General features: G+C 40.1%; 2 protein-coding genes across 6 annotated transcripts; one reads left to right on the forward strand and one right to left on the reverse strand.

The window, feature by feature from the left end:
- The first annotated feature begins 29,606 nt into the window (after nt 1-29,606).
- On the forward strand, nt 29,607-42,213 carry NUP50 (nucleoporin 50). Its single transcript, XM_082783862.1, has 8 exons — nt 29,607-29,856; nt 32,592-32,670; nt 33,846-33,929; nt 35,963-36,158; nt 36,626-37,285; nt 38,245-38,323; nt 39,950-40,068; nt 41,832-42,213. The coding sequence occupies exons 2-8, from the start codon at nt 32,602-32,604 to the stop codon at nt 42,032-42,034; spliced, it is 1,410 nt and encodes a 469-aa protein (XP_082639988.1). The 5' UTR covers nt 29,607-29,856; nt 32,592-32,601; the 3' UTR covers nt 42,035-42,213.
- A 9,423-nt stretch (nt 42,214-51,636) lies between these two features.
- On the reverse strand, nt 51,637-120,762 carry KIAA0930. Of its 5 annotated transcripts, none has more exons than XM_082770357.1 (11): nt 89,239-89,390; nt 88,687-88,849; nt 87,142-87,290; nt 68,236-68,343; nt 66,842-66,919; nt 64,835-64,936; nt 64,251-64,391; nt 62,341-62,535; nt 60,029-60,191; nt 58,781-58,936; nt 51,637-55,638 (listed from the first exon to the last, which is right to left on the reverse strand). In XM_082770357.1, exons 3-11 carry the CDS (start codon nt 87,250-87,252, stop codon nt 55,598-55,600), a joined length of 1,095 nt encoding a protein of 364 aa, XP_082626483.1. In that variant the 5' UTR covers nt 87,253-87,290; nt 88,687-88,849; nt 89,239-89,390; the 3' UTR covers nt 51,637-55,597. The 5 variants fall into 5 exon arrangements, with proteins under 5 accessions (XP_082626483.1, XP_082626484.1, XP_082626481.1 ...); XM_082770358.1 differs by having other exon boundaries at nt 88,687-88,871; XM_082770355.1 differs by lacking the exons at nt 88,687-88,849; nt 89,239-89,390 and adding an exon at nt 120,476-120,762 and having other exon boundaries at nt 68,236-68,340.
- Between the last annotated feature and the right edge of the window lie 23,417 nt (nt 120,763-144,179).

Genomic DNA, 144,179 nt, shown 5'->3' on the forward strand with positions numbered 1-144,179 from the left:
ACTATTCCACTGAAGTCCTTATAATATCTTGGGTAATAACACATTTTAAAAACTGGCTACAAGTTTCTTTTTAACAAGATACAAAATAACAGTAACTTGTAAAGCTTACTGTATGTCTGGTAAATGACAAGTAATGGAAAATTTATATGGCTAAACACACACATACATAAATATATATACATACATAAACACTATATATATTTGAATATAAGTGTACATGCAAGAAACTCATACCTGATGCAGTTATTTTAGTCTATCATAAGCACTGGATTAAAGTGCCAGATAGATCCTTTTCTTTCAGCCATTCTTGATTTGGGGACTGTCAAATCATTGCTTATTTCTATCTATTCAAAATTCCTAAGAGGAATAGCAGTTGGCATCTTGATCCCTTCTGTTCCTGTCTTAGTTTACAGTTTTCCTTCCCAGACACTTAATCCTACTAAGGTGAAGAAAACTTTGTCAGCACTTGAGTGGAACTACTTTTCCCTCTGTTGGGTAGACTTGATCCCTAGCACTCTGTCCCTCAACCTCTGCCGCTGCCTGTGTGCTACACCTGCTGGGATGATAACAACAATCACAACCTGAGGAGCAGTCATAAGGAAGCTTTACTCTTAGCTAAGTCATGTGAATAATTTATACTCATTTAAATATTCCAATCAGAAGAGTGTTTTCACTAGTGGAATCATAGGGATATTGTCCTTACTATAGAGTTACAGGGACACCATCGTGTGTTCTGTCTGATATTAATGTCCTACCCCAAAGAATAAGTCATATTTGAGGGGTTTAAAGCTATTTTAATTATACACCAGTACATCAAAACCAAAATGACTTCTTCTAAGCACACAAGTTCCTTTTACACGTTAGAGGAAGTTCAGGTTGTCCATGCATTTTCATGTCTCCATGCTCCCAGCACATACCCCACGCTGCAGAAAAGCATAGAAAGTTAGATTCTCAAATAAAAGTTACATTTAAGTAAAAGAGTTTATTGATGAGAACTAAAATAACACACAGAACTATATCAAGATTAAAAACAATTGGGAAGGAAAAAAAAAAAAAAAAAAGCAACTAAGCAACTCCCCAACCCCACCCCAAAACATCAGTAGAATTTCAAATAACACTTCAGGTCTGGAAAGCTATAACATCTTTTAAAGACAGCAGGAAATCTGTACAAGAAAGCTGTGTTAGTAAGACATTTTTATGAGTTAAAGAAATGTTCCTTGTGTAATAGATTCAAATATTGAAATCAATGCAGAATTCCACTGTCAATACTGTGAATTAAATTGATCTGAAAATGAATTGCTGTCTCATTGTATTTAAAAGTTCATTCTTCCTAACCTGTACTGGCCAAGTCAAAATCCTGATTTGCTGATTAAATATACTTACTCAGTTTTATATTACTTTTTTTTTTTTTTTTTTCTTTTTCTTTTTCTTTTTTCCCCCCGGTATCTAATAAGAAGAAACCACAATATCTTGTTATAACACATTTTCATAATAGTTTTAGCTAATTAAAAAGAAGAACTAAGGCTTAAATACAGTATACCAATAAAACTGAGAGACTGAAAATGCACTACTCATCAACCTGGACAAGGATATCAAGCAACAATTGACACTAGTGAAGACTGAATTTATGTTTATACATGTTTGGATGTAAACTTTAAATTTAGTTTTCTTTCATTCATCTTTCAGGAGTGCATGTACTAGTAGTTTGTTTATTACCAGCAAATTGTGAAAAATATCACAGCTATCAGGAACATATGCAGAAATCAGAATTCATTTTATTCCACTGAAATCTAATTTTCCTCCACTTTTCAATAAAAACTTTGGTAGTCCAATAAGAGAGGAAAAATAATGCAACACTGACCTGGGTTTCTTAACACATATCATAGAAGGCAGTCAAAGATGCCACTGAAAAAAGCAACTTTCAAATTACCTTTGGTTTGTCATGAATTTGAGAAAAGGAGTCAAGCAAATTTGGGAAATAGGTAAAAACATCACAAAATGGTTTTGAGCAGAAAATTCTCACAGACTAACAGGGAATGACCTGCCAGAATTATTTTTCAAAGCTCTAGTTAGCAGCTTAGATACAGGCAAAATTGCTTTAATAAAACTGCAACTTGTTTCCCAGCATACATATCACAGAATCACAGAATTTCTAGGTTGGAAGAGACCTCAAGATCATCAAGTCCAACCTCTGACCTAACACTAACAGTCCCTGCTAAACCATATCCCTAAGCTCTACATCTAAACGTCTTTTAAAGACTTCCAGGGATGGTGACTCCACCACTTCCCTGGGCAGCCTGTTCCAACCCTTTCGGTAAAGAAATTCTTCCTGAGATCCAACCTAAAACTCCCCTGGCGCAACTTAAGCCCATTCCCCCTCGTCCTCTCACCAGGCACATGGGAGAATAGACCAACCCCCACCTCGCTACAGCCTCCCTTGAGGTACCTATAGAGAGCGATAAGGTCGCCCCTGAGCCTCCTTTTCTCCAGGCTGAACAAGCCCAGCTCCCTCAGCCGCTCCTCATAGGACTTGTTCTCCAGGCCCCTCACCAGCTTCATCGCCCTTCTCTGGACCCGCTCAAGCACCTCGATGTCCTTCTTGTAGCAAGGGGCCCAAAACTCAACACAGTACTCAAGGTGCGGCCTCACCAGACCTGAGTACAGGGGGATGATCACCTCCCTAGCCCTGCTGGACACACTGTTTCTTATGCAAGCCAGGATGCTGTTGGCCTTCTTGGCCACCTGAGCACACTGCTGGCTCATATTCACCATCACTCCCAGGTCCTTCTCTGCCTGGCAGCTCTCCAACCATTCCTCTCCCAGCCCGTAGCTCTGCTTGGGGTTATTGCATCCCAGGTGATGGACCTGGCACTTGGCCTTGTTGAACTTCATGCAGTTGACTTCAGCCCATCGGTGCAGCCTATCCAGATCCTCCTGCAGAGTCTTCCTACCCTCGAGCAGATCGACACACGCACCTAACTTGGTGTCATCTGCAAACTTACTGAGGGTGCATTCAATCCCCTCGTCCAGATCATCGATGAAGATATTAAAGAGGACCGGCCCCAGCACCGAGCCCTGGGGAACGCCACTAGTGACTGGCCTCCAACTGGACTTGACTCCATTTACCACGACTCTTTGGGCCCGGCTATCCAGCCAGTTTCTAACCCAACGAAGCGTGCGCCAGTCCAAGCCAAGAGCAGCCAGTTTCTTGAGGAGAATGCTGTGGGAGACGGTGTCAAAAGCCTTGCTGAAGTCAAGGTAGACCACATCCACAGCCCTTCCCTTATCCACCCAGCGCGTCACTTTATCATAGAAGGAGATCAGGTTCGTCAAGCAGGACCTGCTTTTCATAAACCCATGACATGTAATTTTACATTACATGTAAAATACATGTAATTTTAACATCATTATTTGCTGAAAGAAACAAAGATCCAGAAATTAGATTCTTGCAATTTGGACTCAAATTAAAAAGAAACAAAAAGGAACTGGAGAAAGTTTATAGAAATAGATGTAGTGTGTTTAGAAATAGATTTAATGATTTTACACCCCTGATACTCCATGCCAATTTTTCAGGAGGCTTTAGAGGAAAGTTAAATAAAGGCTTCCTAATATGTACTCTTTGAACAAATACAATGCAAGACCCAATTCTCTGTGTCCCTAAAAGATGTTTTAAATAATTGCAAAAGGTAAATTTAACTGTGGTTACAACAGGGATGAACTCAGCCCATTGTTTTTGTTTTTGTTTTTTTTCTTAGAGACTGTATGTCATGGTTCCACTCGAATGGGCAGCTGAGCTCCACCACAGCTGCTCTCTCACTCACCCTCCTCAAAGAGGAACAGGGAGAAAATACAATGAAAAGGGCTCAAAGGTTGAGATAAGGACAAGGAGATCACGCAGTAATTATTGTAATGGGCAAAACAAACTCGGCATAGGGAGATAGTAAGATTTATTGCTTATAACTAACAAGCTAGAGAAGTGAGAAACAAAGGAAAGAAACCAAAAGCACCTTCCCCCCTCATCCACCCTCTTCCACCTCCTCCCCCCAAGTGGCGCAGGGGAATGGGGGTTATGGTCAGTCTACAGCGCTTCTTCTCTGCGGCTCCTTCTCGGTCACTCTCGTCCCCTGTGCTGTGGGGTCCCTCCCACGGGATGCAGTCCTTGATGAACTGATCTGGCGTGGGCTTCCCACAGGCAGCAGCTCTTCCAGAACTGCTCCAGATATGTGTCCGTACCATGGGGTCCATCCCTCAGAAGAAAACTGCTCCAATCTGGGTCCCCTACGGGCAGCAGCTCCTGCCAGGTCACCTGCTCCTGTGTGGTCTCCTCTCCACGGGCTACAGGTCCAGCCCAGATTCTGCTCCGGCAGGAGTCTATCACAGGCGGCAGCCTCTGTCGGTGCAGGTCCACCTGCTCCACCGTGGTGTCCTCCACGGGCTGCAGCATGGAACCCTGCTCTACCGTGGTACTCCATGGGCTGCAGGGGGACAGCCTGCTTCACCATGGTCCTCACCACAGGCCGCAGGGTACTTCTGCTCTGGCACCTGGAGCACCTCTCCCCCTCCTTCTTCACCGACCTTGGCACCTGCAAGGCTGTTCCTCACTCCTTTCACTCTCCCAGCTGCTGTGTGGTGCAGCGTTTTTTTCCCTGTCTTAAATATGCTCTCACAGAGGCACAAAACAACATCGCTTATTGGCTCAGCTCTGGTCAGCAGTGGGGCCCTTACCAAACATGGGGCAGCTTCTAGATTCTTCTCACAGAAACCACCCCTATGGCCCCCTGCTACCAAAACCTTGCCACGTAAACCCACTACACTGTAACACTAGGTAATTGTTAGAACATTCCTTGTTGTTAATGCTTGAAGGGAATAAATGACTATGTACAAGTGTTTACCTGAGCACCATTTATTGATCAGTTGACTTCCAAATCGTCTTTTTCAGAAGATCGCTTTTATTTTATCAGTATTCAGCTGAACAGTAGTTATTTGGCAAATATCAGTATAAAAGCTTCTTCTGGCTATGCCCATGGAATCCGTAGGTTTTATAACATTCAAAATGTATTTTCAGTAGGGTTTGCAAACTTGAATTTGATATGATCAGAATAGTACCTAAGGTTTCACAGAATTTAAAGCTCTAACATTGCAACTAAAAGTGGCTATTAGCCACATAAAGCCTGCCATTCTAATCTCATGAAAATTTGATGTGCCATTGGTGCATAGGGGGAGAGACTGTATAAACTTAATGGGCCATATTAGAATTTCTGGCTGAATGGAACAGTTTGGATGGCCTTGGAAGGTATCTACCTGCTGAGAATTCAGGTTAACAGAATCTAGCACATAATCCTCTCTTGGTGGTTAGTCTAGAATAGTGAATGCTAAAAGAAACAAGGCAATTAATCCATTTTTTTTACCTTTAGGGTATTAATAACATGTTAATTCCCTCTCTCTCTTACCTTAACACCCTCTCCTTATTTCCATCATAACACAAATTAATTAAATTTTAAATACTGTGGGCAGGAACTCCCTTCAGTAATAGCCACTGCCACTAAACATCAAAGTCTGCTTGCCTGCACTAGGATCTGGTAAAGCTCTGGCTGCTGTTTGCACTTCTGATTTTCAGTTTTCATGTGGATACTTCATTCTCAATCTGGAAGCACCTAACTGCATGTGTTGTCACTGTCTTCCTGGTAGTTTTATCACCTTCCTTTTTGTTAAGTAATCCCTCTGACATTTCCTTTAAAAATGCAATAAAATAGGGCTAGCATTGAAGATGTGACTATAATACGGGAAAGATGGTATCACTTTATGTCTATCTTCCCTATGGGGGAGACAAAGAGGGTCAAACACTAATGTTACTCTTGTAACTTACTCATGCACATCTGAAAAGTTTGCCTCCTAGGCAGGGAAAGTTTGGAAGAAGTCTCTCCAGTGTGAAAGACTGACATGCCACAGTCACAGATATGCCACCATATGCAAGAACCCCTGGTAACTGGTCCTAAAGGAAAGAAACCCAAACCATGTAGCACTCGCTTGGCTGTGCTACAGGAAACATATTTAAGTAAAGCGTCCCCTGGGAGTGAGAAAGACTTTGATGTCTGGGACAGCACATTACAATTATAATATCATCTGGAATTTATAACCATCCAACAGCAAGGATGAAAAGGGTATCTTACATTCATTGCTATGAGCCTTCTTGAAGGAAGTGTTTTGTAGTTTAGAGATTAGCACACATACTGTATGTTTTGGTATAGGGGTTGCCAAGAGATTTGCTCGTCATAGCAAATCCTACCACTCAAGTGCTAAGAGCACAGAACTGAGTTGCTCTAAATATCTTAGCAACTCTGTGAAATGAATTAGTTAAAGAACCTCTCTTTAATAAAGTAGCATGATTATTAGTATACAGTATTCCAGAAAAATGATAAATAGTAGGAAAAAAAATGAATTATAGTAATGGGATGCATAAATCATCCTTTATATCTGTTCCCAGAACAATTGTGGGAAAAGGTTAGGAAAATTGCACAGTTTCTGTTGTGCTGTCTTCTTCTTTGATCAGTGGATTTTCTTTTATTTCATTAATTAATTAAATTCAAAATTTACTTAGAATCTTCCCTCAGATGTGAGAGGAATTTCCCTTTTCATAAGGACACTTACAGTACACTCATACTCTAGATATGAAGTAAGTGACTCTAAGCTATCTGAAACAAATGTGCTTGTTTTTTTTTCAGGCAGGGAAAAATAACTTTCCTCTGTCAACCCATAAATCTGTAAGCTTTGCTATACAGGCAGAGGACTCAGTTGTGAGCTAGACTATGGTCACATTCAACCAAAAGAGTATCCAGAAAACTATCTTAAAGGACTAACTAGAGGTCTATTCCTTCCCTGAAACATTTAGGCTTCTAAACTTAAGGTTAGGAACAGCAATGCTAAATTGAAAAAAAAAATCTACTTTAAGCCTTGGTAGCAGGGGGGCTGCAGAGATGGCCCCTGTGAGCAGAGCCCAGCAGCTACCCCCTGTCAGATCAGAGCCAGTTCCACACAACTCCAAAGGGACCTGCCACTGGCCAGAGCCCAGCCAGTGAGCAATGTTGGTTGTGCATCTGTGGATGCAAATAGAAGAAAGGGGAAAAAAACTGCTGCAAAACATCAGCTGGGAGAGAGGAGTAAGAAGCAGTCCTGCAGCCCCCAAGGTCAGTGCAGCAGGAGGGCAGGAGGTGCTCCAGGCAGGCAGCAGCAGTTCCTCTGCGACCTGTGGAGGGGCCCCTGGTGGAGCAGGCTGTCCCCCTGCAGCCCATGGGTCCCACGTGGAGCAGATCTCCATGCTGCAGCCCATGGAGGAGACACCGGTGGAGCAGGTGGATGTGGCCTGGAGGAGACAGCGGCACATGAAGAGCCTCCGCAGGAGTAGGCCCCAGATAGAAAAATGACCACCATTAAATAGCCAGTAACCCACACAGTATCTGGCTAGTACCCACATAGTATCATAGTATAGTGTATATTGGCAACACACTCTTTAAGCTAGCCAAAATCAGTCAGGAAAAGCCACGATATAGGTTAGTGACTGACAATGATACAAGCCTCAGCCCATACACCTAAAGATTTGGCTTCTAAGAAGAGGGCTGAAAAGCCATGATCATGTTGTTTGTTGCTGACTTCAAGTCCAAGTCCTGCATCCATTTTCCTCAACACGCTAGATCTGTTATTCCATGAGAAGAAAAAAAAACATATTTTTTTTTTTCTTGCATTCATGTAGCTCTATGGTGGTACAGTATGACACACATAAAAACATAGCAATTATAGAAATTTTTCCTGCTTTTAGTTTTCTTCTTGGTGAAATTTGCATTGATAGAAAACATACTCCTTGCATGAAACTCCCTGTGGCTTTCAAACCTGCATGTGGACTGATGAGGCACACTGCCAATGACTTTGAAATTTTCACGTTTGATGCAAAAATATAATATTTTTCAGCAGTTTGCAATGGGATATTTCTTTAAAGGGAAAAAATATCATAAATAAAATTCTGGAAGAAACACCTTGTTTATACAGGGTGTTTATCAAAACGCAATGGAACTTTTGAGTAGTCCTTACTGGCACTAAGCTACATGTAATAGAGTATGCACCAGATTGGCCAATAACCTTTGAGCTTGTATAGGCTGCAAAGGATATAAAGCTAATTCTAAAACATCAGTTATTGTTCCAGGTAATCAGAATGTTTAATATATCTATATGTTGGTTTAGTTAATGACGGACTGACTAGAAAGCCAACTTATACTATTCAATAGATTCAGATATGCATCGTCCTCATAAAAAGAGTGTAAGGTCAATGAAACATCTTTGCATTTACCTGAGAAGATGCTGCTTTCAAGATGACTAAACCCATTTATTTTCAGGAAATGGTAGATCTGATGACTAAGAGATTAGTATCTGTGCCTGTTCTCACTTTTGTTTATTCTTTCCAACACTGTCTTCACTAGTTTTAGAGGTTATTAACATTTCTATGGTTTTGAGACTGCAGTTTAGGCCAGGTCTGGAGAAGGATCTAGCTGAAAATAATTCCTAGAAAGAAAGTAATAACTACTGAAATAAGATCAAGCCCTGACAGTGGAGTAATATGTAATAATCTCCAGCCTCTGACAGATTACAAGCAATGTTAACACAACTGTCTTTGCAAATCTAGGAGCAAAGTGATCCAAAAGAATAGTAACAGTTCAAAATGAAGATAGACTAAAATAATCTCCCCAAAGAAGTTCTGTGGAGAATGAAGTGCATTGATTCTACTGTTGGATCTGGATAAGCAAAACTTCTGCGACTCAGTATCACAGGGCAAAAGCCTTAGAGTAAGAAAGATATGCATATAGCTCTTTTATTGCATTAAAATGCCATTCTCTTGTGTTCTGTTTGGTAACAGCTGTAAAGATCAATATATGTTGGTTTAAAGAAGCCATTGGGCATTTGAGCACAAGCTGTGGAAGTTTTCTGACCTGCAGGTTGCTGAACTCAGAGAGGATGAGAATCAATGGGCTTTACTCTTCAACATGCAAAGTCCTGGGCCTCCTCATTACAGGGATGTGTGGAGACAGTAATGTTAGTCAAAATGAAAGATTTTACCTTCAGAATATTCAGTATGTTTCAGCTATGGTTGAACGCAGACAACCCCATCTCCCAGAAGTAGTAATCCCTTTGGTTTAGTATTAAAATCTCACTTAATCCTCTCAAATACATTGAGAATTTGAAGCATTTGTAATCTCAAGTGAATTGTCCCCTTTACAGAAAGGGTATTAAAGTTGCTATATTCTTTAAACAGGAATGACTGCCCCAACTAACTAAGGTGACCAAGGTGCATCAGCTGATTGAGACATCGTCCTGGTGTCACAAAAAGCAGCTGGACATAGAAAACAGCTTTCTGCAGGCAGCCATAATTGGTTGGACAATCAGAAATATGCATCAGCTACTAATATATAGATTACTACTCTCTCCTGAGAAAAAAAAAAAAAAAAACAGCATCAAGAGTCCTTTAGAAATAAGACTATTATAGGTCTGATGTAGTTTTATTACTAATGGACAATACAGCTAAGAAGAAGCTTTTTATTAAAGCCTATTATTTGGTTTAGTGAAAATAATAGCTTAACAGTTCAGACTGTTTCCCCCCTGAAGAGCATATTATTTCAAGTCTTTCTAGATGTGAAATGAGGGCTTTATTATCTCAGATTTTGAAAAAGAAAAGATGAGAACAAATCATAATGTTTCCTGACATTTTTTTCTATACTTGTATCACAAGGACTAAAAATATCTTGTACAATAGCTCTCAGTACCATTTTCTTGGAACATTTGCTTCCAACAATAGTGAATTGCAGTCTCAAGTAATTCAGGTGTTATGTGTGGCCCCCTTAAATGTTGATCCCTTTAGAGTCCTTTTTTAAACATTGATTTCAAAGTTGTTTTTTAAAAATGCTTTTTTTTTTTTTTTTTTTCTTCAAGAACTCTGAAGTTAATCATTTGTTTCATTGCTGACAGTAATTAATTATACACACTAGAATGAATCTTCGACCAGCTCAGCTACCAGAAAGGCCTCTGTCTTCTCTCATGGAGAGGCAATGGAATCACATCATATCCATTGTGCAGCAAAAGTACTCTCATTGCTCTGGAGGATGGATGGAATGAAAGTTGACAGACTTTGCAGCTGACCTTATCTTAATTATTTTTAATTCAGACAAAGTCTATTTGTAGTATAGCTCATGTTTGTTAAGAAACAAACACATGGAACGGCTGCAATCTGAGAAAAGTGAAGACATATTATCAGACTTTTTTCCTGGCTGGTGTTAAATGAGCTCACTGCAGCGGAAAGATCCAGCTAGTCAATGATGTTTTTAGGAGACATGATAAAGAACATTTTATGAGTGCATGATATAAACTCCCTCATATTTTGCATCTGGCTTAATCGTATCTAATGGTAAAGAAAAGGTTACTCTGAAGAATACAATAATGAGTTGGTATTATTTTACATAATGATAGTGTGTCAAACTTTCTGTCATTCCTTCTCTATAATGGAAATTTGCAATAGTATCTACTTGCTGAGAAAGACAAACAAGCAGAAATGTTAGCAAAGTAGTACTCAAATGGCTTTTACTTGCTAGGATAAGAGTAAAAACAGATATCTTACTAAATTCAGAACCAATGTTTTCCCATCCAATACATATTTTAGAGATGTCAGATGTCTTCCCCTTTTCATGAGGGCAAAAGGGAGGACTTTTCAATAAAAGAAAGAGCAGGAGACTGACTTTTAAAGTCAGCATAAAGAAAAACTAACAACAATGATAAAAAACGGGTATAAAATATGCACCTCAGCCATGATCCAACAATGCTAGTACAAAATATACCAACCATAGTAATGTATTTAACAAATAAATAAATAAAACTAACTTTTTCTTGACTATTTGCTGGCTCCTTGGGCTGTTACATAATATGTCAAATTAAGAAACTACTTTATTTTAATGAATTTAGAGAAAAGCAATGTTCAGTAAATGGGAAAAATGCCTACATTGATAACAGGTTGTATGCAATAATCACACCGCACAGCAGGGATGATAAGCGAGATACAAATGATCCTTCTACAGAGGTGCCTTGCAGGTAAGTGTCTGCTTAGGGCAGCCATGGCTTGCTGACTGTGTGGAAACCATGAGCTCTCTGAAGAAGAGCAGTGGAGATGAAGGGGAGAGCAGTCTGTCTCCAGCTGCTCCTCCCATTTCTGGGGTAGGAGAGGGAGGCAAGAGATGCAATATGTGATTCATCTTTGTCCTCCTTCCCAGTCTTCACACAGATTAGGTTTTTTAGCACAAGTGAGATGGAAGCGGTGGTAGACAGAATGAAATCTATACGTACATTCAGATCCTACAATAGGACATGAAGAGATGGCAGGGTCTCTAAGTCATGGAGATAGTTGAGGAGGAGGAACTGGGAGGAAACAGCTCTTGGAGGTCTCTTCCAACCTATATGATTCTGTGATTCTGTGATTCTGTCTGCAGCCCGCTTTTCAGAGGATAGCAATATACAACCAAAGGACATGGACCAGAGAAGTATAATCATGATAGCCACCATGAAGTCCCTCCAGAAACAAGTTGCAACCCTCAAACTATAGCAGAAGAAATAAATAAACTTCTATTTCTACAGACTTTCACAGTCCTGCTAGGATCACTTTTCCTACACTTACTTCTCCAAAGCACAAGAAACCTAGTCCAGGTCTCACCCAGCAACCACAAAAATGACCTTTGCTGCTGCCAGCAGTGAGATCACACAGACTACTTTGCACCTCATCCTGAGAGCGGCAGGACTTAATTTTGCTTGTACTGAGCAGCAAACGTTTTTTGAACTTGCTGCTTATTTCTGTAGCACTTTTTCTTCAAGTGCTTCTTGTCACTGCAAAGATAGATGTTGAAAATAGGTACTATAAGAAAGCCAGCCATGAAGAACACTGTTTTCAAAGTTGTGAGAAGTGGTCATGGTTTACATTGAGATGATGAAAGGTAACACTGAAAATCCAAAACAGCCAGAAGTCCAGATATAAAATAACAAGCAAATGATTATTTGAATAAAAAAGTAGATGTCTTAAAATGGACAGAAGACCCACAAATCATAAACAACTGATACAGCTGTACTCAACAGAATCTTTCCTGCAAGGATGAACTACTCACATGCCTAGGGCACTGTTCTTCTATCAAATCAATAAATACATAACTGCATGAAATACCACAGGAAATACTGTCATCTAGCAATAGTAAAGAAAAATAGGGCAATGGAAAGTTATGTTGCCTCAGGACTATATTGTCTGACTACAAAAAAAAGGCATGATATAGAGCTTGTTACAGCTACATGCAGTATATGAAAAAAGGTAAATGTTCAGATGCATTTAAAACTAAAATACATTCAGAACTCTACCAGGGCTGAGTATTGTTATCATTCATGTTGTCTACTTACAATACAATGTATGCATATTTCCTGTAGACGAGGCCTGGGGGAAGAGAGAATTCAAATGAGATATGCCATAGTTTGGCTGTCTGAGTCAGACTGATTAGACTTTCATATATTCAGGAAGATTTACAAATGGATTGTGTGCCTTTGTTTTGAAAACATCCTTGTCTACATGACAATCAGTGAATCCGAAACTGCTGCCCTTTCAAGGACACTTGTCCTGAGCACAGGAAGGTGGAAAAAATATTGATAATGGAGTTCAAAGTCCTTCCAGCCTCCTAAAGAAGGAAACAAAACACTGTCTGGGGGCTTTGAAGAATGACAGCATAATACTAAACATGTATTCTATTGGCTTTGAAAGTGGATCCAGTTATAAATATATAACCACAATCAAAAAATCACTTTTGTGATTTTTTTTTCTGTATTTCCCTTGCAACATTATCTGTATTTTCCTTAAAATACAATTCAGTCTTTCTGTAGCCTTCACACTTCATTTAACTTTACACCCCCGTCTCATCAGCTGCCACTGATAAACTCCAGGACCTTCAGATCCATCCTTAATATCAGCACTTCAGCTATTGTAGGCCATTGTGCAAGGAAGGCAGGAAAGACCCTTGACCAACCATGCTCACTGCCACCCTCTCATGTTTTGGGAGCCTGACATCAGCCCATGGAGATTCTGCCTAATTTCTTTTCCTTTCAAAGCAACACTTACAGCTCTGTCCTCTTACTGACAGCTGAGTTGCAGCCACTAAGGTTTGCCCCATGTTGAGCTTTCTCACTGAACCGTTTATTCCTTGCCTCATTACAATCTTTTCAAATCTTGCCAGAAAATGGACTGCCTCTCTTTTCACTTTTCTTAATGGCTTCAGTTTTATTTACTCCTTCTTCTTAACTTGATCATCTGCCTTGTCACTTGAGATGTGTACTTCATACTCTGCACCTGAGCCCTGAAAGGTGCCACAGAAACACACCAGCTGGGGGCTCACTTGGAGCAAGGGGGGATACCTAAGGGGGAGCAGGGCAGGCTGCTACCAGGGGAGAGCCAGGGTCCAATCTAGTCCTTGGCATCAGCACCTCTGTGGGGACAGAGATGGGACAGATCAGGAGAGCTGCATACTAGCACTACTGCAGGGTGTCTGGGGCATGGACTGATGGCCCTAGGCTGGGCTGAAATAGGTTTCTGGGCCATGGGGTGGTCACAGGTGGGGCTGGACAGGGCCAGTAAAACCTGTTGATGTCCCCACGAGCCTGACATTGCCCCACAGAGAGGTCATTTGTACTGTCCTGTGTTCACTGGGACACAGAAAACCCTATAGGATGTTTTGATGGGCTAAGAGTGGCCAATAATCCAGCTGCTTTTATATGTTGATATAACTTCCAGCTTACATATGGTCACTGAAAACAGTGACAGAGGCAGACATGTTCATGCTAGAGAAGCCTGAATAAATGATACACAGGCATTTATGAGGTACCTGCAGAGCTGCAGAGGACTGGGATCGGTGTGCAGAACAGGCATGACCTATCCATCCCAAAGAGTGATCTTTACAGCATCAAGCAAAGCAAATTACACATAGCCTCTGTTATACATCTGTTATTCATCCAACTCTAATGTGTGGATTCATAAACTCTCATAGCAACTAAAGCAGAGTTGCCACTAAACTAAAACAGCTTCAGTTTAGAACTTTATGCTGCTATTTGTGCTGCTATTCCCTTGAGCTGGCAGAATTGTTTCTGCAGCCAGGTGCTGAACCTGATCAGGAAACTCAACTAAATTGAAACCATTCTGTCAAAGAGATGTAACAGTTAGTATTAATCCAAGCCAGTTCTCTAACCTCAGCTACAGACATAGAGGAAAAAGAAAAAAACATTTACCAACGTAGAGGAAAGAACAATTTGAACTGTGAATGGGTAGTAGGACTGCCTTTTTTTTTTTTTTTTTTTGGCAGCAGTACCAGTTTAAGTGCAAAAAAAAAAAAAAAAAAAAAAAAGTAAAAACTATTGCTTTCCCTATTCATCAAGACTTGTAAAGCTAGCTGCAGAAGTACAAGATGCTAAATATCATCTTGCAATAAACTCCCAGAAGAGAGTTATATCAGAGAAATATCAGGATGAATCTTCTTTCCTCATTATTTTATGACCAACGTTTTGTACTTTCTTTCTTTTTCTTAATAGAAGGGCAACATTTCAGTCTGCTACCTAATGATCTAAAGGAAGTCACAGTAGGCTAAATCATTACTTTCTTGATGAGACTCCAGGGAAAACTGGTGTTACAAAGGGTAACAGTGATAATATGTAACCACTGAATCAGCTACAAACTTTTATGAAGTCCAGTTTTAACTTCCTTGCCTCTTCAGCTTGAAAGATTGATATCAATGGAAAAACACCATAGTTTTGGGGATGATAAAGGACAGTGCTTTTGCAAAGTCTGAATCCACGCTACTGAGTAATAAAATAATCATCACTAAGAAATACTAAAATCATTTTTTTTCCATCAACTTAGAAGCATCTTGTTAATGCTCCTTTCTTCCCTCCACCCCATCTCAATTAAATCTCCTTAAAATCTTATCTGTCAGCTATAATTGAAGGCAATAGAGTAAGACAAAACCATTAAGAATTTTTCTATGGACAATCCAATTTGACTCAATGATATCAGGGTTTTTTCACCACTTTTTTTTTCAGTGACTTCATTTAAAGTAGCATTTTATGTTACTAGCAAGATCCTCAAGTGTGAGTGAGAAGCATTTAGAATGATGAATACTGGGTGGATATGGGAATACAGTCTCCCATTAGTTTAATATAATATTTACCACTAAGTGTGTGTATAGCTGTTAAGTGCAACTGTTTAAACACAAAAATATTCCTTTATGTTATGACTAAAAAGACAGATTTTCCTTTGCTCTCTTTAAGGAAGAAGAAAAAAAAAAGTGAAAAAATGGACTTACAGCCCCATGGGTGATAGGTTTCCATTTAGTACATAGGGGAGCTATTATGGGGATCATATGGGTATCCCAAGCACACACAGAGATCTAACGAAAACTCCAAACAGCCAGCATGTATCTTCAGTACTGTGACAACTGGAGAGTATTCTAAAAATTTAATACCTTCCTAAGCTTAAAATATATTACAATACCTCTCCCATTATTAATCTGTTGTGTTCTGTATATCTCTGATCTTCTATCATCTATTGATATTGCAGTGTATCACACCACAAAACAGGACTGTATCTTGATAATGATACCTAGAAGAGCTAGTTTCCCAAGCATGGATAAAAATGTTTTAAATCATTTTCTACACTTTGAAATTTATTAGAAAGCATTTTATCATAAACTTATAAAAAAAAATTTTCAAAACTAAAAAAAAAAAACAAATAAGAAGGAAGGAAATATCAAGATCTGATAAGAGAAATTTGATACGCACACACCCACCCTCTTTGGTAGTTGAGAAACTTGCTAAAAAAGAACAAAGCCAAAAAGGTATTATCTGTTGGAAACAAATGTATAGAGATTATATATAGTGTGATGCATTTACATTTGCTGAAATCTCTGTATTTTTGTAGGCATATGATAAAACAGGTTAACATCACAAATATACATTTTTCACATGCATGGAGATCTTTGCAGTTAGATTAAATGCAGATAAAAATACTACAGTGAAGTGCAAAGCACTGGTCCAGATCCCTCCCCTTATATCTGTGTGAACAGTAGAGTTATCTATCACCTCCTTTAGAAAAGCCAAGTACTTAAAAGCAAGAAAATGAGTATTTAAGGACACTATAAATCTAAGGCTGCCTACATCATAGATGTACTGTTATTTCTAGGTGTAAATAAATGTCTGTTTCATCATAACAAAACATCCATAGCTACAGAATTCAGAACAAATGTTGATCTCTTTGTAAACATAGCACAAAAAGCCCTGCAAAAAAGACATGTGGAACTTTGTCATATGAAACATTGTTCAGCCTCAAAGATAAGATGAGTGTAAATAATTTTACTATAAAACAGAATTAAGAGACGGTTCATGTTGGGCTGCAGGTACAATAATATTGTCAAGAAACAGCACACATAAATATTTTATCAGGTATTTGTTGACAGATAGAGGGAGTTTTTAATCAGCTCAAAGGACATGTCCATACTAGTCTATGAGGTATACTGCGTATCTGTATAACAGCAGACACTATCCACAAAAACATGTGCATCCCAGTGTCCTCTATACCACCTTCAAGTTCTCTGCCTTGTAGAAAACAGCTGTCATGTATCACAGGACTGCTACTGTGTACTATGGATACCTTATGTTAGGAAACATTTCATAGTTTCCTTTGACATCATCTTTAGATTTGCTTCCAACAGAAACCCACCTCATTCTACACACAAGGTGGATGATACTCTCATAAATCTGTGGGTTTTCCTCATTCTGTGAGAGACTCAAGCCTATTCATAGAATCATAGAAATTCAAATCCTGTTCTAAAAATAAAATAATTTTCTCCTTGCTTTTTTTTTTTTTTTTTTTTTTTTTCTTCAATATTTCTTAACAAGAGCATGCCTGGTTGTCTCCTGAGTAGCAAACTTCTCAGAAATATCTAGTAAGTACAAAGAGTGGCTGCTGGAGACCTGAAATCAAAAGAATCCACTCATTTTAAATGCTGAGTTGTGGCATTACATCCAAGAGAGGGGGCAAAACTAGCAAGGAGTATGACTTGTGGAACGTGCTTTCTAGAGGCTAGTGTTGAACTGGGCATCCTCCCTGCATCTTTCTAGTAGTATGGATTTTAGGGACCAATTGCAACTTCTGGCACTCTGAAGTATCTCTAAAGTACTTATCAGAGAATTTTAAATATTAAAAATGTTGAGGCTTTAAGTCCATTTGAAAATTGTAAAATCTTACTCAAAGTACTCAATGCAGATTTTTTTTGCAAGTGATCGCTATTAGCATCTTTCTCTTTTTGCATTGCCAGAACAAAGATTATGATTTACAGATGTCTGACACACTTGTGGCTGTAAATTGAATCAGCTATTACTGTGCCTAAATAAATGACTACTGAATAATACTAATAGCTGTAAAAGCAAAAACAAAACCAACCAACCAAACACTGAAAACCAAAGAAACTAAAAGCAGAGTTTCAAGATGTCTCTCTTAGCAAATCACTTCTCCTCTTCCTTCCAACTCCATGTTTCTTAACTCATCATCAGAACTGGTCATTAGGCAGCATACCCTTGCACAGAGTAGAGCAAAACAGATGACATGACACCTATATAAATTAGATGATTGGAGCAGACAGTGAAATGAAATATGAGAGTGTATTGCTTTTAGATGCAAGGTGCCTCATAAGCTTGAGTATTGCACATCTGCAACATGAATTACCCAGGAACCCATATAATCCACCCATGGATAAAACAAAGGTGGACTGACTGTACACCAATGCAAAGACTATGGATGATGCTGACAGTTATTGAGAACCTTCAGTTATTCCAGTAGAAACATTACCTATAGACTCCTCAAACTTCTAAATCTTTCACCAATTCTTTCAGTGACATTTTTTCCCCCAGAAAAATGTCTAATTTGCTCTCTATCATAGTAAATGAGTCTTACAAGTATTTGATTTGATTCTGGCTCTGGGGATCCTAATGATAGGATAAGTAGGTTACTATGGGGAAAACATTCATTATTCTTGGATGGTATTGTACATTATTCTTGGATGGTATTCTTGGATGATTATGATGATTTTTGAGACTTAAAGATATCCATAAACACCTTGCTAAATATTTATCACTGATTTTGCAGAGCTAAGTCCAATGAGGACAAAACTAAACATTCATTTGTAAGAAACTTAATAGCTCAAATTTTTAAAGTTCATAACTTCTCTTATGCTATCTATTCTTGCTGTTTCAGCTTTGCAAGAGGTTTTTCTCTGGAGTCACTGAAAATCTCATATTCATTGCTAAGATACCATGTAAACTCAGTTAAAAAAAAAAAAAAAAAAAAAAAAGTATTGAAGTTAAGAGATAAATCAGAAAATAGCTTACTTGGCACTTTAAATTTTTTTGCTCTTGCCTTTGCTTATTTCCCCTGGAATAAATGGTATTTCGAATTAGTACAATGATAGGCATTAAAACATCAACAACAACAAAAAACTTTGAGTTTCATTACATTTCAAAAGCTGCATGGCTATTTACTGTTGTGGTCAATAGTGTACCAACACTCTAAAGATTAGGGCAGTCTGTAACCAGTTTGTTAGAAAGCCCCAGAAAAAGACAAGGCTACAAATTTTCTGGAATACCAAAAAACTCAGACTACCTCTGCAAGGGGTAGGTACCACTTTCTGCCTTATATTGCCCCTTACCATGGACTCTTCTATTACCTTGGGAGAGAAACATAGATTCAAGTCAAGCAAGACAAAAGCCAACAATCTGTGGGTGCTGTGAGTGTTTGCAGGCACATTACATCTACAGTGGATCAAAGGCAGACAGAAGTGCACGTTTTTTAAACAGACAAGCAACTTTGGTCTCTCAAATAAGAGATTCTATAGAAAGCTGCGGGAGGACCATAAACTCTATTTTGCCATCACAAGAGGAAGAATGAGAGTTTTCACTGTGTCAAATTCAATACCTGCTACAAAACCAGCTATAAAAGGCTGTAACAGAGAGGCTACAGGCAGGGTTCAGTTTTGAGATGAAGACACATACATGTAGGTATCTGCATGCAGGTGATTAAGTATGCACTTTGCCTATAAGGTTACATTATAATCAAATGGAGATACAGTCAATATTGCCTAGTAGCATCTAGAAACCTATTGAGCTGACCATAAGATGACTACTCTAGAGCAACTCAAGTCAGTATCTGGCTTCTGTAAGCACTTAGAGCTGAAAAGGGCTTATGCGTCTGCAGCACATGCAGAGGCCCAGGCTGCTAATTCTTGAGAGCCTGAATCGTACATGTATTTACTGCAATAAAAGAGTGAGTCCAACCATGAAGGAAATGGCTTACTCTGGCAACCTAAGTCAGTGGCAGCTGTTATTTCCACAGAGTTGTTCATCATCACAATCAATGGATTAGGTTTTAGACCTGGTGGAACCCCTATGGCATGGGATGGAGCAAAGAGACCACGTTGCTGAGCAAAGCAGGAGACAACTTTCTAATAGCAGAGGGCCCCCATGTGGACTAGGTGTGAAGAACAGGGAAATACAACATACCATGGTGGGACCTCTCTGATAGTCAGTATTTGTGCATGCCTCACAATATGTAGTTATTTTTGAGGAAGCCTACTCGGGTGAAGTTTGCTTGTAGAGTCCAGCCAAGATCGTACATCTTCCTCCAAGTTTTCATTAACACCATTCTATGCAGGGAACACAGAACCAATGTAAGTGGCTCTTTCCGAGCTTGGATTCAACAGGAATCTTGCTAGAGAAGGATGAATTGGTAGCAAGGAACAATGGTGCAGAAGAGGACAGAGATGAAGACAGGTTGTCAGACTGTTTGGTGATTATGTTAAAGTTTTACAGTTCTGGGAAATACGGGAGGAGGTATGAGCTCTGCCAAACATGTCGAGGTGTGGGACTTATAACTGAGTCTCTTAAGGTGCCCAATTGCTTAAATATCCCTAAGACCTCTATAAAAGGCTTCAAGGATTATAGTAGCACCAAAAATACAAATATGCAATTTTACAGTGGTATCATTTATAGGGTAATGATTATGAAGGAAGATTTATAGAATTTATGGTATGCACAAAAAGTTACACACCAGCAACAAATTTGACATGCGAGTTTTATGTGGTCAACATTACAGACTGTTCTAGTCACAGGAAGTAAGGAAAAGACTGACAAAGGACAAGCAGGGCTCAGTCTAGGACTAGCACTGTGACATGAAATATACCAGTGTGATCATGAAAGATATTCATGAGGAAATTTACTGACAAAAGGTATCATTGCCATTCTTACTCCCCAGGGTTTTGTGAGTCTACACATATGCACTCAGAATCTTGGAAGCAAGGCCATATTTAATGGGAAACAAACAAACAAACAAACAAACAAACAAAAAGACAAAAAACAAACAAACAAAACACAACACCGAACAGCACAACTTCCACTGAACTAATTGCAATATACCTGGGGCTTCTGGAAGTTTGGCCATACATGACAGCTAAGATATTTGTATGCAGTGAGAAGCCTTGTCTTGACTTAGCATGTCTTTACCTAAATGAATACACAAAGTCTGAGTTTGTTGAATGGCAAACTTGCTCTCACTTTGCTAAAGCTTGTAGAAGTTTTGTGGCTCGTAACTAGAACATAACAAACAAACAAAAAAAACAAACATGAACAGCTAAAGATTCTTCAATAAATGTGCACCTGCCTATCTGTTCGGCAGGTTAAACTATCAGCTATACAAAGTTCTTCACCCAGAGTGGCTTGAGTTTGCTCCCTAGAATGCTCCCTAGCAAATTGGGTTTTCTGTTGATTTCCCCCATCTTCCTTCAGTCAATAGCAGATGCAATTTCATTTTTCTAACAATTACTGTAGGCTTAGAATAGGCTTAGAATAACAACTCTTATTTCCAACTGAGAAGACGGAAAGCAGCAACAACAATAAAAAAATCCCATATGAACATTCTAGCCATCTGGACACTGAAATGCAGAAATAATGCTTCTCTACAGTTAGGCTCTTAGCCCACAATCTCACTGTGGGTAGAATTAGGCTCTGTATTTCTACAAACTGTCGTATGTAGATAATAACATAATACGATATTCATAAATAAATAGGTTTCTATAAATATAGAAAATGTTAATAAACCTGATGGTTTCCTGAAAGTTTATGGAAATGCAGAGAAAAATATGACATCTGTTTGTAAAATGGGAAAAAGCTTACATGTGAAAATTAGTTCAAGTAATTAGCATTTTTTAACGAAGAAAGTTACTGCTGCAAAGATCTGCAAAGTTGGTACAAACTAATAATTTGTTTGAAGTCTGGTAGAGCAGTATTTACTGTAGAGTCAGAGAATGAGAAAATATGACAGTTGGGACAATCTTGCAGCTAAGACTGAGCTGAAGAGTGTTGTAAGCACTCTTGGAGTGCTGAGATACATTATTATGACAAAATATTCCACTCTTCATAATGTTTCACCTCAATAGTGATGTGTTTGTAAATATTAATTAGGGCTAATGACCTCACTTTGAAGTAAGTAATTAATATTACAATGATGATGATAAAGTAGAGTTCTAATAACAGAAGAATCTTGATAATGGCATCAAAGAAATCTCTTTATGAACAAGGATGGGATTTCCACAGGTGTTTTTCTAGCTGAGGTGGCAGAAGCCAATTGCTTCCCCCAAAAAGGAAGAATGCAAAGAATCCCCTCCACCCTCCCTCCCCTCTCTGTTAAAACACGTACAAAAAAATTAATAAAAACATTTATTTTCATTTCAGACAAGGCATGTCAACTGGAATATTTTAGGGACTAAACTATTAACAACTCAGACAGCTCCTCTGCTGTACTGACCCTCTTCAAGATGTAGAGCTCTGTATCCTTGGGGAAATGGATGCTATATCTTCTAGAACTCTTTCATGCAGTGATGAATGTGACTTGTACTCCCTTAAAAACCTAAATTATGTGCTAACTAGTCCACACAGCCTTCTTTGGTGCTTGGTAGCACTGAAGATGAACACAACACATTAGAAATATTTTATAGCAGGGACAATCATACCAGTAGTCTACAGGAATGACCATTGTGCTCATTCCCTCCAAAAGCATTGTAAAAAAAAGGTGAGTTCTCATTCATTCTCTAAGGTCTTCCTCACTGGTGAGAACAGCTGTGTTTAAGACACTTTGGTTTTAGCAGAAGTGAAAATTAAATTTTATATATATTTTTTTGAAAACACAGGTTTTAGGCCTAAGTGTAAATAAATGTAAATAGATTACTGGCTAACAGCTGTAGTCAACACACCTTAAAGACCACTGGAAGAAATGTTGCAGTTTCTTAGCCATACTCAGGAAAAAAAGTTTGGGTATTCACATGCAAGTGCAGTTTATTTTTAAACACAAGCACTAATCTTTCTGTAAGAATTATAATTCTGTCTCATTATTTTTGTCAACTTTCATATTTCTAAATAAATCAGTATTTTAAAATGCAGCTTCTGTAAGAGATTTCTCACATGGGCCCTGACTTTGTAATTGTGATTTCTGTTGTTTAGAAGTAATACGAACTGCATTTCATTTCCACTCATATTCTTTCTTACTGAAGACCAAGAGACAACATGGTATTCTGAGGGGCTAATTATGAGATTGATGGTGACATTTTAGCAAATCCAATTCACTGCTGGAAGATATTCCTTTAATTCTCTCTTTATCATTTTTGGACTTGAAAGAAACAGCCAAGAAAGCAAACTCATTTTACAGATAGTTCTACTGAGGTAGTTGGAGGTTTAACAGATAAACACTACAAAACAGAGAAAATGACAAGAAGAAAATCTGGAATGACACTCTAACCCTGGATCAACATCGAGTTTGTTACCTGCCAACAGAACTGTAGGTTCTAACCCCCGTATAACTACACAGCATTGAATATTTTCTAATCGTGGAGTCATTCACATAGTTTAGACCAGGAGTTCTTATACTGCCTAACAAATACATTTCCAATTAAAATACTTGCTAGTGATTCCTCAGAGACCTTCCAGAGAAAAACGTACAACCATACAAGTGTAAAAACCAGAAGCAGTAAATGCCTAGAATCCTACTAAGTGACCCCAGAAAAGAAAAAAAAAAAAAAAAAAAAAACCATATTGAAAGAACATTTTATAAATGGACCTTTCCTTAAACACTATGGGTACTTTAGTTACAATGAATGAGAGTTGACAGACAAAGCAGTTTAAAAAGATACACTCCTGGAATAATAAAATGTGTAAACAGTGGAGAAAACATCTATTTTAATAAAAATGTATTACAAAGATTTTTTTCCTTTTATTTCCTTCCCATTGATTACTTTTCAACATGATACCTGTATTTAATATTTTGGCATTTTTTCAGCAAACTACACCTGAAATGACTCACCCTCTGTAAAAACAGATGACCTGTCAAAGCCTCATACTGTATGCAAACATGGCATAGTGAGTGATGCAATCACGTGGGCAGTGACCTTTTCAGTTTAAATAGAGTGTCTTGTAAGGGCAGTGCTGGATATGTCTTTCAGTTCCTCTTTACATGGAACTTTACAGTTCCTCTCTGCCCCCTACTGAGACAAAATTACAATCTCTCTTTTCAGCATTCAGGCTGAAGACAGAGTTGGACACAAAGCCCTGCCTGCGGATGATACATGCATTTTTCTTGTCTCATAAGGTTACTTCTGATGACTTTTTGCTGCCAGAAAAAGACATTATATAGTGTTTTCTAGAACGGGACTTAAATTACAACCATTTCTACTGAAACCTGGCTTACATTTTCACAGTGCTCTAGAGTAGCTGCAGACCTGAGGCTTGGCTCAACCTGGCTGAACAAAGAGCTTAACTAAAAATGTTGGAGTGAATTAATATTTCTCCAGCACAAGTCTGCATTTAGGGTTTTAATTGGATCTAACCTGAATATTTCCCAAGCAAACTCTCCAGGGAAAATTTCCCATATCACTAGGACTGTATCTGCCCATTTGTGCTTTTTGGTGAGCTAGTTCAAACCCTTTGTGGGTCAGAATTGTGCCAAAATCTGCTAAGGGCGGGTTACGGTTCCCTGAGTCTGCAGTGCACACATGAGTCATGGGGTTGCTCTTGCCTGTGACAGCTCGCAGAGGGACCCAGAGGGCCAGCTGGCAGCTAGGGCTGGCTGGGGTGCAGGCACCCCCAAACACCCTTTCTCTCACTTTCTGCTCAGTGGAAGACAGGTGCTAGCGCCTACCTGCCAGACAGCAATTGGATGCAATCTCTATTTGAACAGGTTGGGCTGCCCCAGTGGGGCTATGCTGGAGGTACTCTGACCTCAGAATGTTACAATAATGAATGGGAAGGATTTTGAGGCTTTTCTAACAGGATACGCTGATTTTAAGAGAACTGTGTGGACTGTAAACATTGGACTTCCTGTTGGTGTTAGTGAGACAATTAAGCTCACTTAGCAAGCAAAAAAGTATTTTCATTTACTATACTTTGATTTCCCATGCTGGAAAGTAATCAGTCATTACAAAAGCACAGGATTGCTTTCACTGGGTGGGAATCTTATATGACTTCTACAAATTGATACACAGGTCTGCTCTCCCATGAAAATCAGAGAGGCTCAATTTACTACATAAAGGATTGCAAGGTCTCTAAGACACATCACTTTTCTCAAGAGTATGTGATTTCTTGAAGCATATAAACAAATGGGATGCTCAGCCCTACTGTCAATGTTAATGGTTAATAAATAAATAAATAAATAAATAAGTACTTCAGCTTTTAGTTTTTACTTTCACTTGAAAGCTTAAATAAATTCTACCCACAGGTCTAATTCTGCCCACTGAGGTCTAACTACAACAATAATTTTAGTAGACATTTGTCTGGACATAGCAGTCCACAAACACAGCTCACTTCAATTCAGAACCTCTCAAAGTAAGACCCTGAGCCTCTTAACACCCACACCTGTCAAAAGGCCTACTGAGTTTAAGACTGCTCAGATGTGCTAGCATTGCAGATTCAAGACCTAAAAATAGTGCTATTGCATTCAGTGAAAACTGCCTTACATATCAGGTGGCAGTATTTCAAGACCTGGTACAAGAAAGCACTGAGAAGAAAACAGAATGTAACTTTTATGTATTGTAACAATAGCAAAGTTACATAAAGCAGAGATGACTCAATTTACAGTAAAAGTTATTTAGAAACAGACAGCTTTATAATTTTACGTAATTCTCTATCACAATGTGCTACAAGGTAAGTATACATGTATAAACCAGGCAAAATATATTCATAAATGAATGTTTCAAAGATGACTAGAGACATCAAATGACTTGCTTGCAGACAAGTCACTATCTCTGTCAGTGTTTGAGTGTTCAGTATACCAGAAATTTGGACCCAGCAAGCGACTCACGCACAACCATTCCTGAAAATTTAGTCAAAATGATCAATATGCAGGAACAGAAAAATACACATTTATGCATCTATGCCAAAATATCAGCTCTTCTTTTCCCATGTTACTTTAGCTCCAGTTTGTGTTCCAGTCTTTAAGACAAACAAGTTCTGTAAGGCCCACTTCAATCTGTAGCATAACTCATTTATGAGCAAATGGCATCCTATATAGCATCATATTAGCTGTGTTAAAAACCTGTCCTGAAGAGTATGTGTGGCAGAGAATATTCCTATTGTGAGTACTCTTATGTGCATTTATTATGCAGAGATGAGCACTTCCTCTGTTTGGATTCCAATGTGCTGGGTGCTGTACAAAGCTAAGAAAAACAGAGTTTTATAAAGCTAAAAGCTTTATAATCTGAACTAATAATGGTTTTATCTGTTTAAGAGGCACTGTAATATGAACTGATAGTGTTCACTGCAGACATCACTGAGAAACTACACATGTAAATAAGCTGTACAGGTCCCGATCTCAGAGAACATGGAGTACAGCATTTTGACAGCATCCCGGAGGAATATGAACAGAAAAACAGAAGCAAGGGGGAAGACAGCATAACAACAAAGCTAGTGGTTGTATAAATCACATGGGGGTTGTCCTTAGAAATTTGTTGTTTGGTAAGAAAAATGTTGTATATTCTCATGCATTTCTTAATCAGTACATTCTTTCTGAAACAGAATTAGATATATTTTGGTGTAAGTTTGTTCATTTTAAGGTTTCCATAGGCATTTTGCTTGACAGTTATTATGTTGTCACACATGTTGTTTTGCTTTGCAACCAGATTGGCCTGGAGTTGTATCTGTGTATCCTCCACATGCCTTTGCTCGAAGTACATTTTAACTAAATGCAATAGAAGGACAATGCCAGACAAGACCTTCTGAAATTATACAAAATGTAACAGGAAGATACTTGTCATTAATACATATTCAAAATTTTTGATTATGTGATTTGTCCTTGGTAGCCTGTACTTAATTACACTTACAGAAATTCTTATGTCAACTTCTACTTTCCCTTGCTATAAATAAAGCATATTACTACTTCCTCATCCCTCAGCAGACGTACAGGAGGGTTACTATTTTCCTGGCAACATGTTGGAGGACAAATCATCCTTTGCCCCTTTACTTTTCTACATCAGACGAACAATGATTTTGACTTTGCTTCATCAGCCACCTGTTCTTCAGTTTTATAATTTCTTGTGATCATGTGGATATTTTGCATCAATCTGAAATGTTAGTGCCCAAATCTTTTTTAAACGTTTCACCTGAGGGCTTGTAATTTTTTGACATTACTCAACAGTAAACTTCCAAGCCTTAAGTATTGCATTCCTCTTACAACATTCTAAAATAACGGTCCCGAACCTTTCCAGCCTGCTTCTGTTGTACCAGTTATTCCACACTTCCCATTTGTTCAGGTCCTATTCATTTAATTTTTCAGGTCATACTTTAAACTTTTCTCACTTGCATCTGTTAAGTCACTGCCTTCTACCAGGTAGGATTTCCACTGACAATTGCACTTCATCTGAACAATGCCAACAGACTGTAATATCTCATGAAGTTGAACCTGTTTTTATGTTATGGAATTAAATAAAAATAAGATTATCTATTCTACCATGACCATCATATTCTTGACCACTTTATTGCCTCTTGCTATGGTTTCTTTGTCACCTCAGCATTTCTGAGTGCAAATAATCAAGAACACCTGGTAAATCCAACAGACCTCATCCACAGACTCCCATCTTGTTTTGTATTACACTGAGCCTAATCAGTAGCAAGGACAACTGAAAAGTATCTGAAAACTGAAAGCTCTTTGAGAGCGACAAGAACTGGCCACCTGACCCAGAACTCATATTGAGAACACGGAATACTGCATTTTTACAAAAGTTCATATTGATTAGGTTTATCTGCTCATAGTTGCACTGCTATCTGCTTGTTGTTAAAGAAATAACTTGTGTGAAGAGTTTAAGGCTCCTTAGAGGGGTATAAATGAAGCAGCTTTTAACAGCTCCCAGCAACTGAAGAGGTCAAGCAGTGATTCAGTAAAATAGTTGTGTGAGAAACACTCCATAGCCAATAACTTAGGCTCAGGCGAGGATCTCAGTGAAGTAGTAATTTATTCACGATTGCAATGGCAGGCACTCCACAAACAGGAGAGAGCGCATCTACTAGTTCCAAAACACAGTTTATATACTTTTTGATGACAGGACCCTCCCCTGTTTCCCCACTGAGTGGGTAATCCAGGTTCACAATCTATCTGATCCTTCACAAACAATGCATGGCCTTCAGTTGCCGGCCTGTTAAATTTCAAATTTCTTTTGACATTTTTACTGCTTGAAGTGGTAATGTTTCTTCACTTACCTGACTTAACTTGACACCGTGATTTTCACCTAATTGTCCTAAGGAGTCTGGTTGTCTGCATTTTACAAGGTCACCTGCTAAGTTTTCTTATCACTGTAAGCATATCTCAGTACCACATTCCCTCCTTCTAAACAATGTAACTCTGCAAAAACAACATTTATATTCCCACAGTTGTTACAGCCCAAATGCTCTCCACATTTCAAAGAGACAGAGTAAAAACCAAACAGAAAATATTAGCACCAAATATTAGCACCAAAACAGTCTTTAAAAAACAGAGGAAAAGCTCACTAAAGACGAACTCAAGAAAACTTGCCTGCAGACAGAAGCAACTTTGAGGTTTTGGGGCTAAGCAAGCCAAACAAACAACACGAACTTCAGGGGAAAAAACCCTGGTTTACAGACAAAAGTCTAGGAACACTGATCTGAAAACTGTGAAAATTGGACAATAGAGTCTTAATATTTGTTAGTAAGAGCCTTGAGTATCTTCTGTGCAAACAGAAGCAAAGTGCAGTTATTCCAGAAACTCTTTCTAAAGATTGTCTCTGACTGCCTTTGCAACTATGAAGGGGTAAACCAGAGTGCACACAAACTCTGGGAAAGGATATCCTTAAACTACTAGGAACCTGCAGAAGAGCAAATAAAGTTGGAATGTTTCACACTTTTGATTTGACTACTTTAAGGAGAGAGCTTTTCAAAAGGACTACCTCATAGACATATAAAATGCAAGAGAATGTTTAGTGTGCTCCTGCATTTATGTGAAGATTTAAAATATGGCATCACTGATGGGATCTAAACACATATGATATCTAAGCATAACCAGCGGAGTGCCAACTAAAGAAAAATTTGCTTGCACCACCACAGTCCTATTTCTACAGTAAAAGATAACAAGGTATTTAAGAAATATTTAACTTTAAATTCAAGGCATTAATGATCATTTATGCCATCACTGTGCAGTGATCCACATTTTAAAACAGTATATCTAGAATCCCAAGAGAGCAGGTAAAATGACTTTTCCAAAGCATTACCTGAAAATGGTTCAAAATATTTTTACAGTTTTATAAAGAAAAACGGTAACACGTGAAAATACAGCATTTGAAGACTGAAAGTCAGTAACAGTGGAGGAAGGGCTCTCTGCTTCATGAATCCTAGGGTCCTGGATAGGATGATAGGATGAAAACCACTCTGTTATGTGATGCAAAGCGTTTTTTGTTTGTTTGTTTGTTTGTTTTTGGGGGGGTGCTATCCCATATATTGAAGCGGTAAGCTTTATAAGAGCGTGTTCTTTGTGAAAAGTTCGTTGTTTTAATTTCAGGTCGGGGTATTTCCACCTGCTGGCTTGGCATCCTAAGATTCAGGCTACAGTGTTCAGGTCCTTCTGACGGCACTCATTGTCACCGTTACTGCCCTACGGCCACACGAGCACTGCACATCGTGCAAAAGCGCTTGGAGACCACTGTTTTAAACCTACAGGGGAGATCATCACCTTCTCCTCAGTGGCTTCCAGCTACAACCCCACAGTTTAATCACGCGGGGCGGAAGGCAGGCGACGAGCCGGGCTCTGGCCGCGAACCTGCCGCCACCGTGACCCGCGGGCTGCCCTCCCCCCAGCAACGGCTCAGCCAACGGCCGCAACCGCCGCGCGCGCACGTGACCCCCCATTTCGAACAGCCGCCTGCCCGTCACACCGAGCATGCGCCATACGAGAGGCGGCGGTCGGGCGAGGGGCGCATGCGCGCTGTCGCAGAGCCAGGGGGACGGTGTCCGCCTGGTGCCTCGGCGCGCGGCTCGCCGCCTTCCCGCAGGCACAAAATGGCGGCGACGGCCGCCTGAGGCTGGGCGGCGGCGTCGGGAAGCCCGGCAGGGGGATGCTGAGCGGGGTCCGGAGCCCGAAAGGCCGCGAGCAGGCTCTGACAGCCACCCGCAGCAGCCTCGGCCCCGTAGCGAGCGTCGCTCCCCGCGAGGGGAGGCGTCCAGGGGGTAAGTGGCGGCACCGTCCCCTGTGTCTGGCCCGCGAGAGAAGGCGCGGGTTTCCCGCAGGGCGTAGGGCAGGATCGGTCTGAAAAAGTGCCGCTCTCCCCGCCCCAACACCCAAACGAGGCCGTGTTTGCTGGGAGGGTGCTGCCGGGCAGCTCCCGGGGCCTCACGGACACACATAGCGTTGCGAAGGGCGGGCGGCGCCTTGGGGAGGGCAGTACCGGCGGTTGGGGGAAGTGCGAGCTGCCGTTAACGGCTGGGGGAAGGGAGGAAAGGACGGACCTCCCTGGTGCGGCTGCAGGACTCCTGGCGAGGGAGCCAGAGGGACCGCGCGTGCTGCGGCAGGAGGCTGCGCTAAAATGGAGCAGTGCCTCGGGAAGGGGGAAACTCGGCTCAGCGCCCGCCTGGTCTCGGGGCTTTTGGCACTGCCAGGAGCCCCGGGTGCGTCCTGCCTTGGAGCAGGAGTTAAAAAGTGGCTGCAGTGCACATGGCATCTTCACGTGGCGTGGCTGAAGGCTCCTCAGCGTGGATGAGGGACTAATGACTTCTTTTGCTCCCCGGTTTTAGGTCGTGCATTCCAGATTCCAGTAGGGCAGGTTTTTAAGCCTTACAGTAGGTAAACTGTTCTGTGGAATGCAGATGTTAAAATTCAGACTTGTCATAATGTTACATGAAGTAAGATGTAGTAAATAACTTACTAGATGGGTTGCAGTAGCTCAACAAAACCTCTCTGTTGTGCTTCTTGAGTAAAAAGCTGTTGCTCAAAGTACTCCCATCTCGACCTGTTCAGAACACTTGGTACAAAAACTTCTTGAAGGTTGTCCTGTATATGTAGAAAACATCAAATAGAGATGGCTTTGTGTTGCTTCTTTCACAGGTTAGAAATGTCTAGAATTCTCTTGCTGCTGTCTTTGTGTATGTTAGGCACTCTTGTCTGCTCCTATTTTCAGTACTGATCTAGAGAAATGTAAACAGAGGTAGGTGTAAAGAACCTGGAGCCTAGGCCAATTTGGTTAGTGCTTTTTCCTTTTAGTTGAGAATATGCTTTCTGGTAAACATAGTGCTTGTAATGCTTTAGTGGCTAGCGTCAAGAGTGGTAATTTGATTTTCTGTGGGGTCTGATGGAGTAATTCTAGGTTACAGTCTCACAAGCCTTTGAGCTGTGGCTGCTGCCAAAGAGATGCAGTCTTGCCTTCCTCTGATGTGTTTGTATATACTCTTGTGGGAAGCTATATCACAGAACCAATTTAAAAAAAAAAAAAAAAAGTATTTTTAGTTTTTTCATTGGCTTAGATTTAAACAGCCAGTCTGCAGAGAATCATGAGTTGCATAGTAGGACACCTGCTTTATGTATGGTGTGGGTTATGCCATTTAAAACCATTTATATAAACCAGTCTTTGTCACTGCCCTTATGAAAGATCCTAATAACTTTGCTTGTGAAATTTGTGTGTCAGACCAAAACTCACTGCTTTGACTTATGACCTTTGTAAGACTGCTGTGCAGATTTACTGTTCTGTTTAAAAATATTTAATTGGCTAAGCAAGATGTTCTGTAATCATGTATTGTCATTTTTGGCTCTGAAATTCAACTATTTGTGGATTTATCTTCTGTCCAGGTCTCAGTCATAAACCTAAGATTTATTTATATTTTTTTTTAGGAATTTTAATTCTTGCACTTGCTTAAGACTTGTGTTGCTATAAAACTACATCTTCTGAAAAAAAGAATGTAGATAAAACTATGTTCTCTGAAAAGCTTTCATATTAATGTCAGATGATAAAATCATAGTCAAAATAACTTCTTTCCATTTAAAACTTTAGTAATTGTTTGCCAAGTCTTTCAGATAAAATAACATAGCTGGATTCGTTCTTGTGTTTTGAGCACAGCTAATGAATTGTACTTTACTAAAATGGAAGTTGGAAGTTAAAACTACAAGCATTACTTCTCCAGAGTTGCTTTTGCTTTACATTGCAGAGTTACAACTCTGTAAGTAATGCAAGCAACAGTTAGCTGCTTACATTAGTTAATCTAAAACCAGTAACACATCTTAGGTGTCTTTTAGAGGAAAAGTCACCTATTCATTTGCAATAGATTTTTTTTTTTTTCCAACATTCTCATTAATGTCCTAGCAACCCTGTTTTTCATAGCAGAATATGTTAATCTTTAACCAAAGTAAGCTGGCTGGCAGTTGCTTCAGTAGGTCCTTACCAGTATTCATTTTAGGTGCTGTCAAGCAACTTTACTCTTGCAAGACTCTTGGTGTTTACCTTGGGTGTCCTGAAGGAAGATGGACTGGGATATGGAATCTTTTAACCAGATCCTTTTTTATGTGTTCAGTGTTTTTTTGTTTGTTTGTTTGTTTTTGTTTTTTTTTTTTGTTTTTTTCCCCAGCCCTTTAGAGTAAGCAGTGACAAGGAAAAGGTCATAGGACTGAAAGGATGTTTTTTTAGACAGCTCAGCTGCTAAACAGTTAACCTGTAGTTGAACTGCATGTTTCTATTGTTGCTTAAATTTAATATCAAGTTTGGCTAATAACCACAACTCCAGTTTTTGTCCAGTATTGTCCAGTGCTATTTATTGTTTTTAAAAACACTCGGTTTTCAATGGTCATTCCAATTTTGACTGATTTCTGTATGAACTCTGATTCTCGTTACTTGCTCTGAATAATGCAAATCAGGGTTGCTTAGAATTTAATTCCTGTGTAGTTGATTCTCTGCATTTCTGATTGTTTTTATACACAGGCGTGGAAGAATGGCAAAGAGAATTGCAGAAAAGGAACTGACTGACAGAAACTGGGATCAGGAGGATGAAGCTGAGGAGGTAAACGATACATTTTGATTTTTTTTTTTTTCCCTGCAGCAGGTAGCAGGATAGTTATTTACGTGCGCTATTCATCTTGTGGGTGAAATCTACAGTGAAATTGGTTGAAAGTGTATTAAAGATTATTTTATATAACTTAGTTATTTTTAATAAAGCTTCCAGTATATGCAGACCATGTGGCAAAGCAGCTTTTAACAGTTAAAACGACATTAGTGGCTTAAAGGAAAGCAACTTTACATTTTTAAAGGGAAACCCAGTCATGTTAGAATGTATAGTACTTTTGAACCCTCCAGCTGTGTGATGGACATTTATTCAGTTCACAAGAAAAGTGGTTTCTTGAAATTTCTTGAAATAGTTGATTTTAAGTTTCACTGACATAATCCAGTCTGGATATTTTTCTTCATATCTCTACCAGCTGTTTTATAGGTCAGTAGTAGTTAATTTCAGAAGTATGTTAGTTTGGAGTGCTTAGCAGAATGCCCCTACACAGCCAGGGAGCTTAAGTAAACAGTCAAATGAGACGCTTCATCTGGTTTTAAACAGACTTTCATGTTAGTGTCTCGTATTTATTTAAGACCTGTGTTTCATCTCTAAACAAATTATGCTAGCTTCTATGCTACTAAAAATATTGAATGCTTAGGCTTATAGAATGTATGAAAGAAAACTGATAGTACTCTTTCAGAAATATGAATATAAAGAAACTTAATTTCCTCATTTATTTTGGGGGTAGGAATTAATAATGATCTACCTTCCCTAATAACTGAACTTCCAAGATTGTGGAATATCGTCAATATATCTCAATATGCCTCATCCAAGCTGAATATTGTTTGTAACAGTGCAATACTGACAGATTACCTTCAGCAGAGATACTATTTTCTTGTTTAAAAAAAAACACACAAAATTTCTTGAATGATTTGTCTTAGAAAAATTGCAGTCTGTATGAAAGGAAATTAGATGTAGAACAGGGAAGACAGAACTGTGACAGTATCAACAGTACTATAATATTTTTATATTTTACTAATCTCAGTACTGTAATTTTTTTCATTCCTCAGTTGTTAGTTTTTGAACACATCTGTAACACTTTTTCCTACCTCAGCATCTCAGCCATTTCTTCAGACTGATACTTTTATGCATTCTGGGAATTTCACTAATGATTTCATAACTTCTTCTCAAAGGTGGGAACCTTCTCACTGGCTAGTGAGGAAGTCCTGAAGAACAGAGCTATTAAAAAAGCAAAGCGCCGAAATGTTGGATCAGAGGTAATGTAATCACTGAACATGATTGTCATAGTTTGACTCAATTGCAAAATATGTCATAAGTGTTCAAATTTTTTACTTTGGGCCTGTAACAGTACTACATAAAATTATAATTTAAAGGGTATATGCAACTATTCAACTCCCTTCGCTTCCAGTCTTTGCAGAGGTAAAAGCCTGGAAATCAAAAGATACTAGTTAACCATACTGGAGGGCTGGAGGATGTCCAAGGCAGGCATTAAACAAGTAAAAGCCAAATTGTTACATTGACGCGAGAGTGAAAGAGATGTTTCTTTTAAAGAATGATAATGTTCTTTCCCACTGAAGAGCTTTAGTGCCTCCTACTCTTTGCAATAACAAATGAACACAGAAAGGAAGTTGGACTTTGTTGTGGGTCCTTTCAAAAATCCTCGACAGATGCTTTGTCATATATATCTTTCTGTGCTCTCTCAAGAGTGCACGTTCCGTGTTAGAAACAGGGCAGAAATTTTACCTGTCATCATGACTTGCTTTTCAATAGAATCATTAAGGTTGGAACAGACCTTCAAGATCATCTGGTCCAACCATCACCCTACCGCCAACATCACCCACTAAACCATGTCCATAAGCACCACATCCAACCTTTCCTTTAGATAGAACAGGACTAGGCACAGTTACAGGTTAGGTTACTTTCTCTTGTGCTCTTCACTTTCCTTCTGTTCTAGCCAATATAAATTGTGTCGCATCCCACTTCTGCCTATGGTAGTTTTAGCCACAGAGGTGGTAGAGGACTCTGATGTAAGGAAAAAAAAAAAAAACAAAAACCAAAAACCAGAACTTGAACAGGAGAGATTCAGGGACAATAGCAAATGGAAAAACAATTGGTTGAGAAAGGGGACTAGATGATTGCAAAAGAAATAGTCAGAAGGCTGGGAGTTAACTGTTATGGATCAGAGCTGGAAGAAAAGGTAGGGTAGGCTAGACAAAGTCTAAAAAGCAGAAGAGATGGCAGAACAGCTGAGTCTGCATGATAAATCTGTGAAACATTTACAAAAACGAACTTGAAATTTACTGAAGTTCCTAAATGAAGCAAGCAGAATGCTACAGAGACTGCTGTTTAACTGGAATGTCCAGAGAGAGAGGTAGGACTGAACAAAGACAAAAATAAAAATAGCTAACTAGAAATGAGGAATTGAGGACTTAATTGGAAAAAGTAAAGCACGAAGGGAAGCAGAGCCCAGACCCGTGAGGCCAGATACTGGAAATGAACCTACAGTTGCGAAGTTCTGCTATTTCTAAGTAACAAAAGCAGATGAAACTTGGAAATGATTCTCCTTTTCCTCTGACTGCTGTCTAAAGACATTGGAAGTAGAGAATTTCTACTCTAGTAATATGTATGTCCTCACTACCTCAAAAGATGTTATATGTAGTAGCTAAAAGTAGCAGTACCTGTTTGGATGCTAATCGTGCTGTATGACCCTATTCTAAAAACATGTAAGAAACTACACCATAAAATATTATGGTCATAAAGATCATGTTCAGAACTAGGTAATGAAAAAGTCGCAGAAAGCATACATGTTACTTTATCAAGTTTTCCCATCAGTGACATAGGAATATTTTTTGTAAGTCACTTATGTTACACAGGTGACTATAAAATACACTGTTTTGATGAGTGGTTTGAAGTGTTGGACTCTTAACTGTGGTTGTAAATGTTAAAAGTTCCTGAAAATAAGCCTACAATTATATATTGCTAGGTAATTATTTAAAGAAAACAAAATGCTTTGAATCTCTAAATAGGTAATCAGACACATCCACTGCTCTAAACAGCTTCTAGGTATCCACTTCCTATAACTAGTTTATTTTCATTCCAAACATCTGAGTCTTTTAAAAATAGCAGCAGTATGTGTCATAAGGAAGCTATTAACTCTGTTTACATAGCTGACTTAGAGTAAGGGACATGAAATGACACACTGAACAAGGGTAAAATAAATGGAATATCAAGTGAGGATAGAAGTATAGAGGTGTATGTAACTGGTTGTCTTTTTCTCTTTTCTCCCCAGCCTGAAGGTGGAGGAGCATTTAAAGGGTTTAAAGGCTTTATGTTGCCTTCTGGAAAAGGAGGCAGTGGCTTCAGTGGGTTTGGTAATGGTGCAGGAATAAAGCCCTTAGAAGGCCTGTCTAATGGAAGCAGTAGTATCTCTAGTACTCCTCCATTCAGCAGTTTGAAGACAACCTCTGAAACGCAATCTGTATTTGGTAAGTTTTAAATAAGCATGTGTATTCATCAGAAAATTCAGCCATAAATTCTGTAGGGTAAGGTAATGATGGAATTTGATTTTTCACTAGCCCTGTAGTTCTGCTTTAATGTTTCAAGACTTGATCTTTGTAAAATTTCCTAGAGATTTTTATACTAGTGGAGAGACAAGGTATCAAATACATGCAGTTTTAAGAGGTGGAAACTGAAGTCATTCTTGATGTAATACTGGAGATAAAACCTTTTTAGAGGTAAAGGTGATGGAACACATTTGCTATCGCACACTTTGAAACTGTGCTATCTAGCATACAGTGTCATGATGCAACACACTACACTGTAATAACTGAACAGAACTAATAGATATAATACAGAAGTAATGGAAATATTAGCTTAGGGTTTCATGAGAAATGCAGTTTGTAGGAGAAAAAAAAAAAAACCACAACTCTAAACCATGTTTTTCTTTTAATAGGATCAACCATATCAAATGGTCCGGCTACTACTGCATTTACTGAAAAGAAGGCTGCAAGCCCAAAAGCTAATGGTGGCAGCCAACCATCATCTTCTGACTATACTCAGAGTAAAGTCTGCAGCTCTAGTGTTTATCACAAACAGTTAGCAGCTTTAAACTGTTCTGTGCGTGACTGGATAGTTAAGCATGTAAACACAAACCCCTTGTGTGATCTGACACCCATCTTTAGAGACTATGAGAAGTATTTAGCAACTATTGAACAACAACATGGAAGCAGTAGTGATAGTGGATCTGAAAATGAAAGCAGCAAGACACCTGGCACTCAGTCTATTTCCACATTTGGGAATTCAAAGCTACAGCAAGGATCAACATTTTTGTTTAACAACAAAACTGAGAATACCTTGGACAAAAAACCTGAAGTTACAGCAGAAAAAAGAGGCCCATCATTAGGAGCTACATCAACTGTCTCATTTAATTTTGGCAAGAGTGTCGACAGTTCTGTTTTGGGTTCCCTTGGCTCAGGAACACTTAGTAGTTTCTCATTCTCTCCTGGAAATTCAGGTTTGTTTGGAAAAGACACAAACCCAACAAAGTCTCTAACTGCAGCATCCACCAATGTGTTAGAAGCTCAGACAGAAAGTGGGAATAGTGATGATAAAGGTAAAATCTATTTTCAAAAACCATTTTAATGGTAAATGGTGAATGATTGTGACTGTTATTTCATCTGCAAAGATGAAATAACACTAAGTTGAACTAAGTTACTGAATTTGAAAACTGCAAAATTTTACTAGCAATGTGGAATTCTAAGTATTGCATGCTGCTTAAGTAACACTCAAAGTATGATTACCAAGACCTGTGCATGTCTGTCAAATTTATACTCTCTGTAATAGAATGTTTTTTTTTAGCTGAATATAAGACTTGAAACAATGAAAACTTAAAACAACTGGTATGTTCAGCTTTGAGCCTGTGGGACACTTCATACCTGGTGCCTTTCCCCAATAGATTAATTAAAAGATCCCTCGTGATTTCATATATCTTATTTACCAGACCACAAGAGACAATAAAATTGCATGCTACTTGAAAGTTTTTAGCTAATTTGGGTATAGTCAGCTATAGAAATGCTATAGCAGCTGTAGGGACTGGAAAGGCATAATCCTGTCCCTGTTTCTTGGCTGTCACTCCTGCACCTGATTACCCTTCCCCCAAATTAAACTTAGTCTCTGGGGGTATGTATAATTTGTAAAGGCTACTCTTGGAAATTTTACAACTGTTTTTCCCTATCAAGAGGCTTTAACTTAAATTTTACTCATTTAACTTTGTATTTTAATTTGTTTTTTGATTGTTTAATGGCTGGGTATTTTCATTCAGTTTAAATTGAAGGTGAGCATGAAGTTGTTTGAGGCATGCGGCTGAATGAAAATAAGGACTTTTTCTGTAGGTAAAGCTTCTTTAGAGCCCACATTGACTTAAAGGTATTTTGGCAATTACTGACAGGCTCTGCATGCTTATGTAACATACAGCATGCATAAACTAGTTCTAATTAACAAGCCAAAACACCTTCCAGATTATATGCTTATGACATTAACATATGGGATGTATTAAAACTTTTTATTTAAAAGATGGAGAAGAGAAGGAAGAAGAGCCACCAAAAGTCATTGTTAATGAAATAAAAGAGGATGATGCTTTCTACTCAAAGAAGTAAGTGACGTTACCTTAGAATAGCAAATTGAAAATATAACTCATATCTATGTTTTGCTATTAACCACTGCAGGGTAAAAATTAATGACATGTTCTTGACTTCCTAGTTAATAAAGTTTCTTAGGAAGCTATGTAGAACAGGAAGTTCCACTTGTAAAAAGGTACTTACAAAGATAAGTAGGATCTTAGTAATATTGTGTCTTGGACACAGCTGTGATCACCATTTGTGATCATTTTTTTTTAAGTGATCGAAAAAATTTCTGCCTTCATCAGCTTTTGTAAGCTTAAATTGTAGGGCATGTACTACAGAAATAACTTACAGTACTTTCAAAACCAGTTGGATGCTTAGTTATTTGTGTAGCCTAAACTACAGCTCTTCAGCTGGAAAATACAAACTGTTGTATGAAGGAGTTAATAAGTTGTACTTCTAATGTTAAAGTGAGATTAACTCCACCTCAAACAGTTTTTCAAATCACATTTAGTAGTCCAAGTAATTGTATGTCTGCTTAACACTTGGCAGAGAATTTTCATGTACAAAAGCGGTTTAATTTATCTATGAGAAGTTGCAAACCAATTTATTAAGAATGGTGTTAGGTTTGTTGTTTTAAGACAAGCTCCAGTGTTTTCAAATCTTATGTAGAGGTCCTATTATAAGTCCAGATAATACAGTAAGTTTGTAGTGTTTTGCAATCACTGTTTTAAAATAGTGCCTAACAGTAATTACAGCTGCTACTTCTTAATTATTCCTGATAGATCCTGAATACAAGTCGCTGTATGTTGTCTTTTTTTCACCTGAAAGTAACATCTTTCATTTCAGTACTGAAAGACTGACCTTCCTTTTTCTGAACTGATAAGTACCATTGTACCGCATCTTGGGGTGCATTAAACACAGCATAGTCAGCTGATCAAAAGAGATGATTCCCCCACTATATATAGTGTTGGTGTGGCCTCATTTTGAATCTTGTGTGCAGTTCAGGGCTTCACAATATAAAAAGGATGTTAAGGTCCTTTAAAGTGTCCTGGGGATGTCAACAAAGCTGGTAGGAGGGCTGGTAGGCACGTCCTGTGAGGAGAGGCTTAGGACACTTGGGTTGCCCAGTCTGGCATAAAGGAGCCAAGAGGTAACCTTCCTGCTCTCTGCAGCTCCCTGAGGAGGGGAAATGGAATTGGTTGCTGCTGACAGGATGGTAGGCCATGTCATAAAGCTGCACTAGGGCGGGTTCAGACTGGATATTAGGAAAAATCGTTACTGCAAGTGTGGTCAGACACTGGAAAAGGCTTCCTAGAAAGGTGGTTGATACCCCAGGGCTGTTGGTGCTCCAGACACTGGGATAATGCCCTCAGTAACAGGCTTTAACTTTTGGTTAGCTCTGAAGAGGTCAGGCAGTTGGATTGAATCTTTGAAAGTCCCTTCCAACTGAACTGTTCTAGTGCATCTGTTAGGCAATGAAACAGTCAAGATCAGGAAGAATAAATGTTTATGCTACTCACAGCATGTTAACTGATTATTAAATGGCTTACTGGGAGTCAGGTACATGCATATATCTACATATGTATATATTTGGAGATGTTTGTATTTTATCTCTGCATATCTACACAAACTAGGTTTGCTTTTTTTGTGCACAGATGCAAACTGTTCTACAAAAAGGATAATGAGTTTAAAGAAAAAGGTGTAGGAACATTACACTTGAAACCAGCAGGAAATGAAAAAACGCAGCTCCTAGTCCGTGCAGATACCAATTTAGGTAAGTAAATTCAATCTACTAATAAGTCCTGATGTAAAATTCCCTGCAAAAAAATCCCCTGATTTTGTTACACAGTGTAAGTGATAAGGTTAATGAAAAACTTCTTTCTTCTGAATAATCTCAAGCAATTGTATGCCTCCAACAAGTATTCTGAAATAACACACTTTAAGCAGTGCAAGGAAGAAATAGGTTATGATTTCTGTTTGGATACTTTTTTCCCCTTTATGTTTTAGTGGCTGTTCTCTATTCCTGATTTGTTTAAAGGCTTTGAAGCTTGGCTTTAAGATGCCACAATCATGTATAAACGTATCAGAGGTGTGAAGAATGAAGATCAACATATTTCCTGCTAAGATGCAGGCAAACTGTCACATGTTTTGATATTAATTGTTGAGAAAATTTATTGCCTCTTAGTACCTTGCTTCAGCAAATGTGAATATGGAGTTCACAAGTACTTCACAACTTCAGCAAAACAGAATAAATTATGCATATAAAAGATGTGAGAACTTAAGCCATGGTGTACCTGTAGGTCACTGATAAAATCTCAGTTTCACTTTCTATAGTGTTCCGGTAAGCCTATAAAAACCTTCTGCAGACCCATTAGGTGAAGCTTTCAAATGTCTGGTGAGACTGGGATTCCTGTGTCAGTCACTTCTAAATCATTTACTTGTTTTGATGGAGACAAGGTTCCATCAAGGCAGTTCTTCTTAGCAATAAAACTGAAGGCAGATGTATGGCAGAGCTGTCATTGCTCTCAGCATTTCTTTAGGGGTTTGAATGAGTAGAGCAGGGGAAAACTTGTTTTTTCCAACTTGCATGCCCTATAACAGAAGTCTTTGTTTTTACTCAGCTGATACTAATCTTCATTATGTTGATTTAATTCCCTCTACTTTCATCTAAGGTGATGTATCAGGAAATCCCTTTTAAGCTCATACACTTTTAAGACATGTTAGTTTGGTGTCTTCAAGCATTGGTTTGTACAAGCTGCTACAGTCATAGTGGTGCACACTTTCCTTTTTTACTATCTTCACACAGTGCTGTAATCATTTCCTAAAATCTGTGTTTGAAAAACTGAACAGGAAAGGAAGGCAAAGACTGACTTTCCTAAATGCTACTACCATGTTCTGAACTACTTACCAGGCTTACAGAATGGGTCCATCTTCTGTTGAAGTAGATTTTGAGCTTCTTTTCAATTGTTTTAATACACCACTAATACTGAGTGTCTCATACTCATGACAGAATTTAAGAAGTTGACATAAAGCTGTTATTAGTAACTTGGTGGTATCAACAGCAGTTGTGGTGTATGATTTGAGGATACAAAGTACTTATTCTACAGTGGTTTGTCCATTTTTTGTCTGTATGTGTGTTAAAGCTAACTTTTTGCTTCTGCTTATGGTCTATGCTTAAGAATGAATAACTTGAGTAAGCATAAACTAAGTACTGTGACTTAATTCCTTATTTGCTGATTCTCCCTTTTTTAATTTCCTCTTCCTCGAGTGGCCCTGCTATCATCTGATATTCTTCAGATTCCTCCCTTTAAAAAGGGTGGATATAGTATAGAGATTCCTCATTACTACTAAGGAAACAAATCAGGAACAGTGGCTTTGCACAGATCTTTAGAAAAGAATAAGACAAGTTTATATGGCACTTGTCAATTGCCTTCCTTCAAAACAAACTTAAATTGCTATTTAGTAAGTATACTAACATCCATATTACAGTAAAAGATGGATTTTTTTAACTTTAATTTTTTCTTCTTGCCTATGCAGGAAACATACTGTTGAATGTTCTAATTCCATCCAAGATGCCGTGTACAAGAACCGGAAAAAACAATGTTCTTATAGTTTGTGTTCCTAATCCACCAGTTGATGAGAACAATCCAGCTGTTCCTGTCACTATGTTAATAAGGGTGAAAACAAGTGAGGACGCAGATGAGTTGCACAAAATCTTACTGGAGAAGAAGGAGGCTTAAGTATATTGCAGTCAGTGATTTCAGAAATTATTGCCAAACTGCTGCTGTTCTTTGTTTTTCTTCCATAACTTCACTTGAACACTTAAATCTTACTCTGATGTTAAGAACTGTTAGAGAAACTCTGGAAAAATCTGTGAGGAAAATCTAAACTAGCTAATAAAAGCTTTAATAGAACACAAGTGTTGGACTGTGCTCCCTTCTTTCAACATCCAAATACAGGACCTCTTCTGGATAAACCACATCGATTTAAATTAAAGCATGTTTTTAACACTGGCCAACTTGACTGAACGGACTGAAATCAGAATAGAAAATTATGGTACCAGAGATTCTTCATAGACTGTGGTGCAATGCAAAACCCTCCTGTTTTGAGAGAATGTTCAAATGTAATTGTTTAAATGGTTTCTGTACTCTGATTTTTAACTTTAACATATTATGTTGAGACTAATTTTTTAAACTGTCACTGATGACAATGTACCCAAACAATAATGATATATATTGTACTGTTTTAACTCTTACAGACTTGTGTGATTTTGGGGGACTTGGACACTGCATCTCCAGCCATTTAAGACAAAGTTTGCTTGCATAGTCTTGTTGACAGTAGTGTTTCTTAGAGAAGAACTGTTTGTTCTGTTCTTTCTGTAGCAACAAGCTAACACTGTGCAATATTATAAGCAGACAACTGGAAGACTGTTTATCTTGGACCAGAAGCACAGATGGCATTTATCTGACAAGTCAGAGGCAAAGGCTTCTGTCTCCGTTATGGTCACTCAGAGGAATTCTTCCCTAATCTGTTTGGCTAAAACTGAAACACAGCAGAGGCAGAGCTGTAAGTGTATGTGTTGTGCTACTTAATTGAAGATAGCTTTTCACAGACAAAATTCAGGATTTTTATAAAACCTTGTCTTGGGCTGCTACTAAGACCGTGTGCACAATTGTATTTCAGTAATTACCCTTCCCCTGTGCTAAAAATACAGTGTGTTACTGTAGTACCTAACACAGAGCAGTAGTTTGCAGCTCTAGAACAAGTTTTCCCTCACAAATAGGGAGCACTTGATATGTAACTGTGTTCAGTAGAGTTAAACCATGTGGCAATAATTCACAGATCAGAAAATTGTTCTGTTCCGAGTTTCCATCTGGGCTTTAGCAGACTTTTTTTTTTTTTTTTTTTATCCTTTTCTTTTCAAACCTTGTCCTAGTTGGCTGAAAACTCCTTCCCTATTAAATATTTTTTTTTCTGCTTCATTTCCAGCTCTAGAAAATATCAAAGAGCTAGAGGCTAATGGTTAACTTAAACTGTCCTCGTATTTGTCTCACTGACCAGATTTGGGGTGGTGAAAGAAACATGCCAACCTGCCTCTGGCTAATGGGGCATGGGGAACGCAGGTGAAAGCAGCAGCATGATGCAATTCTCACAGGGACTCTGCAATGCCGAATGGTAGGGAAAAAGCAGCAGTACTTCTTGATGAGATGCAGCACACCTGCTTTCTGCTGCTCTCCATGGGAGAACAAATGGCAGCCTGGATTCCTAATTTACTGCATGCTTCAGGTTAAGGCCTTCTACCCCTTAACTAAAGTAGAAGACCTATAGCCTGCTAGACCAAAGTTAAAAAACAAAGGCCTTTGCTCCCCTTTTAGCTATGCTGAGGTCACAGGAATTGCATTTTCAATATTCAAGTGCAAAAGGAGTGGAGATACCATTTGAAGTATTATTTGAAAATGGTGCCTTTTGCCTTTTTTTTCTTTTCATCCAGCTTAGTGTTTAACCATTGCAAATAAGTGAGACTTTTTTTTTGGTCTTTCTGATACCTTGATTGGAGGCACAAAAGCTGACAGCTTGCATGTTAATTGTGTATGAATGAAAAACAGAACATTGCCTGAAAGTTTACTATAGGCTCAGATTTAACGTCCAAGGGCTCAGTTAATAGTGTATTTGTCTTTTGACTGTAGTGTTCTAAACATGCTTCCATGAAGAGGTGTCTTTAGATTAGGTTGCTGGATGGGGTAAGCGGATTTTTTTTTTATATATCTCACTTTAAGAACAACTCAGTATGGAGTGTTTCAGGGGCCTTAGTTCTGTGTTTGTTTACTTCCTCAATCTGATGGCTATATAGATTTAATATATTTATTGAGGTGTGGACCAATTAACTGAAACCACTTAGAGACAAACTGAACTTTCTATGTATCCTTAGTGACTTGCCTCCAAATTGAGGCAGACTTGGTGTTTTGCATGCACATCTTTGGCCTGGTTCTAAAACTGGCAAGTGCATCTTTGTTGTATTCAAGGGTGGCCCTTCTGAGCATGAGCACAGAATATTAAAGAAAGATAAATAGAGTAATAAATGTGTTGGAAAACAACATCCATGTCAGCAAGTACTATTTTCTATTAGCTGTGCAAAAGACTAATTGAGATGAGAAATCAAGATTCTTTAGCAATTTACATATTTATCAGTAAAGCCTAACGGAAAGTCATAGGAATCCTGTGTTAATAAAAATGTCAGATATATGTATAAACATATGGTTTTAAAACTTTTAAAGGGGGAAGTTGCCACTAAGAGTAGGAAAGAGTTTTACTGCAAATAAGAGATTGAATCAAAACCATTCATAGTGACTGCAATTACCTGGACTACGAAGCAAGAGAAGGAAGTCAAGCTGCACTTGGTCAGGTATAAAGCACAATCCTTCTCTAGGACTGTTAAAAAAAAAAAAAAAAATCACAAATCTTTGATGCTTCAGTTTCTAGTTAAATATTGAAATACATTGTTATTGCAAAAAGCCAGGGATTATTTCATAGGGGGAAAAAAAAAGGCCTAAAAGGAGTTAAAAGCAAGTTATTATAGCACAGAAATCAATTAATGCCTTCATAACAAAGTGGCATATGCTATACAAGGAAGGAATTTTGATTGGGATTTCAACTCAATGAAGCATTCCTGGTTGGTGCATATTATATTTAACAGCTGGACATCAAATGCCTGATGTTAAAGATGTAAGGATCCTCCCTAATTTGAGTTAATGCCTTGACTGCTAAAACTGTACGTAGGTGTTGAAGCATCTAATGGATACTATGCATTCTTCCTTTTGCTGTGATTGTGAAATTTCAGCATCTTAGAGATCTTTTCACTCCCACTTTTGTACTCCCCAAAAAAAGTAAATCAAGATTTCAGTTTCTTTTAATTTTCAGAGTCATCACTACGGGAAATTATTATAGTTGGTGTGAATTTTATTTTAAAATACCACATTGCTAAATGTATTTTATTTTTTTGTAGTATACTTAAATGATCGATTTGGGAACACAACAGTGAGTGTCTTCCAATAATCTCTGGCTGATGGACATGAAAGTTCAAGTGAAATTTAAAATTCCATATGTTGTGGAACATAAAACAATTAAGAGGTAGGCTTTAGTAACAACTCCCGTTCAGCTCCCTTTGCAGCACCGTAACACTTAAAATGTCCTTAAAATCTTTCTAATGCCTTATTTGTATTTGCTAAAACTTTGTAACTGGTGCCTGTAGGCAAGAAATAACTGACATTAAACAATTTAAAGTGGCATGAGCTAGTATAAATTCAATTAAAATGTTGAATGTGACGATCTGGTAGAGTTTAATAGATTTCAAACTGCTCTGAATTTTTCAGTGGATATTTAATTTTCACATAACTTGTCATGTAATAATGTTTTCATTAGTTCTAACACATTGAGGAAGTGTACAAAAATCCATGGAAAATTTGAATAAACAAATGGGAGCAATGTCTTGTGTATATTCCTTTCACTTTGACTTTAAACACTATATGAATAAAATGAATTTTACATTCAGTTGCTTGCAGGTGAACTCCAGCCTTGGAAATCCTGCACATGGCTTTACTGCTGCTGGCACATCAGTAACAGCCAGTTCAACAAAACGCTTTCCTGTTGCAAGGAGAGTGAGCTGAATCAGCTCAGAGGGGAGAGCTTGGGTGACCTTTTACTACACAGAGAAAAACTGGTTCTTGAACATTAGGAGAATTACTGTGGGGGCTGACAGCTAAAAATCCCTGCAACTTAAACATTAAAAGACTCCAGATTAAAAACACTTTGCCTGTGTTTGCCTGACAAAGTATCCAGAACACGAGGTTTTTAGATCTAGCCTAAAAGCACTACCCAAAAGCTAGGCCATAAGGTGATTCTTCTCTGGTTTTGTAACAGTATGATAAATAGCAAAAATAAATAAAATCAACAACTGTGTCAAGAAGAGTCAAGAGTGGATGATCAGCTTTCCACTGCACTCTGACCTGCTCAGACCACAAGAAAATGGCTGCTGTCTAACTCATGTTAGCCACTATTGTGCTATGTCCACATCTTGGACGTACCTTACTGCCCTCTGCTTAAAAAAGAAAGCACTGCTTCTCCCTAGATTTGGGCAACCATAAAGAAAGGTAACACTAGTTCTCAAGAGCAAAGATGAGGCTCTTATTAGCTTTTATTGCAAATAACAAAGTATAAGTGACACACCATTAGAACTAATGCTGGGACATGATTTTCCTAAACCAGCACAGAATTTCATGCTAATTTTTCCAAGTTATCTGATGGTAGTCTTTTAAAAAAATCATAAAATACAATTTCCTATTTTTTTTTCCTGATCCTCCCACCCCAGATGTTGCTGAGAACTCAAATCAAGATTATATGACACCAACTATAATCACAAATATTGCAACATGCCACAATGGGAAAAAAAAAAAACAAAGCCACAAACTTTCAGATAATTTAGTGATAAGAAAGCAAAAGTAATATAGTATCTGCTCAAGGTGAAATTATTAGGTTTCTACTACTGTTTCGTTTCCAGTTGAAAGCGTGTAATGTTAGAATAAAATGGTTGCATGAAGATACAAATAGTACATGTAATATTAACACATAATATTCACAAATGTAAGAAATAGAAGATGAAAGATGACAGTATCCTTGCATTTAAAAAAAAAATATGTGGCTGCAGAAACTCTAATCAAACCAAGGATTTTACCACTTGCAAAACAGAAAAAGCAAATATAATCTTCCAGAAGACAGCAACTCCTGAATGTCCAGACTACAAATGCAGCACTTCAGGAACAGCGCGTATTAATCAAAATCAGTCGCTTTCCTACTCCAGCAAGAAAATGCTGCTCTTCACAGACTAGTTGCAGTAACTGAGACATATAGAAGTCTGATTCATCCAAAAAGCACATTAAGTATAAGCTAAATGCTATGTACATGACCTAGGCTATAAAAACGAGTGAAGATGAGAAGATAACTTTACCACGATCCTAACAATGCATCACCAGATGACTGGCTCTAAATGATCTAGTGCTAAAGATGGAATTGAAGGCCAAGTGAAGAGCAACAGCCAGCCAAGTAGTTTTGCTTAATGTAGCCTTCCAGATGACACAAGGTTTGAAGCTGTGTATGAATTCAGACTCAAAGTTTAGTAAACTGCTTGCTTTGGTAAAACGCTTACTTCACACAACTGTTATAACACAGACAGACAAGTAAAGCTCAGGCACAGAAGAGCAACAAACTTCCTTGAATATTCAGTAGCTGCTGACTGGGTTACAAACCTCTGCACTGCTCCACAAGTTATGATACGGAGCTGCATGAAACACAGGAGTGGCACACAAGAATCCACAGAAAGGATGGTGGTGCAACACAAGATGAGTAAAGAGCTATAAGAAAATTAGACTGCTTGACGTAGTCATTGATACACTTTTCCAAGTTCTGGCAGCCTTCTGTTAGGGTAGCACACGGTCATTCTTTAAAGATATACTCATTTAGAAATTCTTATTTGCACCCAAACATCCTGAATATTATTAGTAAGCATTATAATCCAAGTAAGTAGTCATTATCACCAGTTTTGTGAGTATTACTGTTAGGAATGTAACAACCTTTACTGAGAGGTAGCGTAGTAATTTGATCATCTCTGGAAATCTGCATAGGCTTCAAAGACATGATTAGAATTTGTCTGCTCAGGCAGTTACCTCTGTGTAGAAGTTTCTAACTTTGGTTTGTTATCTTCTATCACAAATGACATAATACAGTACAAATTTCTGTCTCAGTTACAGCTAGCTTTGTAGCCCCACCCTAATTGGTGGGTACTCAATGCATTCTTCTTACCTGCGAACGGTAACTCTGTCAACTCCAGTCCCAGGAAAAACTTACAGGGAGTTTCTCCATTGTGAAAAGTAAGTTCCTAACACTGAAGAGAAAACCATAGGTCATATACCAAATTCAGCAATATTGACAGTTTATGACATCAGTGTTTCCTTACCTTTAAAACAAAGTCAGAAATGATCACTGTGAATTACCACCTGTGATGACCATATCTATGAGGCAGGTTAACTATGGGAGTACTTACCGGGAAGCACGTGATTCAGAATTCCTCTTGCTGGGAACGGGACTTGCACAATAACTCTTCATGCTCCTTGACACAGCATCTATCACTCAACCATTTTCAAGCATTATCTAATTTGACACTTGCATGGAAAAGCAGGGATGGAAGAGTGGGCTCTGCCAACCTTTTCCTTCAAGAGCAAAGGAATGCCTCTAGATGTAGTGCAGGCATAAGGCAGTCAGTCTACTTCTAAGTGGCATAAGGTTTTGATGAACACATTGGTTGCATCTGAATTAAAGTGTGCATATGATATTTTGAAGAATTTGGAGACCAGTAGAACTGCTTGCACTGGACTTCCCCAGTAATACTGCTCCGGCAGAAGAAGCAGAGCCAGACATAAACATCCTTTTATGCTGTGAGGAGATGGAAGGAGAAGAGAATGGATCAAGCAATTGCATATTGTGAAATACTGTTATGAATCACCAGACCCAACTGAATGTTGGCATAAACTGATGACAGGGAAAACATTAAAGCAGCTGGAATTAACACTTCAAGAAAAAGCTCTTTTAAAAGTAGAAGCTCTACCCAGATTTGCATAGGGTAACCTGGTCTTTTTGAAAATTTTACTCCTTTGCTTTCTACAAACTTTTTATTACAAGTTTCAGAAACATTTCTGACAGGAGTAAGCAAGCATGGTAACCATTTGTTAGCAAAGATTTTTCTTATTTTTCATATTTTTCTTCAGTCTGCCATGTGTGATTTTACTTTGTACTGATCTTTGGGTATTATAGGACATCAGCCCTTGATGATAAACTTGCATGCCAAGCAATGTTACGGTATTTCTTGGGAGCATTGCTCCAGATGAGGGCAGACAACAGAAACTACATCAGGATGAAAGGAAGCAAGTTAACTTGCCTCTCCAGAGCAGGGACTCTGCTGAACAAGATATACTGGCACGTTGTTAAAACAATCTTCTTCTTTCAACATTTAGGGAAGTTATTAATGAAAGTCATGAACACTTTTCAAAGACGCATGCATCAGTCTTCTGTCCCTACAGCATTTTGATTAAAAGGAAACAAACAAACAAGGCACACCTTTTCCTTCCACAAACTGATGTTGAAAGGCCTACTAAAACAAACAGGTGAGCTTTCTTACCATGATTTGTAACCTTCCACTGTCTTAGTCTTTTGTACTATTTCACCTAATGCATTCTCTTAGTCTGGCTGCCTTCAAAAGCTTTCAATGTAGAGCATTCAAGGAAAGTCTTTGTTAGTTTTCAAGATGTATTTTAGCATTTTCTAACCAGTTAAGATTCCACTTGCACGTGCACACACAGAATGACACTGCCAACAGTCTACTCAAATGTCTATAGTGAAAAACCTAAAAGAACCTAAGTGCCCTGTTCTCTTTCTCCCTAACCTCTATTTTTAATTTTTGCCTCACCTATCGCTGATTACCAAGCTAGCATGCATATCTTAGAAGAGATGTTACACCACACAGTTTGTGAAACAGTCTTGGTCTCTGTTTCTTTGAAATGGAACCATCACCAGGTCCACTTTATAACTGGTGTGTTTGGTATTTCTTTTTCTATATTTTTATATAGAAAAATCCCCTCAAAAAGCCTACTGTGAAATGTTAGTCACATAAATCAGGTGGAGAGGGAAGATGTAGTGCCTTGCAAGTCTTTAAACCAAAACTGATTCAATGTTGGTAAGTACAAGTTATGGTAGTATAAACATGGAAGTGCTAAAAAGTAATCAAATTTTAACAATACTATACAAATCCATATTGAAGTTTTTTCCTGAATTTATCATGAAGAAATCATTATAGCCAACAGTCTCAATATTCCACTCTACACAAACCTAAATACTAATGGTTATATAACTTAATTTGAAAGAAAACACACCTGTTTAGAAGGACTTTTTTTTTTTTTTTTTTTTTTTAATGCCAGCATCTAATGGGAACATCAAAAAGCCTTTTAAAACAAATTCAGAAGTACACTGACTTTTACCTTCTTCCCCTATTATACAATGTGAAGTTGCCAGAGGCTGTTCATTGAAAGATTCAGCAAGCAGTCAGAAAGTTAAGTTTTGCCCAAGTGGAAAAAAAAAAATAAAAAAGAAGAGTAAACAGACTACTTTTTCTCATGAGTGTCTATTTGGCAATGCTTATTATGAGTACCACAGAGTGTTATTCCACTGTTCATGCTTGCCACCAGTAAAGAATACATTCAAACTCAAATCCCACCAGGCACAGTAGAGTGTAAAAAATGCTAACAAAATTCATGGTCATTTAAGAGGTCTGTTTATTGGCTGCAGGGTCCAACGCTTTCTTCACTGCTGCCATATGCAAAATCAACTCCGTTTTTGGTGCACAAAGGTTCTCCTTGCTCTTTGTTCAAAGGGCTCAATACAGTGCCAGCATCATTTCCAACCCATCATCGTTTTATCAACACTAATCATCAATGAGGCAAAAAAACATACCATGCAACAAGTGTTAGTTTGATGAAATTAGGTTGAGAGTATTTATATATTTACACATTCAACATTCTATCCTGCTTGCGGTCTTGTATTATTTCGATCAAAGGTCAAAACAGCTACATTCTGGTGTAAAATACTGTTTCATTTAAGGTTTGGTGTAAAAGCTACTTATTTAACAATGCCTTTTACTGGATCCTGCTGCACCTATTTTTGACACAGAATTTCTATATACCAACACCACACACTTTCAGTCACACCTCAAAAAACAAGATAAGGCATTGGCAGATAACTGACTGCTGTGACCAGAAGAAATCCAATTTCTAGAGCTTTCAGTCATAACCTTTGGAGACCATGAGAACCTAACATGAAGGGTGAGTGTGTAGGAGATGGCCAGTTCTTCCAAGAACTATAAACTTGTGATTTTTTGACACTGCTACTCACCACACAGAATTTAAGAGTACTAACTTCCTAAATTAAAAAAAAAAGTTCTTAAACCCCATTGGATTAACAACAGGACCTAGGCACTTTTGAAGACTGTGTCTTATATCTACCTTTAATATGGGGAATCTTTAGACTGCAAAATACAGCACAAGTAATCATCTGGAAAGTCAAAAAAAAACAACACATGATTGGCAAGCAGCAGTTCAACAATCTTAAAGTGCAGACTATTTACGTGGTCTCCATGTCCAACCTCTGTGACTAGAATGGGATTCTGTGCATGAGGATCTGCCAGAAAAGTGTGTTTGCAGAGCCAAGGACCTGACTATTTAAATTAAAACATGGTAAAATAACATACTTTGCGCAAACCATTTTACTGTGAAAACTCATCCTTACAAACAACTCTTTTTAGGAAACCAACCACACCAACTGTGATGAGAAATGCAAAACCAAGTGATCCACATCCCCAACATGCTCAAGCCTTATAAACAATGAGGACTGGGAGAACAAAAAGAGAAGGAACATGAACCCATACAAACTGGGATTTTCAGCTGCCTGCATTAGCCGAGACAGCTGAAAGATTTGTTACATTTTTTAAAAAAGCTTCTTTTAAAAGCAGACTTGGAACCCATCCTGCACTGGCTGGCAATAAGAACATGATTTCACATATGCTGTGGTCTCTAAGGCAAAGCAATAATACGCTAATACAAAATAAGTGATTTAAGAGCTTTCTTTAAAAACCGAAGGCTTTCTACTTGCTAAATTGATAACAGAGAAAAACCTGTGTAGGGTGAAAAAATTTACAGTCTTGCATTTGACATCTGTCAACATATATCATCGGTGAAGAGTTGAAGTGATAAGCCCCAGGTCTCCAGAGGGAGCAAATGGGTAGAGCGAGGGAAGAAGTTAACTCGGAATGAGGTATGGTGGGATTCTGTAAATAAATAAAAAGGTTCTGCAAAGCTTCCCAAATCTGTTAACTGTGCTGCTTTCTCATACAGAGCTGATGTCAAGTATCAACATCAATATAACTAATGAAAACCGCTGCACTCCAACAGCCAGAATGTGGACAGCTGCACTTTCCTGCACTCTTTATGGTATGTAGAACATTCCGGTTCATTCCTCAGCAACGTAAATGGTCAACAGAGGCTCAAATCTAATGGTTTACTGCTTCGGAGCTACAGAATTAAAACCCCCTCCAAATTAAAAGCGTGAGAGGTTTCTATCTAACATTCCCTTTTCTTTTTTTAGTATAGTGCAATAGCAAGTTAAGGAACCAGCCGTGCCACCTTGACCCAGGCAAAACTTGGATCACCTTCTCTGTTAATCTGTCTGTATGAGGACAATAAATTATAAGGGTTTAAAAGCAAAACAAAATATGCATTTTTTCCCTCCTACCTGATAACAAACTAAGAAAACATGTGCGACACATAGGAACTGCACATCAGTTGTTTAGAGAGGAAATAGTTGAGAGTCTTGTACATCTAACTTGTTTCCAAAAAGCACTACTGACATTCAGTAGACTTTTTCGTTTCCATTTTCCATGGATGTCCATCTGGGCATACCTGTAGCCCTTTTCTACTAAAAAAGTTGTCTTCAATACAGACATAGGATACCTGCTAGCAGGATAAAATAAGCCAATTAGTTTTTATAGGAATTTTATATTCATCCCTTCAAAAACCAGACATCAGAACTCATCTGTGTACATATAACAAAGCAGACAATATTTCTCATATAATAGACAAGGGATCTGTGCTGTCTTTTCTGTAACATTGCCTTTCTACTACTGTACTACTTTAGAATCTTTCTTCATTTGTTATTTCCTCTGAAATCTTATGTAAGATCTGTTCCAGTCTTTCAGAATGCATGAAATTAAGCTACCTAAATTTAATATACCAATGTCAGAAAAGCATTAAAAATTACTGTCAACTAGGCAGTACTCAGGCACCCATGACTCAGGTTCCGATCTGGATCCGCTTCCTTTCCATGTCTGCTATTTCTCTGTTTAACTAAAAGGTATCAATTGCCACTAGTACGACAAATATTAGATCTCTCTCCCTTCCATCCCTGATGAATATTTGAAGGAAAACAGCACTGCTTTTGCCCAGGCCCATATGAAAATATAGAAAAAATAAAACATCTTCAGAGGCTTCAGAGTAGGACTGGTGTTCTAATTGAAGAGTGGTTTAACTGTTGCCATGGACATTGGGAAGGAGAATCTTTGTGCTGTCTGGCACTAGGCACACTACCCAGGGATCTCAGGTAAGCACCTGGACTGCCTTTGAAGTTCCTAGAGAGAGCTTTTCAGCTGCTCATTTAGGAGTCAGTCTCTCTCCTTGGGATTAGGTAGGAAACCTAGGCACCTGAGTTGCATGCCTCAGGTTAGACAGCGTGAACACCCTCACACACACACAAGCACATACTCCCATGGAACGAGACTCAAAGTCTGCAACATGAGAAGTGGCTGTGCTGGCAATGACCATGTGAACTTTTTTGTAATGCTGTTGCAAAACATACGAAATGAACTAACTACTGGTCAGCTGTCCCTGTTATGCAGTCATGCTGCTAGTATTAGAAATGCCATCACTCTGGACTATGGTGACTACTTCCAGGGCTAGCCTCAAAAACAAACAAACAAAAAAGACCTCCTTACTATACTGGATTCATCATGTAGGGCTGAATGATAAAGTTAGTCTACCTTTAACACTGAAGTGGAGCTATTCCCATGGAACATGGCCTGAGGAAAAAAGGCAGAGTCCTATTTGAGAGGTTAAGTCATCACAGGCTATTAAGAAAGTAACAAAGTACTTTAGGAAGGGCTGGGTGTGAGGGAGACAAAGGTCCAGGCTCAGAGCACATGTAAGTGTGGCAACAGCATTAGAGAGGTTAGGTGCTCAGACTCTGAATAGTGACAAAAAAAAGACACCTTCACTCTTCATAGATTTCTTTGTGCATGTATCAGTGTCACTTGCCATAAGTGACAAGCTACCCCACCCTTTGCTATGCCTGTTAGGTGGCTGTAAATAATGTGAAGTATGACTAGTTCTCACATCGAAGCAATGAATCAAACTGCAGTAGTCTCAGTATTTTATCATTTAGATTTCATGTGTCAAGGAGTGCAAACTTTTTCTGTTTTAAGAAAGCGGCATTTTACCTGTAAACATAAGGCTTTTTTTTTCCTGAGACCTCCCAAAACACAAATTTCAAACCTCCCACTAATGCTATTTTTAGTCACTTTTCAGAGCAGAATTACATTTAAAACATTTGTCTCAAAACAAAACTTGTTGTGCTTCAGCATGTAACAGTACAGCAAAACAACAGGAAAAGATGAATCTGGGAAAGCTGCCAAAACATTAATCAGCTCTCATGCCCTCCTTGGCCTTGAACACTATCACTAAGGACAACTTTACCTACTTTGGTCCAGTGTGTGCAGGAGCGTGTTGGTTACTGGTAAGGTTTTCAGTTTTTGGAGTCCATTTGTGGCCTCCTATTTTTCCATTTCAGCCTCAAACTAAAACTGAATCAACTAACAGAGATAAGCAGCATTAGTAGTGGATATTAACCTCAGCTTTAGTATAGCAGCACATTTTAGCCTTCTTTTCACTGGCTCAGTTTCTTTGCCAGGTCTTGAGGATGAAAATGTTGCTGTTCTTTGGTAGATACAGAAATTTGTCAGCAGAGTTCTCCTGTCCTAACACTGACACATGAACAAATGGGAACATCTTAAGCCTCTTTTTAAGCTCTGACCTATCCGACTGCACATATCCAAATGGCAATGTATCTTTATGATATCATTTTCCTTTTCCTCCCTCAGCAGGAAATTTTTCTCATCCCTTCAATCCCAACATGCACAGACGCACTCACACAAATTAAGTCAATCCAACAAGGAGAGTATGGGCGAGAGTCCATAATGAACAACGTTCATTAGCACATCATTATGAAATTCTCAAATTGTTTCTCTCAAAGAATATAAAGTTTAACACATTCTGTCCATATTATTGGTTTCTTAGTTATAAAGTAAACACAGTAATAAACTGTTCATAAAGCATTGACTCCTTTTAAACGCAGCCCCTTCTTGTTTTATCTTGCTGAAAGTCCACTTCCAATCGGAAACACTCAAGTGATGTACTGCAAATGTGCATACGGCGTATGACAGCAGAGGAAGGAAGAAAGAGGCACTTTTGATCGGCTGGTATTCTTTGACTTCCCTTTTTCCAGTGGAGGTTTATGTTCCTGACACTAGATGGTAGTGTTAGCACAGAAAACCACTGTGGTTAGGCACTTGGCAACAAGGCTCCAAGGCTGTGCCCACTCTGCTATATCATCAGAATTGGTTTCTGACGCACTTCCAGGATATCTGGGGAAGGGAAAGAAACAAAAAGGAACAGCAAATTTAGGAGGTTCCTGAAAGTAGCCACTGCACAAGGAAGTAAGAACTGAAGATTCATTTCTAGACTGCTGCATAGACCCCTGGTTACAACACTAAAGGAATTTAAATCACAAATAGCAATGAGACTTTGCCTATTAATGAAATCTATTCTAATCCCTCCCAAGGTGCATCCTAGTTGAAGGATGGTAAACTGCAAGTATAACCATCATATAGAAATGAGAGCTGATTTAAGTATCATTAATAGTGGCATGAAACAACATGAGTCAGGCATGGAGATGGTGGCAATCTTCAGAGAAACAAGTGTAAGAAACATTATGCTAAAGGTTTTTTTCCTTCCCGAAAGGAACCATCCCCAAGTCCCTTACAGAGGTTTTTGGCTCAGAAGATGTTGGCGCAAACAATTCAACAGTTTCATCTATTTTATAGCCTGAAGCCTACATTTCTGCACTCAAAAGGCTGCAATAAGAACATTCGTTTTGTTAGCTCCTCAGCCCCATATTGCCCAAATGTGACAGAATATGAACCTGCCAGATAGCTATCATAATGGGCATCTTTCCAAATGTGGATAATAAAACTAGCGCACTGGCACAGCAGTCTGCAGAAGTATCTGGAAACTGGGCTGCTAGGTCTTTTTCCAGGCTACACAAAGAATAAAGAATGTCGGAAAAGGGAGCATATGCTTAATTAACCAGCAGGTCACACATAGCTGCACACAAAGGGCATGACCTGAGTAAAAATTGATCCACACCTTCAGAGGGTTCTAGACATGCTTGTAAAGAATGAAACATAGAGTGAATCCAGTGAAGGGCCATAAAGATGATTAAAAGGGATAGGACCATCTGACACGCAAGGAAAGGCTGAGACCTGCGTCATTTAGCATGGAGAAAGACAAAACTCACAGCAGAGGAAATCTTCTCAATATGTACAAACTCCAGATATTTTTGAATATTTTGATCAGTATCCCTAGCATTTTAATTTTGTAGTACAGACTTGCCTAAACTACTCAAAGGAGATGAATGTCTTTCCCACTGCGTCCTGCCCCATGTGTAATGCTCCTTTCTGCTGGAAAGCTGCCACTGGCACAAATGCATTAATTACAAAAAGGCACTGGAAATGGGTTCTATCCGAAGCACCAAGCTAAAGCAGATAATGAAAAAACTGCAGATTAAAATTCTGCCTTACAGCCCAGACATTTTATGTCTCTTTTCACTGTGTCTCAATAAATACACTGACTCCTGCAATTGTATGTTAAACAAATTAAGTCTCAGAAAGTGCATTCAAGCTAAAAGCAAATATTTGAGCATGGAGGCATTTATGCTACCCACTTGAGCAAGTATTAAATGCCAGCAGGAACAATGTATCTTCTGTGAACTCCAAAATGCCTGTGGTGAGCTCTAGCTAACCAGCTCTAATGGTATCAACGGAATTGTTGTAAGGAGTAATTGTATATTTTGTTGGAACTTTGTTCAAAATCCACCCTTAATTATAGAGGATCAATTCTGACTGGAATTTGTAATTTCTTTAAACTGAAATCAATTTCTACATAGAGTGAAAGGCCAAATGGTGTAGAAACATCTCTCTGCTAAGTATGTTTTTGCATCTTATCAGCTACAGTTTTCCTTATCTGTAGGGAAGGAGCCAGCTTACTTTTGCAACACGGTCTGAGATCGCAGCCTGCAAAGGAGGACAAGACTGTAGCTATTACTGTTACACTAGCACAGTACAACTAATGACATGAAGAATACACCCATGCTATCTTCCTATCTCTTCTAGCAGTAGATTAATCTGTGTAACAACAGATTTCTCAATTCCTGTCCTGTTAGCTACTTTTTGGGAACAATCTGGAAATAACCACTGAGTTCTCTTTTCAGACCCAGACAAGAAAAAGCTGGCGCTGATCAGAAGTCCACAATCTAGACAAAGCTATTCGTAAATCATCTGATCTGGTAGATGAAAAGAAAAAAGATTAAGTTCTTAGGTAAATTAAAAGGATCTTCAAAGGTTAGAGACAGGACTTCAAAAATTGCTCTGCGATCATAACTTTATTCCATGTGATGATAACTTTATTCCAGTATAGAATTTGGAGTTGAGCAACAGCTTTGCCTGAGATACTATCATGCACCTGGACCAAACTTTCTTTGTACCTGAGACAATCAATATGTATTTTCAGAGGGAATACATTTCAGGATGTCACTTTCCACAGTAACACTAGTAATGGCTATATGAAAGAAACCGCCACTGTATTTAGACAGAGAAGAGAAACCACTACTTCTTTCCCAATTTTCCTAAGTATCTCAGAGTCCCATGAGCTACCTCATACCATGAACTATACCATTGAAAGGCTAGCATTCCTGCTGATGCAGGCATCTGTTCAAACTAGCCCACCTATATTTGCAGGCAGACAAGGGTTACATGGATGTCATATTTGATACTTCAGTACTTGCCTGCTGTAAGATGTAATTTATTGTGATATTGTAGCCCAGCTGAACAAATGCAGAGTTGGCCATCATCAATGTAGTAACTGGCATAGCTAGACAACAACATGGGACTGACTGCTCCTGGTGCGACATAACCACTACTTAGTTTGATTAAAGAAATTGGGCACCTGAGAGATTTATAGCTATCAGTGTGGGCACTTTGATCAATCCAAGCAATTCATGTGGATTATAAATCTAGGACTCAAAATTGGCAAAGGAGATCATTCCAAATCCAAAACTGCATAAAAAAAAAACACATAACCCTCTTCAGTCACAGGTCTCTGCTACAACTATTGCTGTCAGTGGGCAGGCTCACAATGAGTTGCCCTCCACTCAGGAGATGGATGAACTTTATATTCCAGTATTAAAGCCACTAACACTCTTCCAGAAACAAAACCTACCAGCTTGTTTGAACTCTCACCAAGCAAAATTAGCCCAAAGCCAGAGAACAGTTAGACATCATTCCACTTACTCAAACTGATTTGCTACTACAGTCAGCAAATAAGGTTTGAAGTCATGTTTGCTTTCAGAGAAAGGCTTGTTCCTCTATCTTAATAGCAAAATCCCACAACATTGAAGGCTGCCTGGGAACCAAATGACTCTGTTTATGGGTAATGGACATTAAAATCCACCTGTTAAAATTCGATGCAATGGCAAAGTGATGTAAGTTAAGTGTGCATAGAGTAGAAAATTTTCATCTGTTCTGTTCAGCTTCAGCCACGAGCCCACCAGAGACCGTCCTGTTCCAGATAAGGACCGTGACCTCAGATTTGTTGCACTGTGTAGATCTGTAAGGGTAAAAGACAGCATGTTTAAAATGATTGTACTTTCTGCATTTTACTGAAAGATTCAACGAAAGCTTCTGAAAATAATATATATATATACACGTGTGTGTGTGTGTATATATATATATAAAAAACAGAAAGCCATCTATTAATTTTATAGAGAAAAATTGCACACATGTTGCTTATTACTACTATTATTATTTTTTAAATCAGTCAGATCATGCCCAGTACAGAATTCACCATTTACATTGAAACTGATGAGTTATATCAACAACTGGCAGTAGTAGTAAATCAAATCATCATCTACTATCAACCAGCCAGGAGAGGAAATGAAGCACTTGCACAAGCAAAATCTTAACCCAGCCTTCCCTTATATACAAAATATATCATTCTTGAATAAATTAAACTTCCTAGTGTAAGCTATTAATATATATATATTAAAATAATATTATTTTTTAAATAATGTCCAGGAACAATAAAGTCAAAACATTTATAACCATAAATATTTATAACCATAAATAAAACCACACTTCTCAGTATTTTATATGTATATTATATTATATGTATGCCATAAAACATTTGGAAAACCTGGAATTTGTTCACTCACATAAATAAAAGAAAATGGAAAATAATAAGGATGTTCTTAATTATGACTAAGTATGCTAGGATCTGATATTGCAAAACTATTGAGTAGACACTACCACCACCAATGAGGGCTTCTGGATGAATGCTTAGAACTCCATTCTATCCTGCACAGCCTCCAGTAGAAATACATCAAAGACAGAAGATTCCATCTGGGAAAGCAGTTCTTCTCACTACGCTGCATAGTAACTGACCCAAGCTCTAGCCTTTTTATAACTAAACATGGAGGCACACTGGTCTCCAGCTTTCAGAGGGATGCTTTGAAAAAATAACCCCAGTTTCAGAGTGGCACCAGAGATGGACTGGTTGAGACACACCATCAGAGGAGTTTCTGTGGAGCTAGATTTTTCACACTGTAAACCTTTTGGAAAATCCAGCACTGGATTTTCGCTTTCCACAAATGTGTTCCCCCTCCACTCTGAAAGTCTGCTTAGCTGGTGTTATTTCTCTCACCTCCACCATCATCATCTCTGAAGAACTCCTCACTGTCATTTGCTGAATGGGATTTTTTCATCTCAGCAATTCGATTTCGGGGCACTTTTCTCTTGAGGGATGGGGAGAAAAAGGATGGGCGATTGTTGCGTTCTGGTGTTGGTGGTGTACTGAAAGAAGTGACCTGAAAGGAAAAATAAAGGAAATGCTAGGGAAAGTTTTGTTTAAGAAGTTCTGTGCTTCTTGTAGGAAATAAACAGTTTCAGATATGCACCATAAGGTAATCACATGTGAAAATTAGAATCACAACTGGTGCTCAGCTGCAAGTTTTATCAGAGTGGTCTGATAAACTGACTGTGTCAACTGCACAGTCATCTCAAGACACTCATCAAGATGAAAGTATTTTGGTGCATCAGTACCCTCAACTATTATGTAAATAATGAAAAGAACTCTAGAGCTGTCATGTGATCACTTTTCAAAGGGATTTATAATTACAAAGGAATAAAAATGCAGATTAATAATTTATTTAGGCACCAAGAATGTCAGTATTATTTTTATATGTTGAAATTCAGAAGACTTAATAGGCTAAGAATGTACTGTATTGGACACGAAACTGTGCATCTTCATTTCTTTGGTAAAGATTAGGTAGCTGTTTGCCTGGTTAAACAGATGCCGCAAGAGATCACTGTGTCTGTGAAGCAGGGTCACAAGACAATAACTCAAGATGCTGATGCAAAAGACAAGTCAATGAGCAACTCTATGTATATTATTTCTCTATAGGACGGACAAAACCAAGCTGAAAGGCCAGTGATGATTTGGTTACAACAAGTGATGACAAATATAGGGATATAATTGTCTATGGTGAAATGCAGGTTAGGCACAGAACTACAGAGACACCGTTCCTTCAGAGCAGCAGTTGCTGTTGGGTAAACCACAATTATAGTCAGCCATACCTACTTCAGAAACAATTTCAATTTCAGTAATTGTGGACTGGTTTTGCTGGTAATATTTTAACCTTTTCCTTTCAAATTAAAAAAAAGGATAACTACTAGGCTAACAGAGGTGATCAACTTTTATCTCATTCTTACTTTTTCACACCGTTAATTTAATGATCCCATAATGCTTCCTGAGACGAGATCACTGCTCAGATCTGTCCTTACAAATAAGGAGGGAGGTGATGTGTGAGTGAGGATGACAGCCAAGCCAAGCTGATGTTGCACTGCAGAAACCCGCTATGTCATCCCTCTATCATTAACATAAAAAAAACAGAAGCATTCTACCACGCAACTGATCCTCTTTTGAGTGCACTTGATCTCTAACCTATGCTTGTCTCAATTTATTTTTAATTCTGTAGCCATTTCATATCACACCTGCAGGGAAAACCAGACACAGACAAATTACCATTAAAGCCATTAGCAAAGAGCAATGATAATACATTATCAAACAGAGGCACTGGAAGTCTTGGAGTCAAAAGCTCAGGAAGTCCCTCCAGGCCTGGTTTCTTCAGGCTGTACCTCTACAGCACAGAGCTTGCACAGAGTTAATGAGCTCTGTGCTGACAGCTCATTTCGCCTTTTAGGAAGAAAGAGAAATCCCATTACTTCCATGAACACCACTGGAAGCAGACATGCTGGCCTTTAAACTCCACAGGTTACTGATGTTACACAGGAAACCAGGCTGGAATCAGTAATCACTCTGCCTGAGTCAGGACACATCTGTATAGGTATTTTAAAGACACATTGCCTAATTCCCAATAACTAGGTAAAATGCTTTAACTGAAATCAATGCTCAAAACTGAAAAAGGGCCAAATCAGGATCTTTGGACAGACTCTTGGTATTTTACTGCACTTGTATTAACATTAAGCATAAGCATAAATATGGTCGTACATCTTGATCCACAGTCTTTGCTTTAATATTATACAGGCTTTGCACTGCTGGTATTCACTCCTCAAAATCTGTGAAGTTTAGTTAGCAACCTACACCACATACAAATTCCCCGTTTCTAGGTAACACCCATCTTGTACAGAAATGGGATCTATTAATTTTCATAAAAATAGGCAGAACCATAATTTTCCTTGGCATCAACATCACCGTTGTTTCAGCAAAACACTCCTCCAGGAGTATGAATCATGCTCTCATCTCTGTACTCATTATTTGATCAATGGAAACTGCGACAAAAATCCATCTGCATATATTGAATAGCTCTGAAATCTATACAAGCAAAACTAAGTTCAGAACCATGATGTGGGTGAATGCCAGCTTCAGTTCATCCACTGGAATTAAACAAAACATCCATGCTTAACCTTAAGTCAGTATTTCTGTCTACTACTTACTCTCTCATGCACTGGGGAATCTGGATTTGAGTCCTCTTCTGTACCATATGGTGAAGTGTCACCAGTAGAAACTCTACTCACTGCCATTTCCGCATGTCCTTTCCCTTGTGGCCCTTTCATTCGGACAAACTCCATGTTGTTATATTTGTAGAAGCCAAAAGACATTTTTTGAGCCATCTTTGCTGCAACACTCACCTACAATGCACCAAGACAGGAGAGAAATACATAAAATATCACCTTCAAATATAAAACAATGTTCTCTGAAAGCAGTTATCTAAGTATAAGTCAAAAACATAGCAGATAATAGTCATTATCTTGATTCTTAGGAAACTTTAAGCCAAAGCCTGAAGTGATTTCCAAAGGGGAAGCAATTTTACAGATACAAAAATAGACGCTCAGAGGAGAATTAACTCCTTCAGCTATCCAAAAACCAGTTATCCAATAACAATCTGATATAAAACAAAAGCTTTTTTCAGACCCACACAACGTGGCACACTGAAGCACAGGAAAGCACACACATAACTCAACACAACCCACACAAGGACAATTGTTTGAGCCCAAAAAGTAACAGACACATACAAAAACCAGCAAGGCACACAGCCCAATTCCAGCACTACTGTGTGGCAAGTACAATTCAGACATTTGTGTTCACATTGTCAAACCCAAAGCAAAAAGACAGAGCTCCCATGCACAACTAACCTGTATCACATTGCTCACCACAGAACCCTGACATCTTTTGAACCCTCTCAACAGAGAAAAGGGTTCAATTTCCAGTGAACACAACTGAACTGAGAACTGAACTGAGAACTAGAAAAAGGAACAGACCAATATGAAAACAGTCGAGGTTTTGACAAGTGAAATAAGGAGGACTTACGCATAAGCTTAAGTGGTTTATCACAACTTTCAGCAGTTTATCCCATCAAAGGCCCAGGTTTGTTTATAAGGTAACAATTTATATTGCACTAAGAATTAATACAGACAACTGAAATCAAGTAACCTTCAGAAGTACAGCGAGCTTGCTTCTCTTCTCTTAAGAAGAGTGAAAATACAAGCAGATCAGATTTCAAGTTTTGCCTTTGGCTATAATCAAGTGTTTAAACAAACAATTCTATTCCATCTAACTAAACAATACGAAGCAGAATTTTTATATTCCTGTTCTTTGGAAAAACGACTATAGGAGTATAAACTACTCACATGTGAAAAAATGGAGAAGGTAATTATTCAGGCCCTCTATTGAAGAGGGTAGGAACAAAGGGAAATGAAGGAGTTTACAGTCACAGTAGGTAGTGACTGGCATTCTTTTCTTTTTTTAATCCTTCAGCACTGTCTTCACAGTAAATATTTTGTGAAGTTTATTGGCTCATGCATAATCTTGACTAAATACTGAATTTGAAGCTACAAGTGAACGCATTTCATGTTTCTATAGGAAAGCAATGAAAGCTTCCTTCCAATGCAGTGAAACTACAGTGGCCTTTTGAAAATATCCACAAGTTCAGAACACACTAAACACAAACACATTTTACATTTAACAAGATAGTTATCAGAGTTTAAGATCTCCATGTAAAACATGCCTTCACTGAAGTAACTAGAAAAATCCATGAGTTTTCAGAAAAATGAAAGGGTTCCCAGAATTCTGTTACTCAGATCCATTCTGATGTCATGCTCTTGCATCTTCATCAGCTTCACTCCTTTTGGCAAACACAAGAGCAACAAAACCTGATCTGAGCAACCTCAGCTGCAACCTCAGTGCACCCAAAAGCACTAACTTTGGAGCAGCTTTCAAAACCAAAAAGGATAGGTCATGATGCAGATATCTAACACGACAAAAAGCCAACAGCCTCACAGTAGCACAGAAACACTGTAGTCAGTATCATTGTTACAAAAGACATTGTCTTTCAGAAGCACCCTACCCTGTTGTCATAGACCTTCTTGAGTGCTTCATAGCGGATGGACCCCTGAAAAATCACTCCTTGGAAGGTGTTGCTTTTGTCACTGGCAACCAGCTCCACACAGACCATTTCTCCTTCTCCTACAGTCATGTCACTGAAAACCTGCAAAGTGCAAGACAAAACACTTCAGGGAAAACTGCAGCTGGTAAAAATCAAAAATACACTGAGATTCCCGTGATTCTCCTCAGGCCCAATGTAGGTTTAATGTAAAATGGGGAAAAGTAATAGAGATGTAGGCTCTATCACAGCTTTTCCAAAAACCACAGACTCCAGGAAATGTCCACTGCACGTCGTGTTTGGGTAAGCAGCTCTTACAATCAGATTCTCTTGCTTCAGCCCATCATAAAAATGCGTGCCAAAATCCAGCTCTAAATCCTGATTTCAAACATATTAAAAAATGAGGAATATCAAATAAATCATCATGGACTTGCCCCATAAAACCCCCTGGAATATAACCCTCCAAAAACATTTGTTCAAAAGGTGCCAGAAAACAACCACTCTGGACATAAGACAGGGACAAAACCCTGCTGCAGCAAGGAACTCACCTCTTCAAAACTGTCGATCATGAAAAATATGTTGGGATAGCTGATCTTTGACTCCTCTCCTTTGCTGTCCATTGGGTGTTTGCTAGGAGACGCAAACACTTGCTGAGAAAAATATTGAAAAAGAAAATTATATATATATATATATAGGTTTTAGATTTTATCATTCCAACAATATTAAACAGTTAAAGAGGGAGAAGAATTCATACTGAGTAGCTTTCTTTGCTTCTACCTCCATTTGCAAAGCTTTGAATTAAAGTAACATGATGAAACTCAACACATTCACCATGGGCTAATTTAATTACGTTAGAAAGTAATGTGACTTGTCAATGTTTCAGGCTTGCCTGAAACAAGGACATCTTCCAGGCACCCTTGTTCTTATGCCATCCAACGTAAATCCAGAAAAAAACACCCCAAACTCATCTCCAGTCACATACACGAAAGGAAAATACAGTTGGTAGAGATCTTATTGTTGAGCCAACAGAAAACTGATATAGTCTGAAAAATAATTTAGGGGAAAGTTAGCCTGTTTTTACACTGGTTTCATGCCCTAGGTACTCTCCTGGTATGAGCACAGTAGCTCTGTCACAGCTCTGGAGTAGTATAGCATGTCATAATCCTGCACAGGATTTCTCCCTATTCAATATCTGGTTGTGCATGGATAGGGTAATATACGCTTTCTAAAGCAAGAATAGAGTAATAAAGATCTTAAAATGTTGGCTTTTCTTCATTTAAAATGAATGGCCTCAATGGTGCATGTTCCAATGAAATGCCTTAATGCAAATATGCTTTCCACAGTACCTAGAATTGCCTTTTTCCTCTCTTCATATAACAGCTAGAAATGTTATTTGTATCTACTGATAAATTCTAATGTGGGTTTCTCCTAGAAAAGGAGAGACAAATAAAAATTTGTAAGCAGCTTCACAGCATAAGCCTCTAAAAATGAGGAACAAAAAACCTTCTCCTTATTCTGAATACTGCTCACATGCTTCGCACAGGCCTCTTATCCTCATTTTCCTAGTTTTCAAACGGGCGTGCAATATTTAGAGATTTCTTTTTCTAAAAAGAACTGTGCAGAAGTTCTCTGGGTGAAATTTGGACTTTTACACAGCAGAAACAGCAATGAGAAATTAAAGGATTGTTGTCAGTGATCTAACATGGTATAACAGAAATGGCAGAAGGGAATAGTGTGCTCAACATACTAATTACAAATAAGATAATCAGCATTGCTGGTTTTCTTTGTAGGCAAAACAACAACTGAGTTCAGTATGGTAAAACAATATTAAAGGATTAAAAAATATTGGCTTATTTTAGGCAAAGCCACACAAGCAGCTGAGTGAGCTAAAGGAATGGAAATGCCTGAGATAAACAGCAACAAAAGCCTTTTGATGTAGAATTTTTGCCAGCTAGGAAAAGTTGTTGCAAGATCTGCTGGAAACTGAAGAACTCTAGCATTTCTTATTCCTACCCATGCTTAATTATTCAGTCTCCTCCACTACGCTAAAACTTGGATTAACTCTATACTGCACACAAATAAGTAATAAAGCCTTCTGTGTAGTGATGGAAGGAAAGAGCAGTTGAAGGGAGAAAACAAGAATCACATAAAACAATAGAAAAAGTGGTAATCAGTAAGTAGTCTATCATTTAATATCCCTACCTTACAGATTAACTCTGAAGGTTTCTTGTAACTCATGTCTAGTACAATTTTGGGTTTACCCTCAGGTTATTTTTAACACTTAGACATACTCCCTCCAGCACACTCTCCCCAAATGCAGTAAGCAATGACACAAATCTTGAGAGCACAGAGAGGTCTTTATGGCTTTCTGCGAGGGGCTATAAAGTGCATTTAGCTGACTGGCAGGAAATGTTAGCAGACAGGCTCGAGGTGCTTGACAACGGTGAATCTGTGACAGAACACAGCATGAGAACTGCCGTCCTGGTGTTGATACAGTTTTTAGGATCAGGTAATACTGGATGCTCTTACCCACAGTAAATGTAGGCTAGTCTCACCTGAGATTTCTTTTTGTGAATGTGAATGTCTCCTCCATCGGAGCGTGTGCACACAGCACATGTCACCACATAATCCAGCTAAAACAGCACACCAGATAGACAAATGAAGATTTAGAGTTAGAAAAAATAAAAACCACACATGTGGACGAAGCAGAACACATTCTGCCTTCATTTTTTTCAGCTCTAACTAAAAGTAAACTGTTTTGGTATTGCTGTTTCCTTCATTCTCATTACTATCCCCAAACTCCTTCAATTCTCTTAGTAGTCCACAATATTTTTGTTTATTTACTATATGAGCAGTACTGAAATCTTTTACAAATATACATGAAGGAGTGCACAAGCTATGGGTAAAGTAACTCCTATCAGCATTGTTTACCATTAAGCTTACTGGTCAGCTGTGGAATACGCATGCCACACAGAAGAACACTTTAAGGTAGGAATGGAAGATATATCCTCCCTTCCAAAAGAAAGAAATTGAAGCAATAATAAACACAAGCAATACACTAGAGAGATCAGAAACCATTAACATAGCCTGCCAAACAACTTGAAAAAACTTAAAAGGTGCATGTGTTACAACTCTGGACTGCAATGCCAGCTGTAACATTATCTTCTGAATTCTGACTGTAGCAAACAGATTCTGTTTTAATTCATCATTAAATAAGTGCAGAAACTGCTCTCTACAGAGAAGGCTTGCAATGAGAATTTTGGGAGGAAGGGGACAGAATAAAAACAAGTTATTCTCTAGAATGTATGCAATGAGCCAGCAGTCTCTCATTTTGGAATCATAATCAACAAAACTTTTCAGAGATCTAGAATGACTATCATATTGTTCACCTTCCCTAAGCACCAATGTAACGTATGTAATAACTGAAGAACACATAAGTTAATTAAAAAAAATAAATATAACATGCTAGTTTAATCTTCCCATCAACAAAGAGAAAAGGCTTACTAAAGCTCTGATGTCAAGAACAGCAAACTCCCAGTGCAATACATAACACCTTTACTGTATTTTCACTTCACAGTTTCCTCTCTTAGCTGTACTGGTGTTGTGAACTCTAATGAAAACATTGCTAGTCTAACAGTCTCATTCACTTTCAAACTATTATACTTGGCAAAGCCTTCCATTTTGTAAAACTTTTAAGAGAATAAAATTCAGTTCTGCTTCACTGGGTGTACTTAAAGGTTTTGAAGAAAGCTATCAGGACTCTACTAAAAACTATCTCAGGTTTTGTTCAGTTAGACTCTGAAAGGCAAAATAAAAAACATGCTTTGTTTCTGTTCTCCAGAGGTGTTCAGATCCCCAAAGCTACAGAGGAAATAGGTCAGATCAAAGCCTTCCACAAAATCTCTCTAGCATAAATAGCTCATAAAAATTAAATAAGCATCACTGTTACCTTCTGTAGAATGAGGTTCAAGTAGACGCTCTCTTCCCAATCAATGTCAGGGTCTCCCAGCCCAGGAAGCTTCTTAGAATCTCTCCGGTAAACTTCCACTTCAACCTGCTAAGAAAATATCACATCTTGAAAAATATTATCTGAAGGTACCTACATGCATACATAATATTGACATCAGAAATCGCACATTGTGTAGCTTCCTGATATATTTTTCTGTCAGGATCAGATTTTGCTGACCATGCAAGGCCAACTCTTGTGGAAGACTTTGCATAAAAGTGAAGTTTCATTTATTCCTTATGATGGCTATGTTTTAGAGTAAGTGAAATAAATAAAATTTCCCTTCCGCACACACACATTTCTGTTAACATAATCCCATGGAATCAAACATGTCACTAGACTAACACCATTGTCAGCTGGTAGCTGTTTGAAGAAAAACACAATGCAGAGGGAAATGGGATCCAAAGCCATCTTATCAGCAATAAGAAACCTTCATCCCAAGGAGCCCATAGATGAAGAATCCCCTTTACCCAAAGCCAGCTGAATGTCACCAGGGATAAGATGAAAATGAAACAGATCTGCACATCACTGTGGAGGCAGGAGGAAAGAACTGAGCTTGTTCACAAGTGCAGTGGAAGACTCTGGGATGATGAAGTTCACAGAAATCATTTAGGTAATCCCTCTTCTACAAGTTACACACTGACAGTACTAACTGGACCCAGTTACGGGCCCAGTATGAAATTTTCATTTGTACTAAAAAAGAAGCAAAAACCAAAAGGCCCAAGTAATCTCAGAAAGCAGGAACAACCCCACAAATGCTAATAAATTGAAGCAACTAAGACAATAACTAACACTTAATGTAGTGTGCAGAGTTAAAGAGCAGTTTTAAGATGCTTTAAAGCATCTTTAACTGCTTTAAAGACACTTTACAAAAAATCTGCAGGACAGCTTACCCTCTGAAATAGTGAGTAAAACAAAATAGGGGAATAGGTAGGTAGTACACTTTTTAGATGCCAAAGCTATGTACTGTCTTGATAAACCTGGAAAAACATTTGTTTCTCTTTGTCAAAAATCTTTTTGGTTAACATTAACATTTCTTAGATATATGTTAAAACATCTGGAATACTGTGACCAGTTAACATAGCTGCAAACAGGGCAATTCCTGAACCTTTTGTTTTGAATAGGGCGGAGAAAAAAGGGTAGAAATAGTTTATTAGAAAACAGATTGTCACAGAAGCCTGAATACATGAATGAAATCAAACAGAGTAGGATTATGTCCTATAGTAAACACGTATTTATTTCAAGTCCTCTGGGAAGGACAAAATTACCAGGCTGAAGTACAGTGAAGATGAACAAAACACCACATTTCAGGCTGATACCATCACTGGATAGCATGAAAGCTGAATGCATTGTTTGTTATGATTTTTTTTCCCACTTACAAATATCTTTTAAAAACATTACAGACACATACAGATGTCATTCCTGTATTTCTAAAACTCCTAACCATGAGTTTTTCTACTGGCAGCATGATTGCACAAAGTATTGAGAGTTACTGTAAAAAAAACGAGACTAAGGTAGGAGCAGCTGAGGGCAATAATCTCATCTAAATTCATCTCCAAATAAACTTCAGGTGATTTTTGCATTTTCTTATCTAACAGCACAGAAACACATAGTCACAGGATTCCAGAAATACCTTGTGAGACAGTCAGGCTGTCTAGAAATGAAGGATTGGATGGAAGCAAGCGTAACTGAGCAATTAAAGGGTACAACTCCAGGTTTAGCTAATACCAGGTTAAATGAGATGAAGCGCACAGCAGGCACTACCTCAGTCCTTTTTCACCTAACACACCTCCCATCCTGTTACAGATAACAACAAGGAACAGCCTCTCTCTAATCAACTGACATTTTTCCCTAGGTTAGGGAAATTTCTCCACTAACTTAGGGTCTGATTCCCAGGCAGAACAACACACAGGTTAGGGCACCATGGCTCATAGCAAATCTCTGCCTCAAGTGCCAAGCACTCAAACTGTACTGTAATTCAAAAGGAGATGGATGGTTCTTTTGCCAGACTAGAAACTGCAGGAGGCACAGACCTTAGTTTGACAGGTCACACCAGCCAGGATATGGACGGTCTCTTCCCAGAGAGAAAGCTGGCATCAGAAGGCAGAGGCTACAGAAGCAGTGCTAATTCAAACAGAGAAATGCAGAAAATGGACTTCTGAATGCTCTCCACAATGTGGGCCTGGCTAGCCATCACCTGCCGTGGCAGCCTGTGGTTTCAGGCACCACTGTAGAAGGGATCTGAGGAACAAAATGCAATGAGCTCTTGTCCTTGTGACAAACAGCACCACCACTCCCCACTGGCCAGCTGACGTGCTACATAGTGAAGACACCCAAATTACAAGTCACTTTTGGAAAATCTCATCTGGTATCCTATAACCACAGTATCTGCAACATCTGTCTCACATTCATTTCCAAACAATCACCTTCCAGAAATAGCCAAAAGACATCTTAGGATAGAACAACGTGCTAAATCTGGATCAGCCAACCCAAATGGCAGCTTCCAGGGGCTTAGTTTCCTGTGCAAGTGCCATTGCTCCCAAAATAATTTCATCTCCCTCTTCTGCCATGGAGCCATGTGATGGTGGCCTTTTGATATTATATGAAATAAATCAGAAGGCTTGGTTCAACTTGTAGTAAATGATCCCACTGCCACTGGCACACTGTGTAGTTCCAGGCAGGGCCAAAGATGTAAGGAAGACTGGGGCTGACCCCACATGGAGCCTACAACCATTTGCTTAGTGTTAGCTACTAAAGGAGGCATCTAAATCAATCATTCACAAGAAAATGTTCATTTAAAAAATACACAAGGAACTTTAAACACAATTTCTGTTCAAAATAACTGTTTCATACATGTTAATTACTACTGTTTAAAATCAGCAATCTAAATTCTTTGGCAGGATGACCTAATTTGTTCACTTTCCTGGCAAGCTCATTCAGTATCTGTATGCTTGTTATCCTGGTACTATATAGAAGCAGCATATATGCCAAGAATGTAAAATCAAAACCTGAAGCCCCTATTCCTTTCTCAGGTTACTTATGTGCAAAAGAATAGCAGTTAAGAGATCTCAAATACGGTGCATTTAGCTGTCTTTCAACTGGCATCATGGGATTTTCTTAATTTCATGCAAAAATCTAAAAATCAAGGGTAGGTACTAACCTTCTATATTTAAGTACCTGCAGCACTGCTAGAAGACACTTGGGATTGGCAGTACAGAAAACAGAAGACCAACACATTCCCTGTTCTGACCTGTAAGTGTTCAGACACCAACAAATAGGAGAGCTGCCAAAAATCTCAACTGGTTCCCACATAACAGAAACCATTACATGAATTTAGGTAAGCCAATGCTGACAACGCTGAGCACAGTGTTTCCTGACTGAAGAGAAACACCTGAAGAGGAACACAGAAGTGTTGCCCTATATTTACATACATGTAGAAATCATGCAGTAAATCTTTTGTTGTTGTTGTTTGGTTTAACATTATACCTTTATAGAAATATATAATACATGATATATATGTCATAAATATAACAAAAAATATATTATATTAAACGACTATATAATATATAAACATGTATTTTGTATGCATACAATTTGATTAGGATCTCATGCTTTTCAGTACACAGTTTTGTGATTTTCTGGGCTTTATTCACATTGTCATGTTTGGCTTTCCAGAATTAAGAAATGATACAGACTGAAGAACACACTGGATTTCAGGGACAGCTGAGTCCTCCCATGAAAACATGCCTGTCTCAGACTGGGTCTTTTTCCAGGTCGGCTGCTGATTCACTTGGTCATATCTCACCTTGATGCCTGTTTATTTGGCTTTAGATTAGAGGCACCTTCCTGCACATGTGAAAAAAAATATTAATAGAAAGAATTGCATAAATACTAATTATTTATTACCAACAACATCCAAAAGCTAACCTAGATTTCCCCATTCAAGTCAAGATAATGACCCTTCTACAGTTTCAGCAAGCTGAAATCCATTATGACACCTTTATACAGTTTTCACAGAGTTAGCAAGCTAAGGCTAGGAAGGAGAATTATATCAGCCAGGATGACCTCCTATGCATCACAGACATTTTGCTCTGACAGATATTTTCTCCATAAAGCCAAGTAAATCACAATTGACTACATAGTGCCTAGGAAAATACCTTGTTTTGAGAACTTGTTCCAATGATTAATCATCCTCTTGGCTAAAAATGTGCAACTTCATTTAATTCAGCTGCTTTCATTTTTCAGCCTCTGGTTCTTGCCATGTGTATTTCCACTATATTAGGAAGCTTTTTAATATTCAATGTGTGTGTGTGTGTGTGTGTATATCTATATCTATATCTCTGTGTGTGTGCGCTTTTTTTTTTTCCATGAAGGAGCGTGCCTACTTTAAATTTGTTTTTCATTAACCTTTCTGATAGGATTGTGCAAAATTCTGTTAGGAGGTTTCTGTGCCTCCCACAGCAGGGCAGCTCTGCAGATTGTGCTTTTTTTCTGACTCTCAGTATTTCCCCAGTAATGCAGTTTCCTGGTACTGGCACAGCACTGGCACACATTCCTACTACTCCCCTGTTTACACACCTCAGGATTGCTTCCTTTCTGCACAGAGGATCAATGATCTCACGCTAAATAACTTGTGCATCTTTTCTAGAGCCTGCATGCACTCCTAACACTGACGTGTTGTAACATTAACAAACAGATCCACACTTCTCAGGGATCAGACCACGCAGCCCTATGGTGCTGCCCTCCCTGTAATTCTTGTGCCACCAATCTGTGTCACCCACACATCTGAATCTGCTGTGATGTTACCGTCCCTGCCACTCGTCCCTGCAGAGGTCCCTTACAAACACCTCCACCTGGTGTCATTCCCCTGATTTTGCCTGCTCCGTTCTGCCACTTCAGCTAGCCAGGACACCCTCCTCCATCATCCTGCCATTCCTTACCCCATTTCTTTTCCATGACTGGCAAATATTCTGGCTACCTTCTTGCACAGCTCTTGTATACTAGGCAAGCTATGGACTGTCTCAAGGATTTCACGTCCTTCTGCACTGCAATGTCTGTGCCTGCACCGGTGTGACACCAGAGGCACTGAAGTGAGCGTGGCAGGGCCAGCATGAGCTTATTGCAGCAGAGAACGTGTGTTATTACTGGAGCTGTTGTCAGGAGTGATCACCTGCACAGAAATAACACCCTAAGTGAGAAGGAACAAAGCATCTATTGCAGACAAACACTGATGAGTTTTATTCACAGAAATATGCCTTTCAGAGGGATGTATTACAGGCTGATTATGCTTGCTGAACAACTCCAGTGATAGAAAATCACAGATTTTATACTGGAAACCAATATACTACATTCATTAGTTATATACTTACAGACAGCTGAAACATTTAATCAGAGAAAAAAACAACAACATTTAATCAGAGAAAAAAAAAACTGAGAAAAATCCATCTGAGACTCTAGTCTAGGTTTAAAATATTTGTGATAAAATGGTTACTTTTTCACTATCATGACCATTTGCTCCCCAAAGCTTACAAGAAGATGACAAATCTTTTAAATTGATATTAATAATATGAACACTAGGATATTAAGCAACCCCTTTGCTTTCACCCCCCCCCCCCAAAACCCCTCCTGCAAGACAGGATTAATCCCATGTAGTTCCCAATACATTAGAGCTATTTGGTGATACCTGTGCGAATTGAGAATCGCCCTGTTTGCACAGCTTAGCTCATAAGCCCTTGAAAAACTCATCAGAAGAAATCTGTAATCAATACAGGCTGTCAGTTGGGCAGCAGGGAAAGAATGAGATAATAAGAACACAGTTTACAAGAAGCTATTTTGTTGGTATTAAGAAGCCATCGAAAAAGAGCAGATTCTGGTTTTCTTTTAAGAGAAATCCAATAGGATTACAAGCCTAGCTAGTAATAGTACCACTTTTCAGCTTCCTAGACCACATTTACTAAAAAACAGTTGAAGGGGAGGGAGGCAAGCATGAAGAGAGGAGGATGAGACAGTAAACAACACCCAAGATTATTATTATTATTATTTATTTTTATTTATTTATTTATTTATTTACAGAACAACTTACAAGTTCAGCTAGGAAACCCTCATACCATCTTCAGACCCAGCTGCCATACAGAGACTGAAGCTTGATTTATAGGATTTTACACTACCAAACTTCGGGGTTCAAAAGATTGGGAAAACCAGCAAAAGAGAAAAGCTTATTTCAAAAACTGCTCCTCCTTCTACACAGTATTATTCACCAGCACATTCACTAGAGCAGTTTTAAAAGGTCCATCACATGGTGCATTCGTCTATTGCAAAGCCCAGAGGCTTTCAACCTTCAAGCATCTTTCTCACATTTATCCCTTTACTAGTTTGTCTCTTTACTATTTTTCCCTGTAATACACAGGTACGATTCAGAAGTGGTTTCTTAAAAATATTAAATCAAATTAAATAATTTTCTAAATTCACCAAAGGAACTAATGTCCTCTGCCATGCCTCAGATTCCCTCCTCCCCACCCCACAAGCACATTTCTAGTTTGTTCTGTTCTCTCCTTATGCGCTACCTTCCAAGACTGTGAAGGATGAATAAATTTTACCAGTGTAAACAAACTACAACAATTTTTTTTCATTTAGGAGAATGAAAGATCTCTTAAAAAAAAATAAATCAGAGAAAACAAAGTGCAATAAAAAAGTGGTGCCAAATAATAAAATCAAGCAATGCCAAGGAAAAAAAATTACATTAATGTTGCAGTTAGTCCAGTTGGTTAACTATAAATTCAGTTATATTTACAAGCTGTGCAGAAAACTCATTTTCCTTCTGGATCCTTTGAACATTTATGTTAAAAGTAACTTGAAACGCTTCATACAGCACCAATAGTGCTACTGTAGTAAAGCAGTTTATGGATGCAAGAGAGACAGAATTTATTATTACAGCGGCTTTTTATTAGAACCAATTGGTCAGAACAACCTTTGGAGCATAAACAGTCCTCTTTAGCTCCTTCCACCGAAAAATCTATTTTTAATCTATTTTTCCCCCAACATACTCAGAGACATCAATTCTCACTCCCACTACTTCAGCATGTTCTTAAAAACCAATACAGGTTTAGACTTCCACATCACCTCAATGACTAACTTACACAGGGTTATCATAGATATAAATACACTTTGGAGGCAGCACTCAAGCTGTGATGAGGTATTCCAATGCTTAGATGGGTCCAGAAAAGGCATTAAGGACAAAATTCAAGCCCAAGTTCTCTGATAGAAATTCTCTGACTTTATGCAAGAAGGAAAACCCATGGACTTCGATGAGAACATAAAGGGCATGCACTTTTCTATTTGACTTTCACTGTACCCCTGAAAGACTTCAAATCCCAGTAGACACGGTCCTTACAGTTTTAACAAAACGAACAAAATATGTGCACACATGCTTTAACTGTCAGAATACTATCAAATTTAAAGATGTAACAACCCTAAGTTTTGAATCAGCCTCATAAAAAGTTTCAAGCTCATTTAATATACTGGTGATGGGAAGATAAAGGGGTTATATCAATTTCTGCATCTAAAAAACACAACAACAGAAGTCAATAAGCTCAAGGACCCTGATTCAATGCAGAACATTGTACAGTGGTCAGAACATACCATGGTATTTTTACCAGTAAGTGTCCAGTGTCAGATTAGCAGATATCAGGAGGTAAATTCAGTCTGAACCAAAGTTACACAGTATCAGAAGAGAGGGTTTGTGTGCTGTGAGTCCAGCTCATCTGGCTCTTGGGAAGGGAGTGGAAGTAATTCACACAGATAAAAACAACATGGGAGATGAGACTGTTACCTGAAACCCAGTGGCAACACAGATCTGTGTGACAATGCCAAAATCTTGCAGTGGCTCTGGCTTTATCTCTTCCTCATCAGACCCAAGGCTGGCTGCACAGAAGCCGACCTGCCAAAAATCTTTCAAAGTGTATGCAAACTTTCTCTAGCATCTGGAGTTGCCTTTACAGCAGTGTTTGCCTCTTTGGGCAAAAATTCCTCACCTTCAAAGCACAAAGATACAGGTCACTCTTTGGCTTCTTTGCCCACGCACTATAACAAATCAACAACATGGTACAATTTGAAGGGAAATGACAGTAGTAGAATGATGGGAGCTTCTGGGACTCTTTGGCACAGAAATATGGGATTTTTGTAGAACACGAAATCTCCGACTGTGGCAAGGTCTACTCCAACCTCCAAAGACTTTGGCTTCTTACCTATTTACCAAGCAATTAGTTGTAGTAATACAGACATGTATATGAGGCAGTTTATGTGTTTTGTATCAGGCTGCCAAGCATCGTTGTGGAATATATACCCAATAAGACAGCATGAACTGATCTGAACTAGTCACCCATGAAAATCCATCTGCTCACTCATCTGCTCGGCACCGACAGACCCGTCTCTGTTAAATGGGAAGAAAATCAAAGAAGTCAGGCATTTTCTGGAGCATACAGAGAAGCCCTGTGGGAATGGTGCATCCCTAGTCCTGTCATATAGAGACGCTGCAGAAGGGACAACAACATTAGTAACAGATTACATTATTAGACTTGCCTAAAATATTCATATTCAAAATAATATTTAAAAGGGGACAAGTGTATTTAACAATGCAATTGTACTAAAAAGAAAAAGATTTTTTTCAGATATAATATAGTCTTTAGGATTATTGGCTACTGTAATTTTCATTGGCACTAACTCCACAGGACAATGGTAAGAAAAAGTCCTCCAACACAAAATTCCAATTCCCTTTTCCCAAATACTATTAATTTTTTACAATTAGTACCTGCTACTCCTAGAACACATTCTGGAGCCCACATAAAAGGCAGCATAGTCCAGTACCTATGACAACTAGACAGGCACCGTGGCTGTAAAGCTGAAACAAAGCCCACTGCAATAAAGGAACTACGTACAGTTTTGTGCAAGAGACAAAGTTCAGCTACAGACAGAAAAAATCAAATTAAAACAAAACAAAACTTGTTGCAATGTTACTTAGAATTGTCTTGCCATAACCATTTCGGTATAATCAAAAGCCGTATCAACGGCTTCAAGAAAGAACAGTAAACAATCTAAAAAGCTGACTTTACTTGCCACTGTATCTAGATAAATCAGAACAGCAAAAAGGTATTTCAGTCTCCAGTATCTTTCAGAAGTTCCTTCATATGTCCAAATGGGACAAGTTGCATGCCAACATCAGTTTCTCATCTTTCTGTGATTACCCCAGAGAATCTGTTCATGGCTTTGGACTCTCTCTTCCATTTGTTGGCATGAGAAACATTGAGTGATTAACCTCTCCTACTCACTCATGACCTGCAAGTGAGAAACTTTGCAGCCCACATCATCCCAAAGGACAAGATTTATGACCTTCCTCTGACAACACTGTGTTGACATTTAGCTTTATCATCAACTTGGTTGATTTACTTCAAATAAATGCTACCTGAATTCATAGGCAAAGACATGGGAGGGTGTTTGCAGATGGAATAAGAACCTTAGAGCAGCAGTGGATTGCCCTTCTCTTTCATCACACAAGTTGCAGACTGGCTGATGACAGACAAAAGGTGCTGCTGTCACAGACACCATTCCTACTCCAGCCTGTACTCATCAGGAGCATAGGGTTCAAAGTGGGCTACCAATTTACATGCTTTTAAAATTGGAATGTAAACAAACAATGTTTTGGTACATTTATCTGTAAATGGGAGACCCACTCATGTCAAAGTCATTCAGACTATATTGCAAGAATAGCTCCTGTATTTCCTGTCCTGAAGAAGCTCTGCTGCCTTGAACAAGCAGTTGAACTTCTTGCAGAACATCCTCTCCCTTTAATTTTCTTGCATGTATTTAGGACTTCAGGATAACAGCAATCACCTCATGTGAACGTGGGATCACCCGACAGATTCCATCTTAGAGCAAACTAGCTACATGCATAAAAAGGTGTAGGGTTACTGATATAATACTGCATATAATGGGTGGAAAAAATTCAACATTTAGTTTAAGGAGATGGGACTTGCAGAACACATCAACTTCCTTCCTACTCCCACCCATCTTTCAAATGATTGGCCAACTTCAAACAAATTTGACAGAGGTCTCAAGGATTATCTCATCACAACAATCAGCAGTGAGATAACCCCATGTTTTTAGTATTGGTGCAGAAGGGCCAGGGAAACTCAGTCTTTTTCTAACTTTTTGGCAGCCATTTGCTGTGAACCACCAAGAAAAGGTGAAGACTACCTTTTGCTCTGGTAGCAACCAAGAAAAACATATAGAAAAAGGACATACACAGGTAAGAGGCAGGGGACCTTGCTGGTGGGATGCTGGGGGCAGAGATCAACTCTACTCTGGAGACTGGAGGGGCCCAGGGAAGGGACAAGAGGAGAAACAAGTGCAGCTGAGGAGGATTTTTTTGACACCAAATATATGGTGACCCAGCTATATAATTCTGCAGCTCACCGACCAGTTTATTTTAGAACTTTATATTTAATGGGAATGAAATTCTCACCCACTGAAGTTAAAAGAAAAGAAAAGAAAAAAAAAAAAAAAAAAAAAAAAAAAGAGGCAAGGAAAAAAAGGCAAAATTCTCCAGAATTCTCATTAACTTCAGAGGATCTGGGACTTCACCTCAGATTTTTCCAAGTATTTGTAATGTCTATCCACATGCTTCACGGTGTATTTAACACCGTTGTCTCTACGCTAGTTTAGATTGTAATGTTTTAAAAAAACAGGCAAGGCACTGTAACTAATCAGATTCCAAAGAGGAATAACTACATATAACATTCATTAATACAAAGATTCACCACACAGGGTCTTTTCTTTAGGACCAAATTTATTTGCTAGATTTATTGTCCTATTTGCAGTCATGTCACTAAAAGCTGCAAACCTCACAAAATTTATTACCCTTCATATAAGGAATATATAAAGCAACAGTAAGGATTACAAAGAAGGTAGTAAGTGCTGGGGAAGCTAGAAAGAAAACATTTGATTGTATAAGAAGTTTCTGTTTGGTACAAAAATAAAGGTTAGTAAAATATTGCATTGTAAAATGAATTTATATTTTGATGTCACTTAAAGGTTCCACTTGCAATTAGAAAACCGGACAGATGCATTTGGGAAATCCTCCCTGGAACACCATAACTATGAACTAGATGGCTTAGGAACCTTTTCTTGGGCTAACCAAGACTTTTTCAGGGAGAAAGCCTCACACAACTGTTATTGCCAGCAAAGCTGAGCTCTGCACCCTACCCCATTGGTCTTTTGACTATAGTGCTGAATAAACGGAAGTCAGGGTATAAACCCATCGTGGGTTTATCCTAACTTCATTCCTAAGGAGAGGAATGCTTCTTCTGCCTCCTGTTTTGTCCCCTTTGAAATCATCTGAACAATAAGATTTCTAGTATTTCTGTTCAGAATGGTTCCACAAACAAAGCTCTGAGCAAGATATGCTAAAACCTATTCTTGCACCATCTCATTACAAAACCCTCTTGTACCTTCCACTGACTAACCTGCAGTGGCACAGAAAGGCTGAGGCTGGAGGATAACAAAAAGGAAACTGTACCTACATGTTGGTTGACTCATCATAGTCACTCTTCACCGAGCAACCTCAGTGTCAGTCCAAGCTTGAAAACAGCAAAGTCAACTTACATGCAGCCTTTATTCCCCTCACATTTCCTTTCTTCTTGATACTCAGTTCTGCAAAGCTGTTCTCACTACTTACACGGGTTTCAGTGCTGCTGTAATTCCCTAGAACCTAATTGTTCTCCCATCATTTATTGATCTGATTGCAGATGACAGCTTAATGGCACACGGCAGCCCTAAAGTCAACATCTTAGTTTATCTTAAAATGAGAAATGTTCTGATTTGTGGAGTCCTGACCCCTGAAATTCAAGTTTTATTACATTGCTCTTTATTCCAACCCCTTTCAGAAAGTATAATGCACAGTCGTGAACATCACCCCACTTTGACTTGTTGGCATCATCACTTTCCAAGTAACTGCGCTCCTGGGGGAGGAACTGAATTTGTTCCATGACTGTTTCCGAACTGAATGGCAAACCTTAAAGTCAGATCTCACTTATTTCTGATGAGATGAGAGCAAAAGGCACAGAGAAAACTATTTAGTTTTCTAAATATATTCTTGTTTCCTTTTTTGATTCTTACATAAGTTTATGTCTCGATACTAAAGAAAACACCTTAAAATTGATTATAGCTCTTGTAACAAGTAATTCTTAATCACAAGGAATTCCTACCAAATGTATTCCATTTTCTCATTTTCAATAAGCACAAGAGATTCTAGATTGGCAAGTCATAATCAGAAAATAAGGACTTAACAAGCCTATATACCTTAGTGTTTCTATTATCTCTATAGTGAATATGAAGAAGCTTAATTTGAAGCAGTAGTAAGAATGAGTAAATTATGAGACTGAAAACAGCTAATGGGACACACACACCTGAAAGTTGACTTCAACCAAGCATGATTCCTGTAAAAAAATCAAAGTCCATTTCTGTCTTTGCAATCCCAGTAATAGCAAAGGTGTTATAAATATATCTGAAAGAGGTATAGACAGAACTAAGCATATATGTATATTGTTATATATATTAAAAATATATATAATAGATCCAAAAATAAAAACTGGAAGGTGTTCAAATTACCGGAACAGTCTGAATGTTTGATTATGTCTATCAAACAAATGAGGGGAAAACAACAACCTGAAAATCATGAGACACACAGAGTGCAGAAAATGTATTTCCCCTGCATAGCTTAGGCACCAAGAAAGCCATTGCAACTGTTCCTAAGCAAGTCAAGGCTGGAATTTAAAACACACTGACTAGAATCAGAAAGGCAAGAAATCGTTACATTTCAGATAATGACACAATAATCCTAGCTGCTACCTGACATTCAGACTCTGTGAATTGCATCAACTTTCATTCCCAGGCTTGAACATTTTATAAATCTGCTAAATGAACATTCACGAACTGAAAGACTAGTTTAAGCATGACTATTTAAGCATTATCAACTGTGGCCCAAGACTATGGAGTAACTGATATTTTCAAATGCAACAGTTTGCTCATTGCCATCTTATTACTCTATTTGCCAGCCTTTCTGAAGTCCTCTACAGAAAAGCATGAGTGCCTGAAGCAACACATGGTGAGCCAATGCAGAATACAGTCAGCAAAACAAGAGGAGACATGCTTCATCATTAACTGAGGCAGCAAAGATGCAGGAGAAGGAAGATTACAGAATGTTAATAAATCATTGCATTTCAAACCATCTCAGCTGGATGTGGAAATGTATAAACTGGGTTACTGAAGAGAAAATAGATGAAAAATGGTAGAGTAGACATACTAGTCTAATGACTAGTGTCATTAGAGACTCGATTATGATATTCCAGACCTTCAGTTCAATTGCACATTAATACAAGTGTGAACACCAAAACCAGACATTTTCACACCTCTCATGAGCAAGCCAACATGGACTGTGTAACCCACAAACACAGTTAAGTCAAACACACTAAGTGCTCTGCTGAAGAAGTAGCCTGATGAGGCTTTCAGGGAGCTCCAAGCAGACACTTGTACCTTTTTCAGGGTGAGCAGCCCAGCCTAGCAGTGTTCATCTGTCCCTCAGACCCCTGGTGCATCAAGTATGCTGCTTTTGTGACACTCATTACCATATTATCAGTTGGGGAAACTGGGTCTAGACTTCTGTTCTTCCTGATTAAATTTCTCCTTGTCACACAGAGAGAACCTTCTCAGCCACAAGACTCAGCATTGCCACAATTTCAGTGTAATTCATATTAAATTAACCTCTGATCCTTGCTTTCTTGTCACCCAATTTGCATTGTTATGAAGAGTTCTTCAGATACATGAATCAATGGAAAAGCAATTCACCAGAAATGTCCCTGCAGACCACACCCCATTTCTGAGTTGGGAGTTTACTGACTGTGATACCAGGAAGGTATTTCTTGCTTTGTCTCAGACACAAACTGACTCAGGAAAAAGGACAAAGTGAAAGCATCTCCAAGCCTAATGCTCATTAGCCTGCCCGAAATGTCACATGCATGTCCTAGGTCACAGACAGCTGGATCCAGTTTGCACAGGAAAAATGTCATTACACTCATCGTGATATTATTTTTGTTTTTTGCCAAGCAGCCTGTCATATCACACACAGGATATGGATGGAGATGGTCTTCAAAAAAATGTAATATGAGCAGAGACTAGCAAATAGCAACTCCTTTATGTTCGTGTATTTATATAATCAAACATTAGCAAAACACAGGGATTGGGGAGACTTAGTTGTACAAGAAAAGCCAGATCTTTGCATTTCAGACATTGAGTCCCTTACAGAAAATTGTAGTATCAACCCTGTAACACCAGTGTTCCTTTTTCATGTTTCAAAATGAGAGCAGTATGTTTACGTTCTCCTTTTCTGCAGAAGCCACTGTTCCTACTCACTGCAACACCTCCAAGAGCTTAGAAAGGAGCTGAGGCAGAACAGTTGTCTCTCTGTATCGACTTGCACGTCATAATCATTGTTTGTACCTGCATACTATCCATGCACGAGAAGAGAATTTATTGGCAAATAAAATGCAGAATTTGGCCATTTGCTTTCCTGTTTTGTATTCAAATGGTGATGTGGACCAGCCACAAACTGTATCAAGTAGCTTTTCAGGTGACATCCTATTTGCTTACAGTGTTCACAAAGCACTGGTCTGAGAGGTACAATAGGGACAGGAACAGGAGATTTTTTAAAACCTTTCATTTCTGCTGGGTGCTCAGTTCAGATTGTTGAATCTTCCAGCCAGACAGATGGTTAAAGTGAATTAGAGATGCAGCTAAGAAATGCTGTGAATTTCAGTGGGAGTCATGTGCCTAAAGCCATTTAGTTTCAGAAACTCACCGGTCTCCCAACACAGCCAGTATTTTTTGTGTCAGAGGTCCAGATGCACACAAACATTTAAACATTGCTCCTGCTCACTTCCGTTTCTGAAGCTGCAGCCACAACATCAGTAGCTTAAGCTCTGTGAAGATTCAGCAGCCTGAATGATTACCACGTGTATTTGGCAGCAACTTCACTCCTCCATATTTACAGGACACTGAAGAAAACAGGATCTACTCTAAAATCCAGGCACACTCAGAACATATACTGACAGTGTCCTGCATACATTTTTTTATAACTTTGCACTGTAATACAGTACCCTTGTCATGTGACAAAGCAAGATGCCAGACTGAAGGCACTACTACAAACTAGCTCTGCTGATGCATCACTCTGAGAAAAACCCCTACTCAGCCGTTGCCTCTGTTAAGAACATACTACGATTTTTCTTAATCCCCATGGGAAAGTAAAGCTTCTTTCTACAGAAAGATCAGAAGTTTGCAACTGTAACAAAGCATAACCCTTTATTGCATGGGGAAGAGGCAGAGATATTACATCTTGATCTAATGCCATTTTAAAATCAGAATCCCAAGTCCAACTGCTTTCATCTCTTAAAGCTGTGGCTTTTGGTAATGTACAGAACCCTTTGTAAGTGAGGATCAGGGCCTGCATTTTCCAGTCAGTCATATCAGCTAGTGTGTGAGGCAGCAGCAAAAAAGATTTTTCTAATTTTTACTTAATAGGCTTTTTATGTGCTATTAACTAAGAACTATGCTCCACATTGCTCTGCCTTCACCAATCCTGACATATAGGGTCTGTGATTTTGCTTAAAAACAGAGAGAAAAATTATCTTCTAAACTTGGCAAGAAATACTGCAGGACTGTTACTGGAAAATGCCAAGGAAAAAAAAGGGTACTTCTCTGGGATCCAGGAGTCTGTAATGGATGTAACCTAGAATTAGATATGGCATAAACCATATTAAGGGCTTAATTGCTGTTTCACCTAGATATACACAACTTGGAAATTGAAGTGGAAATGTAAGGACTCTTACACTAAGGAGCCTATGAAACAGGTCATTTAAAAGGCTCTTTAAAATGAAATTTCAGATGATAGGAAAGCTTATCATCATCTACTGATTATGAGTTGTGTTACTTCAAGCTGTTGTCACTACTCAAGCTGAATTCAAAGCCCTTCTCATTCAGCCTTAAAATTGAACCAAGCCTCTCACTAATCTTGCTCCTAATAGTTTTTCTCTGCTTATTCTCTGCTACATTTTAATTCAAATGTTATTGCTGATGCTCTCCCGTTCCAATAAGCATAGGGGAAAAAAGCACAAGGATGGATGACTTAAATCATATGGGATGGACATCAAAATCGTCAAGAGTGTAATAAATCAACACTTGTTTCTTGTTGATGTGAATCATCACACCATAGTGTATAATATGAACATGATGTGTGAGCTTACGTCAGAAACCAAACATCACTATTGGTGTTCAAACAGCCCTTCTCTCAGTTTGTTTTCACTGTCATTGTTATCAGTCCTACAAGAGACTACTGTTCTCAAAGCTCTGCAGGTCTTATTTTTATGAATGTAAACTAATACTGAGATATCACAGGACAATGATTCACCTCATGTCTCTCTACCAGCATTCTTCAGTCAAAATCTACAGTAGCCAGGCAAACGAAGAGCAAATACATGTCTACAGAAAAAAAATAAAATGAACCGTCTTTACTCTATGCTGAAGCTACATAGACCAAATTCTACAAATACCTAACAGTCAGGCTTCTGCGCAGCCAGTGGAGAAATCATCTCCACTGATGGTGATCACCACTGACAGTTCAATACCATCTCAACACAAGGGGTAGGCCATGGTGTAGCTCTTGTTGTACCTCTTCAAGGTCACAAGCAACCTCAAACTTCTCCCATTCTCCACTTTGCCAGTCTATCTCTGGGGATGTAAATGAGAGCACACAGTCTGGTGGGTGGCAGGGATACTTGGAAGTTCTTTTTGAGATTCTAAAAAACAATTGTTCTCTGGCTTTTTCCTCCTTTTAATGATATAACTTTGGTGTTTTGATACCCATCTTACAAGAAAGAGCTGACAAAACTATAAAGTGAAATAAAAATCTGTCTAGTTATAATTCAAAAAACAGGGGTAGTCCAGTGTAGTGTCTCACTGCACAGAACAGGCACAAAAATCAGATACAAGAGCAGCTGGAGCTGCAGAGCAGTCAGTTAAAATAAAACAGAAGGAGAGCTACACAAATATCAAAGAACCACAGAACTGAAGTTTCACGAACTTCAGAACTTCAGATTGAAGTAAAGTACTTCAGAGTCACAGGAAAGGCTCATTTCTCAGAAGCTGAGCAAAATGCAAACAGTCAAGGGAGATATACAAAACACTATGTGCTATAATGCATGCTCCCCAAGTCAGTTGTTATGGCAAGCAATTCACTAACGCCGATTCTCTAATAACCACCACTTACGAAAAAACTCACAAATCAAAATTATTTATGAGGCTTAAATAAAGCTCAGAGCAAATGCAAGGGTTATTTCACTTTCATCTCTCCAAAGGAGGTTCAAACACTTTAAATTGATTAATAAGCTGAACAGAGATTGATCAGGGGTCTGAGAATGAATTTTAAGCAATCAGGTTTCCTCTGAGGTTTGCCTTTCTTGTTGGGAAGAACAAGAGGTTAAATGATCCATGCTTTTATTAGGCTAAATAACGCCACAATGTTGTTTGATGTGAAACAGGAATTTGTAGTCATTCCTTAGATGGGTTCCTTTGTCATGACATGTCATCCTAAGTCACAACTTAGGATCAAAGTTTCCTGCAAAAGTCTTAAAGGTGCAAGTGTGCTATCCTGAATTTGTAGCTGAGGACTACTAAACCACCAATCTGACAGCAAAAGATCGATATTTTACCATCTTCTCCTTACTGGCTGCCATGACCAAACGTGGGGAAGTGGGGTAAAGAGAAGATAATCCTGTCTATTTCCCGTCTCTCCAACAAAACCTTTGGAAAGTCTTTTAGAATCCTGTTTTCAAGGGAGTTGACAATTACAGTTCCTTGTATGGTCAAATTTTGACCTCAAGAACTTGGGTATACCCAGTTTAAGAAAAAAAACAAGTAACTCACACATATATCTGTGACTCAACATCAGTATGCACTATTTACATATGTCAGGAACTTAACCCCAGACTCTTAACTTAACCCCAATTAACTTCCTTCTTTCAATCCTCTACAGTCATCTGCTTTATTCCCAATAAAATTATAAATTTCTCTTGGTTCTGTTTCCCCCAACTAAAGCGAAAACTGCCACAGCGTGCTGAGAAGTTTCTCTAATCTTTAACCGAAAAATACCCATGTATAATACCCGATTACATGCTTTCAGGAAACAGTACTTCTATAGTAGCGCAAATTGTCTTAAATGTAGTTTTATATATGTGAAAGTACAGTATTTTCTCCACTGTTTGTCACTACTGCATCCCAGTTCTAGGAGTCTGCTTGTATTCTGCTACCGAGTACTTAGTAACTGTTTATTTCAAACACTCCAATATCTTAGGAAGCCTTTTTCTAGAAACACTTTAGTAACCATCTTCCTCCTCCTTTTTCTCCCCCTTTCTATAGATTTAAACTCTTCATTTATAAAGTATTATTAATGAAAAGGGAAACAAAAATCAGTGTGGATGCCCTCCTTTTCCTTTTATGATGGAGACCATCATAAAAGCTTCCAAAAATGTGCAAACTCATTTATCTCACCAAGTCTGTGATAGTGAAGCTCACTTAAACTGCTGCAGATGTTCACTGTTAACCACAGTATTTCCCTATGTCTCATGGTGGGCAGATCTGGAGGTTCCTCATCATCAGTTTGCAATTCTTCAGATGTGGTAGGTACTCCAAAACACCAAACCCCACATTCCATTAAATTTCCCAGATTAAAATATTTAATTACTCACTCACCTTTTTCCCCTCTGTACTATCCCCACTGACATAGGACAGTTTTCGACGGACATAGAAGAGCATATCATCTTGCCGGGGGGCCCATTTCTCCATAAAATATGTTGAAAACATCCAAGTCCAGAACACAATACGATCATCTTTGAAACACCCTAAGAAGCATAAAAGAAAGGAGAAATAAGAGTCATGGAACTACCATGTCACATTTGACTGTGCCTAATACGACACACAATGTCTTTGCAAGGGTGCAGTCAATCCCAACCACAGGAGAAACATTCTTGTACAGCTCATGGTAAGTAAGATCTTCTAAGTTGTATAGCACAGCCACCATTTGGCATGAATGCAGAACCCATCTTTGGCCACTGTCAACCAAAATTGCCTTCGTCCAACCAATCTGCTCCCCTGCATAACAAAAACAGATCAGGGCCGATGAATATATCCTGCTTATGCCTGTGTCACTCAGATTGGATCAATAAATTGGGTCAGAGTTTGTCAGAGATGCATTCAAGGAATAGTCCCAAAGGCATGTTGTGCCAACATATGCTCCAGTTAATGACATGAACCCCTCAGCTGCCAACAGGTTTGTCGTACACTCTTGGAAGTACTGACAGTCCTTCAGAAACTAGCAGCTGCTACCTTTCTTAAACCAATGCATAGAAACAAGAATGTACCTGTGCAGGAGCTACTGTAACTCACCCTCTGACTAGAAACAAAGCCCAGATCTTCCTCAACAAAGTAAAGCATTTTGTAGTCGTGAATCCCAATTAAAGAAAAGAAGGGGAAAAATGAGAAAGGAAGATGCAATTAAGTCTTGCTCAAGGCGGGAGACAAAGTACAACAGCATCAGCAATGGCATGGCACTGATCTCTCAGCAGGAAAAGGAAGCACAGTAGAGGCAACATCACATTTTGTGAAACTCTTCAGCATAGTTAACTATAATAAAAACAGAAAAGATGCTGCATGTTTTCCATGCTAAAATGCCAATTTAAGTCCGTAAGTTACGCAGACAAGCAGAGAAGCCAGTACTGCTCCTGGTGACATGGGAGCTGAAATTCTCCAGTGCTCCTCAGTCCTGCTGGAGGCTTCTTCATGGAGTCACTGCATCCCCTCCCCTGCAGCCCTGCTAACAGATAACTATAGCTGTTAGGTGCTGGCTACCTGTTTTGAAATCTGTGAGGAGAATGACACTAAAAAACCTACATTGCTGAGAAACAGTAAAAAGCTGAAATGCATGATGGATGGCAGGGATACGTACAAGACAGGCATGTGTGTGTGTACACGTGCAGCTGCCAGCACAGCCTCCAGACCAGATATCCTTTACAGTGGCTTATTTCCCTCAAAGCTATATGCTGGCTGCTAGATTTGTACACGTGTGTCACTCCCCAACCCTCGGCTGCTATTCCCGTCTGTTTCCCTCTCAGCGGTACACTGAGCATATTAAGTATTTCTGCAGGGAGACAAGTCTTGAATAAGTGACATTTATTTATGGTGGTATCTGAATTAAGCTTTAGAAGATTTCCCAGTAAATAGCAAAGAAAGTTTACATACCATAGCAATGAACACGATTTTTCTTAGATAATGGTGGCCAACTTCAGGGCTTTATGAATGAAATCAATCGCTCTTCTAATCCACAAGTGTAACTCAGCACATTTTCCTACTTCATTATGTGTGCAATATTTGCAAGCCAAATCTTTCTTCCAATCTTTAATTACTGTGGTGGGCAGGAGGTTAGACTTTCAAAATTTTTTTAGCAGACAAATGGGCAATTGAAATAAAAATGTTATGTCTTTCCAGCTAAATCCAAAAGCAATACTGAAAACAAAATGAAATTCCACCGATAGAACATACACAGAATAAAAGGATGGTATTTGAAAACATGCATATAGTTTACTGTATCTGGGAAAAAACAGTAATGAAAAAGCTGTGAGAGAAGAGGAAGAGGACAAGATTGAGAGTTTCCAGTGCACGTTAATTTCAAGGCAAGCTGCAATCGCTTTATTTGCATAGCTGTGCTGAAGTCTTTGTGATTAGTTAAGCAAGCACAGAACATGATGTGCAATTGTGAATAAAATCTGCACTGTATATAAGTTCTATTTTTACCAGCAGGGAAAGAGAACCAAACACTGGAGAGATCAGATCCAGGATGCTGTGCTCCTTCTCCATCTGAAGCCCTCCCTTGGGCACAAGTGAACAGGACTGTATGGCAAAGTTATATTTGTAAGCCTACAGCACAAGAGGAGAATCAAATGTGTTCAGACTCCCAGAAAAAGGCTGAAAAAGACAAGATTATCATCAGTCAGTATATTCACTGATAAACACCAGGAAGAGAGAAGAGCTACTCAGATTTAAAGATGTACTGCCGACACAGGAATGAATTGGTCTGAAGTACCCATCCACCCATATGTAAGCTAGAAATGAGAAATAGATTCTAAAGCATTCAAGCCATAAGGTTCAGGAACAACCTCTTAAGTAGGAATAGTGAAGGCAAAAATCCCTACAGCTGGAAAAAGAGCTTGACTCATTTAAGAAGGCTGTACTAGTGACACCAGAGGACATCATGACCCAGTCCTACCTCTATATTTTGCAAAGAGTAGGAAATAGGGCATGCATTCATCATGATTCATTAACAGTCTCAAAGAAACTTATTAAATCTCAAGGGTTTCGAGTAACTAAATTCCCAGCCTTATTTAAATTAGGGGGATGGGAGGCAGAGCAGGGAGATGAAGCAATGGGGAAAGATGTTTGCCCTGAATTCACATGGAGTTTTAAGAAAATCAAAAGAAAAAAAAAAGCATCCATGGATTTTAAGAATCATCTCTGAAAAAGTCTTAGTGTTCAGAAGCATACTTTAGTTTTGTGTCACAGACAAACAAAATATGCCTAGGCAAGGCACTCCTAAATTTTTATAGAAAAGTGGTTTTTTGTTTGTTTGTTTTTTTATCAGTGGGAAATATTTATTTTTCCCTTAGAGAAGAAAAATCAACAAGTTAACTAAATCCAGGGTTATAAATGAGGGCTGAATCATTTTTAGATTCTGGTTGTACCTGCAAAATTCTGAGAAGCTGTCACACAAGGTGCTAAATGCTTTACACAATAACATACAAGAGTTAATATGTTCTTTCTGAATGATTTATGGATGCTTATAACAGCCCATTAATATGTGCAGGAGAATGGTGGAACAGAGGAAGATACCAGGACTTTTTACACACTCCTGCCCTTGCTGAAGAACACAGGACAAACTAATTCAATGCATTTATCTATCATTAGTCTAAACAGAAAACCAGGGGACAGAAGTGCTGCAGTAATGCAGCTACTTCTGCACTGCAGCATAATGCAGGGGAAAAAACTGACAGACCTTACAGCAATGTTGGACAGCCATCGATTCAAAACCCTACCTGCAACAGATCAGAATAAAGTTGTCCTCCAAACTTCAGAGATATTTTCAGAACTACTGTATAATTAAGAATGACATGAGGATGTTCTAGCTGTTCTTACAGTGTTGACTAGAGGACTTTTCTTGAAGCCAAAAAGAGCCAAACCACAGCAATACAGCTGCTTTTATTAAATTTTAGTAGAAGCAGGAAGGATGGGGAGCAGCATATAAGAAGAATTAGCCTTTACAATCTACTATTAAATGGCAATAACTTTGAAAAGGAAGCAAGAAAATTTGTAATTGCAACCCAGACTTCCTAAAGCTTAACTGAGGAAAAAACAAAACAAAACAAGAAATAAATTTCAATTTGAAGCCAGAAACTGGCATATCCAATCGATCCATTCAATCTTGTCTTCAACTATTAGATCTTCAAAGCAAGGCATACCGTTACAGATATTTTGTTAATTTACAGCGTATCACTTGAAGCCTTCCAACTCTGCCAAGAAGATGCTTAGACACTGCTTTTAAAATTGTTTTGGGTAATGAAGTGGCCAGGCAGGCAAAATTCTCCTTTTCAATACAGAGGAGAAAGCAGAGGCCTTAATTTTTCAGACTTTGTCACAGTACCCTGTTGAGAAGCCTCAACTGGGCTTGAGATGGTAGGGCTCAGAGGGATTCTGGCCACCGTACAGGACATCCACCAAAGTAGTGGGCGTATTCAGCTCTCAGCTGGTTTGCTGGCCTTAACTCTGTTATATCTGATACTACTCCTAACCATTTGGCAAGGACTGAGATCAAAAAGAGTCCAGTTTTAAATAGCCCAGACAATCCTGTGTTGGCAGTAACTTTCTATCACATCGGTCCACCACTGGTTTGCACAGCTCTCAGCAGATGATGTGCATGTACACACACACAGGACTGTTAAGCTGACAGGCACTTAATGAAACACCTAACACTTAAAATTCCTGGAGGCTTTGACTTCAGTATTTGGGGAGTCTTTTCAAAATGCTAACAGTTTTATTTTTGCCAGAGAATTCAAGCCTTCTGCAACACAAGAAGTAGATAGTATCTGCACAGGATTGAAAATTCCATCTCTAGTTGAGAGCATGTAGCCAGGCGGCCTCTGAAAACACTCCTCCCTCAGTGAATTCTGCTTCTCAATGAATAAAATTGAATTGAGTCAAGAGTATAAATCTCAATACACTAAAAGTTGATTATATAATTATGAGACCTTTGTAATGAATAAATCCTAATTACAACAATTTACTGTAATGATTCATTTACATGGATTTTATCCTCATTAGCAACAAGATTTATGCCAGCTGCTATGAAATAAATAAATCTTTCTTTCTACCTATTAGATTTTTATATTGAGCATTAATTTCAAGGAGCTGACTCCAGATCCAGATAATAAGTTAGATTTTTATTTTTTTTAATTAACGCTTTCAAAAAAAACAACAGTGGATTAAAAAGAAGTGTCAGCATATTACTTTGCTTTGAAGAAACTGGAAAAAAATCACATTTTGTAGCTAATCTTTTTCATCATGTAGCATTCAAAGATTAGAGAAACAATTATTTCAGCTAGACAGGGTTTCCTACACTATTCCTCTCGTCTGCCATGAACTACACTTATCTGTGAAACATTGTGAAACTCGTTTCATCCAATTCTGTCACAGTACCAACATCTATAAAATGAGCATCCTTAGATTTTTAAGGGTTAATTAAATGCTTATGACAATCTTTGCAACCCTAGAATAGAAAGCAAACGAGTTCTGAGCAATCCACACTGTATGTAATTCAATTTTGTTCCGAGTTTAGCCAAGTATTCTGCAAGGACAATATGAGAAGTGCTTCACAGATTAAGTTATGTAGTTAAAGATATTAAAAAGTTGTAGTACAACTGCATAAAATCAGAATGGGTGTCCCCTGTCCCATGACAGTTTCCAGCTAGCTAGATCATTACAAAATCAGTTCAGCCTTCTCCCCATGCATACATAAAATGCCAACAGTTAAACCCTTGAGTTTGGCCTTATTTAAACATGGACTTCACCAAACTTGCAGTTCACTAGCACCACCCCACTATTCCCAACCAGGCACTGCAGAGTGCATATTATCAACTGAGAGCTCCCCAGAGCAAATCCTTGCAGCACATTCATATCTCATAAATACTTGTGCTGTGAAATAAGCACTTCCACTGATGCCAGCTGTAATGACAGAGCACTGTAAGAAGCATGTTTCTGCAAGCACATAAGTCCTAAATCTGTCAGAAAATACATATATACTTCCAACATAAGTTTTTCTGGCAGAACTCTAGCTAGAAAAAGAAGGCATCATGGTAACAGCAGTGATAGGGATAAGCCAGACACCATAGATTAAACATACGACTCTGCCACAGACACAGCACTCCTCTTTCCTTATCCTAAAATGGAGATAACTGTTCCCCTACCCAACCATGTCGCATGCATTAAGGTCATACAAAGAAGAGAAGCAGAACATAATTAGAGACAAAAAAAAAGCTGTAACAAATAATACACTCCATGCTTCTTTACTAACAGATAGTAATTTACAAGGAGGATAGACGGAAGCTAGTTCAGAAATGAAGATAGTCTAAATCAAATGGAAATGTTGCTACTCTTCCATTACTTTTTGAGCACTTTTTAAGGAATATATTCTCTTATGCTTTCCAACTCACACACATGTATACATGTATTACAGACTTCTTACAGTGAAACTTGTTTTAACTTCGGTTTCATAGTGCATCTATAAAGGAGACAAAAAAAAATTAAACTTCAAGCATTAGGCCATCAAGACTGAAAAGCCATGAAAGAACAGATCAATTATTTTTATAGCTGCTGTGCCATATTTACTTATTTCCCAATAGATGACAGCACATCTCTCTCATTTCTCAACCTTCTTTAAGGATCTTTTTTAGGCATCACTATGATCGCCAGAATCAATATGAAGTTTCAGCATACACCTCAAATTCAAAGCTTGCTGTCACCAAATAATTAACCAACAGGCCCAAAATAACATGAGCCAGAAGCCGCTACTTGTATCAAATACAAACCTGGTCCTTTGAGAGGAGAGGGGAAGAAACACATTATTATGCTCAGGAGCAGACTACAAAATCTTCCATGAAGGTCTGTGAACAATTCCATGAATAATAGGTCCAAAACACTTGAGATTGAGAGAAACTGTGCTCACTTTTAATTGATAACTTCTATTTCCTAAAGCACAGAAATGGCTCAGAGCTGACTACATATAAATTACACAGAACAAAAACAACAGTGGACAAATGCAATTATATTATAAAAATCAAACACCGTTTGCCCCTCCCAGTAACAGCTTACTTCCTACACCACAGAGCTTTAGAACTCTGAAGTCAAGCCATGGTTGTAGTAATACAACTTCATGGTCTGTATTGGTGAAATGTCTGCCAATCACATCACATGCCTATCCTATCCTCTGCTTGCAAAGTGATGGAATTCACCCTGGAGGAAAAAAAAAAAAAAAAAAAAAAGGAAGGAAAACGTCAGGATAAAACCTCTTTTTATTCTAAGCATCAAAGTACAACCTTAAAGCATATTTGACATTCAACAGTGATGACCCTTCTCTGTGCCTACGCTCCTCCTGACTGTTTAGAATTGGAACATTCCCATTTGGAAGGGACCCACAAGGATTGTGGAGGCCAATTCCCAGCTCCACATAGGACCTAAAAGCCAGACCCTGTGTCTGAGAGACCTTGTCCAAACACTCCTTGAACTCTGTCAGGCTGGGTGCCGTGACCACTGCCCTGGGGAGCCTGTCCCAGTGCCCAGCCACCCTCTGGGTGCAGAACCTTTCCCTAACACCCAGCCTGACCCTCCCCTGTCCGAGCTCCATGCCATTCTCTCAGGTCCTGTTGCTGTCCCCAGAGAGCAGAGCTCAGCGTCTGCCCCTCTGCTCCCCTCGTGAGGGAGCTGGAGGCCGCCATGAGGCCTCCCCTCAGCCTGCTCTGTGCCTCAGCTGCTCCTCACACATCTTGATCTCTTGACTTGCTCTTCCCCTCTTAGATCCCACTGTAACCTAATACAACACTTTCATTCATATAATTAGATGCAGACTTCATCTAGATTCTGAAGCTTTCTCTTCTATCCACAGAAGCTGTACTACAATCAGATTAATGCATCACCGTGTCATGGGACATTTGTTGCAGATTGTTTTTAGGAAGTATAGATTCCCTGCACAATAACCATACCGTTACCTAACCTTTGTCTCTTTCACTGGGTGGAGTAGATCCGTGCAATAAATGTTATGATAAAAGGCTTTGGTTTCAACATAACATGATTTCCAAACACCCAAACAGCAGACACTTCACAGACAGTTTATCTTTGTAATCATGATATTGTACCTTCTTCAACACAGCATGCATGTCAACTACAACCAACTCCATGTCTCCCTAAAAATTTGAAGTGGCATATTCACATTGCAGCATCATTGTGATCATCATGAACAATCTCTTCCTTTCTGCCTAGGAGAGAAAATAATTCACACAAATTAAACTTTCACAGTATTTCCCTAGGTTATCAGGAGCGCATATCCTTCCCAATTCAAAGTCATCCATGAATAACTACAATGTCTCAAAATGTACTTTATCATAATACCCAGCAGAATCGAGAGAGATGAAACTCAGACTACCTATCTATCACTTGTTAAAAGTTCCTTGTTTTTTCCCTCCTTCTTTAAGTTGATAACACGTGAGCTGATCTTGATGAGGGTACACTAGAAAGAGTGACACTGATCATTTCAAAAGCTGACTTTGCTGGTTCTGGAAAAACACATTGCAAAAGAGCAAAATGTTCCTAGAAGTCAAAATTCTCCTTGCAGCTTAAAGGAAACTTGTGCATTATCACAGAAATGGATTAGCAATACCAGCCCCTATTTACTGTAGCTAGTGGTAAATATGTAATTTCCAGGGCAATGACTGTAGACAAACAAACTTTAGAGTACAGACAAAATATTCTCCAGATGGTTTTGTGACAGACAACTATTTACATATTGACACAAACAAGTACATACTAGACTACTCAAAAGCAACAAAATACACTTATAGGAAATAGTAACTTTTTTTTTGTTTAAACACATCTAACTTAGAAATCCAGATCCAATTTCCAAGCAACTGCAACCACTTGAAGTGCAAGTTTCATGGGAAGCCAAAGGACTTTGGCTTTTAAGTGTCACTTTGTAATATATATTATCATTATTAATACTATACACATCTTATTTTCCTCTGCTCCATTCCTTGGCTTTATTTCAGATTCCCCATTTTTTTTCCCTGAGTAAGAAATACAACAGCATAAAATAAGAATATCAAAACAGCTAACTAAGAGTCTAAGTGGAAAAGACCATTTGAACTCTGAACACATTTACGCATGAAATAAGAAAACACTTTCTTCCTCTTCCAAAGCCCTGAATTTCTCCATTAAACATAATTTATTTTAAAGATTTTTCCACAAAAAACAAATGAACATTTTTTTGGTTTTTGTCTTAAATGCAAACATAACCATCTGGAAAGAAAAAGAAAGACTAAATCATGATAAAGTTACTGGAAATGCTAACAGATCTACTGAGCCAAAACAGAGCCACAGATGACAAAACATTTTGTAAGCTGCCATCACTACCTGACTTGGTCTACACTTTAGTCCCATTCCAATAGATAGGGATTTATAATAAATGTCACTTAAGAACACATTATAGTAGCAGACTATTAACAATGTGCAAAAGATAACCCTTTGAATGCATTATATATCTCATGTATTTCCTCCATCTACAAAACAGGAATTTCAAATGGACTGCGATTTGTCATAAATACAGAGTAAATACCTACATCACAAGGTCAAACTAGTGTTAAGAAGTCTTGAATATTTTATAAGATGCAATGCAAAAAAAAAATAATTATGAAATAACTCCTACAGCAAACATGTTCTTCTTTTAAAAATAATCGTAGATAGCAAGCAGTAAAAATGAGGAGATGCAAAACATAATCCTCTTCTGCCAGGGTGTTTATGAATCCTTACATTCACATACTACAGGGAAAAAAAAAAAAGGCTAGTTTTAAAGCAAAGAGCTAACTGAAGGTAGCAACTATAGCTTTGCTCCCTGATGCTAATGAAAGCCCACACCAATCTAGTTTCAGGTGGGAGACTTCAACTTCCCAGACATATCCTGGGAATACAATACAGCTCAGGGGAAGCATTCTAGGAAGTTTCTGGAGAGCATGGAAGACAGTTTCCTGATGCAGCTGGTTAGTGAGCCTACCAGGGGAGGTGCTCCAGTAGACCTTCACAAAGACCCTCTGTTCACAGATGTGTGGGAGATGTAGTTGGGAGCTGTCTTGGGCAGAAATGGTAGAGTTCTCTGTACTTGGTGAAGTCAGGAGGGGGACCAGTCTTGGACTTCTGTAGAGCTGACTTTGAGCTGTTCAGGACACTGGTTGGTAGAGTCCCTTGGGAGGCGGTTCTGAAGAGCAGAGGAGTCCAGGAAGGCTGGGCACTCCTCAAGAAGGAAATCTTAAAGGCTCAGGAGTAGTCTGTCCCCACGTGCCCAAAGATGAGCCAGCGGGGAAGAAGACCGGCCTGGCTGAACAGAGAATTGTGGCTTGAGCTTAGGAGAAAAAAGAGGGTTTATGACCTTTGGAAAAGAGGGCAGGCCACTCAGGATGTTGCAAGGCTGTGCAGTGACAAAATTAGAAAGGCCAAAGCTCATCTGGAGCTCAACCTGGCTACTGCTGTTAAAGATAATAGAAAATGTTTTTATAAATACATTAACACAAAAAGGAGGACTAAGGAGAATCTCCATCCTTTACTGGATTCAGGGGGAAACATAGTGACAAGAGATGAGGAAAAGGCTGAGGCGCTTAAAGCCTTATTTGCCTCAGTCTTTAGCGGCAAGACCAGTTGCTCTCTGGATACCCAGTACCCCAAGCTGCTAGAAGGGGAGCAGAATGTGGCCCTCACTATCCATGAGGAAATGGTTGGCGACATGCTACAACACTTGCAAGTCAATGGGGCTGTATGGAATCTACCCAAGGGTACTGAGAGAACTGGTAGAGGAGCTGGCCAAGCCACTTTCCATCATTTATCAGCAGTCCTGGCTATCAGGGGAGGTCCCACTCGACTGGTGGCTAGCAAATGTGACGCCCATCTACAAGAAGGGCCGGAGGGCAGACCCAGGAAACTATAGGCCTGTCAGTTTGACCTCAGTGCCAGGGAAGCTCATAGAGCAGATTATCTTGAGTGTCATCACACAGCACTTGCAGGGCAACCAGGTGATCAGGCCCAGTCAGCATGGGTTTACGAAAGGCAGATCCTGCTTGACGAACCTGATCTCCTTCTGTGACAAAGTGATGCACTTGGTGGATGAGTGAAAGGCTGTGGATGTGGTCTACCTTGACTTCAGTAAGACTTTTGACACAGTTTTGCACAACGTTCTCCTCAAGAAACTGGCTGCTCATGGCTTGGACTGGAGTACACTTCGTTGGGTTAAAAACTGGCTGGATAGCTGGGCCCAAAGAGTTGTGGTGAATGGAGTCAAGTCCAGTTGGAGGCTGGTCACTAGTGGCATTCCCCAGGCTTCGGTACTGGGGCCAGTCTTCTTTAATATCTTTATTGATGATCTGGATGAGGGGATTGAGTGCACGCTCAGTAAGTTTGCAGATGACACCAAGTTAGGTGCCTGCGTCAATCTGTTCGAGGGTAGGAAAGCTCTGCAGGAGGATCTGGATAGGCTGGACCGATGGGCTGAGGCCAACTGTATGAAGTTCAACAAGGTTAAGTGCCAGGTCCTGCAGCTGGGGCGCAACAACCCCAAACAGCACTACAGGCTGGGAGATGAGTGGTTGGAAAGCTGCCTGACAGAGAAGAACCTAGGGGTATTGGTTGATAGTCACTGAATATGAGCCAGCCGTGTGCTCAGGTGGCCAAGAAGGCCAACAGCATCCTGGCTTGTGTAAGAAGCAGTGTGGCCAGCAGTTCTAGGGAAGTGATTGTCACCCTGTACTCGGCTCTGGTGAGGCTGCACCTTGAGTATTGTGCTCAGTTTTGGGCCCCTCACTACAAGAAGGACATGGAGGTGCTTGAGCGAGTCCAGAGAAAGGCAACGAAGCTGGTGAGGGGTCTGGAGAACAAGTCTTATGAGCAGAGGCTGAGGGAGCTGGGATTGTTCAGCTTGGAGAAGAGGAGGCTCGGGGGCAACCTTATCGCTCTCTAGAGGTACCTTAAAGGAGGCTGTAGTGAGGTGGGGGTTGGTCTATTCTCCCACGTGTCCAGTGACAGGACGAGAGGGAACAGGCTAAAGTTGTGCCAGAGGAGGTTTTGGTTGGATGTTAGAAAGAACTTCTTTACTGAGAGGGTTGTTAGGCATTGGAATGGGCTGCCCAGAGAAGTGGTTGAGCCACCAATCCTGGAAGTCCTTAGAAGACATTTAGGTGTAGCACTTAGCAATATGGCTTAGTGGAGGACTTGTTGGTGTTAGGTCAGAGGTAGGATTAGTTGATGTTGGAGGTCTCTTCCAACCTAGATGATTCTGTGATTCATATGCTAGCATTCAAATCTTACTCAAATTCAAAAACCAACCATGCAGAAAGAAAGACGCAGCAGCACTTCAAAGCACCACATGGCACAGAGCAGGGCTAACATCACAGAAAAGGCTACATTGCCCACTGACGCTTTGCTTTTGGTTATGGGCTACTCTTGCTACGCCAGGAAGCTGCCCTGTTTGCTGACACGGAAACAAGATAAGGGGCACTTTATCATATGGCATGCACTGTTCATTTAAGTTGCAGAAATGTATCCAGCTGTTGTTGTTCTTTTGTATTGTTTTTCCCTTTTCAAGGCTTTGTACTTCTCTGTTGGTTTCTGAAACCTCCACTATTACAACAACACATACAATGGAAGCTACATTGACTGAAAAAAACAAGACAGAACTGAAATGCATGCCGTCCCTACGTTCATCTCATTCTGTAGGTGTTAAGATACTATTTACAGGCTTTATTCAGCCCTCACTATTTGACACTTGTCTATATGTCAGTAACTGAGTAATGTGCCAAGTAACGGCTTGTGTAACATGGGAATGCTTGCATGTTCTGCCACTGGTTGCTGGGGCACACTAAATGCTGTTTCCCATCCACAGCATAAGTGACACCAGAATTACATGTCAGAATTACACTACACAACCTATGTAAAATTCCTTACACACAGGCTGCAAAAGATATGAAAGGATATCCTTCCTTTTTTTTTTTTTTTAAATATATACTTTCTTTTTTTCTTTTTAGCTTTCTGGCTGTGGAACTGGACGAGAAACAAGTTTCCTTTACAGACTTAATCTGTAAATGCTCCAAAACCTAAATCCAACTGAGTTTTTATTGAACACTGCTTGAATGTTACCTGGGCATACTTCAACTCTGAAAAGACAAAGCAGAATACAATTTAAACACAAACTGTGACGACACTGTCCACAACCAGGGAACTGTCATGGGAGAGCTCTCAACTAGGCTGTTTGCCTAGTAGCCAAACTGCAGATTACATAGCGCACAACAACATCGAATTGTTGGTAAGTTGTATTACAGCAACTGTAACTCACCCTCAGGGAAAGAAGTAGGATAGGGTACAACAGAAACAATAAAAAGGGCAACAAGATTTATCTCATACTTTCTAACCTCTTTTTGTTAGCTTTCTCACCATAAAGCCCAGATTTACAGCTCCATCTCAAAGTGAAAACTGCATCCATTTACCCTCCATGCATATTAGCATCCAGTTTCATCTGAAACCATGGATGTTCCTGTTTGGTTTTGGAAGAACATGAAATCTATCGTCAGGCTTCAAACCCTATTCTGACACAGATGCTTCTGGCTACATGCAACAAATCAATTTCTTGAGTCAACCATTCTTAGCCAAGATTCAGAACACTGCAAAGACCAGAACACGAAAAATAATTTAGGGAGGGTGGAATCTACCATTAAGTGCCATTAATACATGTAACAATTGCTCTACAGCCTTTTGGCATACGATCAGCAGACAAGAAAAAGAAAGTACTTCTATTTTTACCGACAAGGAACCTAACCTTTCCAGCTTCTAGTGAAAGAAGAACTTCATTGGAAAATACACATGAGCAGATGTAACTAAGTAAGTGGCTGGTGTTTTGGGCACGTAGGGCAATTGGAAGAAAGACAAGGAGTATGACAGAGTAGGGATAAACACTTCCCCTCCTTAAAGGGGGAAGTGGAAAAAGAGGTACTGCTGAGACCCAACACTTGTGCTTCTTAAACTAAAAACCAAAATTCGTATTTGCTCTCCCACCCAGCTTTCTTTTGTATAGGAAATCAGACATCTCAATACCTTTGACACATGCATCTTTTTCTGCAGGAAAAAAGCTGAGCTTTCTTCATAGAGTATCAGTTGTCAAGATGCCTAACATTCACATCACTGCCACATCACTGCTGTTGTCCTGTTTAAGCACTGAAAGCATTTGTCAGACATTTTCTGTAAAATTAAAATATGGAAAAGAAAACAGGAGAAATCATTATGAACGAGGATTCCCTGCTAGAGAAACAAAAAAAGTAAAGTGAAATTATCTCTCCTATAAGTATTATTAAGAATAATTTTAATACCTGGAATAAAGACAAAATTATTCATAAACCTGAATCATCAGGATGATAAATTTCAATAAGGAAGACACTTCCATTTGAGAGACAACTGTACAGCTAGGTTAATCTCTTGACTAAAACATATAATGAAGAGAACTTGGGGGAGCTTCCCTCTAGCACAACACCTACAGAAAATACCCTAGTGCAGTATCTGGATCACAAATTTTCTTCTGAACTGGTTCAATTGCTAAGCACCAGTGCAGATAATCTTGGGATTGGAAGGAACACATACAGGTATCACCTTTTCACCATGGGTGCACAAAAGGGTGACTCCAATACATTTAGATGCTTGCTGTTGGAGAAAAAAAAAAAAAAAAGAGGTTGTCATCTGTGGCTGATAGTTCCTTTTTCTACCATAAATGACTGTCCTTGCAGAAAGGAACACAGAACAAGTGTTGGATTTGCACCAAAACAGCTGTAGACTTGAAGTATTGATGTGAACTGACATTGGTTTCTTTCTGTAAGTCTGCCATGCTGTAAGCAACTGAGGAACAGACCCAGTGACCATGCTGCAACCTGTGCTGTGTAGGCAATCACCTCCAGCAAACAATGGGGTGGACACAGCTGGGAATGGCAGCCTCTCAAATCCTCTCAGCACGAGTCTGCTAATCACCTACCATGTCTTTCCACATTTATTCAAAATATCCCTAACAGCCTGAACCTAGAATCACATAGATTAGTGGTACTTACAGGCAAAAACTGTGTTCTAGAGCTCACAAGAAAGACAACCAATTAAAGGCACTAAATTAGTAAATTAGACTAGTAATTTTTTTCCCAGCAAGCACACCATCTCCAGCTTAATGCTCATCCAGAAAACAGAGACAAGACACCCATTAAAAAGGACGCGAAATCTAAATGCAGCCAAGCAGGTGTTGATTTCAAGGCAATCCATGCCTAGAGACCATGCTACAAGCCTGTGGAGTTACAAATTCAGGAAGTCCTCTCGCACTGCCAGTCCCCTTTAACCAAGTCTGTGGCTTTATACCAACCAAACTATTGAGTTAATTTGAATGGGAAGAGGCTGAAAGAGTACAAATTGCCTAATAAAACAGATCATTTGTCTTTTCTTCAGCTAACAGGTAATTTTCAACATGTCCTCCCCGTCTCCAACCAATGGAGATCAAATTCCATCATTCACCCCCTAGGCATTTGTCATGGTTTTGGCTGGGATAGAGCTAATTCTCTTTGCAGAGGCCTCTGTGATGCTGTGCTTTGGATTTTTGATGAAAATACTGTTGATAAAAACCTGCTGTTTTAGTGCTTACAAAGAGCCAAAGACTTCTTGTGCTGCCCAGCCAGTGAGGAGGCAGGGGGTGCACCAGGAGCTGGGAAGGGGCACAGGCAGGACAGCTGAGCCAGCCTGACTAAAGGAGCATCCATACCATAAGGTGTCATGCTCAGCAATTAAAGCTGGGTTAAACAAGGAGGAAGGGGAAAACATTCAGAGGGGTGGTATTGGTCTACTTAAGAAACTGTTCCACCAGATAATCCCTCCTTTCTGGAAGTGGCTGAAGTCCTGTCTGCTGATGGGAAGGAAAGAATGAATTCCTTATTTTGCTTTGCTTCACGTGCAGCTTTTACTTTACCTATTAAACTCTCATCCCAACCCACGAGTTCTCGCACTTCTGCCTTTCCAATTCTCTCCCATCCTACCTGGGGTGAGTAAGCGAGCAGTTGTGTGGTGCTTAGCTGGGGTAACACCACAACAGCATTGCATCAGAAGCCCTGACATTCCCTCCAACCTCCTGAACATCCTCAAATAACAGCCATAGACTGACACATTTCAGCACATACGGTCTTCTCAGATCTATGCATTCGCCTCTCACAGGAGATTACCTAGAGCTCTGCCTCACCAGACAGGAATCGTACAGTGCCCTATGATCCCTTAGACATCTTATCCTGCTCAGGATGCCAAATCCTCTTGATCATAGGCACTTTGGGTCTTAAACATAATCGACAAATTCATTCAAAACCTGAAATAAGTTGCACTCAAAGCCTTCCAAAATAAATGAAGTCACTGTAGAAACCACAAGTAACAGAACAAGGAGACAAGTTCTCTCAAAGTTTAAGGTAAATTTACCATCACTGCCTGTCCAGAAGAAAATAGTTAAAAAAAAAAAAAAAAGTTCTCTCTCCTTTGCTGCCCAATTCCCACTGATCAATTTATTGCTGGGAAAGCGAAATATGAGGCTATGGTGGTTTTACTTGGGTGGGCAGCCAAGCCCAACCTCAGTCACTCTCCCACTTTCCCTCCTCAAAGGGAAAGGGGTAGAAAATATGATGAAAAGTGCTCAAGGGTTGAGATAAGGACATAGAAATCACTCAGCAATTATCGTGACAGGCAAAACAGACTCAGCAGAGGGAGATAGTAAGATTTATTGCCTATTACTAACAACCTACAGAAGTTAAAAAGAAAGGAAAGAAACCATTCCCCCCCATCCACCCTCTTCCACCTCCTCCACCCTAAGTGGCACAGGGGAACGGAGAAATGGGGGTTGAGGTCAATCTATAGACCTTCATCTCCACCACTCCTTCTCAGTGGCTCTCTGCCCCTGCTCCAAAGTGGGGTCTCTCCTATGGGATGCCATCCTCCCCAAACTGATCCTGCGTGGTCTTCCCACAGGCATCAGCTCTTCAAAACTGCTCCAGATATGGGTCCGTACCACGGAGTCCATCCATCAGGAGCACGCTACTCCAACACGGATCCCTCACTAGCAGCAGCTCCTGCCAGGTCACCTGCTCAGGCTCTTCTCCACGGGCTGCAGCTCCAGCATGGGGCCTGCTCTGGTGGGGGTCCTCCACAGGCCGCAGCCTCCATCAATGCAGGTCCACCTGCTTCACTGGGGGCTCCTCCACAGGCTGCAGCATGGAACCCTGCTCCACCATGGTACTCCATGGGCTGCAGGGGGACAGCCTGCTTCACCATGGTCCTCACCACAGGCCGCAGGAGACTTCTGCTCTGGCGCCTGGAGCACCTCTCCCCCTCCATCTTCACTGACCTTGATGCCTGCAAGGCTGTTCCTCACTCCTCTCACTCTCCCAGCTGCTGTGCAGCAGCATGTTTTTGTTTGTTTGTTTTCCTTTCTTAAATATGCTCTCACAGAGGCACAAACAACATCACTTATTGAATCGGTTCTGGTCAGCCACAGGGCCCTTACCTAACATGGGGCAGCTTCTAGATTCTTCACACAGAAGCTACCCCTATGACCCTACACTACCAAAACCTTGCCACGTAAACCAACTACAGAGGCTCAGCACCATGGACAGGAGCCCAGCTTCAGGGCTGCAGCATGCCACTCACTGGTGGGTGCAATAAAGGGCAGCTTTTCAATTTGGGGTTTGGGGGCTGGAAGGACAGGAGCTGCCCTCGCACTGGGCATGAACTTGCATCATAGCACTGTGCTACATGGCCATAGCGATAATTTGCCTTGTGGAAAGGTGCTGTGAGGAAAACCAAACAAACAAATACTATGGAAAAGCTGAAAATAAAACAAAAACGCAGCCAGGAATCTTCCAGCTTCACTTTGCCCAGGAACACGACTTCAGCTTCTCAAGCTCAACTGCTTCACCTCAGGAAGCCCTCCTGAGCATGTTGTGGATGGGTGAGGTGCAGCGTGAAGGCTTGTGCACAATTTGGACACAAGTACTTTGCACAGTAGTTGTGATGGGGGTTACAGAGCCACCACAACACATCACCAGAGACACAGCTGACATTTGTTCACAAACTAAGAAGCCTATCTATCTTTTCCTAAACATCTGCAGGTTCCACCCTAAGGAGAAGAATCCCACACCACATGAGGGTTTGGGGTTAACCTTGGCCATGCAGGGGTCATTCTTGGCAGTACACAAGCCGTGCCTTGTCACACAGGTGGCATCCTTGGCCGTACGCAAGCCACCCTACCTCACGTAGGGGTCCTCTCAATCACACACAAGCAATGAGCCGCCTCCACCACAGAAATCTTCTGGATGGCCAGACATCCTTGGTGCCCCTCAAGCCCCGTTGGGGCTCCTCCACCCTGGCAGGCAGGGATGCTTGGCCATAGCCTCCCTCCACTCCCACTCGCGTTCCTCCTGCCAGTCCCTGGTGGGCAGCACGATCCGCACACATTTGGCATGGCCGCTCCTCTTCCCTTCCCTGTGCAGCATGGCCACTGGGCTGCTCACCACCACGTACTCGAGGAGTGTGCAAAGCCTGGACGTGCTTGTGCCACTCACAATCTGCAGCCACAGAGCTGTCCATCCTGTCACCTCTGTGGTTGTCACAGGAGTGTGGGTCATGGCCTGTGCCTCCCAGCCCCCACCACTGTGATACAGCATCCCCACAGCAACATACTGGGGAGCAGTACTTACTGGGACGCACCACGGGGACACAGCCCCAGTCCGCTTCCCAGCGCTGCACAGCTTGTCCTGACACATACCCCTGGCTGATCTTCATTTGATGACTGCCAAAAACAGAGGCAGAAACACAAGAGGAAAGATAAAACAAACTTCCCTAAGGCTTCGGAGATGAGTGTTGTCTTTGCTCTCCAGAAGCTGGCACATTTGGTTGTGTTTTCCCAACTTCTGCCATGGCCCTTGAACAAGTACCTTCTACAATTTCATACACCATTTCTACTCTTGAAACAAACCTTTGGAAGACAGCTGGGATTTCACTGGGGGATCAGCGCAACTGGTCTGGGCACCCACTCCCACAAGGGATTCAGCAGACTCTGGAGGGGAGCTGTCAATGCCTTATTTCCCGAGGAAGGAAGAACCCCGCAGTGCTCATTATCCCCATCTCCTTCCTGAAATAGTCCCAGGCCGCACAGAGGAACACTGATCTCGGGCTGCCTCCCACTATTAGATATCATTACGGCACTGTTTTCATTATGACTCATTTGTGTAACACTGAACTGATTAACAAGGAGTTTGGCTGCGGAACTGAATTACCAGAACCTCATGATTAAAGACAAGGAGAGCCAGTGCTAATCTAACACGTACACACAGAGTTCCTGATAGATGCCTGTGCTGGGTCTGGCTGGGATGGAGTTAACTTCCCCCACAGCATCCCATACAGCAGTCACTTGCAGCTCAAACAGCCCCGATATTGCACCAGTGTTTTGTCTGTCGCTGAGCTGTGCCCCACAGCACCGAGACTCCCTCCAAACCCAAAGCCAGAAGGCTAGGGATGGGCCAGAGGGGCGGGGAGGGGATATCACCAAAACTGACCAAAGGGATATCCCATACTGCGTGGTGTCACGCTCAGCAATAAAAGCTGAGGAAGGGGAACAAGGCTCATTATCAAAATGTCTGTCTTCCCCAACAACCCCTATGTGTACTGAGCCCCTGCTTTGGTTTGCTCTTAATGTTGTTCTGCGATCCTGTTCGATGTGACCTGTGCCATATTCTATCTTTTGCTATGTACCACATTGGAGAGCTTGTTGAAGGCTGTTTGTTTCCTTCAGTTCACTGTGCTGTAAAGTACTGGCCCTTAGCCTTGTCCAGTGTTCATGCCCAGCATTGCTACCATCTCCATATTTTGGGAACCATTTCCTGGAGAGAATGAACAGCTACACTCTTTTTTTCCTCCTTTAGGAACCAAGTGGTGAAGGATATGAGGAATGGTACCTCCTCCTTTCTCTCTGGGCTAATTACAGCAGCTTTTCAGCACTTTGAACATCCTTAGGTAACCAACATAGTCCCATTGCTAGGTCTCCAGAACGTGTTTTTCATCCCCTCCCCCCCCCCCCCCCCCAAGGATAAGAATAAGATTACCACCAGGATTCTGCCCCAAGGCAGCACGGTGGTGAGTGGCAAGGTGTCAGGGAGGGTATGGTCAGGTACCTGTTACAGTGGTCTCCTTGGATGGCTTTAAACTTCATCCCTGAACAAGTGTGGAACCCTGAAAACCTGACAATGTTGGAAAGATGTATGGCCTGACCCTGGCAATGCCACAGAGTTACAGCATGCTGCGCTGTGCTGGAACCTGGCTTGCACCTATCAAATGGTGGTTAACACAATTCAGCACCCTCAAGGGGAAGAGGTCTCTGACAAATATAACACAGTAGCTAAACCAGAGGGCTGACCGTATAGGTATTAGCAGGCTGGAGATGGGCAAGGGGTGGGGAGGGGACATCGCCATGGCAGATGACCTAAGCTGACCAAAGGGATATCTCATACCGTGTGGTGTCACATTCAGCAATAAAAGCTGGGGAAGGGGATGAATGCTCATTATCAAAATGGCTGTCTTCCCAACAACCTCTACATGTACTGAGCCCCTGCTTCACAAGATGCAGCTGGACATTGCTCATTGAAGGGAAGTAGAGAATAATTGTTCTCTCTTCACATCTGCAGAGCCTTTACTTCATTTTACTTTCTTTTCCCCAAATTAAATTTAATTTCCCTAATTAAATTATCCTTACCTCAAACTGTGAGCCTTTTTCTTTCCGATCATATTCCCCCACACACACCTTTGAGGAGGGAGAGTGAGAGCGCAGAACCAAGGATGCAGATAAAAGTCCGATGCGAGCAGTCCACATGGCAGATGGTTTAAGGAACACTCTGCAGGCTGGCAGCGAAGAACTGGAGCGATGGAGTGGAACCAACACTGGATTTTATGACTAGCCAGCTTCAGCAATATGAAGAAAAGCTCTCTCTCCCTCAATGGGTCTGCTTCTCAGCTGGGGAGAAACTGTCACAAGTCCAACAGCTTGAAGAACACATCTTCCTCCTTACTCATACAGACCAGTATCTCAGTTATTAAAAGTAAGCATTTTTCTACTCAAGGGAGAGAGGACCATGGATGCACAGCACACAGTACCCTGTGGTTTTATCTACGTGACCATGGAGAGGACACAAGGAATTGGGATGGCAAACCTATGTCAACCCTAGCTGCTCAGATACATGACATGCAGGGAAAACTAGCAGCCTGAAGTTGTTCTCCTAGGAAAACTACTGCTCCAGTTTCTGTTGGGCAGTCCCCCAGAGGGATTAGAAGGGCTAATGTTATTCCTGACCCTAACAAAGAGACTTCTTCTTTGCATTTGGAAGAACTGAGTGATGGATACTTTGATCAGGACTAGACGGCCTTGCCTCTGGATTTACAGGACTGCGTGGATCCGATGGCCTGGCACATCAGACCCACAGAAGTCTCTAATGGACACTGGTGCACCCTAATGTCAATACGCTATGAAAGGGCAGAACCCATTTGTGTTTCTGGAGCGACAGGGGTATCCCAACAGCTCACTGTATTGAAGGCCTAAGTGAGCCTAATTGGGAACAAGTGGCAAAAGTACCAATTGGGACTGGCCTCCTTTAACAGAGGCAACCGCAATTCCACTGGAAGCAATCAATCACTTCAAACCTGGTGGAAGAGGGACAAGTGGTTACATACTTCCTACCACTGCTTTCCAGGACCTGCCAGCAGCAGCCTCAAGCTTCCCAAGAAGTCTCTGAAGACTACCAGGTAACTTACAAAGCATGCTGGCACTACTGACTGCAGGAACCTGTCTGGAACAGGACAAGCACATCCTACATATATACACAGAGCATTTTTGTTCTAAGCCATATCATTCATGCCTGTCAAAGTCTGCCAATACTGTAATTTATGGCATCTAATGTTTCCATTTTCATAATTAATATTCCTGCACTATCTAAGAGACTATTGTGGTAGAGGAGGTAATACCAGGAAATCAAGTTTCAGAAGAACTCCGGTCTTATAAAACTACCTAGTATGTTTGTTTCTTATGTTTTCAAGTACTTGCCTTCCCTAATATCTTCTCCCTACGGCATGCTTCTACTTAACATCACACTATCAAGGCAGAAGGAACGAATTACTACAACAGCAGTTTGTAAGAAAATAGAGATTTCCCACACCTGCCCACAATGATAACACACAAAACCCGGTATTATCCAAATTCAGTCTGTTTTTAAGTAGAAACATTGGCAGCAGCTCTCTGAGTAAGCACTTGGTAATTTCAGCCCAAAAGCTGTAATTCTCACTTGCCTTCCCAACCACAAGCCTGCTCACTTCAAGAAGCTGATGACCAACGCTTCACCCAATCCTGGGGCCAAGATTTCAAAAACCTCTTTGACACTGGATCTGTCAACTGGGTGGTCAAATTGGCACACATATGTAGGAAAACTAGTTTACAGAAGCAGGAAACTTGATATTTCTGGGGGGGGAAAAGGGGCAAATAACCACACTCAAGAGCAAAACAGTGGGGAAAAAATTTTTAAAAAAAATCAATCCTCCTTAGGGCAGCTTTCCTAAAGTCTTCATAATAAAGCAAAGTGGTATTGAATGTTATGCCCAACAAATTGAATGCCTTTGCTAATGCCTAGATATTTTAGTTCACTTGGCAGATCTGCCTTTAGCCTTCCTATTATTATTGACACAGACTTCTCAGATAACACTTTTACCTATTCAACTAAAAATAAAAATGAAGGGTCTCTGCCACTTACACCCCCTAGGAAGCCTCCTCTGACTGCAGAGATAGGCCCCTCTTTAAGCACACAACATCCATACAAAGAAGGAAAAGGTTTCCTCCACCAGCGTATCACTTCACTGTAAGACTGCCCAAAGGGGCAAGAAATCAGCCTCTTGGTGGCCTGTCAGCACTGGCAGAAGAGCAGATCTGTGAACCATCAATCCCCTTGACAGCACACCAGCCTGTTGTGCTACAGCTAACTTGTGATCATGAGGAAAGGTATTGCTCCTTGAAAGCCCTGAGTACAGCACCCTACAACCTCAGATAAACAGCAGCTACTATGAAGCTGCTACTAGGTTTAATTAATGGAATTTTAACCTACCATTCACAAGTTAGCTGCAGAAAACATGCCATCTCTTTCCATTGCTAACCAGCATCACCATTCTAATTTCTCTTCCAGGCCTTTGCACAACTACAAATTCCTGTGGAACTGGCAGGCCTGCACGAGTGTACAAAACTGGCGTCCAGGGAATATGATACTAGACTAAACAGTTAAGAAACTTGCTAGCCTTTTCTCTGACCCATAACATGACTGTGGTTAGACACTTCTGCTCTGTTTCTTCTGCCTTTTCTCCAACCCTGGGTCTCTCTCACAGCCATCACATCTGCTTAGCACCCACACAGCCACTCTTGCTGGATTTAAAAATAGTTAAGAAACACAGTTTATAAAACCAAGAGCAGTTGCAACGTTCATCTGTTGAGAAATCACTACCTCCATCTCATGACAGTTACAAGGGCTCAAGTAGGAGTAGGTGAGTTCTTTCTTTCTAGAAAGGTCTTATTTAGAAAATTCCTGAGCAAAAGCACAAGAGGGCAGTATCTTTTTCTGCTTTCCCCTACCACCAGCCAATAGCTACGTTACAAACACCCTGCCATGGGATTTTGATCAGAGTTCACTGCCTTTCTATGCTGTCACAACAGTTCTCTAGTAAAGATTATATACCTTAATACTCTTCCATTCAATCATAGCACTGCAGCATAGACCTTACATTTGATGAGATGCATAAAAGCTTCAGACAGTCACTGAAATCCAGACTCCACCCCCAAGCCTTTGTGTGTTTTGCAAGCTTTAGAAAATACCCTAAAGCTTAGGCTTAAGAGACAGTGACAACCAAGTACAAGGTCAGTGTTACATTTTTAATTGCTGTGTTTCTCACAGCATTTTGCTGCAGAAACATTTGTGATTCATTTTAAAGTTTCTTGCCAAGAAACTAGGAAGAGGAACATGCCTATGCTTCCCTTTTGCCTGATTCAAAATACCTCAAGACAAAAGTTTGAACCCGTAGTTTTCTTCATCTCGGGCATGTGCATAGGAATACAGAATAATTCAGGTCAGAGAGCTCACAACTCAAGTTTTGACAACCCCCCCACCCAATAACAACAAAACAAGACACTAACAGCCTCGTGTTTATGGGTTTTGTTAATAAAGCAAAATTAAGTGTTATTTACAGGCATTGTTCTTGCTCAGACAGGAAATAAAGCCTTTAAATCCCTGAATGCTGCAGTATACAACCTGTTAGCTCTCTGCTTTCTGCCACACCAGGCAGCTCAGAGCTGCAGAGGACCATCCATGCCGGACAAACAGCATACTCCACCACTATTCCCCTCCTCCAGGGCACTACTGATGGAGAGGGCTCTCAGATCCCAGCCACGCTTTGAACCTAAGACTCTGGAAGAGCTGTCAACCACAGGAGAGTTTTCCCTCTGAGGCAATGACTTATCACCCCATAACAGATGGGGAACACAAGTACAAAGAGTTCCCCAAAATTACACGCAAAATCCACAGACGCATGGAAACTAAACCTGTATCTCTGAAGCTCTGTGTTAATTTTTGGTGCAGCCTTGTTCTTTACAGGGTTACAGAACTCAAGTAGGTTCTAGAGAATGGCTCACTCCTCCCCCTCTTTAGGTAGGGTCAGAAACATCCAGTAAAAACAAAGATAATGATAAAACCTCAGGTTGCTTGAGGACTCAGAGTCCCAAGCAAACATCAGGTAGATGACAGCCCGTAGTGACACTGGAAAACCCCTAGTGACACTGGAAAAACATTTCTGGCTGTAAAATATTGCTGGCTGAAAACGATGCTCCTGGCAGGGTGGCACAGAGCAGACCACAGTTCCCAGAGAAGGGACACACGCCTGCTCTGGGTGCCATACCTACTTTCCAGTATCACTGACAGAGCCAAACCAGGAGGCCTCAGTGCAGAACACGGTGAGCCACCAGACAGGATTCCAAGCAACGTCAAAGCTTTCAATAGCTTCATATTGGAGCCACCTAGTATTGTTAATTTTTAAATAAATGCAAACCCACAAAATTTAAGAAACAGCAAAGAATGTACTTTGGGTCTCACTTTTTTTTTTTCCTTCAAGTATTAGGATCAGCTACTTTTTCAATGACTTCTAGGAGCAGCCAGGAGCAAGGACACACAGAACAGGTAGTAAATCCATCCTTCTGCAATTTGTTTTTTTAAATCTTGTCATAGGAACAACGTGTAGAATTATGCATATGTATACACATACATCTCAACAAATGAACTGGCCTGACAGTTGTGAAATATTTTACTTCTATTCAACAGTTATTCTGATCCTGGAACATTTTAAAGACACCTTCATTCACAAGCACCTCTCCATCCATTACATTTTTAATCGAAAGCAAAAAAAAAAAAAAAAAGAAAAAAGCTGCCTATGAGCAATTCCCATATGAATATCTAACTAGTTAGACCAAAGAATGCAACACAATGTAATCTGTACTTATAGGATCAAAAGATAAAGAGTATGAAATTAGTTCCCCTTTATTCATGTAAAACATGGCCTGTTAACAATTCACTTGGTGCTTTGACTACAGAGTTTAGTTACCCTTGTTATGAAAACACAGGTCATATATTCAGATCTTCATTATTTACACAGAATTAAGCTTCCCACTAAAACCAAGCAAAAAAGAATTTAAGCATTTCTATGAAGTGTATAAAGCTTTGTATTATGATTATTTAGAAAGCCATATGGGTTTACATAGAGCTTTTATCTCAACGACATGCCACAATGAGCTTGCTGCTTTGTTTTGGGAAACATGGGTGCAGGCAGCAACCAACCAGGAATGGCACTTAGGAGGGAAGAAATTCATCTCCTTAAAACTGATCACTTAAATCAAACCAAACACCCCATGAATTGCAGATCACTGCCATTTACAGAAATTTAAAACCATCTTCAAAGGCCCTTTAAAGCAGGTTAGTGAACATGCTCTTTACTAAAAATATAACAGTTAGGCATTCAAGAACTGCTGTATTTGTTCTCTGGACAGACATACAAACAAACACATTCCCGGTGAAATCTTTCACGTCCCTTAGACTACTGTAAATTCATTTCAAAACATTTCCCTCACCGTGAGGGTGTTTCAGCATCTACATGCCATTAAATCAAACTCTTCACAGTACAAAACCAGCTCTAGCTTCACTGGCATTTTAATCCATCTCTCAAGTACCAGCTGATTAAATGGAGCTCTGTGGGACAGACCCCAGAAGTCCCAACGTGCGAGTATTGGTCGGCAAGCCCCATGGTTGGTGATAACATCGGATTCTTAATGATGAGGCCATGAGGAATGTAGAGTTTAGAAGGAACAAGGAAGGGTGAATCAGGAGAAGCCGTGCTGTCTCAAACTACTTGTTCTCCAACCGTTAAGACATGGAAGTTGCTAAGTGTTTGCTGTTGCCAGGCAAGGTTGTTAACCAATGAATAGTGAGTGGGAAAGTACTGCTGTAGAGCTAGTGGTATAAGAAGGGAGCCTGTCCTCAATAAGGAGCTGAAGTTATGTCCTCAATGATAGAAGTTGAAGTTATTGCCATCAATAAAAGACGTTCAAGTCACTGATCTTAAAAGAACCCTGGTGTCCATGTTGTCATTACGCCACATCCCAACACTTTTCCTCTTTTCACCATACTTGGTAGTTAGATATACAGAGACCGGAGCTAAAACTACCTGTATTATTTCCAAATACGGATAACTGGCAGTAATGCACCCTCCACATCCATCTTATCAAGAGAAGCACCACCCAAGCATACAAAAGCTTAGCACTGCTCATCTTTCTACAGAAAACCTGACTCCACAGCCACAACAGAGTGATAAAGCTTCAGCAATGCTTAATGCAAGCCTCCTGAAACTGAGAATCCAGCTGTGGAGGAGGCCTCTGGCAGTTATCGATATAGGGCCTCTCTCCTCTGTGTGGTAGCTCATGAAAAGCTAGGTCACGATTGAGCTGTAAAGATTTTCATCACCCAAAAATTGACATCAAAGCCAGGGGCAGTCTCAGTAAGGCTGAGTGAGCATGTTATGGTTAAAGGGGAAAGACAGAGTCCAATGATACAATTTCCCACGAAGGATACCAGACAGTACAATAGATTGGGTGGCCTCAAACATAGTTCTGGAACACCTGGAAAGCTACAGTTCTCCTACCCTTGTTTAATCTTTAACTTCATGTTTGAAAAGGAAAATAGAAAGGAAAAGGAAAAAGATCCATCCTGAACTGTAATGGCAAACTGTACTTTAATCCCAAAACCAGACCTCCCATTCATTTTAAAGGTCAAAACAGAACCCAGACTTCAAAATAGATTTGCAACCAGTAGTCCCTTTCAAGATTAATGCAGTACACTGCTAGAACAAAACCGTGGTGTTATTAACTAGAACTACATCCATACAGATCGGGATTTTAAAACTACTCCAGCATGCCTTGTTTTAAGAACTAAACTGCCTATTTAGTTGGGGGTAACAGAGATCTAAAGGATATTTTGGTTTTAGCTGTCGATTTTTTTTGTTGTTGTTTCAATCTGCCCTCCTTATTGCAACATCTCCAGGCTGACTCTTATAAATTGAACATTTATATTCTTGAGCAGGACATGGAAATCCCTAAACCATCTCCATTAAAACAAAAATAAACTAATAACCTAGCTGGTCAAAAACATGTAAAAGCTGTAATAGAAAGACCACATTATATTATTGATCTGAGATGATGTCCGTCAAGCTCCTGCCAGACACTAGCTTTCATAGCCAAGTTACAAATCCCTTGGAAACACCGGTGTGTAATGGAAAGCCTGACAGGCTATTAGCTCCAACAGTGTGAGCAGGGTTCTAATAAACCAGCAAAACAGAAATTTTAATGAATAACTAAATAATAATTTTCTTTAAAAAAAAAAAAAAAAACCTCTGGGGGGTGCAGCCCTGGGATTGTACCCCAGACTGCCATTCTCCACAGCACAGTAGTCAGTAGGAAACAGATGCAATCAGCTTCCTGAGAGTCCAGAAGCTGTCTTATATGGCTGTCATAAGGTGATATTTTAAAAAGTAGATGAGAAGGAAGCAGACGTTACAGGCTTGATCCTAAGTTAATATTCTTAAATATCCTGTCCTTCAATGAAAGTACGCTTCCCTGCATCTGCCTTTCCCCACTTTGTCCTCACTGATGCATTACAGCAAGAGATGCTACCTGAAAGACCAGTGCTACACCCTGGTTTATAAGATTACTCACTCCAGCCCTGAAGCAAGCACACAGAGCTACCCTCCACCAGATTTTCGCATGCCTGATTTACTGGGAGTATAAACAGAACTCCTTGCACAGATGCTGGTTGCTGAGGTCTGTTGCAGATGAGCACTGCAGGCTCCTCTTACGTGGCTGGCCCTGCTCCTCGCTGCAATACAGAGCAAGGGGATCCCTCACAGGATCTAGGGAGTACATCCTCATTGGTCCTGCACGCAGGGCTGCTGGACAAACAGACACCCCTTCCCACCCCAGCACCAACACGATGGGGTCTCAGAAGGGGTTCCAGCATTGTCTACAGCTTCTCCACCAGCATCCATGTCCAAGCAGTACTACAGGTCAGGTCACATGTACACAGACACGCCTGACTTCAGAATTTTCTCCTAGCTAGTTTTCCCACATGAGAAAAAAAAAAAAAAAAAAAAAAACAAAAACAGGCAGCTTTAAACTTATCTTCCCCTTCTGCCTTAAAAAAAATTGTATGCGTTGTCTCATTATGTCTCATATGCTTGCTGTTTGCTCAAATTTCTCCAGTGGATCTGAGGTTCAATACCCTGGGTAAGCTGGTTACATCACTGACTTCAAAATATACTTACTTAACTCAGATTCAAATAATCTATTTTATCTTGCATTGGATTCATACTTCCTAGAACACTTCCTAGAAGGAAAAACATTCTTCCTGGCTAGAACACTACGATATTTTTATTCATTAGGAAGCTACCTCATGCACTTCTTTTTTTTTTATTTTACTATTTTTAAGTTACTTACAGTAACATACGTTTGCAGATTTTGAATATTCATCCTTATTGAACATTTCCCATTCTTAGCTGCAAAAGGTTTTGTCAACAGGACAAAAGCACTTGTACAAATATTAAGGTACAATTAATAAAAGAATATTTTAAACTGAGAAAACCTTCTAAATGTGTTGAATAAAAGGAAAGTTTAGCGATACATAAGTATAATAAATTAACCCATTACAGTGGAACTTATCTGTAAGTTAGTGAATTTGACTGTTTGCAAGCTTTCAGAAGAACAGAAGCAATTTACATACCTTCTTGTTATTCACACATCAAAAGAAAAAGCTTCTCAGCTTTTGTAGTCTCTCAGCTCTGAGGGGACAAGTCACCCAACTAGCTCCAGTTACAAATATGAATGAAGAATGTATTTTCTTTCTGCATCCAAGTTACTCCTGTCAAACTAGTTCTGTAGTGCAGCAAATCCCCAGCAGATATTTCCACCTACTCAGCAGTTACACTTTCTTCAGTTCCAAAAACAAATGTATCCTTTTTGAATATTATAATTTAATTAAAATAGTTACCGCACTATGATGAAGTTAAGGCCTGAATTTAGTACTTCCAAGTCTGAATTATTTGTAATTCTTTTTAATTATTGTTTTAACCCAGTTGGCTTTCCAAACACTTATTTTGCTATGCTTCATCCTTCTGCCTACATTTTCCCACTGAGGTCTTCACGTTCCTGTCATATTTTCACAAGGCTCATGTGCATGAGCACTTAGCATATGCCCCCGTCCTTTCCTTCTCTCTGGAAGGCCAGCGACCTATGTATTTCCAGGATTTATTCATCAAGATCATTTGGCACATGAATCATCCCACTGCCTTTACTCACATGACAAGCTCTGAGGAGCAATGCTGCACAAACAAGTCCACACAATCCTCAGGCTTTAAGGATAAAGGTTCCTCTTTCTGCTGTCCCTCTGCCAACAACACATCCCTCTGCCCTCCCCTTATCAACAGTGGGTCAGAGACACAAAGCATCTCCTCTACTGACAGGAAGCCAAAGGGAAGCACTTCATTACAGATAGGACTATCAGGCTTTCTGCTGGGTCTGGCCTCTTGACTTGCACCTGTAAACACTAGAATTGCAGATCCCCAGTGCCTAGAGACAGCAGTTTTTGACAGCTCACATATTCCTGAACCAGCTGCCTCCCAGGAGCCTCGCTACAGCTCCATTAACAATCAGCCACAGTTCAAGACATTATTCAGACCTACCTACTGCTTTTTTCCTCCTTTTTAATTATAAATTCCAGTATGTAGCAAGTCACACCTCCATCCAAGCACATTATGCCACGCTGAAGACAGGGCAATTCATCCCTGGAGGGCAGAAGGACACAAAGAAATTAAGCATCTTAGAACACTACACAGCCATTTCAGGCATAAGCAAACCCCTCCCAGTTCAGGGCTTTGGCCAAAATACCCTCAGAGCTTTATGTTCAACAAAGTTGAGGAAAGCAAATATAGCATGGGAAGGGATTCCAGACAGAAAATCAGCAGCTGGAAAGTCCACAGTTAACATTATTTATGTTCTTATCAAGCAGGTCCTAAAAGGAAAGGTGCAGTACTCACAGACAGCCAATGAACCTGTCAGCATCTAAAAGACAAAGCAAGCCCATCACTCCCCCTGAACAAGAACAATTTTAAATGCTGTACCAAACTGCATTTCAGAGCCAGTTTTGACTGCAATGTTGGCATAATGCTCCACACAACTGGATGAAACTGACGCACAGCCCAGACCTCTCTCAGTGGCATCATCCTTCCCTCTAAGCAGTTTGGTACAGAGTCATGTATGAGTCATTATTCTGAAGCATGATGTCAGGGGATTTGCTGTATTTTCTACACTGCACAAACAGCAAAACATGGAAAATCCCATATGAGGGGATTTACACAGCTTTGGACAACATTTTTCTAACCACTCACATGATATTCTTGAGAAAAAGCAATTCTCACCAAAACCCAACATCAGCAAAAATAAGTTTTCTCCCTAAAGTGGGGAAATAGATCACTTAAAGGAAACACATAAAAAGGAAGAGGCTTCACATATTTGACCCCTGAGTCCCTGTTTACTGTAAAGGGGTTAACAACACTCAGGAAAATCCAGATATTTTTTTTAAGGGATCAAGGCCTTTGCCAGCTGATTTCAAGAGCAAGTAGAACTCACAACAGATTTGGCCTACCATGGTTCTGGACACAGCTGAAAAGGATTTGGCCACTATAAGAAGACAAACCACCCACATAAAATCAGCCACAGCTGTGCTGGTCCTGCAGCCCAGCATGTGACTTGGCCCAGGTAAGCATACAGCCATCAGGGCTGTTTTGGATAATAGCATGCAGAAGAAAGCTTCTGTGTCAGCTGTGTGAACCCATAGGGGACCACAACCAGTTGCAAGAGCACTGAGCTCAAGGGAAAGCCTGTACCTTTATGCCTGCAGTGTTACCAAGGCCAAATGTAGCTAGCTCATGGCTACTTTGGCTCCCTTTCATGCTTTGCACTTGCTATTGCGGTCCAGACATGTGTGAATTTCAGCCATGCGGTTTCACCTGATGGCCTTTCCATTTGCAGTGTCTGCTGAGCCCAACTCCAAAAGCTCAGTATTTTTACTTAAGAGAAGTACTTAAACCATTGTCCTAGTAACAAACCACAGAGTAAGGAAAAAGGACAAATTCACAGGGAGTGACAACGTTATGTACCAACGTGCAACACTATGAAATGGAAGTCTTGGAAAACCCTTTGATATACAAGTGTGGCAATTCATAGCACTAAGAGCTTTACCTGCTAGGCCTTACCAAAACTTTCCAATACATCCCTCCCAAACCATAAGGAATAGTAGGTACAAATTCAAAAAGAAAAAAACTGGTCAGATGTTGCAACAATTTAAGTGTTCAGGTGACAATCTGAGCCTGCATTTCTGATCCCAAGAGAGGTCCCACTCCATATCAACAGCGCCTCTGCCTGCAGGACACCACGACGGTGGGAAATGCACAACAGCTACAGCCCGTCAAGCAGCCATGGTGCCTGCAGGTGGAAGTTCAGCTCCATTCCCTGCATGTAAAAACTGAACACGCAAGACGCTCCTGTGGTGATGTATAACCTATGCTCACACAGCACGGGCACAGGAGAGATCCTGCACAGCTGAGATAAGGCTCTCAGCACGCCAAGCTGAGCAGTTCTCCAGGGTTTTTCCTTACAAGTCTCCAGCTGGCAGGACAGAAGTGCAGTACTGTCCCACAGCTCACACAGCCATCCCAAAGCAACACAGTTGGGCTTCTCAGGGTAAGTAGCTGTGGATACATGTTCAAACACAAGCGGCGAGGAAGCTTTTCTGTGTTCTTACCAGCTGATTCCAGTAAAAGAAACCAGTGGTAGAATTTCTATTCCAGTGAGCTTTTATTCTTATTCAAACTTGGTATGGCCAAACATGAGCTGACAACATCTTTTCAACAAATGTGATCTCACAGTCATTTTCTCCCCCTTTTGCTTACAGGGTCTTTGCCACAACACTTTATTTGGCCCTATAACATTTTTATACCCCAATATAATCTGGGGATGCAATTCTACTAGGAAAAGTGTAAAGAAACAAGAAAGACTCATCATTTCTCTCTATTTTCACAAGCTTTCATGACATGCAGGACAAAAATAAAGAGGGGAGAGCCCATTCCTCCCTATGGGGCCCCAGGAGAACCAGCAGGATTTCCCATGCCAACCCACATTACAGAGACCAAAGAAAGACTTGGAAACAGACATTTGGGAAAAGCAAGCTGACGAAGGTTGAGTAATTAACAGAGGCCACATGGAAAAAAATAACAGCATGATTTCACAGACGCTATTGAGAGCCCTGCCTCTTCAAACACTCTTGGGCATCCATCCCTCACAGCACAGGATACACAAGAGTCCCGAATAAGGCAGAAAGCTGTCCTCACGTCGGTGTCTCTTGTCTCCCAGAGTTACAATCTCCACCGTTGCACATAATAACGAGCCACTTCCAAGCATTACCTGGGCTGGGAGAGTTTCCCATAGCGAATGACCTAGGTTAAGGCAGCTGTTGTACGTACCACGTGTCGAAAGCCAACCAAACCTCTGCTTCGAGCTCCCATTTCATAACTCTGTTTTCACCCTCAGCTAAACGGGGGCGTGTTAGGCTACAACACGGGCTGAGCCGTACGCAACCGGGCTGGAAGCCTCCACACCCCGACCACAACAAGCAGCCACCCACTCACCCGGGGGGCTCCCGGGTGGGGAAGAAATTCACAAGGAACCAGGCTAGCAGAACAACAAAATACTCGTATTGAAAAAAAAAAAATACTTTTCGCTGAAAAAAAATTAAATATGTATATATATATATAGTTGTTACGCGATGCCTGCTGGCTGCAAGGGCAGCGCAGACAATGGAGTCGCCCAGGGCTGCGCCCGCCGGCACCCCCGGAGCCCTCAGGCCGGGCTTGGGCTCCCACCGCCGCCGGGCCGTGCTGGGCCGACCCGTGCCGTGCCACCACTCACCGAGGCCGCTGATCTCCTGGCGGAGCCCGGCGCGGCTGCGCTCCTCCGCTATCGCCCGCAGCATGTGCTGCAGGGAGCGGCCCGGCTCGCCACCCGCCCGCTCGTCCCGCGGCCCGCTGCCGGCAGAGGCCATGGTGCCGTCGGCCACGCTCTCATGTCAGCCCCGGCCGCCGCCGGTCGGAGCCGAGGCCGCGCCGTGGCGGCGCTGAGGGAGCGGAGAGCCGAGCCCAGCCCAGCCCAGCCCAGTCCGGCTCGGCTCGGCTCGGCCCGGCCCACCGCGGCTCCCGGGCTCCCCCTGCGGAGCCGCTCGGCCCCGCAGCCCCAGCCCTAGCCCTAGCCCCAGCCCTTCCGCCTCCGGCCGCCCGACCCTATGGGGGCTGCGGCCCTCGAGAAGAAGCGCCCGGGGGGGGGAGGGGTCCGGGACGCTTTGGTCACCAGCCCGACCCACAGGCAGCCTAGCACCCCCACGTCCTGCTCCCTAGCTGTAGCCAGGCCCTCATCAGTTTGTGGCTGCAGCTGGAGAGCAACACAATCGCCTTTCTTTTGCAAACCAGTCACTGAACGATATTGTTTTATTCCCTCCTCACTTCCTAAAAACATCACGAGGCTTGTGCAACATTCCGACCCCTCCCCCCTTTCCAAAGTCCCATTTGAAACTTAGTCCTGAAGGTGATAATTCGGAGGAGAAAAGAGGTCAGAGAACTTAAGCTAGACATCACCTTAGAGCTTGGCTTTCTGCTAGAGCTTAATAAGGAAAAAAAAAAAAAAAAAAAAAAAAAAAAAAGCTTCCAAATGATGAATGATTGCTCTCCAAAATAGCAGACATTTATGCCGCATTGCTAGTTTCAATTTCAAGCCAGCTTCTGACACAAATAAGTTATCAATGATATCAATGATAGCTTTTTACAACTATATACTGATTTCCTATTACAGGGGCATAGACAAGAATGCTTTCTGTGGAAGGCCCACATGCTGAAATGAACACGAGAGAAATTTGCAGTCACTGCATTTTTTTCAGCAAAATATTTAGTTTTTACAATGCAATGGGCAGCGTGGACATACAATTAAGGGACTTAAAGACCTCTGCCATTGTTGTATCTGGTTGTTTCGTTTCTCAGCTTTTCAAGAACAAAGGTTTACAGTCCCATGCTGGCTCCACAAATGCACGCTTTAGAGTTATTTATCCCCTGGGTTTACAAAGGGGAGAAGAGCAGAAGACTATCCTGTGCTCTTAGATTCCAGGTTGCTCCTGACGTGGCCAAGATGAGACCCTTCCGACAGGAAAACGAAATCTCTCTGCTGCCAGAGGAATTTACAGTATCCTTTACCTCGTGCCATGGTGTTTTTATATATGGAGTGGTAGTCGTGTCGAGAAAATGGTTGATATTAATAAAGAAGGGGGAGATGTGGGAGTGTGGCCATGGGGGTCAGAAAGCCCCGTGGTTGAAGATAACATTAGACCCTTAACGATGAGGCCATCGGGAATGTAAAAGAGTTTAGAGGGAACAAAGAAGGGTGATTCAGGAGACTCCATGCAGTCTCCGGTTTCTTGTTCTCCAGCTGTTAAGGCATGAAAGTTTCTGGGTGTTTGCTGTTGTTGTTATTTGCAAAGTTGTTTGACCAATGAAAAGTTGTTTTTGAAAACGACTGCTGTGGGGAGAAGGGTATAAGAGGGGAGCCTGCCCTCAAGATAATAAAAGGCAACACGATATAATGAAGTTATGTCATCAATAAAGAAGCAGAAAGAAGGAATGAAAAGGAACAGGCTGGCAGAATAGAGACCAGGACGGGAACAGGCACATTGATTGTCTCATGAAGATAGGTTCGGCCAGACTCAGCAAACTTCTCAGAGAAGCTTGTACTGAAAGTCGCTGGAAATGACACGCTGGAGCTGGAGAGAAGCTCAAGCTGAGAGAAGCAGACCCGCGCACACAACTGCCCCTCGCTGGTAAGCAGTTCTGCATTATGGGGAATCATACGTCCTTAGAAACAAAGACTGTCCTGGTAACCTTACATCTTATTCTCCTTATTAACAATCAGACACTTTATGATCCTGAAATATGGGACCAAATTGAGGTCAAGGTGTGGGACTCTGCAACTAAAAACGACAAGGTTGCAGTGGGATTGCTCAGCACCTGGCGAGCAGTCTCTGAGGCCTTAAAGAGCCATGTGGGACCACAGTCAGAAACATGTGGTTTGCCAGACAGTGAGGGAGTTGCGGGATCGTTTACTGACCCTTCTGCTACACCATCGGCCCCCCACCGCTATTGCCATCGCAGGCTTTTCCTGTTCCGCCCCCTGGTGACCTGGACTTGCCTTTTGACCCAGGCCCTATCGGCTTCGAAAAGGAAATGGATATGCTTTTCTTCGATCCGGGAAGATTAGGATACATAAGGCCCGAAGACCAAGTTGCTTGATGGAGACTTGTTTGTAGTGAAGAAAAGGAATGGAAAATGGAGACTGTTAAGTCATGGAATTTAAAGGATTGTTTGTTATCTTTCCTGATTGTATGTATGTATAGGCATACTCGGGTTTAGTATCTAAAAGCATTGTTCTATATATTTAGAATGTTTGATGATATATTGATGATATGTATTTAGAATGTTTGATGTTCGTGTGTGCGTGTTGGTGGAGCGTAGACTCCCTGCACACCCAGTGCTGTTTACTTGCCTTTTATACCTTTTATAAATATTTATTTTATAAATATTACTAAATTCAGATTGAGTTGAGACTTCATTTATAACAGGATCTAAGGATCTAGGATCAGGATCTACCTGATACCTAAGGATCAAGTATTTCCCCTCAGTAAATTACTGCTTGATTCCGGTACCAATATCACGTTAGAGATGCATGGAAATACTTGTCAGTTGTTGTATCACCAGCCAGCAGACAACTTTTCTGCTGTTCCTGTGGTCCCTTAAGCCCCTCTGCTGAGCCTTTACCATTTACCCTATGGTTCCAGCAACCCAGTTTAACAACAGCAATTAAGTGAACCTGTTGCTCCCTCATCTAGGCATTCTGTATAAAGAAATGGTGTTCCTGTCTCTAAACAGTTAATATCCCTACCTTCAACTTTTCTTGGCTTCTGTCAAAACAGGCCCACGGACAAAATCCTCAGTTGTGAAAAAAAAAAAGTTATTTTTAAACAGTCTCCCATTGAGAACACTTATACACACAACAAAAAGTTGTATATCCTACAACAGGATACTAAGACCCGGGGAGCACTAATAAACAGGTCTTGATGGCCCTGACCAGACTGACCTGCAGCCTCCACCCATGGGCCGGGGGCTCTGACTTATAATCGAGGAGTTTTGGGCTATGGCTGCTGCTGCTGGTCTAGGCTGATTTCTCAGCTTAGCTGTAGACCTCCCCCATCACTATGGAAGTACCTAATCATAGAATCATAGAATAGAATCATAGAATATCCTGAGTTGGAAGGGACCCTTAAGGATCATCAAGTCCAACTCTTGACACTGCACAGGTCTACCCAAAAGTTCAGACCATGTGACTAAGTGCACAGTCCAATCTCTTCTTAAATTCAGACAGGATTGGACTCTGTCCTTCTGTGTTCCCTGCATTATGTCTCAATAATGGGTTCTTGTGGTTAATGGTGTTGTAATGTACTTTGTGCCCTGATGTAAAAACTGTGTACTGCTCAACAACATGGGTAGGCTGGATGCATTGCTTGGATTTAAGATATATGTGTTATACAGTAGAAGTATAAAACAATAGGCAAGTTTGCTGTAAGTAATCAGCTGTTTTAACGTGAGTTATGTCTTTTGAATTAGTCAACAGTCAGATTTTGCTGCATTTGCATAAATAATTTGTTACAGTTCTATACGCAGCTATGCTTTTCTTACTGCATTTATTTTACTAGCAACTGATAGTGATAGTCAGCAGCTAATAATGATAGTCTATGCTATATGTTAATAAGCTTGCAAGGTGTGTGAGTTTAAAACAAACAAACAAACAAACAAAAAACAATTAAAATGACCTAGGCAGTTAGTAGATATGGTCTTATCTAATAACACTTAGATGTACATGTATTTCTAGTGGGTGAGTAAATGCTATATATGCCTTGCAGTGCTGACTGTATCAAGACTTGTGTACCTACTTGCAGCCTGTCAAAAATCTGAGTTCCTCATGTACTTCAAGCTAAGTATGTGCAAGCACTTTTGCAGGAAAATAATGTTCCCTTGAAACTCTGAAGTTTTGAAAGTGCTACTTAACCTGTTACGAACATGCAAAGTGCCTTCATTTTACTATCTTTCTGGACTGGTTATTATTGGTAATAGACTATGAAGAAATTAAATAACTTGCTTGAAAATCCTGATATCTTAATCATATATAGCAATATCCTTATCCTTAACATTTTGCTGTCTTCTGCTGGAGGCATGCACATGATTCAGTGGGCCATTAGGTGAGTTTATATGTAAGCATGAATTCTGCAGCTTTTACTTGCCTCCCTAACTGCATCAAGGCATATACACTCAGGAAACAGCAGTATGGGGACTGGCACAATGAAATGTGTTAAGTTGGGTGGCTTGCAATATGCTTCAAAATTACTTTTGGAACTTTCCAATGTTAAGTGCAAGATTAATTCTGTTCCCAAGATCAAGCCTACAATTAAAGCTTCTGGGAGAAAACAAAACAAAACAAAACAAAACACTATAGAATGTTACAAAACTTCCAGCTTAAAATTATACTCTAGATAGTCCCCTGAATGTACACCAGAGCATTAAGGCCATTTTATTTCTGAAGTTAGAAGTGTTCGACCTGTTCAGCTTTCTTGTGGCCTTCTGTGTCCTCTTTGTACTATTCTTGTCATACCTGTCTCTATTTTCACTAGTTAACTGCCCTGGGATATGCTGAATAGAAGCCAGAGGTGTTCAGCCTTGCACTATAGGAGTGGAAACTTCTCTGAACTCATACGAATATTTTCAAACAAGTTTGATCCATCTATTCTTCATCCAAAACCGAGTCTTCTGTGCCTGAGCCTTTTATCCTAGGTAGCTCCTGTGCTGCTCCTGAGAGTGCAATTATCTTAATTGGAATGAGGTGTGAACCATAGACTTTGTGGTAATAGGCTTCTGGGTTTTATAAGCCACTTGCACAGTATCCGTTTCATTGTTCTCCCTGAACTGTATTTGCATTGTATCTAGGAATACCTCACTACTTACAAACCCTCTCTAACCTTCCCTTGGTTCAGCAAATTTGAAGTCCCAGTAGGAAATGATTAAATTTTGTGGTTATATGGTAAATTCTGGGGTTACATAGCTTCCTATCTCCTAGGAGAAAATGGGCACTCCCTTAGTGAAGGTAATTCCTGCCAGTCTGAATATGGCTTTGTGGTCAGACTACAGGGCTTTGCTGAAAGAGCTGAACTAGCTGGGAAGTTGCTTTAGACAGCAGAGATACCTGGCCTGTGCAAGCTTCATGTTATCTGCTTAGAAGTCTGTCCAAAGCAGTGATAAACTTAGCATTGCTTAGTACTGAAGTGTTAATTGATGTTAATGTACTGTCAAGCTCCTTTAAGTGTTTAAATTATCTGTCTTGTTTCAATGAATCTGTGTTCTTTTAGCCTATATTGTAGACTCTGATCACAAGGTCAGCAATAGATAAGGAATTGTCCAGCTTGTAGAGATAATACAGTGGTGCTGGATTTCTGAATTGTATTGCTTATGTCCTGTGTGATGACAGGTCTGGTTAGACAGAACTGGATGGTAAGTCTGTAGTAGTTTGAGAAGAGAAGTCAGATCTGTGAACTGCCCCCATGTGTATCACTGGACTGCACCTATCCGGTTACTGCTACTGGGATCTTGTGCTTGCTGTTGGCATTTAATGATGTTTAAGACCTGTGAAATCTGTTCATAACAACTGAACAAGTTTCAGCCTGCTTTAAGAAGAAAGCTAAATCCTAGCAGACAGTAATAGAGGGTGTAAAAGAAATGACTTGCTTACAAATCGTGGACAGTTTATAAAGGATATAATGGTTAAGTTCTCTTGGGAAATGTTGCAATAAGCTTCTAAACTGAGCTTTCAGCAGTATTTCAGCAGTAAATTCCAAAATATATAGGAATTTGGAAATGTGGTTTTGAAGTATACACACAGATACTCAAGACTTCTAGAAATGTAGGAGCAAAATGGATAATAATTGTATGAATACATCTAGTAATGGTTAAATACTTAATTTTATTTTTAAAATTCCATTGCAGGATATCTTAAGCATAACTCTTTTGTAACGTCTTTTTATTTTTATTACAATGAATTACATTAAATATGCTATATTGTGTAGTTATGCTATATTGTGTAGTATTTCAGTATTTAATAACATTAGTTAATCATAGAATCATAGAATATCCTGAGTTGGAAGGGACCCTTAAGGATCATCAAGTCCAACTCTTGACACCACACAGGTCTACCCAAAAGTTCAGACCATGTGACTAAGTGCGCAGTCCAATCTCTTCTTAAATTCAGACAGGCTCGGTACAGTGACCACTTCCCTGGGGAGCCTGTTCCAGTGTGCAACCACCCTCTCTGTGAAGAACCCCCTCCTGATGTCAAGCCTAAATTTCCCCTGCCTCAGCTTAACCCCGTTCCCGCGGGTCCTGTCACAGGTGTTAATGGAGAAAAGGTCTCCTGCCTCTTGACACCCCCTTACGAGGAAGTTGTAGACTGTGATGGGGTCTCCCCTCAGCCTCCTCTTCTCCAGGCTGAACAGGCCCAGTGACCTCAGCCGTTCTTCGTACGTCTTCCCCTCCAGGCCTTTCACCATCTTCGTAGCCCTCCTCTGGACACTCTCCAACAGTTTCATGTCCTTTTTATACTGTGGTGCCCAGAACTGCACACAGTACTCGAGGTGAGGCCGCACCAGCGCAGAGTAGAGCGGGAAAATCACCTCCCTTGACCTACTAGCGATGCCGTGCTTGATGCACCCCAGGACACGATTGGCCCTCCTGGCTGCCAGGGCACATTGCTGGCTCATATTCAACTTGCTGTCTACCACGACCCCCAGATCCCTCTCTTCTAGGCTGCTCTCCAGCGTCTCATCGCCCAGTCTGTACATGCAGCCAGGGTTTCCCCGTCCCAGGTGCAGGACCCGGCACTTGCTCTTATTGAACTTCATGCGGTTGGTGATCGCCCAGCTCTCCAACCTGTCCAGATCCCTCTGTAAGGCCTTTACGCCCTCATTTGAGTCCACAACTCCTCCAAGTTTGGTGTCATCAGCAAACTTGCTCAAAATACCCTCTATTCCTACATCCAGATCATTTATAAAAATATTGAAAAGTACCGGCCCTAAAATGGAGCCTTGAGGGACCCCACTGGTGACCGCCCGCCAGCCTGACACAGCCCCATTTACCATAACCCTTTGGGACCTGCCCGTTAGCCAATTGCTCACCCATCGTATGATGTTTTTATTTAGCTGTATGGTGGACATTTTGTCCAGTAGGATCCTATGGGAAACCGTGTCAAAAGCCTTGCTGAAGTCCAAAAAAATCACATCAGCTAGTTTCCCTTGGTCCACCATACAGGTGATCTTATCATAAAAGGAAATCAGGTTAGTTAGGCAGGACCTACCCTTCACAAACCCATGCTGGCTGGGACCAATGACTGCTTTGTCCCCCAGGTGCGCCTCAATAAGTCCGAGAACCAACTTCTCCATGATTTTACCAGGCACTGACGTGAGACTGACAGGCCTGTAATTGCTAGGGTCTTCTTTCTGACCCTTCTTGAAAATTGGCACAACATTTGCCAGCTTCCAGTCTACTGGGACCTCTCCAAATTCCCAGGATCATTGAAAAATAATTGAAAGAGGTTCCGCGATGACATCCGCCAGCTCTTTCAGCACCCGGGGATGAATCCCATCCGGACCCATGGACTTGTAGGGATCCAGGTGGAGTATCAAATCCCGCACACGTTCAGGGTCAGTTGGGAGTTTGTCATCCCCACCGTCCCGGCCCTCCAGCTCAGGGCACCCTGGGTCCCGAAGCCCATCATTGGCATTGAAGACAGAGGCAAAGAAGGCGTTAAGCGTCTCTGCTTTGCCTATGTCATCGTCTGTGAGGAGACCTTCCCTATCAAGGAGTGGCCCTATGTATTCTTTAGTTCTCCTTTTTCCATTCACATATCTAAAAAAACCCTTTTTATTTTCTCTCACAGACACAGCCAGCTTCAACTCGAGGTGTGCTTTGGCCACACATACTTTCTCCCTACAAACACGAACAGCATCCCTGTATTCTTTCCATGACACCTGGCCCTCCTTCCAGTAGCGAAACACTCTCTGTTTCCGCCTAATCTCCATTAGAATGTTCCTGGTCAGCCACGCCGGCCTCCTGCCCCGCCTGCCTGACTTGCGATATTTAGGAATTGCCTGATCTTGTGCTTCTAGGAGTCATCGCTTAAAGAATGACCAGCACTGGTGGACATCGAGGCCTTCAAGAGCAGTTTCCCAGGGGACCTTGCTGACTAGTTCCCTGAGCAGCCTGAAGTCCGCTTTCCCCATATCTAGGGATGAGGTTTTGGTGGCACTTTTCCTTCTGTCACCGTAAATTTTGAACTCAACCACTTCATGGTCGCTATGACCGAGGCGGCCACCAATCACCACATCTCCCACCAGACCCTCTCTGTTTTCTAGCAACAGGTCTAGGAGGACACCTTTCCTAGTTGGCTCCGTTAGCACCTGCACCAAGAAGTTATCATCTAGGTGCTTCATGAACCTCCTGGACTTGCTCGTGTCAGCCGTGTGGCACTCCCAGTTAACGTCTGGCAAGTTGAAGTCCCCCATAAGTACAAGGGGAGTTAATCTCGAGGCCTCTCTTAGTTCTGTAAAGAATAATTTATCGGCACTATCGTCCTGGCCAGGCGGTCTGTAATAGACTCCCACAACGACATCCCCTTTATTCGTTCGTCCCTTGATCCTTACCCAGAGGCTCTCAACTTTGCCATTGCCGACCTGAAGTTCCACACAGTCCAGCCCCTGCTTCACATACATAGTTAATATTTAAAATAAGTAAAATGTGTGAGTGGAGAGCAAAATATAATCTGCAAAAGACTTTTATAGGCTGGACTGCTCTAACAAACGGCATAAATGGCATCTGTAGATAAAGAACTCATTACAGTGAGTTTCCTTTGGATTCATATTTAAGTAACCATTCAGATTAATTCAACTACATTCAAGAAAATTCAGTTAATTTTCTCTAATTTTTACCTCTAGGGCAAAAGTTTTCCCTAGATTGCATGGCTGAACTCTGCTCAGATTCTCTTTCAATGACATCTAATCAGGATATTTCTTCACGTTTGTGAAATATGCCGGTACTCATACAAATATGTATAATCTAAAATTTATATACTTCATGGATAATGGCAATCATGCTTCAAGTTTAGAGGAATTCTCTCCTTAGAAGAGAACTTCAAAGTCAGGAGACTGTATGTGACTAGGTGATCTTGGGTGAAACTTGGCCTTACTGACTCAAGTTTGTAGCAGAAAGGTGCCAGTGAGGTCAGGACTTAATCTCATGATATTGAAAATTATTCAGTACTTTACTATCAAAGTTCTTCAGAGTCATAGAGAAATTAATGTCTTTTATGAAGATGAAGTCACTTATATATGAAGAGCTTAATCTAATTTTCTATTTCTATTAAAGCAAAACAAACTGGAGGCTCACTTCAGTTGAGCATAAACATGCTTAGAGGAAAGCATTTGAAATATTTGAGAGGAAAGGCAACAATCTCTTTTGGTCAAGAGGGTGAGGGAGGGAAAGAAACCTATTAAACATTAGGAATTTTATGAAGACAGGGCATCAACTGTTATGCTAGGTTGATGCTTTTGAGCATTGTATTCATGATGGTATGCATTTTGTCCACACTTAAAGCTTAGATGTTAAGGTATAAAGCCCACACAGTTGGCTACATGAGACTTTGTTGATACCAGCAGTAAACCGAAGATGTGATTAGCTAGTGTAGCTATAGATATAAGCTGTAAAAATGACCTCAATTGTTATTCAGTGGCTTGTGCAGTGTGTAGTGCCAAGTGACTTCTGAGAGCTCTTAGCAATACTCTTTTTAATAAGTTTTTATAAGACATGGAATTAACTATTCTTGGAGAAACTTACCACTTCAGAAATACAGGTATAATTTCCTAACTGGGATTCTTCTAGTGAGCTCAATAAAAATGTATGATAATTTCAAAACAACTTTTGTTCAACCAGTTTGTTTATAAGCAATTGCTCCATAAGCTTCAGACAATATTTTATGGCAGTTTTACTGCATAATACAAAAGAAGCATAATATTTTATGTGCAGCCATCAGTGACTGGAAAATGTTTATTTAAATTTTATCTCCATGAAAATGAACATCTATAAAATAAAGCAAGTTCATCCCCGGTAAGTGAAATATAAGCTGGATGAAAAATGTAACAGCTGGATGATTCAAGAAGCCTGGGACCTTATTTGCTCAAGCAGAGGACTCACCAGCAAAAAATTAGCCCTTGCTATGCAATCCTTAATGAGGCAAAGGGAAGGACAGTGACCTTGAGGTAGGGAAAAGTCAGGAACCAAGAAATCTCTGCCAGGCTAGGACCCAGCCTCCGAGACAAGTACCTTTGTCAGATGTACTAATATCATGCCCTAGTTCTTAAATTCTTACCTGGACAAGTCTCTAGCTGGTGTAATTCCTTTTTTTTTTTTTTTTTTTTTTTTTTTTTTAACAAGGACACAGGCATTGAAATGTCACTTGCACTCTTTAATCTGGATTGCTTTAGACCAATTATTTTACTTCAGTGGTTGGCACCAAATCCTTCAGGTGGATATGCAAGAAGCATTGTATCAATGGCACAAAGCATGGTATCAATGGCACAAAATGCCTATCAGTTTAGCTTGCTGTGACCCATATCACTTATTTTGCTGGAATAAAATAATCTGAAGTTCTAGAAATGACTATAAAAAAAATAGAATAAAGTCAGTAGCCTTCATTAAGACCATCTGCATACAATGAAAGGAATCTGGAATTACACATCTGTAATCTGTGACAGCAAAGGACGTGTTTTTAGAGAGCTAGAAAACAGAACTGGCGGGCAAACAAAGCATAAACTCTTCTACATTTTGACACTGATAGACTATGTCTTTATAAATCATAATAACAAGGGTATTTGGTGCTGCCTGCCTTTTGGGGAGCTCTGGGTTCCTTATCCATGTAAAAGTATGTGGTATCATTAATAAACAAGTACTTCATTACTGGTTGCTGATATTTTCAAATTCTCTTTAGAAGCAGGCTATTGAGGAAGGAAACATTTCAAACGCTTTTAAAAAATGTTTCTGGATTTCCCAGAAGCACAGTCAATATGAACTGAACTAGATTTTCATGACCTGTTCTCACCTGTAACTTTTCCCTTTACCCAGCCTATTGATATGAACAGAGCTAAGCTAAGTTCTTAGTGTTTCCTGTCAGCCTTGTATTTCAGCTGGGGATGATAATATCTGATTTATTTATTTATATATATATATTTTTCTGGACCAGCTTAGTGTATGCTGCACTTCTTGGGAAAGCTGGAGAAAGTGGAACTAGTCTTATTACAAAACCTGCTTTTCGACATTTTCATTCAGTAAATATCTACATTAAGACTACTTAATTGTTACTGTAAATTGTGCAAACAAGTAATCAAATTAATGGCTGCTTTATCTTGCCACCTGTCTACTGATATTTCTTGGGGAACCTATAGGAGAGTACTTTTAAATATTAAAATAATATCTTTGGTTTAATTTCTTCCTCTCACTCCCTATGCTTCTCAAGCCCTCCTTGAAACAATCTTCTGATCAACATTTTACCCCTTTTGCCCTGTCACTTTTACTCTTTATGTCCATATGGCCTCCTCTTTTGAATGCCAGTTGCTTCCAACTCCTGAAAATCCACGTCCTCTAGCAAGGAATTGTTGCTTTCCAAGTCACTGTTCTTTTCTCACTCCCCCTTCCTGGACTTGATTGTCTTGAGTCATTTTGCCCTAGACCCATGTTCTGCATACACTTGCCCAGGTGTTCAACTTTAATCACCAAATATTAAACAGTGACCAGGTTTAAGTGGACCAATCTTTTGTATCAGCTTATTTCATCTACTTAGGGTGAACATCGACATGCTCATTTCATTGAACATGTTTACGATAAGGATTCTTTGAAGGATAAAGGCTAAAGCTAGAAATATATACAACTGGCATCTGCTGATCAAACAGTTTGCTCTTTTATTTGTTCACCTTGCTGTTCTGTAGTCACAGGTTTAATGATATATAGAAGTCTAGGAGAAATCAGGCCAATAGTTCATGTTTAATTGTCTATATATTTTGAGCCATTACACTTCATGCAGTTTCAAATAACTCCAAATTATTTGAAATACAGTAGATCTTCTTTATGTGGTTGAACACTGTGACTTCATTTCTGAAGGGTGTATATGGTTTGTCTTGTTGTTTAGACAGTCTCCTGGTAAAATTAAATAACACGTTAATCTTAACTGGGCTTGTAGCTTCTTTTCCAAAGGGTATTCTAGAGAAATAAGCTTTTCTTTTTCATAGACAAGATTTCCCTCTGTAAGGAAACTGGGTCACATCAGCAGGTTGTTTTCCATCCAGTTGCATGCCCTCCCACACACCAGGGAATGCTGAGCTTGGATGAGTTATCCTAGCCTATGAAATGCATGTTAAGGTTTTTCTTGCCAGGATTAATAGTAAAAGCAAAATAAGTACAGGTTAAATAACTGAGTTGAGGTAACCTGCTTTGTCACAGCTGTGACTATTTGCCCATCTCTGCCTACTGTGGGTACTGAGGAGTGACGCTGATCTAAGGCTGAAGGAGTCAGAAGGGGAAGAGATGGCTTAGAGTCTAAGGCATAGTTTCTGGGGCTTCCCCCAAGCAAAGAACTCCATACAGTATTGTTCTTCCTTAGCCAAATGTTTTAGACAAAAGTGCTCTTTGAATCAGTTTAAATGCAGTGACATCTGTTAGGTTTAGGGAGCTTATGTGCTTATCTTGGACAGAAGGCTATGGGATTTCTTTTTCATGATGCACTGTAACAGAAAAAACAGGAAGTGAGATGCCTTTCTACACTGGAGGAAATAATGCTTTTCATAGCATCAACACAAGCTGAAGAAAAAAAAATGCATTTCACAGTCCTAATTATTCATAGAGCGTGGAGTGATTACTTGAGGTCATGAAGTTAGGCAGAAGCTTTTTGCTCTTGAAAAGTAAATTTGTCTCCTAAAGCCAAAAGGAAGAGTGTTATGGATGTCTTTCCAATCCATCCAACAAATACTGTAGTTATCAACTTATCTCCTGGGAAATCCTTGATCTAATCAGTGCTACAGGTCAGGAATGCCAAGGGGTGCTGCTATGGCTGCTGAGTGGAAGATTTTGCCATGCATTGCCCACTCTTACATAGAGTCCTAGCTACTTATAGTGACTGAAGTTTTGTGAACATCAGATACCAAACGTGCAGAAGTATATCCTGCATCTTCCTAACTCTCTGTGGAAACACTGAGAGAAAAGTAATTTCCCGTCAGGAAGAGCTAATGTCTCTAAATGCAAGCGTTAAGTCCCTGCAGAATGGTGACTTTGCATGCTGAATCTACTTGCCAAACTCAATCAAGTAGATGGAAAGACTTGGTAGGCAATTAGCTCATGCTTCATTGTCTGTTCATGGATGCCTGCTTGTATATTAGTTCAGATAAATGTTTTCATTCAGCAGTAATTGATAACTGCCAGAGTTTCTCTTGATGATCTCGTCTGATGTCAGTTGCTGTACTGGTAGCTTGCCTGCACCTTTGTAGACAAGCTCAGGTAAAGACTTCCACTGTATGGCTGATATGTTCAGAAATGTAAGTGCATCTGTAGAAGTTTGCAATAGGTGAAGAGGCTACTTCACTCTGGAAGACCATATTCTTTTGTTAGGCTCTATGGAAAAAGTACATTTTTTTTTTTCTCCAAATTAAACTAAAGGAAAAACACCATGTATATAGCTTTGAATGTTTCAGTCTTGTATGCAATACCTACAGTCTCTAAATGATGCTGGGGTCTATTTATCATGCATACACAAGAGTTCCTGTCCTGGGGAGATTAAACAGTAATATCTTATGCATAAAGCTTTGGAAATAGATGTCAGATGTCTTTTGAAGGTTTTCAAAGACTAGGCTTGACAGAAATCAGAAAGAAATTGTTATAATGAAAATGTCTTTGGGATGTTCTGCTGTAACTTGGATGTGACCTGACATTCAGTCCACCAAAGTCTGCCTTCCCTACAGCTGGCTACAGGCCTCATTTCCATTTTATTTTTGCCTTTTTGTCCATTCTCCAACTTGTTTCTCAAACCTAGCTGAATCCTGCAGCCCAGCAGAGAAGAAACCCCTTTATGGCTCTGTCTAATCACTTTTGGGATGTTTCATGACCTCTGTACCAGCAAACAAACCAAACACAAGGTTGGTCCTGAAATGTGGCCCACAACTCTTCTGTGCTGGTGGTGCTTTACTCTAGGGAAATAATTCCCAGCTGTGGTCCAGGTAATTGCATGGGCTGGTGATTTGTCTTAGAGGATAAAGGAGTTTAGCTGCCTGGATGTCAGCTCTGCCAGTTTGTAATGGGGACAGCAGGATGTCTGTCCTGTTTGATACATTAGCATGTCTGAAGCTGCAGAGAGTTTGGAAAGAATTTGGGGTAAATAGTTCAATGGGAGAAGTTCAAAGTTGTGAGCAGTAAGACTTACTGAATATGTCTACCAACAGAACCAGTGACAGGAGAACACTGAAATTTAATCAAGAAAATATCATGGAATCACTTATAGACTGGGGAACTCGCTGAAGTTGGATTCAAGCACTGTGTATCACAGCAAACAGTAAAAAATCAAAAATGTAAACAGACATAAGACCCCAAGGGACCAAAGTATCTCTTGTCAGAGAGCTGACGTGGCATAGAAGTATTGAAAAGCTTCAACGGAGCTCTTGGGGCCTAGGAGTTTTGGGTGCCTGAGCTTAAAGCTAATGTAGGTGGTAGTCTTGAAAGAAAGGGATGGAAGCAGCCTCAGGAGATGCTCCTCTGAACATCTCCTCTAAGTAGCCTTAGCAAGGGCTGTCCCTCCTTTTTTTTGGTGTGAGCTTCTTTTAAGCTGAGACTGTTGCAGTTAGTAGTCTGTGCTCTGTTGCAACCCTGTGGCAGCTGTGCTTGACCACATACCCTAATGAACAGGGCCCAGGCATGCAGTCTTGACTTCCTAGCCTGTCACCACAAATCTACTCGAAACCCTGTGTTGGTGTTGGCCCAGGGCACCCCCCAACCTGTTCTGCTCACTGTTTGGGGTTGGTGGGACAGGCTCTGGCTGCTGAGGACCCAGCCTTGACAGCCCCATGGAGTTTTCCCATGGCTCATGGCTATCCTCTTGCACCCACCCACAGGAGCTACTTGTGGGAGTCTTTCAATAGCATGTGGCCCTGGAGATGTTTTCAGTCATGAAGAACACCAGCCAATGTAAATTTCTGATGCAATGCTGGAGTGTCCCCTTAGAGCCCTAAGGAGCACACGGGCCTGATGTCATTGCAACATGTCATGATCTTGCATCATAAGAGCTATTATTGCAAGTGGTGGTTATATGTAACAGTCTAATACTGCCGGATGGATAATGACATGGGTTTGCACAGTAAATGTTTTTTTCTAACACTAAAATACATCAACCTAAAAGTGTCATACTTTAGTTTGGAACTAACATTGTGGTATAGAGGTGTAGGAGTCTGATTCTCAAATGGTCCAGCACTGAGACAGTGCTATGACTGTGTGGCCTACATGAAATATTTGTTACTAATTCATCAGAAAGTTTTGGTTTGAAATTAATATATTTCTTTTTAGTTACCAAGAGATGTTGATTTTAAATATGGCTGCAGTGGACTGTTCTGGACAGCTGACACTTTCACAGAAAATCCCTTATCACTCTCCACTCTTCATAATGAGAATCAACTTTGTCACAGAACCATTCAACACTTTCTGCCATGGTGGTGGCTTCATAACATGGTATTTGATACACCCTGAAAGTGTCCAGGGGTTAAGGAGTGCTCTGAAAATGTGCTGTCATCTCACAGACTGAGATACTTCTTGAAATAATTGGATGAGAGTGCCTAAGGTCTTTTATAAGCAACTAAAGATGGTGCATATGTAATGAAAATGACATGGTGAAGAAATGGAAAAAGAACAACAAAAAGATGGTTTTGAGAGATACCAGGTAATTCCCTGGCTGTAATGGAGGGGGAGGGGGAGATTGTTACCATTAATGGTGATTATTCACAGAAATGTTCTTTGCCAGGTATTGTACAAATAGAACAGCAATGCAATGTCTTCCTCAAAGAATCACAGAATCACCTAGGTTGGAAGAGACCTCCAAGATCATCTAGTCCTACCTGTGACCTAATACTAACAAGTCCTCCACTAAACCATATCACTAAGCTCTAAATCTCAATGTCTTTTAAAGACCTCCAGGGATGGTGACTCAACCACTTCTCTGGGCAGCCTATTCCAATGCCTAACAACCCTCTCAGTAAAGAAGTTCTTCCTAATATCCAACCTAAACCTCCCCTGGCACAACTTTAGCCTGTTCCCCCTCATCCTGTCACCAGGCACATGGGAGAATAGACCAACCCCCACCTCGCTACAGCCTCCTTTAAGGTACCTCTAGAGAGCGATAAGGTCACCCCTGAGCCTCCTCTTCTCCAGAGTGAACAATCCCAGCTCCCTCAGCCGCTGCTCATAAGACTTGTTCTCCAGACCCCTCACCAGCTTTGTTGCCCTTCTCTGGACTCGCTCAAGCACCTCCATGTCCTTCTTGTAGTGAGGGGCCCAAAACTGAGCACAATACTCAAGGTGCAGCCTCACCAGAGCCGAGTACAGGGTGACAATCACTTCCCTAGTCCTGCTGGCCACACTGCTTCTTACACAAGCCAGGATGCTGTTGGCCTTCTTGGCCACCTAAGCACACTGAATGTGCAATCTAGTCATAAAAAGAAAAAATGAACACGTGCAAAACAATTGCGTGGCCATTCCAAAACACTTGCAATCCATCCACAAGTGTCTACACAAGAACTTGAAGTTGCTATTAGGTAACCTAATAGCCTGGTTATTAGCATAGGCTGAACAAACATTCAGGGCAGATCCATTCACAGATCTAATGAGGAACAGAAATTTCACCTTCTATGCAAATGCACCTGGTGTTGGTGCTCGTTGCAGCAATAGAGAACTTTCTAGTCTTCACGAGGTATTACTGGCTACCTAGCAGCATTTGCTGTTCTGCTGGGCATGTAATGATTTTTGCATTATAGCAATAAGGCTCAACACTCTGTATGTGGCAAAGATCAGAAGATACTGTCTCAAGCTACGAATGCAGCAATTCTAGACTCCACTACTGGCTGTGCAGCTGACCTGTTGGGTAATCTTACATGAGTCAGTTCACACCCTTGTGCCTCTGCTTCCAGCTCCTTCCACTGCCGGAAAGAGCATGATCTGAAACTGTACCATCCAAACCGTATAGAAAGTAGTCCTGCCTTATATTTTGCCTTTATGAAGTGATCAAAATGACACTTGATATTAGTGAAGCAACTGCATCCATATGTTTTGTGTGTTTGGAGTCAAGAATGCCTCACATAATGATGTTTTCTGCTTGGTTTCGAAACACCCAAACAGTTGACAGGAAGTGCCATTCTGAGCTTGAAGACCTTAGAGTTTAGAAAAGAGACTTTAGAAACAGAAGAAATGAGCACAGCATTTGTGGTGATAGCTACTGAATGATAGGGACAGGTATGCAAGGGCAATCCATTGTGCTTGACTATTCAGTTTTCCCATGTTGGCCTGCTACCTAACACAACTAATTTTAGAGCAGAGAAAGTATTGGAAATTCTGGCATGGTAAAATTCAGAAATCATAGCAATAATGAAATTAATTTGTCCTAGCAGGCTTATGAAGATGCTGCATCTTTATCCCACAGTATCTACTGTATTTAAGGAAGTCAGTCAGTCATAGGATTTCTTTAAAGGTGAGATTAAACAACTGAGAACTTCATATGGATCTTGAGTAGGTTTTCCCTTTATGAAGTTCTGTAGATAGCAGAACTGGTCCCCAGACCTTACCTTGCTCTTATTGATTAGCTTTGGTGGAATGGTGCTAGATAAGACCTTTTGATGGTGACACTGTAGTGTTTTCCATGACATGTTCAATAGACAGGGTCAGGCTAAGAGCAGGAGAGCTCACTGGCTCTATGAATATGAAAACAAAAACTGAGTGGCTTGAATACATGACTAGGAAGACAGGAATTGTTTGGAGAAAATGACAAACTCAATGCTGAGCAGCCACTTATTTCCTCCCCTACGGGAACAGGCATGTGATACCTTTTTAAGCAAACCATCACTCGATATTTAATATTGTTATATACTTAATTACCAGGGTGCATGTAGTGGGCTATCTACAACACCAATTCCACACACCATCATATAACTAAACTATTTTTTAGTGAACAGCAAAGGCTAGATCTCACCTTGCCATAACCAAAGAAAAGCAAAGCAGAGCTTTCATCTTCTGTAGATCCAACCTGCAGTAAGTGACAGAATCTGAATAAAGCCACTAATGAGCAAATGCACAATTACCATTAAGACACCTGTGAATTTATTCATATTCACACACGTGGCTTTCTCGTGAAAACGGACAGAATATATGCAATGCCATAATATAACAGTTGAAAATCAGCAAAAATCCCAGGTGGTTCTGATGTCTAATACTTGTGTTGTATCAGGAAAAACAGACATACATGTAATACTTGTCTATGTTCAAGAGTATTTTGTGAAGTTCTGAATTTGTCTGTACTTCCTTCCTGAAGTTATTTGATCTATGTAGTATCAAAAAAGATTGCCTGAAACTACTTAGGTATGGGGAAAAAAACAAATGTGATGGGTCAAGATGGTTTAACAGCTGAGACACCCCAGATTTAGAATCTAGGCTCTGACAATTTTGAGTTTATTGTCCCCTTGATTTTTTTCATAAGCCAAGTTCTATGGATTTGAAGGGCTTACTGGTTACATCCGTACTGGCAAAGAATATGGGCCAGGGACTACTTTTTGGATTAGAGGGTCATTATGTCATGGCCTGCACTAATAAAGCTAAACAATTGTCTTTCAAATATGGACACTTCCAAATTCCCTTACTAGTAATGGTCTGAGCTGTGTTGACTTGCTTGTGATGTCTGAGAGACTGCTGCTGCCCTGCACTGGAAGTGTGTATTTGACTGCACTAACAGTTTAATTTAGGGACAATTGTGTGCCAGCACTCAGGGCTATGTCCTCACCATGTATTCTCACTGTACCTACAAACACTATTTTTGTTCCACCTAGTCTGGGTTATGGCTTTCTGTGCCTGTCCAGTATATTTCAGTAGAAATATAAGGCATGGAAGGAGAAGGAAAAATCAAGTAAGAAAGACAAACAACATCCTAAACCCGGAAGGAAATCAAATTTGACTTGCTGTGACTAGTGCATGAAGTTAACATCAGTACAGAGACCCAGCACACTGCTTAAACCATTGTTTGGCTAGGACATTCAAAGTAACTGCCCACAGCTAAGCTGAGTTTTTAAATATATATATATATATATTCCATATATCTGGCAGTAATTTCATCTGGAAAAAGCAGTGGCAAGCATGTTACTTGTTGTCACTGAACTCTGAAAAGCTTAAGAAGTTGCTGGTGTTGGTCAGCTAAAGCTCTGATTCTCAGCCTTTTTAAAAATCTAGTTGAACTTTGAAGGGCTTATGTGCTTTTATACTTTTATTGGTTTGTAGACATAACAAGAAACTTTCCACAGAAGTAAATATCCTGTGTGCAAAAATATGGAATAATGCATTTTTTGTTCTTAAATGTTACAGTAGATATATGCTTTTCTTTAATCTGATGTAATATATTCATGTATTTCTTTACTGTAATGAAATAAATCAGATAATAAATTAGATGCTAATAGCTGCTGTCAGATGAATCTGAGGCAAATGTTATAGCAAACCTGATCAAAATAAATGGATACACTGAGACAGAAGAAAAATTTCCCTCCCCATGGTAGAGAATTGCAAACCCTGAAATGTCTGCTGAAGATAGTTCTGTGTTTTGTGGATTGTAGTTAAAGTTAACATATTTTATAGCACAGTGTATGTGAAAGATGCTATGAAAATCAACAGAAAGCTGCGTGAAACATGGAGAAACACCTTTGTTCTTCCTGCTCAAAGAAATCATTAAGTCTAATATCCCTTTACAGACTTTGAGATTGTGCATAAACAAGATTCCTCAAATATACATTCCTTATGACATCAATACTTGATTCACATAGAAATAAACCTGGAACTCTGAATTTTGTCTCTTTGTGAAACATTAATTTTCTATATGCTGAGAAAGAAATGCATGATGGTTTCTGGTTCACATACAGCTGAAAAAAAAAAAAAAAAGACATCAGCTCTGTGCACAATTTTTCATTATGGAAGTTTGACAAATAGCAACAAATCAAAATGTCTGTTATTTAACCAATGTAGAATAAATGTATAAAAGCAGTGCTGAATCTGGCTTAGCTCCAAGATTTTTATGATTTATCTTCAATGTATAATGGTGCACATATACCTCAAGTAGCCTGAAATAAGCTAGTCCAGGCTTTGCTGCATTGGCAGGAAACTCTGCCTGAGCAAGTTCACCCTAACTTTATACTAGGTTGGAAATTGCTCTGCCACGCATTTCTCTGAAAAACGTAGCCAGACCTATACAACCAAGAGCAGTCCAGACTCAGCATTTAGTTTATTAAAGAGGACGATAGCTCTGCATGTTTTCTCTTATTAGCTGCTTATAAAATTACAACTTGAAATGTGATGAGATCAACAACAAGTGAGATCAGGTCTTGACCGAGTATTGTCTAAATAAATACATTTGAAAGGGATAATGTCCATCTTTTCATACTGTTTCAAAGAAAACTGAAATTTAATGTGCTCTTCTGGTGCTGAGGTTGAAGTGAGAACTCCTCCCCTGTCATCTGTATCCAGATTCAAGCCATGGCTGCCTTCCAGTGATGGTTCAGCTCTTCTCTCGCATCTGAACAGGATATTGTAATGTAAGCCTAGCCTGTGGGCAGTGCAGGAAGTGCTCTCTTCCTGCTCTGATATCACTGGTATGATAAGCAGCCCAGAGCGGTGTATAATTGCCTAATGGCATCCATGCTGCATTCTAGGCATGGCTTTAAAGGAATTACAGTACATAGCTCTGAAGCAGTTCAGCTAGCCTGTTATGATTAAGGCAGAAAATTAGTTTTTTTTTTTTTCTTTGCAACAGAAAGAACCTTGGAAAAAAAAAGCCAGAGCTTTTCATCTTAGAATTAAAATTGTTCAGTGGTGAGATGCCACATACATTGCTGTATCATATCTTTATTGATATTGGTTTTTAATTTTAGAACAGTCAATATCTTAGTTGGACAGCAGAAATAAAGGTCAATTATTTAATGCAGTGCCACAATATCTCTGAAATGGTTGCTTAAAGTTATAATGTAATTTATAGAATGAGTGATTCTAGGAAAAGTCAATGAAAAGATAAATATTTGTCAAACACTCGTGCATGTACATGCATACATACATCCTCGTTCATTGCTCTTGTGTTATTCAATTTAAGATTTCTTTCTTCTGCTGGTTTCTTGTTTATATATGTGTTTTTCTTCTGGTAAATAACTCTGAAATTTTAGCTTTTCAGTTTGGGTAATAATAGCAAAGGTAAGATGATGGTTTTTTTTTGTTTTTGTTTTTTTAAAGACTACATCATTTTTTTCTAAGCCTTGGACAGTGGGCTGCAGTTTGAGTAGCTCCAGACCTTAGGCTGGCCAGGGAGCCATCTAACCACCATATTGGACTGGAAGGTACAGAAATCACAGATGTAGTGATTGTCATTATCTTTGCCTGTTATAGCAAATTATAAGGTGCTGGTGTCAGGTGGCTAGATGAACAAAATGAGCTGTATCAGGATTGCTGAATGAATGAGAGCAGGTGGGCTGTCTGTGACTGCAGTAGAATATTGCCCTCCAGACAGGTCCCACTCCTGTCAGCCCTTTTGTTCCCGTCTGCCCACAAATGCTGTTGAACCTACTGTCAAAGATCAGTGTTATCCTGTCAACAGAAGGTCTGTATGAGGGATGCCCACCAACTACAGTGGTGATCCTTCCAGGTGAAGTGGCAGAGTGCTCTGCTGCATATTGAGATGTTCTAAACTTGATAATGACTTGTGATTACAAATACTATGTAGTCATGTTGTTGGGTCTTGGTCATGATTTTAAATCATTTTGGTCAACACTTGCAGAATGTTGGGAATGGCAGAAAGGCATGGAAAAAAATAGCACAACTGCTCAGAAGTTTTGCAATGCTAAGCTTCACTTAATTTGCACAGCCTGAGAACAGCCTTCTTCAGTTTAAACATCTATCTTTAATACTTAACCCCAACATGGACCTGCTCTTGAGTTGGTTTAGGATTGTGTCGAGAACTAGCTTGTCTATAATCACTGTACTTCATGTGTTGCACAAACTGGTAATGCATGTAGTAAATGAAGCAGGGGAGTTACAGTGAAAGAAAGGAAAACCTCTCAGTTGAAGCTGCTACATGGTATCCTGAAGACAAACTCAGGTAAGTCTATGCTGTTTGTGCCTGGAACATAAGAAATGTCACAAAATGCAATAGCAGTGAAAAAAATATATAGCTCTTGATCTCTCACGCTGGGTTCCCCAAGATGAATGTAATTGTTTTTAACCAATTCTTTCTGTGACTCAGCCTTCCAATGGTAAGATGAATATTTATCACCATCTCACATGAAAATTGAATGAAAATGCAGTCACTGGTTTTAAAATAATCAGATACAGTTATGATGAAAACTTTAAGAATGTCTGTAAGAATGCTGTTTATTCATAGAAGCATTTACATTGGAGAAGATATCTAGATCATCTGGTCCAACCTTTAACCTAGCACTGCCAAGTCCACTATTTAAACCATGTCATTAAGAATGACATCTGTGTGTTTTTTTGGAGACTGCCAGGGATGGTGACTCAATTACTTCCTGTTTCAAAGCTTCAAAACCCTTCCAGTGAAGAAATTTTTCCTATTATCCCACCTAAATCTCCACTGGCACAGCTTGAGGCCATTTCCTTTTGTCTTATCACTTAGTGCCTCGGAGAAGAGACCGATATACACCTTGCTAATATGTAATTGTAAAGTACGATATCTCCTCTGAGCCTCCTTGTCTAAAAGCTAAACAACCCCAGCTCTGTCAGTCACTCCTCATAAGATTTGTTTTCTAGACTCTTCACCAGCTTTGTTGCCCTTCTCTGGACACACTCCAGCACCTCGATGTCCTTTTTGTGCTTAGGGGCCCAGAACTGAACACAGTACTTGAGACGCAGTACTCAAGGTGCAGCCTCACCAGAGCAGAGTACAGGGAATGATCACTTCCCTAGTAGTGCTGTAGTTCTGATACAATTCAGGATGTTGTAGGCCTTCTTGGCCACCTGAACACCCTGCTGGCCATGTTCAGTTGGCTATCAACCAATACCCTGAGTCCTGTTCCTCTGGGCAACTTTCCAGACACTCTTCCCCCTGCAGCACAGCATGGGGTTGTTGTGCTCCAAGCGCAGGACCCTGCACTTAGCCTTGT

This window comes from Aythya marila (genome assembly GCF_965140915.1).
Source record: "Aythya marila genome assembly, chromosome: 1".
Taxonomy (NCBI): domain Eukaryota; kingdom Metazoa; phylum Chordata; class Aves; order Anseriformes; family Anatidae; genus Aythya; species Aythya marila.

Excerpts from the sequence above, each read along its gene's own strand:
- NUP50 (XM_082783862.1), top strand. The coding sequence starts at position 32,602 with ATGGCAAAGAGAATTGCAGAAAAGGAACTGACTGACAGAAACTGGGAT. Across the intron at positions 36,159-36,625 it reads TGAAACGCAATCTGTATTTG|GATCAACCATATCAAATGGT; the intron begins GTAAGTTTTAAA and ends TTCTTTTAATAG. Across the intron at positions 37,286-38,244 it reads TGGGAATAGTGATGATAAAG|ATGGAGAAGAGAAGGAAGAA; the intron begins GTAAAATCTATT and ends TTTATTTAAAAG.
- KIAA0930 (XM_082770354.1), bottom strand. The coding sequence starts at position 120,608 with ATGGCCTCTGCCGGCAGCGGGCCGCGGGACGAGCGGGCGGGTGGCGAG. Across the intron at positions 62,536-64,250 it reads AGAAGGTCTATGACAACAGG|GTGAGTGTTGCAGCAAAGAT; the intron begins GTAGGGTGCTTC and ends GGTGCATTGTAG. Across the intron at positions 58,937-60,028 it reads CAGAGATGATGATGGTGGAG|ATCTACACAGTGCAACAAAT; the intron begins GTGAGAGAAATA and ends TTACCCTTACAG.